General features: G+C 36.2%; 8 protein-coding genes, 2 long non-coding RNA genes and 2 pseudogenes across 23 annotated transcripts; 8 read left to right on the top strand and 4 right to left on the bottom strand.

Annotated features, from left to right (window-relative positions):
• Nucleotides 1–3,592: 3,592 nt before the first annotated feature.
• On the top strand, nucleotides 3,593–6,010 carry LOC114313614 (alpha-1,6-mannosyl-glycoprotein 2-beta-N-acetylglucosaminyltransferase). The gene has a single exon (XM_028260012.2). The coding sequence runs from the start codon at nucleotides 4,284–4,286 to the stop codon at nucleotides 5,580–5,582; it is 1,299 nt and encodes a 432-aa protein (XP_028115813.2). The 5' UTR covers nucleotides 3,593–4,283; the 3' UTR covers nucleotides 5,583–6,010.
• Nucleotides 6,011–7,182: 1,172 nt separating this feature from the next.
• Nucleotides 7,183–7,938, top strand: LOC145797502 (uncharacterized). The gene is made up of 2 exons (XR_014339043.1): nucleotides 7,183–7,610; nucleotides 7,716–7,938. It is a non-coding gene; the product is annotated as an uncharacterized LOC145797502 (long non-coding RNA).
• A 1,831-nt stretch (nucleotides 7,939–9,769) lies between these two features.
• MEF7 (Tetratricopeptide repeat (TPR)-like superfamily protein) lies at nucleotides 9,770–14,020 on the top strand. Its single transcript, XM_028260008.2, has one exon. The coding sequence runs from the start codon at nucleotides 9,925–9,927 to the stop codon at nucleotides 13,171–13,173; it is 3,249 nt and encodes a 1,082-aa protein (XP_028115809.2). The 5' UTR covers nucleotides 9,770–9,924; the 3' UTR covers nucleotides 13,174–14,020.
• Nucleotides 14,021–25,058: 11,038 nt separating this feature from the next.
• LOC114313613 (glucose-6-phosphate 1-dehydrogenase, chloroplastic) lies at nucleotides 25,059–29,690 on the top strand. 2 transcript variants are annotated; one of them, XM_028260010.2, is made up of 10 exons: nucleotides 25,059–25,513; nucleotides 26,452–26,642; nucleotides 26,819–26,913; nucleotides 27,005–27,119; nucleotides 27,305–27,510; nucleotides 27,593–27,742; nucleotides 27,842–27,962; nucleotides 28,624–28,853; nucleotides 28,942–29,142; nucleotides 29,250–29,690. In XM_028260010.2, the coding sequence occupies exons 1-10, from the start codon at nucleotides 25,294–25,296 to the stop codon at nucleotides 29,500–29,502; spliced, it is 1,782 nt and encodes a 593-aa protein (XP_028115811.2). In that variant the 5' UTR covers nucleotides 25,059–25,293; the 3' UTR covers nucleotides 29,503–29,690. The 2 variants fall into 2 exon arrangements, with proteins under 2 accessions (XP_028115811.2, XP_082740864.1); XM_082884738.1 differs by having other exon boundaries at nucleotides 25,060–25,513; nucleotides 26,458–26,642.
• A 22,052-nt stretch (nucleotides 29,691–51,742) lies between these two features.
• LOC114313618 (zinc transporter 11) lies at nucleotides 51,743–53,977 on the top strand. Its single transcript, XM_028260019.2, has 3 exons — nucleotides 51,743–52,294; nucleotides 52,922–52,980; nucleotides 53,176–53,977. Exons 1-3 carry the CDS (start codon nucleotides 51,859–51,861, stop codon nucleotides 53,722–53,724), a joined length of 1,044 nt encoding a protein of 347 aa, XP_028115820.1. The 5' UTR covers nucleotides 51,743–51,858; the 3' UTR covers nucleotides 53,725–53,977.
• Nucleotides 53,978–54,484: 507 nt separating this feature from the next.
• Nucleotides 54,485–94,550, bottom strand: ADA2A (ADA2 2A). 11 transcript variants are annotated; one of them, XM_028260015.2, is made up of 14 exons: nucleotides 94,300–94,550; nucleotides 93,983–94,080; nucleotides 83,603–83,661; nucleotides 82,405–82,583; nucleotides 60,553–60,618; nucleotides 60,274–60,399; nucleotides 60,109–60,184; nucleotides 58,844–58,904; nucleotides 58,701–58,759; nucleotides 58,469–58,564; nucleotides 57,227–57,449; nucleotides 56,562–56,772; nucleotides 55,241–55,561; nucleotides 54,485–54,923 (listed from the first exon to the last, which is right to left on the bottom strand). In XM_028260015.2, the coding sequence occupies exons 2-14, from the start codon at nucleotides 94,033–94,035 to the stop codon at nucleotides 54,729–54,731; spliced, it is 1,725 nt and encodes a 574-aa protein (XP_028115816.2). In that variant the 5' UTR covers nucleotides 94,036–94,080; nucleotides 94,300–94,550; the 3' UTR covers nucleotides 54,485–54,728. The 11 variants fall into 11 exon arrangements, with proteins under 11 accessions (XP_028115816.2, XP_082740862.1, XP_082740860.1 ...); XM_082884736.1 differs by having other exon boundaries at nucleotides 57,227–57,437; XM_082884734.1 differs by having other exon boundaries at nucleotides 58,469–58,558.
• LOC145797501 (uncharacterized) lies at nucleotides 64,846–65,035 on the bottom strand. Its single transcript, XR_014339042.1, has 2 exons — nucleotides 64,963–65,035; nucleotides 64,846–64,920 (listed from the first exon to the last, which is right to left on the bottom strand). It is a non-coding gene; the product is annotated as an uncharacterized LOC145797501 (long non-coding RNA).
• Nucleotides 65,164–68,870, top strand: LOC145797450 (putative sugar phosphate/phosphate translocator At1g06470 pseudogene; annotated as a pseudogene).
• A 9,566-nt stretch (nucleotides 94,551–104,116) lies between the features above and the next one.
• Nucleotides 104,117–109,578, top strand: LOC114260257 (3'-5'-exoribonuclease family protein). The gene is made up of 8 exons (XM_028200342.2): nucleotides 104,117–104,315; nucleotides 105,104–105,231; nucleotides 105,366–105,422; nucleotides 105,570–105,662; nucleotides 108,104–108,182; nucleotides 108,327–108,451; nucleotides 108,883–109,026; nucleotides 109,124–109,578. The coding sequence occupies exons 2-8, from the start codon at nucleotides 105,106–105,108 to the stop codon at nucleotides 109,361–109,363; spliced, it is 864 nt and encodes a 287-aa protein (XP_028056143.2). The 5' UTR covers nucleotides 104,117–104,315; nucleotides 105,104–105,105; the 3' UTR covers nucleotides 109,364–109,578.
• Nucleotides 109,579–110,143: 565 nt separating this feature from the next.
• On the bottom strand, nucleotides 110,144–112,080 carry LOC114260246 (Tetratricopeptide repeat (TPR)-like superfamily protein). Its single transcript, XM_028200333.2, has one exon. The coding sequence runs from the start codon at nucleotides 111,828–111,830 to the stop codon at nucleotides 110,238–110,240; it is 1,593 nt and encodes a 530-aa protein (XP_028056134.2). The 5' UTR covers nucleotides 111,831–112,080; the 3' UTR covers nucleotides 110,144–110,237.
• Nucleotides 112,081–129,201: 17,121 nt separating this feature from the next.
• On the top strand, nucleotides 129,202–132,264 carry LOC114260268 (receptor-like protein 6). 2 transcript variants are annotated; one of them, XM_082884731.1, is made up of 2 exons: nucleotides 129,203–130,125; nucleotides 131,278–132,264. In XM_082884731.1, exons 1-2 carry the CDS (start codon nucleotides 129,279–129,281, stop codon nucleotides 132,039–132,041), a joined length of 1,611 nt encoding a protein of 536 aa, XP_082740857.1. In that variant the 5' UTR covers nucleotides 129,203–129,278; the 3' UTR covers nucleotides 132,042–132,264. The 2 variants fall into 2 exon arrangements, with proteins under 2 accessions (XP_028056152.2, XP_082740857.1); XM_028200351.2 differs by having other exon boundaries at nucleotides 129,202–132,264.
• Nucleotides 132,265–139,348: 7,084 nt separating this feature from the next.
• On the bottom strand, nucleotides 139,349–140,410 carry LOC145797500 (bidirectional sugar transporter SWEET17 pseudogene; annotated as a pseudogene). The gene has a single exon (XR_014339041.1). The product of XR_014339041.1 is annotated as a bidirectional sugar transporter SWEET17 pseudogene (transcript).
• Between the last annotated feature and the right edge of the window lie 3,769 nt (nucleotides 140,411–144,179).

Here is a 144,179-nt window from a genome sequence, read left to right as displayed (position 1 = left end):
CCTTCAAAGTTTTGTCCAACATTCGTAATATTATTTTGCCTACCAACTGACAATAACACCTTTTCTTGGTGAGAACAAAACTTAGAGAGTGAATTCTTTCAATATCCACGAGCTTATCAATTCACCATGCATAACATCTACCCAATTAGACCGTACTTCATCATCTTAATCAGAAGTACTACACCTAATAAGTAAAACATCAACTATATCAACACCACATGCATAAACAACCCTCAATATATTTAGAAAATCAATATTATTTCGAACCATACAATTCGGATGGCCTATAATAGAATATGAAATACACATTGTCTCAGGTTTCAAATTCTTCTATGTTTTACGCAAAATGCCAACCAATGCCTCAAAATTCAATTCACATGATACATTAATGACAATAGTATCATTTCCATATTTGCACAGCAACAATACTGCTCTGTCCATCGAAACTGAAAGAAAAAACAAGAAAACAATTTGTTCAATATAAAAATACTTCACAAGAACAACATAAAAATCCAGAGAAATTTCTAATAATTATAATTTTCTCTGGATTATAATAACAAGCTTATAATTTTCTCTAGACTCAAATAAAAGTCCAGAGATATTTACAAACTTATATTCACCTTCAAGATAACAAAAACAAATTTACAGAAAACTTAATGAATCCAGAAAGAATCACAAAGAAATTTACTACTAACTATTAAACACAATCATAGACAAAAATTACACAGAAGATCTGTTATGAAATTATAAGTTTCTCTGTGATTTTCACTGAACTACAAGCTTACAATTTTCTCTGTATAATTGTGCAATATTGCACTCATATCAAAATCTTGAGAAATTTACAAACTTATATACACCTTTAAGATAACAAAAAACACTACACTGTCCATCTAAATTAAAAGAAAAAACACAAAAAATAACTTTTGCTCAGAGAAACAAAAACTTATATTCACTTTGAACTACAAACTTATAATTTTCTCTGAACTATAAACTGAAAGTGAATAACAAACTTATAATTTTCTCTAAACTACAAATAAAAGTTCAGAGAAATTTAAGAACTTATATACACTTTCAAGATCACAAAAACAGAAACACATTAACATCAAATTGACAAAAATGCTAACTATTCCACACAAACATAGAGAAACTCATAGAGAAGATTTATTATGCTCACAAAACATTCAGTTGAGAAAAATAAAAATAAAAAATAACAAACTTATAATAACATGTCCATAACAAATTACAATTTTCTCTGTGATTTTCACTGGACTACAAACTTATAATTTTCTCTATGATTTTCACTGAATTACAAACTTACAATTTTCTCTGTGATTCTATCTGCATTAGAAACTTATAATAATATGTCGATATGATCTTATAATTTTCACTGTGATTTTTGTTGGATTATAATAACAAACTTATAATTTTCTCTGGACTATACAAACAAAAGTGCAGAAAAAACAGAAAATAAAACTTAGAGAACAAAAAATAATAAGAAATTTACACTTATCCCTGGTTTAAAGAAATTTCTTTGGTTCGAAAAAATAGAGAACAAAACTTATCATTGATAAGTATGTTGATGAAAAACAGAGCACGAAAAATGAACTCTAAAAATCAAAATCAACTTCATTGTCAACTCTCTTTGAAATTGATCAAAAAACAAAAAATGAAAAATGAACTCCAAAAATCAAAATCAACTCTATCAAGGTGGCCTCTCTCTAAAATTGATCAATAATAGAGAATGAAAAATCAACTCCAAAAATTATAAACAACTTCAGTGAGCTAGCTTCTCTTTTAAATTGATCAAAATTGAAAACAAAAATTTAATGCAAAAATACACTCGAAAAACTAATATGAAATCAGAATCCTTACATAAAATTCAAAACAAAAATTGAAATCTGTGTGGAATCTCCATAAAAAATATACCTGATTCAACTCCACTGAAAAACCTATACGATCAACACCACTATAACACCTACACGATCATAGCAATCTCCATCGTCAAGCCCACTGCAACACTTGCAAAAATCCCTACGAAATCTCCACCATGAAGTCCATTCTCATGAAATCTTCTATAAAACAGCAATAGAATATTCAGTTTGTCAAAATCCAAACAAACTTATATTATAAAGAAGGGTAAATTAGGTATTTTATGACGTAAAATAAGGTTGAGGGACCTTAGGTATCAAAAAATATTATTGCGGATCTCTCATCCTGTCAAAAGTTAGGTAGTGATCTTAGACCAATTTCTCCTAAAATCTTAATATGAGGGACCTTAAAAAAAAATTCCAAAAAAAAATAATCAATTTTTTTCCCTCACCAAATTATTTTATTTTTTAAAATTTAAGGTAGTTTTGAAAATTCAATCAAACATAGTTGTACATACACTTTATATATATATATATATATACACATTTTCTAAAGTGGCATACTAGGTATAAAAAATAAAAATAAATATAAAACTAGAAAAATGAAAAGGGGTTTGAACTGTACATATAACCTAAAAATTACACTTTTTTTCATGATTTGGTTAAAAAAAATGCAACTCCAATGAGATTTAATAGTGAACAAGTAATCATATGCTTGATCTAGAAATTATTATGTAATCTCTGAATTCGAGTGTAATTTTTGTGATATAACACTATTTTTTACTCCTTTTTTGAAAAATAATAAATAAATAAATAAATAAATAAATCCGTATATATAGGGTAAGAAAATTGTGGCAAATAGAAACTCTTACCTAATTTGATCGGACATTGGGGTTCAAAGACATCTTTGGCCCTATAGTGACCTTTTAATTTCCACACCGCCCCTGTGGACCTTTCTATTTCTTGGCACACTAGGGCTAAGGCGTGTGCACGATGTGATTTTGATAGTTTGAGTAAAATTATAAATTAAATAATGAATGGATGAATTCGTAAATTATAATTTAAATAGTTTTGAGCGGATTGAAAGATATTTTAAGTATTTGTATAATATATATAATATTAATTTGTATAATATTTTTTTTATATATATAACATAAATTAATTTTACATTATATTTTTTATATATATAACTATTAATTTATAATAATTTCACATATTAAATATCTTTCACATTTATTTTCACGTTGATATTTTATTATAAATTAAAAAATATATATATTAATTATAACAGAACGGAATGATTTTAAAAATGAATTATAAATTTTAAAATTTAAATCACAATTAATAAATAAATTAATATAAATTAATATGAATGAATACAATTCTAACGAATGAGTTTTGATACAGATCCTCACAAAATTTAACTTCTGCAACCCCACATACATATGAGAGAGAAAAATAAAAATACGTAATAAATGATCACCCGTCAAATAGGGTCATGTCACCCATTTTAAGAATCTCAAGTATTAATCTTAACAAGAATAATATTTTAGAGTACTAAATTGGGAGCTCTAGAGTATCATTAATGATGTGACACAGTAACTCCCATCAAAGTAATGTAATATTTTAACTTGAGTTTGTTTTTTTTTCTTTTTTCAAATTCATTAAAACATTAAAACTATTAGTGATCTAAACATTAGTGAGATGAATCACCGCTCATCTTAACAAATTGGACGACACAGCCCTGAGTAGTTCGTTAACCATGTCTTGAAGTTTACGAATTTTGATTAGTCGGAGAGCTCTCCAACTGATAAAACAATGAGCCCATTTTACCATTTCCTCTAAAGCCAACAGGTCTTGTATAGTGAAGCTGATTATTGTTGACTATGTGCTTGTTCTAACATAACTTCCGCGTTACATAGTGTACTGTTGACTTTGATCTCATATTTATCGGTCTTTTAAAGCAATCTAACCCACAGAATTCAGATTCTGTGACTACCCATTTGGGAATTTGTTGTAATCCATACTGGGTTTGTTTTCTCACTAGTCTTGATCAATCTTTGTGAATTTCAACAAAAACCCTAGTGTTTTTCAGGCGTTTTGTTGAGTGGTTTTGCTATGTTGATTCCACAACATGTTGATATGGTTGTCAGCAATAGAAAGCTCAATATGGGTGTTCATGTTTTGGAAATTTTGGATGCTTAAATCACACTCTGAAGACCATTTTGGAGGTTTTTAATACTGCCCCTCATTTATTTTGTGTTCTTTTTGGTTCATAAATGTTTAAGTATGTGAAATCTTGATTCTTCTACTTTGAAGAGATTGTGGGTTTTCTTATTTTGGAAATCTGATGCTGTGGATACTATATTTATTACTGCCATGAAACATTTTTGATGCTTTCTGTGCTGTTGATTTATGGCTTTGAACAAGAAAACTCGGATCAAAGATGCAGCTTTTCGCCGTTGTTTGTCTGTAGTTGTCGTTACTTTGTTAGGGGTTTTTCTGCTGATTTTTCTCTTCCAAACGAATACAGTTTCGGATAATGAGATCCAATATTCGAATGAGATTGATCAGGATTGTGAATTGACTAACAATTACACCCAACTTAGAAGAGAATTTAACCTTCCCAAACAGAATGAACTGTCGATTTTATTGGAAAAGCGAAATCAGTTACCCCCAATAAACTTGGATAAATTTCCAAAACTAGCCAAGGATCATATAACAATAGTTCTATATGTTCACAATCGCCCCCAATACCTCCGAGTAGTTGTTGAGAGCCTTTCTCGAGTAGTTGGGATTGGTGAAACTCTATTGATAGTTAGTCATGATGGATACTTTGAAGAGATGAACAAGATAGTGGAAGGCATTAAATTCTGTCAAGTGAAACAAATATTCTCCCCTTACTCGCCCCATGTCTTTAATAATAGCTTTCCTGGTGCATCACCAACGGACTGCAAGGATAAGGATGACCCAATTAAGCAACGTTGTAAAGGGAATCCAGATCAGTATGGAAACCACCGGTCACCAAAGATTGTGTCGTTGAAGCATCATTGGTGGTGGATGATGAACACGGTGTGGGATGGATTGAAGGAGACTTGTCACCATTCAGGTCATATTCTTTTCATAGAGGAGGATCACTTTATTTTTCCCAATGCTTATCGCAACTTACAGACGCTCGCAGCTCTGAAGCCTGAAAAATGTCCTAATTGTTATGCTGCAAATCTGGCACCGTCTGATGTCAAATCAAGGGGGGAAGGGTGGGAGAGTTTGATTGCAGAGAGAATGGGTAACGTGGGTTATGCTTTTAATCGGACTGTTTGGAGGAAGATACATAGGAAGGCAAGAGAATTTTGTTTCTTTGATGATTATAACTGGGATATAACAATGTGGGCAACAGTTTATCCTTCATTTGGTGGTCCTGTTTACACGTTACGAGGTCCTAGGACAAGTGCCGTGCACTTTGGGAAATGTGGTTTGCATCAGGGCCAGGGGGGGAGTAATTCTTGCATTGATGAAGGCACGGTGAACATACGTGTAGAAGAGATTGATAAGGAGGGCAATATCGATCCAAAATGGGGAGTGCATGTTTTTGAGCATCAAGCGGGATATCAAGCTGGGTTCAGGGGTTGGGGAGGCTGGGGAGATACAAGGGACCGTGAATTGTGCTTGGAATTTGCTAGCATGGATCATTTCAGAGGCAGAACATCTCCTTGAAGAGTTAGGTATCTGCCATTTTTGGATTTCCAAATGTTGTAACAGGTGATGCATGAAATTGTTTTGTTAGCTATTAAAAGAAAGCACACGAATAGTTTTTGTTACATGTTTGTAGCATTTTAGGAATGTTCCACACAATAATTTTCACAATTTCTGGGATGACATCATGTTTTTGTTCTCCTGGCTTACTGGGTGGTCAGCCCTTTGGTATTCACAATTTCAGTATTCAGATTCTTCTTGTTTTGTTGAGTTATTAAAAGAAAACAGAAATAATTGTTACATGTTTGTTGCATGTCGGGGATATTTCCACATTATTTTTCACTATGTTTCTGGAATGAAATCATGTTTTGATCTCCTGGCTTACTGGGTGGTCAGTCCTTTGGTATTCACTATTTCAATATATGGACTCTTGTTTTTGTGGTGATCTAGTTAATGACTATTTACTTTTTCATTCTATATATATATTGACATTCAACAATTCTGTTTGGTTTTGACAAAACTTGTGGAAATTAAAATATATTGGCTTTTCTTGTCATGATCCATTATTCTTACTTCCTGAGCTTATAATATAACATAAAATATCAGTATTCCTCATTGAAGCTTGTTCAAGTTATGTCTCTTGATTGAAGTAAATAAATGAGATTCAATGCTTCATTCAGAATTAACTGAAATGGGTTTTGATCTTGATGGATGAGATGAGGTGCAGTTGGTTTAATCGAGTTGTGTTATGTGATTGCAATTTAAAAATACAATGATTGTATCATACATAGCCTTGAAAATAATTTTTCGAAAAGAGAAAAGAAGAGTTATGGTGGAATGAACCTAACCCGGTGCATATGGGTCATCACCTTTAAGATTCTATAAAACAACATTTATTTTGTTTTCATTACTATTGTGATTGTGGCTTCTTTTGTGTAAGGATTAACCCTAGGTAATTGATTCTTGTTTTCAGATGCTGTTGAAAAGGAAAGGGAATTGATCTATTACCTAGGATAGTAGAATGTGCTCTCAATTATACTTTTTTTGTCTTTTTAAACGTTGCTGATCTAATGTCTCCTACTCCTCTTGTTCATGATTCTAAGCATGAGAAATTCACTCTTTGATTTGAAACTATTTGACAACACAAAAGTATGCATGTATCTGTTTAAGCAATTTGAAATATAGCGTTGAACTATTAGTATCTTTCCATGTGAAGTCATTTGTTGGCTTTGGATTTCTAGGTGGTGAGGATACTTGATTTATTTTTGCTTGAAATGACTCGGAATCTTGTTATCTTGTCTTCATAGTCGTCATTACAACCTCCCAGTTTGAAATGCAACCATGAACTTAAAGGAGTCAAATTTAGTGTATAAATCTTGCTTCTAAGAGAATGCCAATCCCGCAATTCTGTTCTTTGTGATGCGACGATGGCATCGTGGCAACATCCTTCATCTCTCTCTCTCTCTCTCTCTCTCTCAATTTTGCTTATCTGAGTTTGCTTGGATTAATTTATGTCAAATTATTAGATTGTGAATGACTTAATTTGTGGAGCTTTATTCATAATTCCATTTCACATTAGTTACTTTGTTGATAACTCTCATTTTTCTTTTTTTTTAATCAGCAAAGAAAAATTTCATTTAAACAGCATGAAATTAAAGGTACAGGAAGAAGACATGCATCGAGAGAGATTCGGAAGTATAAAAATACTCCTACTACTGCTACTCGCAATCCTACAACCAATCCCTAAGCCTCTCAATTTTTTTTTTTTAAAATAAAGTTAAGCAGAACTTAACTAGAAAATTAATATACATGAATCTTCACAAAATCCACCCAACAAAACCCCCAAACCAAACTAGAAAACTAAACCAGCAGCCACAGTTACCCGAACTGAAAACCCAACTAATCTGCATCCCAAAATAATGACCACCTACAGCTACTACCCAGGCCTAAGCTGCTCCACGCCCACCTGCTACACACCACCAGCTACAGACGTCCACCTGCACCCCGCTCCTCTTCTGTGCACCTCTGCACCGAGACATCACCAAACTAGTAAGTAAAGAGTTTATTTTGAGATATTTTGGGAACTAGCTTCAATACAATTCCATGGAACTTTTGACGAAGCTTTGAAACTTTTGTTGGCTTTTGTGATTGCAGCTAGCTTGAAGATTGATCTGTTTTTGGTTGGGTTGATTCCATCATTTGGTTCTACCCTGTGTGTGTTTCCCTGAGTTTGATTTCGTTCACCCAAACAGAACGCCTATTTATTTTTTGTGGGTGACCAAACAAAATAATTATTCATTTCTTGCCCATTTTCCTAACGCAACCTTAAAAAATTAAAAAAATTAAAAATAAATCTTGTTTCTATCTTTTTCTTTTACTCCAGAAATCTAAGATTCAAACGCAACCTTAATATTGTGTTTGGCTGCGGGATTTGAGGAGGAATTCGGAAAGGAAAATAAAAAAAGAATGTGAAATATAAATAAAATATACTTATATTTCACTTAATTTCACACACTTTTTTCCTTTCCCTTTTCCTTTCCAAATCCCTTCTTAAATCCCTCAACCAAAGATCCATACAATTTTTTTTTTGTTATTAAATTTGTAAATTGCTTGCAATTATCACATATATTTACTTATTGAAGGGCACAATCATTTACTCAATACAACTGTGATATAGACGCCCACAAAATCCAACCTTCACAATCCCAACACACCTGTGAGAGAGGAAAAAAAAAAAATACATACATACATACATGTCTTGTCCACATCAATTGGGAGTAGTAGGGGTCATTTATTTTGAAGGTCTTAAACATTAATCTTTGAGATGATCACTTAACAATGATTATTGGAGTTGCTCTATGCTATCCACAAATAATACTTTATCTGATATTTAAAAAAAAAATTTAATATATGCACCATTAAAATAGTATTATCAAGATGTCATATGTTTTTTTTTTTTTTTTTTTTTTAATATCAACAAATCAAATATAATATGTTGATTACATACTGAAAACAAATTTGAAATTTTGGCGTTGTCAAAATAACAAAATCTTTGCTGATGCTCTAATACAAATATTTATGAGACTGCTCACAATTAGGAGAGCTGATTGTCTCATTTGGCAAGATGATTGAGACTTTAGAGCTCATTTGGGCTCTTTTAGCTCTTTGAGTCACAAAAGACAGAATAGGTTATTTGAGACATAACAGACAAAATATCACATTCAACCTACAATCATTACACTCTTCTCTCACAAAAAAAGTCAAAAAAGTCAAAAAGCCAAAAAGCCCTTCCCAAACCAAGCTTTTGAGCTCAGGCTCAAATAGCCAAAAAGCCAACCTACTTCCCAAACGGAGGCTTAGTTTATTAAACGATAAATAAGCTAAAAAATAAATAAAACAAAATATTACATCTAAATCATAATTACTTTATTTTTTTTCTCATAAAATTATAAAAAAACTAAAAATTTATCCCAAAAAATTTTTTTCAGTCATATTAAAATAGTCAAAAAGTCAAATTAAAAAAATTCTGTCCAGATAAACACTAATGACATAGTAATGATTTAGAGCACCAATTTTGATACTCTAAGAGCATCTCCAACGATTACTCAAATTTTTCATCAAATTTGAGTAAAAAATGGCTCATTTTCCCAATTTGATATCGCTGCTCCAACGGTGAACTTTCATCAAATCTGCGCCGGGACAACCGATTGGTCGACCGGTAAAGGCAAAAAATTTTTTTTTTTGAATTGTTTGAACTTTTTTTTTGAACTGTTTGAACCTTTTAGTGGTCGACCGGTTGGTCGGTCGTAAGGCAATTTTTTTTTTTTTAACTATTGGAACCTATAAATTTTGAACTGTTTGAATCTTTTAGTGGTCGACCGGTTGGTCAACAGGCCGGTCAACTGGCTGGTCTCCCCCAATGGTAACAAACAGTGATTTGCTGCAATCAGTATTCTGTCCTCACTTTGATGAATTGCTTGGTAAATTCTCAATTTAATATCGATTTGGTGCAACTATTGGAGCACCAAATAGTAACTTTTTCACCAAAATTTAAATTTGATATCAAATTTGATGAAGCGTTGAAAATAATTTAATAAAACACTAATAACATAATAAAGAAAAAATTAAAAAAATTAAGATTAAAATATCACGTCACAATAAGTGAAGTGCACTCCACAGCTCATTAGAACTGGTCTTACAGCTCACTCCAAAGCATTTTTCAACTGATAATATATATAGTAATTTTTTAAGAAAAATTTAAAAATACACCCAGAACAGGTAGACTTTCTCAATGAACACCTGATGTTGAAAGCTGAAAGGCGCGAAAACATGAAACAAACCTCTTCTCTTTTTGGACCAAACAATGTTCAATGGAAACAACCTAATATCTACATGCAGGCGAATCCTCTGCAATTCACGGCCTCTTGCTCTTAGTACATTGTCTTCCTCACTTCTTGTCCCCTCACAAGACCCTCTTCTCTTCAGCCCACAAACACCAAACCAGTCTATCAAACCATTGCCTCCTTATTTGACCCAGTTCCAAAACCCAGTTAATCACACGAAAACATCTCAGTCTCAACTCAAAACTATACCTCAAAGCCCCTCTAATTTTTCGCCCTCAAGCTCCGGAAGTTATGAATTTCTTGTCCAGCGGTATCAATTTTCTTGCTTCCATGGGGATGCCAAAAAGCTCCATTTACACATTGTTAAAAATGGGTTTTCCAGTGATTTGTTTTTGTCGAATACCCTTATTAATATATATGTCAGAATTGGTGATTTGGTTTCTGCACATGTCCTGTTCGACGAAATGCCAACTAGAAATTCTATAACTTGGGCTTGTTTGATTTCTGGGTATACCCAAAATGATATGCCCAATGAGGCGTGTGCTGTTTTCCGTGAAATGGTATGTGCGGGGTTTTCTTTGAATATCTACGCTATTGGTAGTGCTCTTCGAGCTTGCCAAGTTTCAGAACCTGGTGGGTTTAGACTTGGGCTGCAAATTCATGGTTTAATATCAAAAACCCCATATGCATTTGATGCTGTGGTCTGTAATGTATTGATTTCGATGTATGGGAATAGTATGGATTCTGCTGATTATGCTTTTCACGCTTTCGATGGAATACAGATGAAGAATTCAGTATCGTGGAATTCTATTATTTCAGTTTGTTCGCAAAGAGGTGATACAATTTCTGCTTTTGAACTCTTCTCCAGCATGCAACAGGAGGGCTTGGGATTTAGTTTCAAACCTAGTGAGTATACTTTTGGGAGCTTAATAACTGCTGCTTGTTCTTCTATGGACTACGGTTTGTCCTTGCTTAAGCAGATGCTCGCCAAAATTGGGAAGCATGGATTCATACAAGATCTGTATGTGGGTAGTGCTCTGGTAAGTGGGTTTGCAAGATTTGGGTTGCTAGATACTGCTAAGGAGATTTTTGAGCAAATGAGCGAGAGGAATGCAGTGTCCATGAATGGCTTAATGGTTGGATTGGTGAGGCAAAAACGAGGTGAGGAATCAGCTGAAACTTTTTTAGATATGAAAGACCAGGTTAAAATAAATTCTGACTCTTATGTAGTCCTTTTGAGTGCTTTTCCTGAGTTCTCTGTGTTAGAAGAAGGGAAAAGAAGAGGTAGAGAGGTTCATGCACATGTCGTCCGAACTGGCTTAATTGATTCCAAGGTTGCAATTGGAAATGGACTAGTTAATATGTATGCTAAATGTGGTTCAATTAATGATGCGTGCTCTATTTTCAGACTGATGGTGAATAAAGATGCAGTCTCATGGAACTCCATGATCTCTGGTCTTGACCAGAATGAGTGTTTTGAAAATGCAGTCATGTGCTTCTGTAGAATGAGAAGAACCGGGTTGATTCCTTCAAATTTTACATTGATTAGTGCTTTGAATTCATGCGGAAGCTTAGTTTGGATCAAACTGGGAGAACAAATACATTGTGAAGGGCTTAAACTGGGACTTGATTTAGATGTTTCAGTTTCGAATGCTCTTCTTGCTTTATATGCAGAGACTGGTCGGATCATTGAATCCCAGAAAGTGTTTTCTCTAATGACAGATTATGATCAAGTTTCTTGGAATTCTGTTATTGGGGCATTTTCTGATTCAGAGGAATATGTTTCTGAAGCTGTAAAATATTTCTCTGACATGATGCGAGATGGATGGATTCTTAATAGAGTAACCTTTATCAACATTCTTTCTGCAGTTTCATGTATTTCGCATCATGAACTGGGCCCTCAGATTCATGCTCTATTGCTAAAGTATGATTTTCTGAATGACTGTGCTATTGAGAATGCTCTTCTCTCTTGCTATGGGAAGTGCGGGGACATGGATGATTGTGAGAAAATTTTTGCTAGGATGTATGAGAGGAGGGATGATGTAAGTTGGAATTCCATGATTTCTGGGTACATCCATAATGAGTTTTTAACCAAGGCTGTGGATTTGGTCTGGTTTATGCTACAGACGGGTCAGAGATTAGACTGCTTCACCTTTGCCACTGTTCTTAGTGCATGTGCTTCTGTTGCAACATTGGAGCGTGGCATGGAAGTTCATGCTTGTGCAATAAGAGCTTGTTTGGAGTCCGATGTTGTAATTGGGAGTGCACTTGTTGACATGTATTCCAAATGTGGAAGGATAGATTACGCTTCAAGGTTTTTTGAATTGATGCCCGTGCGGAATGTGTATTCTTGGAATTCCATGATCTCTGGCTATGCAAGGCATGGACAAGGACACAAAGCTCTAGAGATTTTCACAAAAATGAAGCTAGAATGTCAACCGCCAGATCATGTCACCTTTGTTGGGGTCTTGTCAGCTTGTAGCCATGTGGGGTTGCTTGAGCAAGGTTTTAAGCATTTTGAATCTATGAGCAATGAATATAGTCTGACTCCTCGGATAGTGCACTTCTCATGTATGGTAGACCTTCTTGGGCGAGCAGGTGAACTTGATAAGATAGAGGATTTCATTAATAGAATGCCTATAAATCCTAATGTTCTTATTTGGAGGACAGTTCTAGGGGCTTGCTGTCGAGCAAATGGTCGCAAAACAGATTTGGGTAAGAGGGCTGCTGCAATGCTTTTGCAATTGGAACCTCAAAATGCGGTCAATTACGTGCTTCTCTCTAATATGTATGCCTCTGGAGGGAAGTGGCATGATGTTGCAAATGCTCGGGCTGCAATGAGGGAGGCAGAAGCGAGGAAGGAGGCTGGGTGTAGTTGGGTCACCATGAAAGACGGTGTTCATGTTTTTGTAGCCAGTGACAAATCACACCGAGACAAAGATGCTATCTATGAAAAACTCAGGGAACTGCACGGGAAAATGAGGGATGCCGGTTATGTGACTCAGACAAATTTCGCTTTGTATGATCTTGAACTGGAAAGCAAGGAAGAACTCCTTAGTTATCATAGTGAGAAACTTGCAGTTGCTTTTGTTCTTACTCGCAAATCAGAATTGCCAATAAGGATAATGAAAAATCTCCGAGTTTGTGGTGACTGTCACTCTGCCTTTAAGTATATCTCAAAAATTGTTGGTCGGCAAATAGTATTACGAGATTCAAACAGATTTCATCATTTTATTGATGGTAAGTGTTCGTGTGGGGATTACTGGTGATTAACGGGTTCTATTGTTTGGAGGTGTTAGCAATATCAAGATACTACATATGGAATATGTCATTTGGAAGACATGACAACATACATGAAAGAGTTCAAGCACATATTTTCCTGATGGACATTGTATGAATTGGACAATGGTTCAGGAACTTGGAGTTGGTGCATATTCTTCCCCTAATTCGGCATCATGTGGGTTGAGGCAAGTGTAACTGATATGCAGTATTTTTTAACATAAAACACATTTCTATTGATTATCCCTTGGGCTAACTTATAGACAGTCTCCCACATGAAAGTTTAAGATAATGAGATTGAACACAAAAGTTGCATTACTGGGATTCTGGTATAGGTAGCCGTATGCACTGTTAGAGAAAATTGTCAAAGAATGATTACAGGATCAGAGAAATTTATCAAAGATAATATGGCTTCTGCAACACAGAAAAGTGATTTGAATTGTCTTGACAGTGCTTCCAAGGACAAGAGAAAGCCAAAGGAAAGTTGGGGGAGACTGCAAGAAAAGCCAGATAGGTCTGAGAAAGAAGTGGCCTATATAGCTGAATTGCAAAAATAAATCCTCTTGTGGTTTGCGTAAGGCTCTCTTGATTTTTAGAGCAGACACAGAAGTTGTGAAGATACTGTGTTCGTGTAGAACTATTTACTTATTGTACATTTTCATTTTTTGTATAACTAAACAATAGTATGATTTTCTTCTCTTTTTCTTAACTCAAATCACCCAAAAAAAAAAAAAATCTTTTTAGGGTAGTATTATCATTCTAACCAATTTTTTAGTGAACAATGAATGAGTTGGGGAAAATTTTAATGAAAACTTCATTTTCAGTGCATTTTACCAATTGATTTAATGTGTGAATCTGTAGAGGCAAGCCTTATTTGTGTGGTTTAATTATGGATTCACTTTGACAATCCGGAAAGTGCTTGATTATTATTTAGCTCCTTTCAGCTGATTGGTTCTACCACCCCCATTCTCTCTTGCAATATGATTGTACTTGTTAAGAAACTAATTCCTCATCTTTTTTTTTTCCTTTTCTCAGGTGGGAGCACGCTAATCAGCATATCATAGCTTCTAATTTTGTCTTTATATAAAAATGTTATTTAAACTATTCTACATACATGCGTAAATGCTTAAATTTTCTTGTATTAAACAGTTGTTATTTTCTATGTTGATATTTAGTCATTGGTCCATATGTCATATTTTGCTGGCTGAGAACTTTTTCTACCTCAAATAGTCAAAAAGGCCAGCTTGTTTTGAAAAAGGAATTAAGCCAACAAAGATTATGGAAACAATAGATAGAATGAGATAGACAGTGTTGAAGTTAAAACTTCCTAAAATTATAGAACTTCTGTTAAAATGGGTTTCTTTTTTTTGAAGTAGACTATTTATGCTTTAATTTTTCTGTCGCATTAAAAAACTTTAGAACAGGACTATATATTATTAGCAGATAACTGGATTATGGTGTATGTGTGACTATGGGCTGTACATGGGTTTCAGAAATATGTCAAGCAAATACCGTTTATTATTCTTTTTCTATTAGAAATTTATGAATTTACATTACGGCTAACATAAGTAAATTACTTGCTATACTTATTATTGTTAAAGACAAGGGGAAAATTTTGGAGATCAAATACACATTCATGAACCGGCTATCGAATTTTGTTGATATTCAAATTTTTAACATTCATACTACTAGAAATGATGTATGGATCAGAGATAAGCTGCATGGAGTGCTATATGCATTTGAGTAGGCATCTATTGTACCTCCATAACTTATGTTTTGCAAGTAAAATTGTGAAAAACTATATTAGATGATTTTAATCAAATAATTTTTACTTGTTAAGTGCTTGATGGCTATTAGAGATCCTCTTTGCGCCCTTGGCTGCAATATCGCCATAGGTTGAGCTTTTGCAGACTTGTAAAATTTTCATTATTGCTTACAAAAGCTTACAAAAGTTGTAAAATTACTTTATTATACTATAGTTGATCTTCACCTAAAAGCTGAGAGGTGTAACTATTCTCTGCTAGAACGTGGACCTTTTTGGTTACTTTGTTTTGGTCATCGATTTTGTGTCTCAAAATTCATGTCTTCCTGCCCCCAAATGTACTCACAACAGCAAAATATGGTGGGAATCTTGGGACACTATCGTGTGACTGAGAGGAGTGTATCGGAACAGGGGGACATATATTTTTGGGATGCAGTATCTCATGCCCCTTCTTTTCTCCAATTCTAGACGAAATAAAATCATATTTATGATGTTGTCTTGCTTCATTAGGTTCCTCCGATCTAGATGTCCTTGAACTCACCCACTTACTGATGTTCAGATGCTGCAATTCAATGAACATAACAATGTCCAATTTGAACTACTCTTGTACAGTGGTGAGTGGTGTGCCATCGAAGGATACTGTTCAATGGATTTACCGACAAAGGCTTGTCGTATTGAGGCAGAGAAGCTTTATGTCATTACAACAATTGTCAAGCCTCTAACAAATCAAAAGACATTCTTTGCATAAATTAGAATCTCCAAAGGACAAGCTATGGAGTTTTAAATCATCTCTGCTGGTATATTGTCAAACTAGTGGGGTCCAAATCTATTTGTGCTAATTACCTATGGGAAACAGGTCAAATATTGTTTTGCTCTTGCCTCCCACTAGGGCCATCTGTCTACCAGATCTATTTGGGAGTGTTTGGGTGATAGGAAACATTACCAAGTGGAAGGTAATTCTCAGTTCATCAGAATTTCCTGTCTATGTTCTTCGTTGTCTAGGAGAAGGTGAGTACAGTGGAAGAGCAGAGATGCAGGCATGCTATTTTGCATATGTAAGGGGGCCACTTATTGTCATAAACCTAAAAAAGAGTAGGATGTTATGAGTCTGTTTGGCAAAACTTGTTATTTTGTTAGCTTAAAATTTGGAATTTCATACTTAAACAATTGTACTTTGAAAAGTTAAGGTGTTTGACATATTTTTTCTGTTGTTTCAATCTATTTTTCAGTTGAAAAAGTTCAAATTAAGCTGAAAAATACATTGTTGAATCCCCATTAAGCTATAGATGAGAAAGAGAATGTCCATGTGTATAGTGGGAGAGAGATTATTCTAAATTGGAAGTTAATAATTTATAATTGGAGTCTGAAATTTAAAAGCACTTTTTTTAACTTTAAAATAATTAGTTTTTTTTAGTTTATTTAAAATATTTTTATGACGTAAATTGTAAGAAGAAACTATTAACCAATAATGAGACTCAAAATCTTAAATAAGCAACGACAAAAAAAGAAAAGAAAAAAGAAAGTCATAAACTATCCATTTAAAGGGATTGTCTTGTTGTGGAAGACCTCCAAGTGAAGAAGGTAATTGCTTGGTGCCTTCTTCCATGAAGTTGGAGGGAAAATGAGTGAGGAACAAAAGCATCACAAGCACATGCATAAAGCAATACAAAATCAAGCACAATAACACATATTAATATATCATAAAGGGCCTTTACCAAAAGGACATGTAGTACAAGTGAGAAAAAGTTAAACCAAAAGGATTTTATCAAATCTTGACCATGGATTCTCTTTGATTTCCCTGTCTAATTGCATTTTAAGCCTTAATCCATTGCCAAAAAATAAGGAATAAATCGTATGAAGGTCTGCTAAACTGCCACAAATCTGACATGTGGCACTCAATGATTGGTAAAATGTGTGGTTTGGGCTGTAAATTAATCTGGTGGACGATTTGCACCAAGTCACTAACTCTGTATGTACCTTAGAATTGGACCTAACAACTTCAAACCTTGGGACTAATCATTCACCTCCCACCTCCAAAAAAAAAAAAAAAAAAAAAAAAACTTATTTAATGGAGGGACAGATGACATTTAAAAATGAGAAAATTAAGAGACAAAATAGTCTATTATTGTCCTCAGAGTAATTGAGGGATTAGTGTCTAATTAGAAACGGTTCATTCTCTTTTTGAATATATTGTTTTGCCTTAATTTTTATCTAATTTCTTTATAGATATTATCAATTAGACTAGATTAATACAATTAGAACTAAAGAGACCAAGTTGCAAGGATTACGGCTCTGATTGTTTTGATATAAAATGTTTTTTTCAAAAATATTTTACTCATTTTGTTGTATGGTTGAACAAAAAGCGAGTAAAAATTTTTGGCAATGTCTTTAAAAATTTCACAAGTCAATTTTTATAAAGTTGACTTTCACTTACTACCTTTTCAACACATTTAACATTTTTAAATAAACATCTTAACTCATAAAAAAGGCATAAATAACACTTTATTGAATCAAAATTTCTCTTTTAGACAATAAAATTTTTGAAAATTGTTTGAGGCCCTGAAATCAACGGCTCGAATTTGGCTCGAAACCCAAAACGACGTCGTTTTGGGTTTCATTTTTTTTTTTTCTTTTTCTTCCTTTTCTTTCTTCTTCTTCCTTTTGAACACAGAGGCGAGAGAGAGGCGAGAGGCGACAGAGAGAGAGAGGAGAGAAGAGGAAGAGAGAAGAGCAACGGCGTGATGATGATGGCGACAAGAGATCTGTGAATGGCGATGGGCGACGGAGAGCAACGGCGACAACGGCGTAATGGCGTGATGGTGAGAGAGATCTGTGTGTGTGTATACACAGATCGACGGAGAGCTCATCCTTCTTCCTCCTCTTCTTCTTTCTCTGTTCTTCTCTCTTCCCCTCATTTTTTTTTTTATTTTGATTTTGATTTTGATTTTTTTGATTTGTGTAGATTTGGTGATTTGTGAAAATTTTTGAGTTTTGATTTTTGATTTGGGTCTGTCTGTTGCTGTTGCTGTGTGGGTTTGATTTTTGATTTTTTTTTTTTTTTTGAGGTTGTTTGTTTGTTTGTTGAGTTTTGAGTGAGCTCCAGAGCAGCACAACAGAGAGGGGAAGGAAGAAGAGCCTGAAGGAAGAAGAAAAGGAAAAAAAAAAAAATCAAACGACGTCGTTTGAATTTTCGGGACAGTCGAGCCTCTGTCTATTCGAGCTACGTAACACGGCCGAAATTTTTTTTTGTTTTAAGTGTCAACCAAATACCGAAAAATAAAAATAAAAATAAATTTTTTTTTTGTGTAAAATATTTTACGTCAAAACAAACAGAGCCTACGGATAAAATTTGTGCTTCAAAAATTAAATGGCTAAAATTGGTTGTGTTTGCACAAAATTAAATTCTTCATTCATTAGTTATGAGGATAAAATTACATGGTAAAAGTAAAACATTCTTATCTCTTACAACATGATGTTAAAACTACATAAGTTTCACATTTCAGCTACATTAAAACTGAACTGATAATACTACAATAGCTGGGAGAAAGTTTCTACACAAAGATCACAAATGGTACCAAAAAAAAAAAAGGGACAAAAATAAAGTACAAATAGTCACAGACAATAACAGACAAATGACTAGAATGTAAGCCCTTTTTTGGTATAATATACTAAACCATGATCAATCTTTGTGCTTCAATTTTGATTTCTTCCCTCATCTTCCTTATAAATTCATCACATTTCTTGTTCAGTTCCTCTGCACTCAACAATCCCATTCCCTCTCCTCCCTCCTCTTCTCCAATTACAACAAATTCATCGTCGTCTTCACTTTCATCCACTCCCTCTCCTTCCTCTTCTTCGACAACTACAAATTTATCGTCTTCATCATTCAAAACTTCATTTTCATTACCTCCTCCTCCTGTAACCGAATTCTCAATTTTTTCTTCTTTAATTTCCACAACTTCTTCTCTAGCCAATGCTATCTTCTCACCCAATTCAGGTACATTATGGTTGGTTTGTGAAGTGTGGGGCAGACCCGAGTTTCGGATCAGGAAAACCAGAATTCCATTGCAAAAGAGGAAAATGAAGTTTTTCTGAGTGATGTAGCTGAGGATTTGCATGGAAAAAGAAGTGATATGATTGGTGAAGAGAGGAAACAATGGGGAACAAGAAAAGAGGATGGAAAATGCAGAGATGGAGAGTAGGATTTGGATGAGTTTTTTTGAGAAGTGGAATTGGGTGAGTTGATCTAGTGTTTGGATGTTATGTTGCTTGATTTGATTCATGTATTCCATATGGAAAGAAAGGGGAAAAGCTCTACTGAGAGGGAAAGTAAATGGGGAGAGAGTGTTTGGTAGTGAAATGGAGAGACTACTGAATTTGATTTTGCTGTTTGGCATGGGACTTGGGGGGTTATACTTATCCCTTGGGCTGGGAAGGGAGTGTGGATTGATTTTACAAAAATAACCTCTCATGAACAAGGGACCCCCCCAAAACAAAAACAAAAAAAAAATTAATTAAATTCAGAGAGTGTTCAGAGTTGTGGGTGGTTTTGGGGACAAACCCAACCCTTGCAGCCATCTCTACCCATTAAAACTACAAAAGCAAGTTTCATTTGGCTGATTTTTGTATTTCTAATCAAGTAAGAGCAGCAGTTTCGATGAGACTATTATTTGAGTTGTCATAATTATATTATTATAGTTTGGATATTCTAATGAGACTGACATTATTTTAAATTCTCAGAGATGAAAAAAAATATATACTTAACCAATTTGATCAATCACCTAAAGCGGCTGAATTTAAGAACAATATTGTTACACAAATTAAACAATTGTATAAAATTTTATACATAATGATGTAATTGAATTTGAAAGGCCTAAAAATATTATCACACAAAATTATTCTAAATTCATTTTATGTAAATAAGAATTGGCTTGCATTGCATGAATTTAAGAGTGATGGGTCACTCTAACTTGTTCACATACGCCACATGTAGGATGATAGACATGTTAAATCAGACAATTACCACTTCGATATGGAAGAGGCTCTCTGAGGTATTTCGCTCAACTGTCTCTAATCAAAATTGTAGTCCACTATATATATGACAAAAACAGAGATTAATTGATTTTTGTCACGTAGTTGGATCCAAATGACATCATGATATTTAAAACAAAAAATAAATTAAAAGTTAATAATTAAAAAAAATCTTTTAAATAATTTTTTAAACATATTTAAGTTATTTTTATTTTATAAACTATAAATAAAATTGCACCAAATATTTTGATACAAATAATCAAGAGAAAAAAAAAATTATAAATAGCTACAAAAAAATTATATGGAATAAATATTATCTAAGAAATTAAAATAAATTTAAAATAATAGCATCACTCATCCATTATTTGGCCAAGTTGTTGGAAGTTGAAGGCAGCTGTAATTAAAATTTTGGATTATTAGACACGGCAAATTTACTCATCAGGCAAAAGAAGTCAAATCGGTGAGGCTTTACTTTATTTTTTAAGATGAGGACAAGACTCTTTCTTATAAGTCATACGTTTAAATTTGCAAAATTACATAGCCTGTCATCTTCCCTTGCCACAATATCTTTGGAATATCACTTGACCATATCTTATAAGCATGAAATAATTTTTCTTAAATTTGAGTTTATTGATATGATTTATAATTTCTTATTTTTCTATTTCCCTCGATTAAAAAAAAAAGTTAGAACAATTATCTAAGAGCTGACCATAAAAAAATCTAAAATTATGAAATCGGAAGAGAATTTGATTTTTTCAAAACTATGAGTTGATTTTATTTTCTTCATTACTTCGAGAGATTAGTGTAATTTATTTATAATTTAGTTAGCATGGTGATCAATGTAAAAAAGATCATGATGTTGCCTAATCTTCACGTGAGTAAACCCTATCTCAAATTCATTTCTATACATAATTTCATGTAAAAATAGACTTGGGTTAATTACAGAAAAAACCCAAGGTTTCGCATTTTTTTAATTTAAATCCTAGAGTTTCAATTTTGATAAATTAGATTGTGAAGTTTCATTCATATTTCAATATGAACTCTCCGTCTATCTCTGTCTCACTTCATTTTGTTCATTCTTTCAGATTCAAACCCACATGTTCAAACCCTTATATCTCGCTCATCGTAACTTCGTTTCGTTTCATTTTAGTGTCGTTGGATTCACTTTATGACCTAATTTTCATTCCGCTCATTATGCGCTTTATTCCACCTCTCTGAAAGTTGGCCAAAATTTTTTTCTCTCTTTTTGGGTAAAATTTTCAAATCCTTACCCGCATTCAAGGCCTTATATCTCTCTCGTTATAACTCTGCTTCACCTCATTTTCACGTCATTAGATTCATCTCATGACTTATTTTTCATTATATCCCTCATACGCCTTATTTCACCTTTTTTTGCATGCCGTTGGAATTCCTAAAGTTGGCAAAAATAAGATTTTTCTTTTCTTTTCTTTTTCTCCTCCTTCCTCCTCCTCACGGCTCCTCCTTTTAGCTTGCTACTGTTGCTTCATCATCATTATTTGCAAGATGAGGTAGTGGTGGTGGTAATGGTAGCAGTGTTGTCGAGTGGTGATAAGTATACAACTATCCACAAAAATAAAAAATAATGGGTCAGTGAGCATGTCAAGGCACATTGGTTTCTAATCAAGCATCATCCATTGCATCTTCGCTACTAAGAATATTGTTGTGACAACAGCAAGAAAGGGAAAAAAAAAAAAGAAGAGAGAGAGAGAGAGAGAGAGAGAAAATCTTTTTTTGGCAAATTTTTAGAGATCCGGCGGCATGTAAAAAGAGGTGGAATATGGTGTATGGGGAATGGAATAAAAACTCAGTCATTGGGTGAATCCAACGACGTAAAAATGTGGTGAAATAGAATTACGACGAGGGAGATACAAGAATTTGAATATGTGAGTATGAATCTGAAAATTTTGTCCAAAGAGAAAAAAAAAAAAACATTTGGCCAAATTTCGGAGCTCAAAAGACATACAAAAAAAGTTGAAACAAGGCATATGAGGGGTGGATCAAAAATTAGGTCATGAGGTGAATCCAACAACATGAAAATGAGGTAAAACAGAATTATGACGATGGAGATATAAGGGTTTGAACATGTGGGTTTAAATCTGAAAACTTTGCCCAAAGAGAAAAACAAATTTGGCCAACTTTTGGAACTCCAAAGACACTTAAAAAGAGGTGAAATAAGAGGTGTGAGGGGTGAAATGAAAACTAAGTTATGAGATGAATCCAACGATGCTAAAGTGAGGCGAAACAGAGTTACGACGAGAGACATACCAGGATTAGAATATATGAGTTTAAATCTAAAAAAAGAAAGAAGATTAAGTAAGACGGAGATAGACAAAGATAGACGGAGAGTTCACATTAAAACACAGATGAAATTTCAAAGTTTAATTTGTTGAAATTAAAATTTTGAGGTTTGAATTAAAAAACACATGAAATTCTGATTTTTTTTTTTTTTTTTTTTGTAATTAATCCAATGAACTTTAATGCAATTAAAGAATATGACGGATCACCCTAATTTGTTCACATTCAACAATTTTGAACCACGTATGAAATGTGTACGAGTGAAGGGTTGTTGAACCAAATCCCAAATGTTCACACTCCACATGTAGAATAGTCAATTAATGTTAAATGAGACAAACTCAAATATGGTAGAGATTCTGTGTTCTAGATTCACTTATGCTGTGTTTGGTTGGGAGATTTGGAGAGGGATTTGGAAAGGGAAAGGGAAAATGTGTGTGAAACTAGGTGAAATGTAGCCATATTTTATTCCTATTTCACCTAACTTTTCTCTTTCCTTTTCCAAATCCCTCTTCAAATCCTCCTACCAAACACAGCGTTAGGTGTCTTACATCAAAATTGTACGTTTTTGACGAAGGTCTTGTTTGGGAAGTTTACTATTTAGTTGGTTATTTAGTTTTTTTAAACTATTTTAACCTGGCTAAAATAATTGTGTTTAGGAAGTTAGTTGTCTTTTTTTTTATAGTTGTGAGAGAAAAAAGTAAAATGATTATGGATTAAATGTGATATTTGTTTTATTAGCTATTTTAACCTATTTTATTTTTTAGTGGGCTATTTTAATTGACTTTTTGACTGTTTGAACCTGGCTAAAATAATTGTGTTTAACTAGTTTTTTTTTTTAAATTGATTTAATGATTATGACAGAAAAAATAAAATAATTATAGATTAGATATGACATTTTACCTTATTAACTATTTTAACCTATTTTATTTTTTAGTAGATTATTTTAACCTAACTCCCATCTCCCCCCCCCATGCATAAATAAATTGATTTGCGTCAAGTGATATCACATTATCTAAGAAATTAATATCACATTATCCAAGAAATTAAATATATATAATTTATCTTAAGAATTACCTTTAAACTATAAATATTAATTCACTTTATCTCAAAACGTTAAAGAAGTTAATATTTTTAACAGATTATCACACTTGTTATAAAATGGAACACTAGAAGGAGCATTAATGATGTGGCAGTGAGCTCCATCCACTTTTTATGCCTTGTTTCTTTTTTTTTTTCTTTTTTTTTTATCATTCCTAATGTATTAGTGCTATTAATAGTGTATTTTTAGTGGTCTAAATCATTGTTGTCGTAAAAAATATATATTGGGTCACGGCTGTGAGGTTTTTCAGGAAATCAACCAAAAGTCCAACTCGTGAAATCTTTAAAAATACAAAGCCCAACTAAAAGCCCGGTTCTATTGTCCAACTCATGAAAGCCTCTCTTCTGCATAAGGGTGGTTTCTATTTCTACATCATTGTTTCTCTGAGTTCATAACTGATTTAATAAGCCCCAAAACAAATTCTATAATTCACATTTTTTGTTTTTTTAATTTAAAAAAAAAAATTATTTTTTGGTTACTGGGTCAAAGTTGCCTTTTTTTATTTATTTTTTATTTTTATAGCTTATTTTCTTTTTTAGTGGAATTTTTTCAATATACATATATTAATTTTAAGAAAAATGTCCCAAGTTTGAGCTTAATAACAAAAATAAATCTTGATTTTTTAATTTTGTTAATTTAAACCCTAATATTTTAATTTGTTTTCAATTTAAATCATTAATCTATTTTCGTTAAGTAAAACTATCAAAAAAATAGGGATGAGCACGGTCCGAATTGGCCCGAACTGGTGTAAAGCCAGGACCAATCCGGTATTTACGGTTTCTGAAAAATTAGAACCAATCCAATCTGTTTAAATCGTGAAACCAATCCAAACGAATCCGTTTAAACACAAATTGGATCGGTTTAAGACCACGGATTCACATAATTAAATAACAAAAAAAATATAGAACATTTTAATTTCAAAAAAACATAAACATAGTATCGAACAAAAGCAATAAACAAAAGCAACAAACAAAAGTAATAAAACTGGATACACATTACACAAAGCAGAGTTCTCTTCTGTATTAAAACTAAGCATAATATCAAATAAAAGCAATAAAAAATGATATTATGTGGGAGGGTCAATAGTATAAATATAGACTATTTATATACGGCTCGAATCGGTTCCAATCTGGAACTGATCTGTGGCCTACGAATTTTTAAATTTTCAATCTGAAACCGAACTACGGATTAAAAAAACCAATCCAAACCTAACGGATTGGACTGAACCGGATCGGATTACGGATTATACGGATTTCTTACTCAGCCCTACAAAAAAGTGTATTTTAACTATTAAGTTTAATAACTAAAATATATTTTTTTTCAACAATTTTATTTTACTAAAATAAACAGTTGACTTAAATTAAAAAAAATCAAAATAGTAAGATTTAAATTGTTAAAATTAAAATTAAAATTTAAGATTTATTCTATTACAAAGTTCAAACGTGTTGAGAATTTATTTTATTTTTTTAATTTTCCTTCAATTTAAGATGTAGCTAAAAGAGCTCCAAATGAAGCTGGAAACCCAAGCCCAATTCCATCCGCTGGGTAGTTTGGGCTTTTGTCTCCTTTTTAAGAGCTGGAAGCCCAAATATGCAGCCTATGAACACACGCAAAATAAAAAATAAAAAATATTAATAAATTCAGAGAAATTAAAATATAGAAATAGAAAAAACGAAAAACAAACCTGGACCTCACGTAGAAGATTAGCTTTCATGGGCATTTGAAGAGTAGTTTCCACTCTTAACATACAGATAACTATTATTGGAATTTAACTACAATCTTTATAAATCTCTCTCTACCGACCAAACCTCTCAAACTTCTTCTTGATCTTTCTCTTTCTCTCTCTTAATTTCTGATCCATTTCTCTCTCTCTCTCTCTCTCTCTGATCATCACTCAATTTCATGGCTACACAATTCAGCCCATGTTCTTCCTCTTCATCAACTTTCTCAACGTCTTCATTCAAGCACAAGACACATCTCTGCACAAAATTCATCATTGTCCCAGCAAGAACCTATTCCTCCAAATGGGTATCCCAGATTCGTTCAAGAATCCACTCAAGAAAGCATTTTGAGTTCAATTCCTCAAATGGGTATCCTCTAAATGCTGTTTCTTTGCATGACGGTTAGTTTTCAATTCCTCAATCCTCCCATTTTGTGTTCTTGTTAACTGCATATGTCTATATACGTATTCTTGATTAACAGTTGTTCAATCTTTTTCAAAAGAGTTCATTTTCTGGTTTTTGGTTCTCAGTTACTCTGATTTGTTTGTATGTTTGCTTAATTGTATTCATGTTTGTTCTTGCACAAATTTTAAATTGTCTGTTAGGTGTTTATGCTCTGTCCCCAGTGAGAATTCTTGTTTGGATAGGTGGATATTCTGAAGACTAAAGAAGAGGAAGGGCTTCTTTCTTGACCCCCGTGATGGGAAGATTGAAATAAACAAAAACAAAATATAAACTAGTAGTGCTATTCAGTGCTAACTAATTCACAAGTACAGTACCCTATTTACTGGATTACAAATATGAAGCCTCCTGGAACAATTAGCAGACATTACAATTCTCCAAAATACCTTAAGGTAGTGTTTGGTTCATTGGAATGAAGGTGGAATAGAATGATCATTATTCCATTTCAATGTCCACTCTCACATTTGGTTTGCTATAAAAAAAGATGAAAAATGCATTACAAATAGAATCATCAATGCACGCCACTATCAGTGAATGATCATAGGGAGACTAATGAATGAGCATTCCGTTTCATTTCACTTTCATTCCAATAAACCAAACATAACACAAATGGCTTTAAAATATCTATTTTTTTGGAGTCAGGAATGATCCCATGAAAGCATTTGGTTCCCCTCCTGTGTGTAATAGTACCAATACTGATTAGAGAGTTTTCAAATTTACTTTATATGGTACTTATGGTGCTTGTCTAGTGTTACGATCGCTTTCTCTTGATTTGCATCCTCGCATGTAATCCATGATCTGTTACGTATTGTTTTTGTGATGTTTCCTTTCTTTCTCTTAATTTCTTATTGTTGTTTCTGATGGGATTTTGGACTAGGTTTAGCTGAAAATTCTGTGTCTAAAGAAAATAGTGAGCCGTTAGTGATGGAGAGATCTAGTCGCTTCTCAGAATCAGGAAAAACAGAATCGACTCTCAGCATAACTGTTGTTGGAGCTTCAGGGGACCTTGCCAGGAAGAAGATTTTCCCTGCACTTTTTGCTCTTTTTTACGAAAATTGCTTACCTGAGGTTGTACTCTTCAAAAAAAATTTTTTTTTTGTGGGGGGGGTATATTTTCACTTTATAATTGCATGAATTGATGATACATCACATTAGTAAAATTTATTTGCTATCATTATGGCTTAGTCACCATTGATCAATTTTTTTTCTTTTGTTTCTTTTAATATATGTACATATATATGCAGAGTTTCTCAGTTTTCGGCTATGCTCGAACTAAAATGACTGATGAGGAGCTGAGGAACATGATTAGCCAAACCTTAACTTGCAGAATTGATAAGAGGTACGCAATAATGCTGAATCATTCCTCTTGTGCAATATTTGACTCAAATTGTGTTTTACACACATTCACTAATATGGATGGGGACTTACAGAGAAAATTGTGGCGACAAAATGGATCAGTTTCTAAAAAGATGCTTTTACCATTATGGTCAATATAACTCCGAGGAGCATTTCTCAGAATTGGACTGCAAACTAAAACTTAAAGAGGTAACATCCATGCTTTACTTGTGCGCATAAAGAATTGATGTTTGTTACTTGAATTTGAAGCAATAGATAATATATTCTGTTGTGAACTATAAGCATCTTAAACCATTTATGTCCTGATATGGTCATGAAATTTGCAATCCATCAAATTTTAAATTCCCGTGGTGCCTATGTACTACTCTTTCCAGGAAGGCAGACTTTCAAATAGGTTGTTTTACTTGTCAATACCTCCAAACATATTTGTGGATGTGGTGAGATGTGCTAGCTGTAGAGCTTCTTCGAAGAGTGGGTGGACAAGGATCATTGTTGAAAAGCCATTTGGTCGTGACTCAGAGTCATCTGGAGAGCTCACCAGGTCTCTAAAGCAGTATCTAACAGAGGATCAAATATTCAGGTAAAATTTTTCCGTGTTGCTGTTTTATGAGACAAAGTTATAGAGCTATATGAGAAAACTTGATTTTGTTAATTTTACCCAGGATTGACCACTACTTGGGCAAAGAGCTTGTCGAGAACCTATCAGTTCTTCGTTTCTCAAATCTTGTTTTTGAGCCGCTGTGGTCAAGGAATTACATCCGTAACGTGCAGCTGATATTTTCTGAAGATTTTGGTACAGAAGGACGAGGGGGGTGAGTTTCTATAAACTTGCTGATATTCAAATTTCCAAACTTACAATTCCTCTTAGGAAAAAAAAAAAAAATTACCTTACTTTTTTTTCTTGTCGAAAGCTACTTTGACAACTATGGAATCATTCGAGATATAATGCAAAATCATCTCCTGCAAATACTAGCACTTTTTGCAATGGAGACACCTGTCAGCTTGGATGCAGAGGACATTAGGAATGAAAAGGTAGACATTCTCTATATACATATATGAGATTGCAATCTGTGTGTTGGTTATTATTATTTTTTTTCCCAGTTATGGCAGGTTTCAATTGCTTTTTATAGTTGTCCAAAAACTCATCTGAAAATATGGTAAATAATGACAAATCAATTTCTCCACCCATGCCTCCCCAACCCCTATCTTAGATGCACTTGGATACAAGTATTAGGTCAGATCTGCATGTCCAAGTGTTAGATCTTCATAAATTTAAACCTTATGATCTTGGGATATGTGTCCAAAAGTTGGATATGGATATGGATATGGTGGCGCATCATGAACAAATATCTTGCATATTGTATAATACATTTAGACAATTTGTTGTAAAATTATGTAGAAATATACTTGAAATTGAACAAGATATATAGAAAATATGAAATTTCAGCTCTCATTCATATGAAAGGCTAGAAACGTTTCTTTTCTAACAAATGTGAGTTTTTTCTTCTTCAAACATCGTAAAATCTTGGAGGATCCAAGTATGTCTAAATTGGTTACACGTGTCGGATACATGCCCTTATCGTATCTGGCGGACACAAGTGCTTTGGGAGAAATAAAAGAGTCCTATAAAGATAACTAGCTTTATCAAAACCCTATAAATTAATTTATTATGATGAGCATGAATTTGATTCAGGTCAAGGTTTTGAGGTCAATGAGACCATTGCAACTTGAAGACGTGATAGTAGGCCAATATAAGGGCCACAGCAAGGGCAATAACACCTATCCAGCATATACGGATGATCCAACAGTGTCGAAGGACAGTCTCACTCCAACATTTGCAGCAGCAGCACTCTTTATCAATAATGCCCGATGGGATGGGGTTCCTTTCCTGATGAAAGCAGGCAAAGCTCTCCACACTAAGCGGTTGGTTGATCTTAACCATCTTATGACCTTGTATACTCTTATGTAATAATGAAAAGGCTTAAAATTCTTGTTGCAATGCAAAATCCAGAGCAGAGATCAGAGTTCAGTTCAGACATGTCCCAGGCAATTTGTACAAGCGAAACTTTGGAACAGATTTGGATAAGGCTACAAACGAGCTAGTGCTTCGCGTACAACCAGATGAATCCATATATCTGAAGATCAACAACAAGGTCCCTGGTCTTGGAATGAGACTTGACCGTAGTGACCTCAATTTGCTTTACAGCGCAAGGTAAGAAACTATGGTTGATCCGTATATAGAGTCACATACATATTCTAGGCTAAGTTTTTACTATCTTTGCTAAGATTTTGATCTGAGACTTTGGTTTGGATATGAAGGTATCCGAGAGAAATACCAGATGCATATGAGAGGCTGCTCTTAGATGCAATAGAAGGAGAGCGAAGATTGTTCATAAGAAGTGATGAGCTTGATGCTGCTTGGTCTCTATTCACACCGCTGTTGAAAGAATTAGAAGAGAAGAAGATTGCACCGGAGCTCTATCCTTATGGTAGCAGAGGACCAGTTGGAGCACATTATCTTGCTGCAAGGCACAATGTGCGATGGGGAGATCTTAGTGGTGATGACTCATGAAATGCTCACGACAAGTTTTTCTTCAAAATCTTGAGTAGTTGAAGTTTGATTCTTTCAATGTATGAAATATAATGCCATTGGACAATGTTAATGTTCCCTCAGATGGGTAGTAATTGAGTTTTGATGTATAGTGTGTCTGTTGAAAAAATTACGGAGTTCAATTTTGAAAGCTTTGCTCAATTTTGGAAGTTGGTCTTCTTTGCTGATCTTAGTGTCTGCTGAAGTTTGTCTTGAGGGGTCAGATTAGGATAAAGATATTTCACCAAGAAAAGCTAGCTCAAGATAACATTGGACTTGAATCACAAATTTAAATGATTTTTTTTTTTTTTAATTATTCAAAATTGTTATATTTTTTATTTAAAATTTATTTTTCTCCTTTTTGAGATGCAAAATAACTAATAATTGAATCTTATATTCAATTTTTGTTAACTTTATTCTTTTCTTAAGAAAAAGATTGAGATCTACAATTTAATTTCAAGAATGACATAGCAAGTTATATGCTTCCGATTTATCACAAACTCAACCTGACTCCCTTGCCCATTCACTTAATCTTTCTTATGACGTAGTTGGTTTTAGATAAAATTTTCTTAATTTTAATTTTGAAATTGTTATAAACATTTTTTTCTACAAGTTTATATTAGATAGACATAAACTATCAAAATGATAGATCTCAACAATATGATAACTAATAATATTTTCTTTGATAAAATCTATACATATAATTTTCATTTTTATTTTAAAATGGGTGTCGCCATGGCCGCGCAGTACCCACCCAATTTTGCCATGGCTACCTTCCCATGCCATTCCCACTGTCGCCACTATTTTTGTCGTCAACCCTCAAATAATAAACCCCTCCCCACTCTCCCAAACCACCAGCACCCTCCATCGCCATCGGAACCCTCACTTATTGCCCATTCCTTTTTTTGAGGGAAAGGGAAGGCCGATGGTCTGGTGTTCTCCAGAGAAATAAAACAAAGAAGAGAGAAGAGGAGAAAGATATAGGAAAAAGATAAAGATGTATAGTTTTCATTCCCTTACAATTGTTTTTGTACTTCTCATATTATAACAATTTGTTTTGAATCTTTTCAATTTGGGACTGTCATCCAATTAAAGTTGCAAATAATCCTTCATATACTCATTAATGAGCAATTCCCTCAATCTTAAAATTATTTCTACATGTTTTCTAAGTGATTTATATTTTGCCTATTTTTAAACGATCTTCATATATTTCACTACATTTTTTTGAGATAAATTATACTCGGAAGTGATTGAGGGCCCTAAATTTCGGGGCTCGAATGCCCCGAAATTCCACTTTAAGTAAAAAAAAAAAAAAAAAAAAAAAGGAAAAAAGAAAGAAAAAAAGAAACAGTTTCCAAAAATGGAAATTAGGGGCATTAGGGGCAAATTTTTTAGGGCCACCAATCATTTTCCAATTATACTAACCTTCTTTGAGATTTAAAAGAAAAATATACAATTAGTCTCATATTTTTTACATAATTGCATTGACCTTCTTTTTATTAAAACTAAATCGACTCAAACTAATGTAAATAGTAAGAAACATATTATTTTGGTGATGGCTAAGGTCCTTCACCCATCCCATATGTCTCACCTATTCTCATTCTCTCTCTTTTTCTCTTTCTCTCTCTTTCTCTCTCTCTCTCTCTCGCTCGCTGCTTCTTTCACCATCGCCACATCTCCGCTGTCACCTCTGACAAACCTCTTGTATGAAAGATTGTATTGATGAACCTCTTGTTTGAGCTCAACGACTTGGAGCTTATAGTGTTTGTCTATGAACCTGAGTTTTCTCTTTCTCTCTCTACTCTCTCTCTCTATCGATTTGTCTTGCCGACAATTAGCTCTCACCTGCGATGGGCTTGACGGGTGTAGAAGGTCGATGTTTGATCATGAGGCGAGAATGGACGAAACACAACGTATGAATGGATGAAGCACAACGTATGAAGGAAAAAGAAGTTGTCCATTCGCATCAGATCCATAGGAAGTAGGTTGTCTATGTACTCCATTTTCCATCAATCAAACAGTGTTGTGGTTTCTTCTAATTGGGGTTTCTTCTAATTGGGGATTCATTTGTTGTTGCTTATGTTCGTATATATATATATATATATCAACTTTGTTGTATTTCAGATTTGTATATTTCAACTTGTCAAACAAATTGACAATGAAATTTATATATTCCTAGTCTGTTTGATTATGCACTGAAGGTGTTTGTTGTTATGCTTGTGAGAAGTAGTTAGTAAAAATTTTCTGGCCATATTTGCAGAGAAATTTTATAAACTCATAAAATTTGGTCAAAACACAGAAAAAATTTGAAAACCTAAAGAAATTTCAATTTTCTTTGGATTTCTCTGGTTTGAACCCAAAGAAATTCTCCTTTCAGTCAATCTCTCTCTCTCTCTCTCTCTCTCTATATATATATATATATATATATGTGTGTGTGTGTGTGTGTATTGGTTGTTGTTATTTCTTTAGGTGATCAATTTTGTGCATTGCACATCATGACTGGGAAGGCAGAGAAATTTTCTGGTTTGAACGTAAAGAAATTCTTGCGAAAATCAGAAAAATTCTCTAGCATTCTTATAGGAAAAAGTTATCTGGAAAGTCCAGAGAAATTCCCAGAAAGAAGGCTAGAGAAATTCTCTCAATCGAATTTTCTTTCTATCAATGTTGAGAGACCTTAGACATTATGAAAATATTGGATGTCGTTTATACTATAAAATCTTAATACCAGAGACCCTAAAAAAAATCTCCTAAAATTAACTATATATTTTAGTAGATAAGAAATGATAATATCATTTTTTTTATTCATACAATCAATGAATTATTAATAAAAAAATTTAATTATTATGTTAATTAAAATTTTAAAAGAGATCAATATACTTATGTTTAAAATATATTACTACTTGTATTTTTTAAAAAAAAAAAATTTAAGTAACTAATTTATTATTATTTTTCCTTTATTTTACTATTATTTTTTTTTTCTCTACGCCAATCCAAGGCATTATTTTGGGGTACATAATATAAGTATATATTTTTTTAATCTTTTTATCTCTTTTAAATCACATTACTTTTTTTTTTATATAAAAAATTAAAATATACATTTATTAAGATCATCCTAAATAATCTACCTTGATGGATGATGGAGACATACAACCACTGAACTCTGTATAATCCCAAAAAAAAACCAAAAAAACCTCTGAACTCTCTCGTGTGCATGTGTTGTGTACTGTGCACACACAGTAAGTAAAAAATCAGAGTCTCACACAACAACTCAAAAAAATCAGTAAAAAAAGAGCAAACCTTCTTTTTGTTAAAACTAAATCGACTCAAATTAATGTAAATAGTAAGAAAATATTAAAATAAATAAAATTAAGAAAAAATTAGTTCAAAGTCTCTCTCCCATTTTTAGTAATTAGAGAAATTCATAATATTATTTTGTGACAGCTAAGGTCCCTCACCTTTCCTATATGTCTCACTTATTCTTATTCCCATTCCCATTCTCTCTCTTTCTCTCGCTCGCTCGCTGCTTCTTTCGCCATTGCCACCTCTCCGTTACCACCTTCGACGAACCTCTTGTTTGAAAGATCGTATCAATGAACCTCTTCTTTGAGCTCAACGACTTGGAGCTTATCGTGTTCATCCATGAACCAGAGTTTTCTCTTTCTCTCTCTACTATCTCTCTATTGATTTGTCTTGCCGACAATCGGCTCTCACCTATAATGGGCTTGACGGGCGTAGAAGGTCGCTGTTTGATCATGAGGCGAGAATGGACTGTTATCCCAGATATGCAACCCAAGAGGGGGAGTGAATTGGGTTATTAAAAATTTTACAATATTAAAAACACAATATTCAGAATTTTAACAAATAAAAATAGAACAATAATTATCAATATAAAAGTAAGAAAAATAGGGAGAGAAAATCAAACACTGGGATTTATAGTGGTTCGGTACGCCGGACCTACATCTACTCTCCAAGGAACATTTTTGAGAATTTCTTTACTATCATAATGAATCAGTACACTACCAAGGCTTCACCAAGCTTGTGGATTTTTCACAAGTCTTAATTTTATCTATTGAGCCTCACTCAACAATAAATGTCTTACTCTTACAAAAATCTCTCACAAAATAATGACTAAAATAAGAGGTACTTTAACCCTTTTTTACAATACTTTGCTCACAAAGAGTAGATATAGAAGTATAAGAACAAAGACTACACTTAGATCTGAAAGTGAAAGAGTAGAATACAATATACTCAAAATTTTAGAGCACACCAATTTTTTCTCTTCAAATTTTTGATTTGTCTCCACACACAACACTTCTACTTATACCCAAAAATATACCTGTTGGAGGTAAGACGCTCCTTGCTGACGTTATGGATTACATGGGCACGCTCTTTGATAGACAAAAGATATCTATTTTGGTTTTCAATGAATATACCATGTGTCACCTTTTTTTTTGTCAATCTTTACACATTTTTTCTTTGTTCATCATTTCTTTGACAAACTTTTGCAGGTAAGTCACCAAGATGTTCAATTCACACTTTTGAATATAATATCATACATATATACAAATATTTTTGTCAAACTTTTGTGCTAACTTTTTCTATTAATTATAGTAATATGTATATATATATATATATATATATATATATATGTAAAGGATGCAAAACCCACCGTCAAGCTCATCTTTTTCTTTTTACAATAAAATATATATTTATATTTAAAAAAAAGTATGATTTGCTTTCAAACATCACTTGAGTATGTTTCACTTTGCATGCAAAATATAAATTAAATATTTTTGCTATATACCAGCCATTCCATGTGAGTATATTAAATTTTTCAAAAGATGACAACTCACTAATATCACATTTGTCAAAATACTACAATTAATCAATATTAATTTCGTCAAAAAGTAAATAGTGACCAGCCGAACTTTTCAAAATCATGAATAGTAATATTTTCAAAATATTTTCATTTAAATAATATTTATAATAAATATATCATACAATATATATTGTAAACAGATAATATTTTGTGTCAAATAATATAGATTTTGTATTTTTAAAAAATCTAATTTTTTAAAATAATATTTTAGACATCATCAAAATTGAACAATATGATTAACAATCTCCCCCTTTTTGATGATGACAATATTTATATAGGTATGACATAAAATAAATCCAATAAAATATTTGATAACTCTGCAACATATAATTTTCACACAAAATTAAAATTAATAAAATATTTGATAACTTTCACACAAAATTAAAATCAACAAAATATTTGATAACTTTGCAACATATAATTTTCAAAATCATATTTTTTTCTCCTGATTTAGCCTCATCAAAATAAAATATGAAGAGACGAAACAAACACATTTGATAAAATAATCTGAGAGGTCAAAAATATAATAATGGTCCTTCTGTCTTGTTGAAATCATTGTGGGGATTTTGGAGCATCTCGGGCAGACAAAATGTTGACAAACAAAAGGTTTGAGCAGATATATAAAAAGTGACAAGGATGATAAGCAGAGATACAAAATTATCAAGTGTTGGGAGAGAAAAAGTTATTTTACTTTCTTGTGTAAACGTGTAATTCCTTACCTTAGCCATCAATGGTTCGGATAAGCATGAGGTGCCTGCAATGCAAGCAAATGAGAGGTTACCAATCGTGCAGTCACGCACTATGCCTGTAAATAAGAGTCCTAGTGTTGGTGGTTATTGAAATGATATCAATGTTATTAATAACACTATGGCTCTTAGTATACAGACAATGACTGCAGTTTTCAATATGGCTCAACGATTACAAGTAAGAATACAAGAAAATCAGCAATTGAGAGATGAGGTGTGCTTGTTAAAACAACAACTGGCTAATATTCGTAAGGAGAAGAGAGAGCTAGAAAGGAAAAATGTGCAGTTGGAGAATGCGGTGCAATATTATGTAACAGTTATAATGCCAAGACTTACAGAAGTCGAAAATAGAGAGAGGCATGTAAAGGAGGCTCATGAAAAGTTTCTGAGAGAAATGAAACGAAAAAAATTTGTAAAGCCTTCTGAAAACTTACATATAATCGAGTAATAATTTCTCCTTCTAAAATAAAATTGTAAGCATTTTCTCTTTTTTTTAAAAAATATATATATATATATATATATTCTATCCTTGCAAAAAAATTGTTAGTGCAGATAAGGAGTAAAAAAGAGTATATATACTCCCCTTAAAATTATGCACAGAATATACAAACGCCCCCTCTTTTTTATAATAATTGTTTTAATCTCAAAATATATGAGTCTCCCCCTAAATTAATGCACTAAAAATTACATAAATTGTAAGAATTAGATTACCAATTTATAATACCAAGGGTCATTAAGATCCGACCATAAACAACTACACCAAGTGCACTAGCATAAAAAGAGAAAATACAAATAAAAATAATTTCTTCAGACAAAGTAAAAGCAATCATTATTAAATCCAAGAGAGTTTGGAGCACATACAACAAGATAAAAATATAACACGGTGCAAAAATAATTTTAACATGTTGATCGGTGATGACGTTGATAATTGGAAAGAATGGAGAAGATCATGTAGATCGATGATGAATTTTTGTAAATTGGCGATGGATCTTGGTGGATCAGCAATTGATCTTGATGGATCGGTAATTGATCTTGATGAATCAGAAATGATGTTGAAGATCAGTTATGGAAGTAGAGCCGTGATGGATTTTGGTAAGTCGGTGAGGAATTTGAGTAGATGATGGTAGTGATGAAGGTGAAGGATGATGTTGTGGATAGTGGAGCTGGTTGTGGACAATGGTGAAGATGAAGATGGTGTCGTTTGAGAATGAGAGGAAGAAAGGGAGAGCATGAGAGCGAGAGAAAGAGAAAACAAAGAGTGAGGAAGAGAACGGGTGAGAGATAGAAATAGAGTGGGTGTGTGTGTGTGTGTGTGTGTGTGTGTGTGTGTGTGTGTGTGAGAGAGAGAGAGAGAGAGAGAGAGAGAGAGAGAGAATATATATATATATATATATGTATATAATTTTTTCATAATTATTATTATTATTATTTTATTTAATTAATTATTATTATTTTATTTATTTATAAAAATTTATTTTTAATATAAATATTATATTGGAGTATTCATCATACAAAGTTCAGTTTTAATATAACAAAATTGTTCTTTATTTAGAGATTTGGTAAATAAGCCAGCTAATTAACCATTTGTAGGCACCAATTCGAGTTCAATGTCACATTTGAGTACATGATCTCTTAGAAAATGATACATTATTTCAATGTGTTTAGTGCGTGAGTGTTGAATATGATTTTTTGAAAGGTTAATGGCACTTGTTCTGTCACATTTTATAGGAATATGATTATAGTGAAGTCCAAAATCTCGAAATTGTTGTTTCATCCAAAGCAATTGTGCACAACACCTAGAGGTGGCAATGTATTCTGCTTCAGCAATTGACAGAGCCAGTGAGTTTTGTTTTTTGCAAAACCAAGAAGTGAGAGAATGTCCAAGAAAATGACAAGTGCCACTAGTGCTTTTTTGGTCAAGTCTCTATCCTGCAAAGTCGGCATCTGAGTTACCAAAAAATTCAAAAGTGGTTCTCTTATGATACCATAATCCCAAATTTGGAGTGCCAACAAGATATCTGAAAATACATTTGACTGAGGTGATGTGTGACTTTTTCGGTGTGAATTGAAAACGTGCACACATGCAAGCACTAAACATTATATCAGGTCGACTTGTAGTAAGATAAGGTAAGGAACCAATTATACCTCGATATTTCTTTTCATCTATAGGCTTACTTTGCTCATCTTTATTGATTTTTATTGATGTGTGTTAGCATATTATATTAGCCGAAAGTGTTTGGCATATTATATTAGCCGAAAGTGAGTAGGGTCTGTAATCATGTTATACCCTCAGGGATCATCTTGTAATTGTTTTCTTTGTAAACCCTAATCTTCATTTATAAATAAGGGGTGATCTTCTATCATACCCTAAGCTGGTTACCCAAGCTTCATGGTATCAGAGCTTCACCTCTAGGGTTAGGGTTCAAAAAACGTACCTAGTTGGATCATCTACTGGGTCGATCTTCAGTCACTGTTGTCACGCTGCTTTGTCTTCATCAACCGGTTGGACCATCTGCTTCGTCTTCGTTCTTCTCCTCTGCTCGTCGATCTCCTCAGCTCCTCAGCTCGTCGTCGTCTTCCTCAGCTCCTCAGCCCCTCTGCCCGTCACTCGTCCAGCTCCTCCAGACGTTCGTCACTCGTCTTCCTCACCCCTCATCGTCGTCGTCACTCGTCGTCCTCACTGTGGTATGATCTCAGACCTAGTGTATATATAAATATATATATATATATATATATATTAATATATATATAAAACTAGCCTGATATATATATATTTATATTTATATATAAATCCATGTATATATCCTGATATCAATTTATATATAAAAACAAAAAACAAAAAACAAAAAAAAAACCAAAAAAAAAAAACCAAAAAAAAAAAAAAAACCAAAAAAAAAAAAAAAAACAAAACAAAACAAAACAAAAAAAAAAAAAAAATATGGTTTCTTAAATTTTGTTCTATCTTTATAGTGGTCATTGTGCCTGTTATATCATTACCACCTTCCAGGTTTGTGATTGCTACTAGTTTTGTTGCGGGTTCGGTAGTATTGTATCCATGACAGATTCCACCAGTGTGTCCCCTTCTTCTCAAACACCAAAGAGTGAAAGTCCCATTCTACCTACTACCATGACTGAGAACCCCAACCCTAGTCTGAAAATCACCACCTCTCTATTTAATGGTCAAAACTACCTAGCATGGTCTCAAAGCTTGACTATGTTTTTGAAGAGCAGAGGGAAGATGGGATATGTTGATGGCAGGATACAGGCACCTAGTACCACTGACTCAGGTTATGACCAATGGGAGATTACCAACTCTTTAATTATGAGTTGGCTTATCCATTCGATGGTTCCAGAACTTGGTGAGGGCTACTTATCTATGGAGACTGCCCAGGACGTTTGGGAGGCTGTGGCTGCTACCTATTCCCGCAAAGGGAATTTTTCACAGGCATTTGAGTTGCGCCGCTCTATTGAGAGCTCACTTCAGGGGGAGCAGACTGTTCTTCAGTACTTCACTTTCCTCACCAACGGCTGGAAACGCCTTGACCACCTGGAAGACTATAAGCCCGTTTGCCTTACTGATTCTGTCGGGTACAAGAAGTTCATCTCACGGGAACGGGTCTTTAAATTTTTGGCCGGCCTAAATGTAGAGTATGATCCAGTTAGGGGTCGAGTTCTGAGTATGAATACTCTTCCTTCACTTCAGGAGGCATTTTCTTATGTACAAAATGAGGAGAGTCGCCGGTCTGCTATGATGTCCCCTGTCTCTACTGACCGTTCCGCATTACTGTCTACTCCTCGAGATGGCCTCAGCCTGCCTCATCCGTCTGCTGCTAAGGAGTCTGTATTCTGTGATTATTGCAAGAAGCCGCGGCATACTCGTGAGACGTGTTGGAAGCTTCATGGGACTCCATCTGGGGGTCGCGGTGATCGGTCTGGTTCGCGAGGAGGTCGGTCAGGTCAATCTAGGGGCCGTAGTTCCTATTCCCGGGCTCATCAGTCTAGTGCCGTTGATACCCTTGATTCTAATTCTACTTCTGTTCCCCAAGCTTCTGATACTGAGCTGGAGGATGCTTTGCGCCAATTGTTGGACCGCCGATCTTCTACTGCTCTCAGTACCGCTTCCTCGTCCTTTGCCCGCTCAGGTAACTTAGCATCTTCTCCTTGTGCTTTCCTGTGTCATCCATCTTTGCCGTGGATTATTGATTCTGGTGCCTCAGATCATATGTCTGGCTCCTCTGATCTTTTCTCTGTCTATAAGCCCTCTTCAGGTCAGGACAAAGTTAGGATTGCCGATGGAACTGTTTCTTCCATTTCTGGAACAGGTTTAGTCCAAGTCACTCCTACCATACATCTATCTTCTGTTCTCCATGTTCCCAAGTTTTCTGTCAATCTGTTATCCTTAAGTCGTCTTACCCAAGATTTGAATTGTCGTGTGACGTTTTTTCCTGATCATTGTCTTTTTCAGGACCTTGTCACGGGGAGGACGATTGGCAGTGGTAGTGCAGAAAATGGTCTCTACTTCCTAGATCAACCGGACAAACTTGTTTATTCTACCACCACGTCTTCTACTACCTCCGCTGATGTATGGCTATGGCATCGGCGTCTTGGGCATCCCTCATTTCATTTACTTAAGCATTTATTTCCTTCTAGTTTCGCAAATCATCATGTGTCTGACTTTCTTTGTGAGTCTTGTCAACTTGGAAAACAACATAGAGCTTCTTTTGCTCCCAGTTTGAATAAAAGCTTAGTTCCTTTTTCATTAATACATTCTGATGTTTGGGGTCCCTCTCGTGTTCTGTCTGTGAAAGGTCATCGCTGGTTTGTTACATTTATTGATGATTTTTCTCGTGCTACTTGGGTGTATCTCATGAAAGATAAGAGTGAGGTTTTCTCTGTGTTTCGCACTTTTCATAAGATGATTTGTACTCAGTTTGGGGCCACTATCAAAATATTTCGTTCTGATAATGGCGGGGAATACATAGCTTCTGGGTTAGGACAATATTTCTCCACTCATGGCATTATCCATCAGACCTCTTGCACCAATACCCCCCAACAAAATGGGGTGGCCGAACGCAAGAATCGGCATCTTCTTGACATGGCTCGGTGCATGTGTTTTTTTATGAATGTGCCTCGACTCTATTGGGGCGACGCTGTTCTCACCGCTACCCATCTTATTAATCGTCTCCCTACCCAGGTCTTGGACAAACAGGCTCCGCTTCACGTCCTCCTCGGTTCTCAGTCCTTGTTTTCTATTCCTCCCAAAATATTTGGTTGTGTCTGTTTTGTCCATAATCACTCTCCCTCTCGTGGTAAATTGGACCCTCGCTCCCTCAAGTGTGTCTTCCTTGGTTACTCTCTTACTCAAAAGGGGTATAAATGTTACCACCCTTCTTCTCGTAAGTGGTTTGTGTCCATGAATGTCACTTTCTTTGAATCCCAGTCCTATTTCTTGTCCTCTCCGGTGTCACCGTCCTCATTTCCGGGGGAGCCTTGGTGTGAAGTGAGCCCTGTGCCTCCTATGGAAGAACCAGTTGCTCTTGCACCACCCTCTACTACTGTGCTTCCTATGGTGGAACCAGTTGTTCTTGCACCCCCCTCTACTGGAACTATAGAACCCACTGTCACCAAGAATAAGGACGAGAATGTTTATGTCCGGGACATAGACAGAAAACAAGTTAACTGGATACACGGGACCGTTTCTGCTACTCCACTGCCATCTCCTGCTTCTGATGAGAGTCTAGGTAACTTTGAATCTCGTGAGACCATTGATCTTGATGTTCCTATTGCCAAGAGGAAGGGTGTGAGATCTTGTACTCAACATCCTATCTCACAATTTGTATCATACTCTCATTTGTCATCCTCATATAGAGCGTTTGTGTCCAATATTTCCTCTGTTAGCATTCCTAACCATTTTCAGGATGCTCTTGCTGCCTCTGAGTGGAAACTAGCCATGATTGAGGAAATGAAAGCACTTAGGAAGAATGGCACTTGGGAATTGACTGAGTTACCTACGGGCAAACGAACTGTGGGATGTAAATGGGTATATACTATGAAACACAAAGCAGATGGGTCTATTGAGCGTTACAAGGCAAGACTTGTGGCAAAAGGGTTTACTCAGACATATGGCATTGATTATCAGGAGACCTTCGCACCCGTGGCTAAAATGAATTCAGTCAGAGTACTTCTCTCTCTAGCAGCTAATCTAGATTGGCCGCTTTATCAGTTTGATGTCAAGAATGCTTTTCTCCATGGTGACCTCGAAGAAGAAGTATATATGGACATTCCTCCGGGTTTTGAGGATCATCAAACAGAAGGCAAAGTATGCAAACTTCGGAAGTCATTATATGGTCTCAAACAGTCTCCAAGAGCTTGGTTTGAGAGATTCACTCAGGCTATGTTGAAATTTGGCTTCAAACAAAGTCAGGCAGATGACACATTGTTTGTGAAACATTCCTCACGTGGTAAGACTACAACACTTATTGTTTATGTAGATGACATAGTTCTTACAGGCAATGATAGTGGGGAAATACCTCTGTTGAAGAAATATTTAGCCAACGAGTTTGAAATCAAAGACTTGGGAAGCTTGAAGTATTTTCTGGGAATTGAAGTTACTCGCTCTAAAGATGGGATATTTATCTCACAGAGAAAATATGTGCTTGACCTGTTGAAGGAAACTGAGATGCTTGGCTGCAAGGCATGTGCCACTCCACTGGAACCAAATCAGAAATTGGGGGATGATGAAGGAGGAGAAGTTGTGGATAGGGGGAGCTATCAACGATTAGTGGGTAAGCTCATTTACCTATCTCACTCCCGTCCTGATATTGCTGTTGCTGTCAGTGTAGTTAGTCAGTTTATGCATGCTCCTCATCAGATTCACTTTGAGGCTGTCATGAGAATCTTGAGGTATTTGAAGTCTGCTCCTGGTAAGGGTCTGTATTTTTCAAAGTATGATCATCTTCGTGTAGAGGCCTATACAGATGCTGACTGGGCTGGGTCAGTAACTGATAGGAGATCAACTTCAGGGTATTGCACATTTGTTGGCGGCAACCTAGTTACTTGGAGGAGTAAGAAACAGAATGTGGTTGCCAGGTCAAGTGCAGAAGCTGAGTTTAGAGCTATGGCACAAGGTGTGTGTGAACTTTTATGGATCAAATTATTGTTAAGTGATCTAGGTATTGATCAGACGGACTCCATGCGGTTATACTGTGATAATAAGGCTGCCATCAACATCGCTCACAATCCCGTTCAACATGACAGGACAAAACATGTTGAGATTGATCGCCACTTCATTAAGGAGAAACTCACTAGTGGTACCATTTGTACTCCTTTTGTCCAGTCTGGTGAACAACTTGCTGACATTCTCACCAAGGGAATTGGGAATAAACCATTTCATGACATATTAGGCAAGCTGGGCATGAGAGATATCTTCGCACCAACTTGAGGGGGAGTGTTAGCATATTATATTAGCCGAAAGTGTTTGGCATATTATATTAGCCGAAAGTGAGTAGGGTTTGTAATCATGTTATACCCTCAGGGATCATCTTGTAATTGTTTGGTGATCTTCTATCATACCCTAAGCTGGTTACCCAAGCTTCAATGTGCTCATTAGAGTTGCTGCAGGCTTTAATGATTCCATTTTAAACCTTTTGAGTAGACCCTTGATACATTTCGTTTGATTTAAATAGATTACATCATTAGTTTGTTTAATTTGTAAACAAAAGAAGTAATTTAACCCCCCCCATCATACTCATTGCAAATTCACCCTACATATCTTTAGCAAATTCTTTGCACAAATTTTCATTAATAGTACTAAAAATGATACCATCAACATAAATTTGAAGTATCTTCATTTTTTATTTTTATAAAAAGTGTTGTATCAATTTTTTCTCTAGAAAAACCTTTGTCAAGTAGAAAATTACTCAATCTTTTATTCCATACTCTAGGAGCTTGTTTCAAACCATATAAAGCTTTTGAGAGTTTGAAAACATGATCCGAGTATTTATGACTTTCAAAATTGGGAGGTTGTTCAACATAAACTTCCTCCGAAATGTATCCATTTAAGAAAGCACTTTTAACATCCATTTGATAAAATTTGAAATCTTTAAAACATGCAAAAGCAAGTAACATTTTAATAGCTTCAAGTCTAGCAATCGGTGCAAAAGTTTCATCAAAATCAATGCCTTCTTCTTGATTATAACCTTGAGCTACCAATCGAGCTTTATTTCTAGTAATAACTCTGGATTCATCTATTTTATTTCAAAAAACCCATTTTGTACCAAACGGGATGATCCTTAGGTCAAGAGATCAAAAACCAAACTTCATTCCTTTTAAATTGATTTAATTCTTCTTGCATTGCTAGAATCCAGTTTTCATCATTTTCAGCTTTTAAAAACAATTTTTGTTCAATTTGTTAAACAAATGCTAAGTTACCGCAAATATTTTTAACAGAGGAACGAGTTTTTATACCTTCCGTCGCATCATCTATGATAAGGTCTTTGGGGTGGCCATGAGTTTAATAGATTTGAGTTATTTTCTGGAAGAGTATATATTTCTTGAAGTTTCTTCATTGTCATTTCTTCTTCATGTTCGCGTAATGGATTTTTTTTATTTTCTTTTTTGTAAATGCTCTCCATGCTTGGTTGATTTTCTACAATATCATTACTTATAAGATTCTTGAAAATAATGTTGTTAGATTCATCAAAAGCAACATGCACAGATTCTTGAACAAGTAGTGTTCTTTTATTGAATACTCTATAAGTTTTACTAGAAATTGAATAACCAAGAAATACAGTTTCATCCGATTTAGCATCAAATTTTCTCAAGTTATCTTTATTGTTATTTAATACAAAGCATTTACAACCAAATGCACTCAAGTGACTAATATTAGGTTTTCTACCTTTCCAAATTTCATAAGGAGTTTTCTTAAGAATAAATGTAATCATAGCTCGGTTTACAACATAGCATGCAGTGTTAATGGCTTCCGCCCAAAAATATTTAAGCAAATTATTTTCACAAAGCATAGTACAGGTCATTTTTTCAAGAGTTCAATTTTTTCTTTCAATCATACCATTTTGTTGAGGAGTTCTAGAAGCAGAAAAATTATGATCAATTCCAAACTCATCACAAAACATAATAAAATCATTATTTTCAAATTCTCTACCATGATCACTTCTAATACTACATATATTAAGATTTTTTTTAATTTTGAATTCTTTTACAAAGTCTTGAGAAATTATAAAAAGTTTCATTTTTGTGTACTAAAAATAATACCTATGTATATCTAGTATAATCATCAACACAAACAAAAGCATATGATTTTCCTCCTAAACTTAATGTTCTAGATGGTTTGAATAAATTAATATGCAAAAGTTGAAGCGGTTTAATAGTTGAAACAATATTTTTGAATTTAAAAGAAATTCTAATTTGTTTTCCAAATTGACATGCATCACAAAGTTTGTTTTTTTTCAAAAAAAAAAATTGGTAAACCAATGACTAACTCATTTTTTGAAAGTTTGGAAATTAAATCAAAATGAGCATGTCTTAATCTTCTATGTCAAAGCCAACCATTATTATTTATAGCAGATAAACATTTAATGTTAAAATGAGAAGACAAATCATGTAAATCAAACACATATACATTCTCATGTCTATAACCTACAAATAAAGTTTTGTTTTCTAGGGTGTTCTCAATAGTGTAATGAGTTTTCTCAAAAATAACTCTATAACCTTTATCACATAATTGACTAATGCTAAGCAAGTTATGTTTTAAACCTTCAACAAGTAAAACATTTTCAATAATAGGAGAATGATTTTTACCGATATTACTTACACCTATGATTTTACCCTTGCTATTGTTGCCGAAAGTCACATATCCGCCATCCTTTGGTTGAAGTGTGGCGAACATAACTTTATTTCCAATCATGTGCCTCGAACATGCACTTATCTTCGTTTCCAAGTGCCATTAAGCATAGGTTAGCAATCTCATTTTTGCAAACTTCGGTTTCTGAGTCACTTTTATCGTTATCTTCTTCCCATGCTGCAACCATGGCTTTCTTCTTGTCTTTTTTGAATTATTTCTTAAGTTCCGGACATTCTAATTTGTAGTGTCCAGGTTTGTTGCATTCGTAGTAGGTAACTTCAGATTTTTTATGATTTTCTCCCCTTTGAAAATCTCTGTTGTTGAAGTCTTTTCTGAAAAATTTCTCACACATTGTTTCTTTTTTACAAACATTTTGAACTTCCTAGTGATGAATGTTATTTCCTCATCATCATTCGAATCATCTTCCTCATTCTCTTGATGTTTCGAAATGAATTTGAAGGCTATTCCTTTCTTCTTGTTGTTGTTGTTCTCCTCTTCTTTTCCTTCTTGCATTATGAGCTCATGAGTTAAGAGAGATCCCATTAACTCATCTAGACTTAGCTTTGATAAATCCTTGGCTTCGGTAATGGCAATGACTTTTGTCTCCCAACTTTTTGGCAATGACCTAAGCACTTTTTTTTTACAATTTCAACATTAGTATATATTTTTCCAAGAGAAGTTAAACTATTAATAATATCAGTAAAGCGAATAAACATTTGAGGTATAGTTTCATCAGGCTTCATTTTAAAAAGTTCATAATTATGGACTAGCAAACTGACCCTAGATTCTTTAACTTATTCAGTCCCCTCATAAGTTACTATAAGCTTATCCCAATTATCTTTTGCGATTTTACATGTGAAAATTCTGTTGAACTCGTTGGCATTTAAGGCGCAGTACAACATGTTTGTGGCTTTGACATTAATTTGGGTCATTCTAGTATCTGATTCATTCCATTCATATTCAGATTTTGGTACCTTAAGGTCATCTACGGTTTTGGTAGGAATTTTTGGACCATTGCAGATAATTTTTCAGCATTCATAATCATTTGATTGAACATGCATGGTCATCCTAGTTTTTCAATAGCTAAAATTTGTGCCGCTAAACAGTGGTAGCTTATTGGATGCTTGTCCCTCAGGTAATGAATAATTAGGGTTGCCATGATCTACTCTAAGACGATTAAGTCACACAAACTAGAGTCTAGGCTCTAATACCAATTGTTATCCCAGATAGGCAATCCAAGAGGAGGTGAATTGGGTTATTAAAAATTTTACAACATTAAAAACACAATATTCAGAATTTTAACAAATAAAAAATAGAACAATAATTATTAATATAAAAGCAAGAAAGATAGGGAGAGAAAATCAAATACAGAGATTTATAGTAGTTCGACACGCCGAGCCTACGTCCACTCCCCAAGGAACCTCCTTAAGAATTTCTTTACTATCAAAATGAATCAATACACCACCAAGACTTCACCAAGCTTGTGAATTTTCCACAGGTCTTACTTTTATCTATTGAGCCTAACTCAACAATAAATGTTTTACTCTTACAAAATCTCTCACAAAATAATGACTAAAAATAAGAGGTACTTTAATCATCTTTTACAATATTTTGCTCACAAAGAGTAGATATAAAAGTGTAAGAACAAAGACTACACTTAGATTTGAAAGTGAAAGAGCAAAATACAATACACTCAAAATTTTGGAGCACATAAATTTTTTCTCTTCAAGTTCTTGATTTTTCTCTACACACAACACTTCTATTTATACCCAAAAATATATCCGTTGGAGGTAGGACGCTCCTTGTTGACGTCATGGGTTACATAGGCACGCTCTTTAACAGACAAAAGACATTTATTTTGGTTTTCAATGAATACACTATGTGGCACCTTTTTCTTTGTCAATCTTTACACATTTTTTCTTTGTTCATCATTTCTGTACGGGGAGCAAATATTCCGGCAAGCCCGTACTCCTTTCTTCCGAGCTCCGTCGATGTCCGATCACCTGCGAGCAAGTAACGGTGAGCTACCCGGCGGTGTGTGGCCGGAAAAACCCTCCGACGATCAAGGTAGCACACACCTTAGGATGGATAGAGAGAAGGGAGGGAGTGTTTGGGTGCGAGAGTTTCTTACAGATATGTGTTTTTTTGCGTATGGGGGGCGCAGACATGCTTTTATACCTTCTGAGCCCCATATCCACTCCCAGTCATCTCCTGACACGTGGCTCTGCTATCCCATCTGTCAGCATAAACCATGCCATTCACCACCTAACCTCAACTGCCTGACTTCACAGCTGGAGCTCGGCAGCCGAGCTGTTCTACCTCGGCCATGTCATGCTTCAAACCCATGCGCCTAGCCGGACAAACACATGAAGGACCGGGCTAGGCGGCATCTCGGCAAAGCCTAGCCCGGGCACCTCCTTTGGTTGGCCTTCTTGCCGGTCAATCAACTACCTCGGCTGACCGCGCCTTTCCGGGCGCCGGTCTCTCGGTCTGTCTGGTTTCGACCATCCTCGGACCGAGCATCCTGGTCTGACCGGTCACTTCCTGGCCGAGCAGTTTCTGTACGGTCCGGGGTGGCACACACTCAGTCCAAACTCTGCCCGGCCCAAGTTCTGGCAGCCCATTTCCGGGCAGATAGTTGATCAGCTCGGCCCCATACACCGTTGGGCCCTCAACCTGCTCGGCCGTCACCTCGGCCCAACTCCAGATCATAAATTACCCTCTCAATTTCTTTGATAAACTTTTGCAGACAAGTCACCAAGATGTTCAATTCACACTTTTGAATATAATATCATATATATATATATATATAAGGATTTTGTCAAATTTTTGTACTAACTTTTTCTATTAATTATAGTAATATGTATATATATATATATATATATATGTCAAGGAGACAAAACTCACCGTCAAGCTCATCTTTTTCTTTTTACAATAATATATATATTTATATATTTATATTTTAAAAAAGTATGATTTGCTTTCAAACATCACTTGAGTATGTTTCACTTTGATTGCAAAATACAAATTAAATATTTTTGCTATATACCAATCATTCCATGTGAGTATATTAAATTTGTCAAAAGATGACAACTCACTAATATTACATTTGTCAAAATACTATAATTAATCAATATTAATTTCGTCAAAAAGTGAATAGTGACCGGCCGAACTTTTCAAAATCATGAATAGTAATGTTTTCAAAATATTTTCATTTAAATAATATTTATAACAAATATAATCATACAATATATATTTTAAACAGATAATATTTTGTGTCAAATAATATAGAATATGTATATTAAAAAAATTTAATTTTTTGAAATAATATTTTAGACATCATCAAAATTAAACAATATGATTAACATGAACGAAGCACAGTGTATGAATGGACGAAGCACAGCGTATAAAGGAAAAATAAGTTGTCCATTCACATCAAATCCATGGGAAGTAGATTGTCTATGTACTCTATTTTCCATCAATCAAATAGTGTTGTGGTTTCTTCTAATTGGATATTCAATTGTTGTTGGTTATGTTCATATATATATATATATATATATATGTATGTATATCAACTTAGTTTTTTTTTTTTTTTTTCTAGATTTGTATATTTCAACTTGTCAAAGAAATTGACAATGAGATTTGTATATTCCCAATCTATTTAATTATACACTGAAGGTGTTTGTTGTTATGCTTGTGAGAAGTGGTCAGTAAAATTTCTCTGGCCATATTTGCAGAGAAATTTTATAAACACATAAAATTTGGTCAAAACACAGAAAAAATTAATATATGAACAAAGCCAGAGAAATTTCAATTTTTTTTTTAGATTTCTCTGGTTTGAACCCAGAAAAATTCTCCTTTTAGTCAAAATCTATCTATCTATCTCTCTCTCTATCTATCTATCTATATATATATATGTATGTATATTGGTTGTTGTTATTACTTATTTAGGAGTGTTTTGGGAAGTTGGTAAAAAGCTGGCTTTTGGCTTTTTACCAAGCTTTTTGGCTTTTTTGATAGTGATTTGGGAAGTTAGTAAAAAGCTGGTTTTTTTATTTTTTGGTTTAATATTTTTTAAAAGTGTCACATCACTACAAAATGACCAAAATACCCTCAGCCAATTGAAGAAATTTACCTAAGCTGAGGGTAGTTTTGTAAATAGCCAAGCTGCGTTTTTTCCGCTTCCCAAATGGCCATTTCAGCTTTTTTGCACACTCCTGCGTTTTGTTTCCCAACCCAAAAACATAGCGTTTTGACTGGGTTCCCAAAACGGCACTTAGGTGATCAATTTTGTGTATTGCACATCGTGATTGGGAATGTAGAGAAATTTTCTAGTTTGAACGCAAAGAAATTCTTACGAAAATCAGAGAAATTCTCTGCCTTCTTCTGGAAAAAAGTTCTCTGGAAAGTCTAGAAAAATTCCTAGAATTTAGAGAAATTCTCTCTATCAATGTTGACGGACCTTAAATATTATGAAAATATTAAATGTCTTTTATACTATAAAATCTTAATACCAGAGATCCTAAAAAAATCTCCTAAAATTAACTATATATTTTGGTAGATGAGAAATGATAATATCATTTTTTTTATTCATATACAATCATTGAATTATTAATAAAAAAAATTAATTATTATGTTAATTAAAATTTTAGGGAAAATCGGTCTAAGGTCCCTGTCCAACTTTTAGTAATGGATTAGGTCCACAATATGTTCTTTTGTAGTCTAAGGTTCATCCCCTCTTTGTCTCTCTTTCCGTGCCCGATCTAAACGAAGAGCTACCATCGGAAGCTATAGACAAACAACTCTCTCTCCCTCTGCACCGAGCCAGCACCACTGCGAAGCATCGACCAACACCAACCTCAACACCACACGCAACCATGGCAGCAAGCTTCTGATCAACTCTCTGTTCCTCTGCATCGAGCAAGTACCACTGCGAAGCATCGACCAACACCAACCTCAACACCACGCGCAATCATGGCAGCAAGCTTCTGATCAACTCTCTCTCTCTCTCGCCGATTGAGAGTGGTGTGACCCATTTCGAAGGTTAGATTTGAGACCTAAACTTCAATTTGTTGGTCAGGAAGAAACTTGTGCTTTAGGGACCTAAGTTTCTCGCGAGCATCCTCAACCCTTTCGTACTCTGCTCTTGCCTCTGAGTTCGACCTCTCTTGTTTCTCCTGTAATTGAGCCAATACCTCTTCGCATGATTGTAGAGCCGCTTCTGCCATTAAAGCTCGAGCTTCATCATCCTCAATGACCTTGGTCACCCCGAATTCATCTTGGAAGTTGAAAACTCTCTTGTAGTTCTGTGGTCTGGTTCTCACTTTCCCAATACTTTGCAAGCCCACTTTCATAAAAGCTCTTCACATACTCTTTCACAGTTTGTAGTCCCAAAATTTCTTTATGAAGCTTGTCAACCTCATTAAATGCCTCAGAGTTGCTCAAACCAGATTTCGTGGAAGCAGTTTTACTAACATTTACTTCTTTTGATGACTCCTTGTTTTGCAGTTTCTTTGATGCTGGTAATAAGTTCAAGTCTCTACTTGGAAACTTTGTTGATGCTTGTGACAGGTTCTTTGGAGCTCTAGAAGAACCATAGTTGTTTTCATCCATTGCTAATTGGGCTCGTTCTGGAAAAACAGTAGCAATGGTGTTGTTGGCATTTTGCAACTCTGTAGATAAGTGGTCATACCGTTCAACTAAGGCACGGTAAGCTCGGTACGATTCTTCAACAAAGGTTACTAGCTCTGGCCTTCTCTTATAATATATTTTTTCCCTCTTGTGGAAAATGACCCAGATTGCCCAGTATGTTCCCTTCCACTCCCCTCCAACAGGTTCATTGATCAAGCGTAGAAAGTTTCTCTGGGTTGGTCCAGAGAAATTCTCTGATTTGAATTGAAATTTCTCTGGGTTGGTCCAAAGAAATTCTTTAGTTTGAACTGAAATTTCTCTGGGTTGGTCCAGAGAAATTCTCTGGATTGAATTTGCTCCATCAACCACTCCTCCAGCCAGTTAATGCATCATAGAAATTTTAGGAAGAATTGGGGCCAGAAAAATTCTGAGAAGAATTGGACCAGAGAAATTCAAAATTTCTCTGGACTCAGCCAATGCATTAGAGAAATGCTGAGAATTCTAGGAAGAATTGGGCCAGAGAAATTCTGAGAATAATTAGACTAGAGAAATTCTAAGAAATTCAGAATTGCTTTAGACTTTCTAGAGAAATTTGGTCCAGAGGGGCTAGAATTTCTCTGGACTGAAATTTCTCTGGATCAAGGTTGAGGGACCTTAGACATTATGAAAATATTGTTGAGGGCTCTTAGATATTATAAAAATATTGAATGTCCTTTATGCTATAAAATATTAATATCAGGGACCTTAAAAAAAAAAAACCCCAATTTTAAAAGAGATCAATATATTTATGTTTAAAATATATTACTAATTGTATTTTTTTAATATAAATTTTAAGTAACTAATTTGTGATTATTTTCTCTTTATTTTATTACTACTATTTTTTTTTACTGCCAATCCAAGGCATTATTTTGGGATACATAATATAAATATATATTTTTTAAACTTTTTATCTCTTTTAAGTCATATTAATTTTTTATTTATATATATATATATATATTTAAAAATTTAACATTTATTAAGATCATCTAAAATAATCTGTCTTGATGGATGATGGAGACAGACAACCACTGAACTCTGTATAATCCCAAAAAAAAAAAAAAACAGAAAACAAATGTGCATGTACTGTGTACTGTGCACACACCGTAAGTAAAAAATCAGAGTCTCACACAAGAACTCAAAAGAATCAGTAAAGAAAGAGCAAACCTTCACATTCACACGAATAAATGCATATCTTTCTTCGCCGCCACCAACTCCAATGCCTCCTCCTCTTCCTCCTCTTCTGCACCGCCCACGGTGGCGACGCCGAGCCACCGCCGACGGACGCACCGGACCCGAGATCGAAGCCTCTAATTTTGGTGAAGATCTGGTGCTTAGTCATCTTATTCGTCACCACATTCGTCGCCGGAATCTCCCCCTACTTGGTGAAGTGGAACGAAGGGCTTATTCTGCTGGGTACCCAGTTCGCCGGAGGAGTGTTTCTGGGGACTGCTCTGATGCAATTCTTGAGCGATTCCGATGATGCTTTCGATAGTTTGATTTCCAAACACTACCCTTTCGCGTTCATGTTGGGGAGTGTTGGGTTTTTGATCGCAATGTTTGCGGATTGTGTTGTTCTCTATGTTTATCGGAAGCAGAGGAGCAGAGATGTTAGGGTTCAAGGTACTACTGGTTCAACTTCTGAATGATGTGACTTTATACTTGTGAATTGTAGCATGAGATGTGAATTTCTAAATTAGGATAAACTGATAATTCTCTGCTCATCATTGCCATCGATGTTGGGTACAATTTGAAAGATTTTGGGAATGATCATCAAGTTAGAAATTGTCAAAAGCACTGGATTCCGTTTGGGTTGACTTTTTGATTTTTGATTTTTTTTTGTTATTTGAGCCTGTGCTCAAAAGCTTAGTTTGGGAAGGACTTTTTGACTTTTTAGCTTTTTTGACTTTTTTTTGTAAGAGAAGAGTGTAATGATTATGAGTTAAATGTAATGTTTTGTCTGTTTTGGCTCAAATAATCTATTCTGTCTTTTATGGCTCAAAGAGCCAAAAGAGCCCAAATGAGCTCTTCCCAAACGTCACCGAAATTATTCTAAATTACAGAACCATGAGAACCAGCTTGTTGAAATTCTCTTCTCTCTCTATTGAAGATTTATTTGACCTCATCTTTTGAGCACTATTTGAAGTTACAATGTGCATTTTAACATGATGAATTAAATTATGAAGAATTTAATTACGGTTTTTGGGCTCTCTGATTTCTTATTTATATATGTTTTTCTGTTGTTTGTAGGGGGTATCCAGCAGAGAAAATCTAGCAGTGGTGTGGGTACCTCGCAGTCACAAATTCAGGTGAGATAATGGAAAGAAGTTATGTTTATGTTTCTAACTCGAATTAAGCTTCATATATGCAATGTCTAGCTTGGAATGGATCCAACACATTTCACATAAAATTTCAGATAGGCAGAAAAAAGGATTGTCAGTTGGAATAAGCTTTCGAATGCTAGCAAACCGAGCTGACTGAATCTTTCCTTCGTGCTTTAACAGGTTGATGATGGCACGGATCATATTATGAACACTTTATTTTTCAATGCTATCTCCTTCGGAGACAGCGTGTTGTTGATAATAGCCTTATGTTTCCACTCCATATTTGAAGGCATTGCAATTGGTGTCATGGACACACAATCTAGGGCTTGGAGAGCTCTTTGGACCGTCACCTTGCACAAGGTTTTCGCTGCCATTGCAATGGGAATAGCCCTCCTGAGAACGATCCCAGGCCATCCTCTCTTGTCGTGCACTGCCTATGCTTTTGTATTCGCCATCTCATGTCCTATCGGTGTTGCCATAGGGATAGTAATAGATGCCACTGCACCGGGCATTGTTGCAGACTGGATATACGCCATATTTATGGGCCTCGCAAGTGGGGTTTTCGTTTATGTCTCTGTTAACCATTTGCTTTTCAAGGGTTACTTGCCAGAGGGAACCGCGTCGGTTGATATGCCTCATCACAAGTTTGTTGCTGTGGTTTTGGGGGTTGCGGCAATTGCTGTTGTGCTGATTTGGGATACGTCAAGTCGTGCTTATGGAGGCGGGTGATCCCTGTTTTCTGTGTTTATTCAGGAAGGCAAATGTTATCAGTTAATCTGTTATTTTTATAATAGCTAATGTACACGCTAAACTGTTGCTGATTATTAGTCTTTGTATAGTGTTTTTTTTCTTATGTACATTAGGCATTTTATTGAAAATAAGATTGATGAAATAACTTGTTATCAATTTTAAAGTCTGGCACGCTGTATTAATATTATTTCATTAGGATATATGAAGCTCAATTTGTTCTCTTTGAGGTGAAGATTCACTCCATTATTATTTGTTGCACTCGTGTGTGGTTCACTCAAAATCAACAGCAATCAAATTGAAAACCTCTGTATATGGTATAGGGCTCACCTCATGCGAGAGGTCAGTGATCAATTTGGTGCAGTTTTTAACAAACTAAAAGCTAATAATCGCATAAACTAAAATGATCTATTTTTCTATTTCCCAATAATTTTTTTTTCAATTTATTTAAGTTATTTCTATTCTATAAACGGTAAATAAAAATTGCACCAAATAATTTGACACAAATTTCAAAATTATTAATATATATATATATATATATATAAACAACTCTACAAAACTGCACCAAACAGCCAAGAATAGAATGGCCTTTGCTTCTTCCTGCTGTGAACACAAGTTGTAAGTAATTCATGTCTATATTACAAGGGCCACTTGCCATTGCTAATTTGCTACTATATTTCTGGCAGGCAACAATTCAGTAACTAATTGATCATCATATCCTCAAGGAGAAATAAAAAGGTTCTACTTTGAAATGTACAAATAAATAAATAAATCACCTGTAAATATGACTTTGTATAGTTGAAGGAGTTGAATAATCTCAATGCATACATGACTAACTGACCAACTGCTTTACAAGTTATGACATTTAATGAGGGTCCGAGATTTAAACAACCTATCTTCCTATGAAGTTGCCTGCCATAATTTGCCCATTACCATACTTAAAAAGATACATGACTGAACGAGCTTTGTTTTCAAAAACCCAAGCTTCAAGAGCTTCCAATACCCTTCTTCACAAGCATGTCATAAACCCTATCAACCTTGCTTGGGTCGACAGCCTTGAACAGACCATGGGCATCTGATTTTGTGGTAATGTTGCCATTTAAAATCCCCACTGACATGGTTTGCAACATGCTGAGGTAATGCGAAGGTAGGATCCTTATCTCGCTGCAAAGCCATTTCTCCTGCATGTAAATATGACCGTAGATTCAAAACTCTAGACTAATCATTAATCCAAAAACTAAAAACTTCAGAGTAGACAACTATGTAGATCATGACATAGAAGCAGTTGGGAATTGCGAATAGCATTCTTACAGTTTCAGAGAGTCAGCAACAAGAAATGTAAATATGACCATAGATTCAAAGTCTAGACTAATCATTACTTTAAAAAATAATAATAATAAAATAAAATAAAAAATACTACTAAATACTTCAAAGTAGACACCTAAAAGCAATTGGTAATTGGTAATTGGCAATTAGGAATTGGGAATAGCATTCTTACGCTTTCAGAAAGTAAGTCGGCCCCCAGAAATCCATTAACATCCCAACTATCTAATAACGAGCTTGAAGTAGCTTGTCCTGGAGTTGTTGAAGAAGAGTCCTTGCCAAAGGAATCTGATAGTGATAATCCACGAGCATTTCCCCGGGGGCTGCTATCAGGTTCGCCTTTAAGGTGAATCGCCCTTTGCAAGAATTTACCACTAGGACCAGCCTGGGCACTATCCTTTGATTTACAAGCACTTTCTTCAGCTTCCTTCTTCCTTTTCTCCTCGATATATTTTTCAGCCTGAGCAGATGTACGGCAGCCAGCAGCTCGAGCTTCCTGCACAATTAATTTTTGTCTGAATACCAAGAAAAAAAACTCTGCACACATCCATCGTCCAGACTTGTGATACCAAGTATGAACATCATTTCACATATTTACAGGGTGAAAAGAATGTGTTTGAGTGTGACACAATGTATGAGAAATGATATCCTGGGATTGGTATAAAGCCAAAATAAGTAGAGCTTGTATTTCAATAACCGAGGACTATGAGGATGATGCTTGTTCAAACGTAGCCCAAAAAACTAGCCATAGTTACAAGTTATACATTTCCCCAGATTAGATCTTCCAATTCACCATCAAACATCCTATCTCTCTTCATTGTAATGATCTTCACAACCTTTCCGCCCTCCCCAATCTGGTTATGGCTGGTGCTTAAGGTTCATGATGTTCCTATTAATCATCAATATAAATATATGTAGAATAAAGGTTTTTAAATTCCAAACATGATTTTTGTTCTCCGATGGCTGGCAGCAATGGCAGATTGTTCTCAATCAACCATGGCAGATTGTACGGTTGGATCTTCATATGGAAGATCAAGATCAAGTTCTACATCCAAGAAGGTCTGCAGTCAGTCCATTGATTAACCAATTCTAAATATCCAAAATAACAGAAAGATTAACCAAATTCTTGATTACTAACAAGGACAAGAGTGGAGATAGATGCCAGCAAAAAGTTGACATTTATCAACAGAAAATAACAATGGTAAATGACACTCGTATTTGAACTGAGTTATCTATGCATAGTCTTTTGACCACTGGGTAACCATAAGCATCAATAAAAACTTACATGCAGATAAGCACACTAGAGGCCCGAAGTTTTCTGATAGGTAACATCTTTACAAGCGGTGTCTAGTGGCAACTTGGGTTCATTATCGAGTGGGCACTAGGGTCCAACCCATCCATCATATATCAAAACTACAGCAGTTGACTCTCATTTCCTGAACTGCTTAAACAGATAAAAAGTATACTGAGATCAAAAGTCAGGCGTGCAATCAAACCTGAAGATCTTGTATTATTTTCATGATCCGATGTTCCTCAATAATACTAGTAAGCAGCTCCTCATGCACTTCTTTTGAATGAAATCGCATAAACACCCTGTAACGCCGACATATTTCTCTCTCTTCAGGTGAAAGGTTCTTCTCAAAAGGGTCTGGGTAAAGTAAATTTCTTTCCAGCACAAAATCCTTTCTGCGCTTCCTTTCATCAAGCCTGCCAAAAATTCCAGGGACATTTGAATCATTGGCAAGAAAACAGGAAAATATGAATGCTATCACATCTTGCTCGGAGGCATGTGGTACAAATGCATCACATTCATACAGTCATTACATGCTCCAACAGATAATTGATATTGAATAACTGAATGCAATCAAAGAAGCAGTTGTTGCTGAATGTATTACTGAAGAGAGATCAGTACATTATTCTCAAGCATTTCTTCATGAAAATGTTTAGCGGATCCTGCTGATGTATTAAGAGTAATGCCAGTCACCACTCATGAATTAAATTACGAAGTTCCTTTCCAGACTTGATGACATACAAAATAATTTTATTGGCATATTGCAAATGGGACAGTTTCTGGGCCTTGGCCATGTCTTGGGTTCTGGCATGAAAAATGTTCATTTAAGAAGATAGGTCTCTAACCAAAGGATATAAAGTAATAGTGTACCTTTTCAAGTAAATACGCAACACTCGCAGTTTAAGTTCACGTTCAGCATCAGTGTCCGATTCTTTGAATTCCATGTCTGCCAATAACTGCTCCGCATCATGATCATATTCAAGTTCAAACTCTCGCCTCTTGGGATTATAGCCACTCAACCTCGTCATAGAAGGCCCCTCCTCCCCGGGTGTCCTAAGTTTTTTCTCTCCAATGCTCCTGTCTGCATGAGAATCTAACAACAACATTGTATAAGAAAATAAATACGCATTAATCTTCTAGAAGAGATAACACACGCATGGACTCCAAATTGACTGGCTATCATACAAAATATAGAAACTTTTTTTGGTTTGGTTTTGCTACACATATTGCAAAATGTCAATTAGACTTCAAGTATATGCTTCTTTCTTGGAAAGGGATGTGGGGAACAAAGGCCCCTTCGAAGGTTGGGCTTTTTTTCGGGACAGAGGCACATTCCAAGATTCTTAACATTAATGACTTCGAAAGGAGAAATAAAATTTGTGTTAATTGATGCTGCATATGCAAGCATGATGAAGAATTCATGAGTCATCTTCTTATCCATTGTGAAGTAGCTAGAGATTTGTGGTCTTCTATTCTTACCATGTATGGGTTGGAATGAGCGTTCTCTCATAAGGTAGTGGATCTTCTTCACTCAAGGAGGGGTGCTAGAGTGGGAAGGAGTAGGAAAGCATGGTCTTTGGTTCCCTTGTCTTTGAAGCAAATAATTTGGGGAGAATGGCATAGAAGAACCCTCAATGAGAAGGAGAGCCCAATTTTAAATTGAAAAGTGGGTAATCTTTCATTTTTGAATAGTTGGTTCTTGGGCATCGTTGATTCGACCTTGAATCAATTTTTGGATTTTATGGAGAATTTCAAGTAAGATTTTGATGTATAGATGAAATAGGTTTGGTCCTTATTTGTACATGGGTTGCACCCCCCTTAAGATTTTGATGTATAGATGAAATAGGTTTGGTCCTTATTTGTACGTGGGTTGCACCCCCTTGGTGCCGATCTTACTATATAACTAAAACAAAACAACACCCCATTAGTACCCATTAATGGGTGTTGGAGGGGCAACCTGTAAGACCTGTCATCATCTAGTTGCTAGGGCAACTAGTCTCACAGCCAAAAAGAGCTGCAATATGTCTAGTTGAATGCCAGTTCCAATGTGGTGTCCATACAAATGAGTAATACAATAGAATTAGCAACGTGAAACAGAACTAGAAATTCTACCTTCCATTTTGATGTCCTGATGATCATCCTTAATTTGGGATGCCCGCTTAACTGCACTAGTAGATGTGTTGCCAGCAACCACACCAGCACCTGTCTCTGATTTGTAAGGGAGAGTATCATGACACACGCACCATGATCACTATAACTTCATATCCTTATAAATAAATAAATAATAAAAATAATTTGCCAACCTGACAAGTCACCAATGTCTCCAGATTATTGAATGCCATACCTGAAGTTAAGCTTGATGAGGATTGACCAGTTGAACCTTCCTTTCTTTGATCTTCAACCCTGTCCAAGCATGTCAAAAGGAATTAAGGGCAGAGGTTCAAGAAGCTATTTGGAAAAGGACACAAAATGACCAGCTAGCTATACTTGATTCTTGCAGATAGCAGAAGCTCATCATTCACAGTAAGTTCCCCAAGTGTAGGAAATCCTGAGACAGCACATAGCAGGAAAAAGGCCACATATCAGTCTCTCATGAGGTCTAACCTGTACATCAAATGACACCCCAGAAACAAATAAAGATGGCCACTGGTCCTTTCACTGATGATCTAATCTAATGCTCTAACCTAAGAAGCACAAAACATTTTAAAAAAAAGATGCCATGTCCATATTGGATGCCAACACACATAGGCCATTCCTCAACATATGTCAGCCACAAATCTACATGTCCTATTATTTTCTTAATTTTTTTTAGAACTGGACAAAGTTCACTCACTTTGGAGACATGCATCCGCAATCACTTAGAGGTACGTAACACAGCAATTTTAAAGAAAATAACTAGGGAGCCAATTATTAAAATCAAAATAATATGGATTTAAACATATTAATCCTTCTTCCTTTATAGACACTTTAATTTCAGAAACTGTAAAGCCTAAAACTTCCAATTTGTTTGTGATGGAATTTTTTAAAAATAAATACTATTGACATTTTTTTCACACTTTATTCCCAATATATAGAAAGTGGAGAATGATTTTATACTTTGATATAATAAAATATGAATGTATTTGTAACGTAGAAAAAGTTGGAGATAAGATTATATTGTCAAAGATATAAGAAGATTTGGAAGATATTAGAATATATGGAGATCCCGTAATTTGTGGAGAAGAAATTATTTTCATGTATATGTCAAGATATATTTTTATTTGTTGTTTGTCCTCTCCATGTCGTGTCTTGATTTTCTGAAAAGTATTGTGTTGGTGTGTCCATATTGCGTCCTGTGTCCTATCCATGCTTCTTAGGATCTCACCATCTTCTAGTAGTCCACGGAAATGAACGAGAGACTAAAAATTGATGAGCTTAAAGAGTGCAAAAGCATATTGTATGTGCATAAATCATTTAAATTTATAAATTAAAGGAATCAATTAAACCCAAGTGTAACGAGGGAATGAAAATAAGGTGGTACAACTATGAAAATAAAAGCAAGAAACAGGGCACTATTAATTGTTAAATGTTCAATTAAAGACGATGGCCCACATAAGCATGCAAATGGAGGGCCGGAAATTTACTAGAACCGATTGACTACAAACTAATTATGTCAATCTCCCATTCAATACATTAAGCCAACAAGTCAAATTTAATACAGAATAAACTTCAAAATAGAGCTATGACAAATAATTAAACATTAGACCGCTGACCTTTATTGACTTCACCATGCTCCTTGGCCATAGCAAGAAGTTCCTCTCTATTCTTTCCCATAACATGAGACATGTCCTAGGAAGATATAGGATGCAAATTATAACTCGAATTGTAAGTTTCAGCTTGAAGCCTTCGGGAAAAAAAAAAATTTAATTATTTCATACCGGAAGTGGAAAGCAAGGCGAGTTCATGTATATAGCATTATAGTGGTCAATACATTGTGCTTTACTTTTTGTTCCAACATGCTCTGCAACTTCAGTCCAGTTCCCCAACCCATACATTTCAATACCCTAAAGAAAGGAAGTTGTTTAAACTATTAGGACAAGGTACGGGAGATATCCACATCCACTTCCAATTATCAAATGCATTAATATGCAGATTAACAAGGACTATCAGTGTGCATTGCCACTAAAAACATTATATAGGTAATATATGTAGTATACCTCTAGGAGTAATATTTCTTCATCTGCATTCCAGTCAGAACATATTAATGGGAATGACAAATTATCCTGGAGAAAACAAAAACTTGAAGGTCATCAGGAAACTTTGTTTCATAGATAATATCACAAAAATTACAAAGGTAACACTGGCTAGTATTTTTTTAACGGCGGATTTGGTGATAGACCCCTCACAATCTAATTTGTCTTTCAAAAGGACAAGAATTATATAGGTACTTTCAAAACCCCCTAATATTTTAAAACTTGTTTCTTTTATTATATTACCCTCATATCTATCAGCTCTCTCATTAAGCCATCTTCACAGTGTCTTTCAGAGTAAAATTTTACTTTGAATCACAATAAACTTTACTCTGATTCAGAGTAAAATTTTACTCTGAATCAGAGTAAAGTTTACTATGATTCAAAGTAAAATTTTTATTGTTAAGCAAATCAACATTTTTTAACCAAAGTAAAATTTCAGAGTAAGGTTTTACTTTCAATCATAGTAAACTTTATTCCGATTCAAACTAAAATTTTACTCTGAATCAGAGTAAAGTTTACTATGATTCAAAGTAAAATTTATATTGTTAAGCAAATCAACATATTTTTAACCAAAGTAAAATTTCAGAGTAAGGTTTTACTTTCAATCATAGTAAACTTTATTCCGATTCAAAGTAAAATTTTACTCTGAATCAGAGTAAAATTTTATATTTTTAAGCAACTCAACATGTTTTTAACTAGAGTAAAATTTTACTCTGATTCAGAGTAAACTTTACTCTGATTCAGAGTAAAATTTCTGTGTGAAATTCTTATTAGAGAGATTCTTATCAGAGAGACAAAAAGAGAGAGAAATTGAATAGATCATCCATTTTAATAGATCGATCATCCATTGAACAAGCTGAGTATGAACAGATCAATTTAAAAACCAGTAAAAAGGCAAATCTATATTACAAGGATATATAACCACAAAACACACAGATCAAAATCTAAACAAAAACATACAAATATCAACATAATCATAATCTGACTGAGGTGGCCATTTCAGAGAACACATCCAAATATCTCTCTATCTTTTGATTTCAAAGAATACATGTGTTCAACAACACTCATACACACAAATATATATATTGTATACATATATATTCTGTTAAAATCCACTCACTACACCACTACCACCTCACCAACTCCACTAAACCTAACCCACTACACCACTACCACCTCACCTACTCCACTAAACCTAACCCACTACACCACTACCACCTCCACTTCACCTACTCCTTACCTACTACACACTCACCCTCTTCTATACATAGGAATCATGAATCATTGTAATAAATAGATCAATAAAATCAATCAATAATACAATTCTCTATTTCTTTTTATACATTGATTTTTTTTAACATGGTATCAGAGCTAGTTTAGAACCTAGTATTTTCGCTTTTCCGGCGGGCGGCAACCTCACCTTAGCCGCCCGCCGGATCTCAACCTATTCAGCTTATTTTCTACACATACCTTCCCATCACTGCCTAAATCCTCACCTTAGTTCTGGGTCTTTTGAATCGACTCTACAATTCACTGAATCTCGCTGCCTCGTCTCTTGCCGAACCTCCGTGAGCCTCGCCACCACTTCCGGAGGAGCCCCCACCTTTCGACAGTCCATGTAAGCTTCCAAAAGGCTAGAGTAGTGAGGATGAGCGATGATCTTAGCTTTGATAGCTTCAACATCATTCGAGTTCTCATTCTCTTCTTGTTGTTGATCATTATGATGAACAGTACTGCTTTGGTGAGTGTGGGTTCTTATGATTGATGGGTAGTGAAATTTCTGGGAAGTTTCGGCTTCAAGAATCACTGCTACTAAAGCAATTGCCCCACATGGGCATGTCCCTCTAAAACTAAATATATTTGTCCACCCACACACAACTTTTGTCCCCCTCTTTTCATTTCTTTATTTTTTTTTTTTTCTTTTACTCACCCATGTGACCCACTATGTTCCAACCTACACTTTTTTTCCCCACTTTCTTTATTATATATATATATATATATATATATCTTTTTATTATATTATATTAAAAATAAGAGGTGCTAAGGTACTGTCTCAGTTTGCTTTTGTGAATCGGGACATCTGTTGGGAGGAGCTTGAGTGGATGGGGAAACATGGGCAATCTCCTGCCATGGTTGCTACAAAGCCTCATTACTTCCTTGATTTGGATGTCCAACGAACAGTGGAAAATTTTATAGAAAATGTGCCTGAATTTTGGTCATCCAATGAGTTTGCTGATTCATTAAAAGATGGTGACATTTTGTTCATTGACACCAAATTCTTTGTAGATTTTTTTTGTTGATTTGATGTTCAAGGAGGATGCAAAAGAAGTATGGGAAGTCATAAATGAATTTCACTTTCTTTATTATATATATATATATATATATATCTTTTTATTATATTATATTAAAACAAAAAAATATATTATATTAAAAAAAATATATATATATATATATATATATTTTTTATTTCAAATATATTTTTATTATTTTTTCTTTATTTTTCTTTCACATTATTTTTAATCTTTTTCCAATTCCATTCATCCCATATAGCTTTGCACACCAAACCATATTTTATTCATCTCAGGGATCCACCCCGATCACAATTTTACACACACAAAAAAAAAAAAAAAAAAAAAAAAAAAAAAAAAAAAAACAACAACAACAACAACAACAACAACAAACCCAAACACAACAACAAAAGATTTGTTTTCTTTTCTGCAGACGGCCACCCACCGACCTACTCTGCCGCCGGTCTCTTCTTTTTGCCTCCGTCCTGGGCGGTCCTTACCGGTGCTGCCTCTGTGCTTCCTAATCCACCAGGCATGATCACTACTCCCTGCTCCTCCACTGCAGCATATGGCGGCCCTCCAAATCGAAACATCACGGTGGCCTTCCGCTTCAGCTCCTTATTTTCTGCTTTCAGTACACTTATCTCTGCTCGCGCATCCTTATACATGCGCTGGAGCAGAGCCAGTTGGGCGTTTAACTGCTGCACCTCATTCGTTCTACTCTGAAGCCGGTGCGACAAGTTTGTGACCGCAGTCATGGTCTCCACACATGACTTCAATGTATACTGATTTGCTTCAATATCCGTTTGCACCGCCATTTTTTGCTCCACCGACCGCATCGGAAAGTTCAACGGAGCAAAACCATAGGCGCTTGGTTGAGGTTCACTGGCCACCGCACCAGTTATCTCTCTTGTTGACTCGTTGAGGTCGGGAAAGAGAGTGAGCAGACCACGGGACGAAGAGGCCATATTCTGGGTAGCTGAACGGGAAGACGAGGCCATGTTATGGGTTGCTGAGTGTTTCAGAGAATGGTTGGTTACAGAATGGCAACAGAGTGTTCCAGAATCTCTTTCTCAGAAACAGAAGAGTTTTTTCAAAGGATTTTCGGCGGTTTCAGACTGGTTTGCACAGCCTCCGCCTCAACCTTGGTTAAATAGCCGAGGCAGACACGCGCATCATGCGCTTCTCGGCGCTCGCCGACAACATGGGCGCTCCTTTTGATAGGCACGCCTTTTAATGGCACGCCTTTTTATGGATTGGGCACGCCTTTTGATGGCACGCCTTTTTTGACAGATTGGGCACACCTTTTGAGGGCGCGACTTTTGAGGGCTCACTATATATATCCATATATATATATATATTTGGGCAGCCTATATACACCATCATACAGTGTATTTTTTAAGGGTCCGACAAGACTCTGTAAACTGTCCCGACATTGATTCCGGTTAGCTCCTTCAAGGGTCCGACAAGACTCTGTAAACTGTCCCGACATTGATTCCGGTTAGCTCCTTCAAGGGTCCGCCAAGACTCTGTAAACTGTCCCGACATTGATTCCGGTTAGCTCCTTCATGGGTCCGACAAGACTCTGTAAACTGTCCCGACATTGATTTCGGTTAGTTTCTACAAGGGTCCAGCAAGACTCCGTAAACTGTCTCAACAACTGTCAGAACATTGTCTGCTACAACGGTCCGACATGACCCCATAAACTGTCTTCTACATCGGTCTGACACCGCCATCCAGTGTCCTCTACACCGTTATGACACCACCATACAGTGTCCTCTACAACGTTATGACACCCCCATACAGTGTCCTCTACAACGTTATGACACCACCATCCAGTGTCTTCACCAATGGTCTGACACGACCATACAGTGTCTCCTATCCTCTTTTATTTTTATGTATTTTCTTGTTTTGTTACTCTCTCCAAACTCAAGTTGGTTAGTTCCTATCCCCCTTGAGTTTGCGGGGGGCTGTTAAAATCCACTCACTACACCACTACCACCTCACCTACTCCACTAAACCTAACCCACTACACCACTACCACCTCACCTACTCCACTAAACCTAACCCACTACACCACTACCACCTCCACTTCACCTACTCCTTACCTACTACACACTCACCCTCTTCTATATATAGGAATCATGAATCATTGTAATAAATAGATCAATAAAATCAATCAATAATACAATTCTCTATTTCTTTTTATACATTGATTTTTTTAACATATTCAAAACTCGAATCTGTGTTTTAAAAAAATATGTATAACCAAACAACTCCACCAAACATGCCTTTGTCGCCTCCTAGAGTGCCACGACAGCGTTGATCTAGAACCCTAGATCAGTACTGAACCTCAAATTGGTGGAAATGGTAATCGCACATCAACATATCTGCCTCTCTCTCTCTCTATATATATATATATATATAAATATGTGTATATCTATAGCCAGAGTCCGGCGACAATCGCCGCCGTAGCCTTCGCATAATACACATACATACACTCACTTACCGATATATATACATATACACATGTATGTGTGAGTCATATATACATACATACATGCACACACATATATATAAATACATACATACACATATACATAGGAAGAGCAAATCAGCGGAGACGTGGCGGAGCTTGGCGTCTTCGCCGAAGGGAGTGGCGGAAGAGGATCAGACGCCGGCGGCGTTGGCGAGGTCGACGCAGGAGTTCTAGAGGCGGTAGCTGAGCTTCCAGATCTGAAGCTTGAAGGAGTTAGAGAAGGGAAAGGGAAGGAGAGAGACAGAGAAGGTGGGGAGAGAGTGGGTGGAGAAGGTGGGAAGATTTAGTTGAGGGTATAATAGTCTGATAAAATATTAAATAATAAATTTTGTCCTTTATACAAGACTTTATAATTATGAAGGGGTTTAAAAAGTATAATTTTTTTCTTAATCCTTTTAACAATGAAAGGAAGGTAAAAGGAGTTTATAGCCAAATTTCCCTTTTTTAACCACAAAGAAAGGAACGGTGCCAAAGTAACATGAGAAGAAAAACTGATGAAAGAAAGAAGAAGACAACACAAACCGATGTTTAACACAAATCAAAACCACAATTCTATATTAAAAGGGAAAAAAAATCATCTACACATAATATTATGAGAACTGAAAATCAAGTCAACAAACCCCATCAAAAATATGTATGGGAAGCCAACATGGGAAATTTATACTATGTATAAAGCAAAGGCTGGACTTATTGTCCTAAAGCCTTTGCTTTTCTTTATGCCAAGTGGCTTCTTTTTGTAGCTATCCCTTCTTCTTTTTTTTTCTTTTTTTTGATCGACAACAAAAGCTTTATTGATAAATCAAAAAAGGAAAAGAGGATAAGGCATCCTCTTAAAACAGGACAATGAGAATACAAACACAAAAAGAACCCCTAACAAGCTAAACACGGGTAAAAGCCTATATAACACACACTGCCAACCAATCTCTAGCTAACAAAAAAAGTGGGACTCCCTTAAATAAAGAGTTCCCCGACGCCCAAAAAGAAGATAAGTGACAAACATGATTTCGCTCCATCCATAGAACCCAAAAAATTGCAAAGACGGCACAAGACTAGAGAAGTTTGGCTCTCTTCGATCCTCCGAATGTGTGAAAATCAACTAGGAGCATATGCGCACTCCCTTTTGGGGTAACCCACATAACATTTCTCAAAGAAAACAATCTATGCCATAAATTCAAAGCTATTGGACAATGAAAGAATAAATGATCCACGGATTCCCCATTCTTACAACACAGAATGCACCACTGAGGATTTAGAACACGATTGGGTCTCCTTTTCTGCAATGTATCATTTGTCAAAATGCCTCCATGAACCAAGGCCCACATGAACACCTTTTCCTTTAAGGGAGCACAAGCCTTCCAAACTTTTTTGCAAAAGGGAAACTACGGACCTTGAGGATTATCAATGATGTAATAAAAAAAAGACTTGCAAGAAAATATTCTGGACGAATGAAGAGCCCAAACCCTCTTGTCCTCCAAAAGAGGAAATAAAGAAAAATGATCAACTCTGGATAATAAAGAAATCTGCCGTGAAGCCTCCCTATCATTAAGATTCCTAGAAAAATCAAAATTCCAAGAGATTGAAGCCAAAAGTGAGCAAGCCATGGAACCAATTGAAGGATTATGAGAACGAGCCACTCGATATAGATGCAGGAAATCGACAGCAAAAGAAGATTGATCCATCCAAACATCCTCCCAAAACCGAACAATTTCCTCATTGCCCACCCTTACAGAAAGATGTCGGGACCAACATGTGAAAATTTGAGAAATTGACTTCCAAGGAGCATGACAGCTACCCCTCAAAACCACTTGTGAATCCCTACCATTGTCTTGAGTCCCATATTTGCTTCTGATAACCGAATGCCATAGTGAATTAGTCTCAAGTGGAAATCTCCATAACCACTTGCCAAGAAGGGCCAAGTTCCTAGCCACAATATTACCGATAGCCAATCCCCTTTTCTTCTTCGGTAATGACACTATGTTAGAATTTCACTATCACCTACTTCACCCACTTAAACCTACTCCACTAAACCTAACCCACTACACCACTACCACCTCACCTACTCCACTAAACCTAACCCACTACACCACTACCACCTCCACTTCACCTACTCTTCACCTACTACACACTCACCCTCTTCTATATATAGGAATCATGAATCATTGTAATAGATATCAAAACATCAATCAATAATACAACCATTTCTCTTTATACATTAAATTTCTACATGGTATCAGAGCTATAGGTTAAGCTCTTGGTGCTCTTCGCCTTCTGGCGGGCGGCAACTTTGCCTTAACCGCCCGCCAGACCTCAACCAATTGAAACCTCCAACACATACCTTCTCTCCAATCACCGCCAATAACCACTGCAGCAACTCAAACCACTGCTAGCTCGAATTGACGCCAACTCTTCTCGCAACCAGTGTTTCATTTCGGCCTACTGCAGATACAGATTGCATCTTCGTCAACCAAGCGCCCCTGAGTTCGGTATCATTTTTATTATATCCATTGGAATAATGTTAACAGTTGCGAAGGAAACTGAATTTGAATTTTGGGGATTCATTTTTGTTATGCCTGCTGCTGTTATGTCTGGATTTCGTTGGACCATGACTCAGATTCTTCTTCAGAAAGAAGTATATGGTCTGAAAAATCCACTTACCCTGATGAGCTATGTAACTCCAGTGATGGCAGTGGCAACTGCTATGCTCTCTCTGATAATGGATCCTTGGGATGAATTCAGAACAAGCAATTACTTCAATAGTTCATGGCATATCACTCGGAGTTGCCTTCTCATGTTTCTTGGTGGAACTCTCGCCTTTTTTATGGTATTGACAAAATACATTCTTGTTTCAGTAACTAGTGCAGTAACTGTGACAATAGCAGGAGTTGTCAAGGAGGCTGTCACCATCTTGGTTGCTGTCTTTTACTTCCATGATCAGTTTACTTGGTTGAAAGGGGCTGGCCTTATTACAATCCTGTTTGGCGTGAGCTTATTCAATTGGTACAAATACCAAAAGCTACAAAAGGGTGAAATAGGTGAAGAGAATGTGGCAAGGTCATCGACAACCAATCCAGCTGCAAAATATGTTATTCTTGAGGAGATGGATGATCAAGATGATGGCCACCAATCTCTCTCTCTCTCTCTGCACCTGGGCTCTCTCTTCTCGGTGGTGCATGAAAACAAACAAGGCAGCATGTTTGGTTTTTTCAGAGAGAAACACAGGGCTTTCACAAGAACATGCTTTTTTCTCTCTCCCACTTTTCTTTTTCCACCACCCACACCACACCATCCCTTTCTTTTCTTTTCTTTATTCTCCACTCACAAAACATTATCATCACCTTTTGCACCTCACCCGTTGCTCCACTTTCTTTCTTTTCTTTTATTTTCTTTATTTATTTATTTATTTTATTATTAAAAAAAAAAAAAAAAAAAAAAAAAAAAAAAAAAACACGGAGGAAGAAGACGAACTGCAAACTCATTTTATTCATATCGGGCCTCACCCCGATCACCATTTTACAAAAAAAAAAAAAAAAAAAAAAAAAAAAAAATACAAACAAAACAACCACACCCACAGTGGGATTTTTCTTTTCCTTCTCTATTCTACTGCAGGTCTCTTCTTCTTACTTTTATCTTGGGCGTCCCGTGCCAGTCCGGTCTCCGTGTTTCCTTGTCCACCGAGCACGTTCATGCCCCCATACTCCTCCACTGCAGCATATGGAGGACCTCCAAATCGGAACATAACGGTAGCCTTCCGCTTCAGCTCCTTGTTTTCTGCCCTCAGCACACTTATCTCTGCTCGCGCATCCTTATACATGCGTTGGAGCAGAGCCAGCTGGGAGTTTAACTGTTGCACTTCATTTGTCCTACTCTGCAGCCGGTTCGACAAGTTTGTGACCGCCGTCATGGTTTCCACGCATAACTTCAGAGTATACTGATTAGCCTCAATATCAGTTTGCACCGCCATTTTTTGCTCCACCGACCGCATCGGAAAGTTCAATGGAGCAAAACCAGAGGTGTTTGGTTGCGGTTCACTGGCCACCGCACCAGTTATTTCTCTTGTGGACTCGTTCAGTTCTGGAAAGAGCGTGAGCAGGTTCTGGGTAGCTGGACGGGAAGAAGAGGCCATGTTTTTGGGTTGCTAAGTGTTTCAGAGAAGGGTTGGTTTCCGGGTGTTTCAAGATTTGCAGAGACAAGCTCTCCGAGCGTTCAGAGGTTTCAGACTAGTATGCACAGCCTTCGCCTCAACCTTGTTTTAAATAGCCAGGGCCAGCCACGCGCATCGCGCGCCTCTTGACGCCCGACAAACTGGCACGCCTTTTTCATGGCACATCTTTTGATAAAGTGGGCACGCCTTTTGATGGCACGCCTTTTGAAAAATTGGGCGCACCTTTTGAGGGTGCGATTTTTTAAGGGGTCCGACAAGACTCTGTAAACTGTCCCGACATTGATTCCGGTTAGCTCCTTTATGGGTCCGACAAGACTCTGTAAACTGTCCCGACATAGATTCCGGTTAGTTTCTACAAGGGTCCGACAAGACTCTGTAAACTGTCCCGACATTGATTCCGGTTAGTTTCTACAAGGGTCCAGCAAGACTCCGTAAACTGTCACAACATTGTCTTCTACAACGGTCCGACATGACCCCATAAACTGTCTTCTACAACGGTCCGACATGACCCCATAAACTGTCTTCTACAAACGGTCCGACATGACCCCATAAACTGTCTTCTACAACGGTCCGACATGACCCCATAAACTGTCTTCTACATCGGTCTGACACCACCATACCGTGTCCTCTACAACGTTATGACACCCCATACAGTGTCTTCACCAACGGTCTGACACGACCCTACAGTGTCTCCTATCCTTTTTTATTTTTATGTATTTTCTTGTTTTGTTACTCTCTCCAAACTCAAGTTGGTTAGTTTCTCTCCTCCTTGAGTTTGCGGGGGGCTGTTAGAATTTCACTATCACCTACTTCACCCACTTAAACCTACTCCACTAAACCTAACCCACTACACCACTACCACCTCACCTACTCCACTAAACCTAACCCACTACACCACTACCACCTCCACTTCACCTACTCTTCACCTACTACACACTCACCCTCTTCTATATATAGGAATCATGAATCATTGTAATAGATATCAAAACATCAATCAATAATACAACCATTTCTCTTTATACATTAAATTTCTACACACTAACTCCCAATTCACCAAGTGATCCTTTTTCCCCTCATCCTTACATTCCCAAAGAAAATCCCACGTCAATTTTTCTATTGACCTTGCCACCTTAACCGGAACCTTGAACAGAGATAAATAATAAATAGGAATACCACTCAAAACAGTCTTAACCAAAGTGTATCTACCCCCTCGTGATAATAAAGCCTTACTCCATCCTTCCAATCTCTTGCCAATCTTTTCTACCATTGGAGTCCAAAAAACTTCACTCCTAGGATTACCCCCCAATGGAAGGCCTAAATACTTAAATGGAAGTGACTCTATACCACATCCTAAAAGAGATGCCCTAAAGTTGATCTTGCTGCATATTAATTCCCACCACGCTACTTTTTCCCAAATTAATCTTGAGCCTCGAAAGAAGCCCAAAAATTCTCAAAATCGAATAAAGATTAACTATCTGATTTTTATCCCCTGAAGAAAAAAATATAGTATCATCCGCATATTGTAAATGAGTTACACTAACTTTATCCTTCCCCACCTCTAACCCCTCAAAAAGACCTGTTTCTTTAACTCTATCAACCATCATGACCAGTACATCAGCCACCAAGATAAAAAGAAAGGAAGAGAGTGGGTCCCCTTGTCGAAGCCCCCATGAAGCCCTAAAGCACTCCCTTAGTTTACCATTAACTATGACTGACATATTGCAAGTTGACAAACAACCCCAAATCCAAGATCTCCACCGTCCATCATATCCTTTCTTGTCCATTACAAAATCCAAAAACTGTCAATCCACATGGTCATAGGCCTTTTCAAAATCTACCTTAAAAATAAGTCCCTCCCTCCCTGAACTCCTATATTCCTCTACTATTTCATTTGCCAGTAAGGCAACATCTAAAATTTGTCTTCCTTTCACAAAAGCCCCCTGCACCCTAGACACAGTATCCCCTAAAGACATCCTTAGTCGTTTTGATAAAAACTTTCTCAAAATCTTATACAGTGACGTTACCAAACTGATAGGCCTAAAATCTCCAATTCTGATAGCATTCACTTTCTTAAGAATTAAACAAATGAATGTGGCATTTGAGCTCAAATTAACCACCCTCGACTCACGAATTTCAAAAACACACTCATCAAATCTCTTTTCACCACCTCCCAACAATCTTGAAAGATAGCCATGGAAAAACCATCCGGACCTGGAGCTTTATCTCTTTCACAATCAAAGACCGCCTCTCGAATTTTTGTTTCATCAAAAGGCCTTTCAAGCCATGTTGCAATTTCCGGATCAACGGTTCCCCATTCTAGTCCTTCAATCCCCGGTCTACTCACCTCTTCCTTTGAATAAAGTTGAGAATAAAAATCATAAATGCCGCTGACAATCTGATTCTCCCTGTCCTCCACAACCCTTGGGCTTACTTCCAATCTCTTGATGAACTTCTTCATCCTTTTCTGTTAAAACCTATCACCTACTTCACCCACTTAAACCTACTCCACTAAACCTAACCCACTACACCACTACCACCTCACCTACTCCACTAAACCTAACCCACTACACCACTACCACCTCACCTACTCCACTAAACCTAACCCACTACACCACTACCACCTCCACTTCACCTACTCCTTACCTACTACACACTCACCTTCTTCTATATATAGGAATCATGAATCATTGTAATATATATAACATTACATCAATCAATAATATCAATCAATAATTGTAAAAATATATGTATTATTGATATTGATTGATTGATGTAATTACAAGATTGATTTAGATTACAATTACAAGGATTCCTATATATAGAAGAAAATGTGGTAGTAGGTGTAGGAGTGAAGTGGAGGTGGTAGGTGGAGTGTGTGATAGTGGAGGTGGTAGGTGTGGAGTGTGTGATAGTGGAGGTGGTAGGTGGAGATAAATTCTAACAGCCCCCCGCAAACTCAAGGAGGATAGAAACTAACCAACTTGAGTTTGGAGAGAGTAACAAAACAAGAAAATACATAAAAATAAAAAAGGATAGGAGACACTGTATGGTCATGTCAGACCGTTGGTGAAGACACTGTATGGGGTGTCATAACGGTGTAGAGGACACTGTATGGTGGTGTCAGACCGATGTAGAAGACAGTTTATGGGGTCATGTCGGACCGTTGTAGAAGACAGTTTATGGGGTCATGTCGGACCGTTGTAGAAGACAGTTTATGGGGTCATGTCGGACCGTCGTAGAAGACAGTTTATGGGGTCATGTCGGACCGTTGTAGAAGACAATGTTGTGACAGTTTACGGAGTCTTGCGGGACCCTTGTAGAAACTAACCGGAATCAATGTCGGGACAGTTTACAGGGTCTTGTCGGACCCTTGTAGAAACTAACCGGAATCTATGTCGGGACAGTTTACAGAGTCTTGTCGGACCCATAAAGGAGCTAACCGGAATCAATGTCGGGACAGTTTACAGAGTCTTGTCGGACCCTTAAAAAAGTTGCACCCTCAAAAGGTGTGCCCAATTCATAAAAAGGCGGGCCATCAAAAAGCGTGCCATCAAAAGACGTGCCATCAAAAGGTGTGTCCACTTTATCAAAAGATGTGCCATGAAAAGGCGTGCCAGTTTGTCGGGCGTCAAGAGGCGCGCGATGCGCGTGGCAGCATCGGCTATTTAACCAAGACGAAGGCTGAGGCTGAGGCAGAGAAAAAACTGAGAGAAACCTCTGAAAAATCCTTCGTGTTGCTGAGAAAGATAGTTCCGTTTGCGGAGAGAGATAGTCTGTAATACTCTGTTGCCCAGAAAATAGTCTGTAACACTTTGTTGCCCAGAAAATGGCCTCGTCTTCCCGGAGTCTGCTCACCCTCTTTCCCGACCTCAACGAGTCAACAAGAGAGAGAACTGGAGCGGTAGCACTGGAACCTCAACCGAGTGCCCCGGAGTTTGCCCCGTTGAACTTTCCGATGCGGTCTGTGGAGCAAAGAATGACAGTGCAGTCGGATGTGGAGGCCAATCAGTATACTTTGAAGGCATGTGTGGAAAGCATGACGGCGGTCACAAATTTGTCGAACCGGCTGCAGAGTAGGACAAATGAGGTGCAGCATTTAAACTCCCAGCTGGCTCTGCTCCAACGCATGTATAAGGATGCGCGAGCAGAGATAAGTGTGCTAAAGGCGGAAAATAAGGAACTGAAGCGGAAGGCCACCGTGATGTTCCGTTTTGGAGGTCCGCCATATGCTGCAGTGGAGGAGTATGGGGGAGTGAACGTGCTCGGTGGACAAGGAAACACGGAGACCGGACTGGCACGGGACACCCAAGATAAAAGTAAGAAGAAGAGACCTGCAGTAGAGTAGAGAAGGGAAAAGAAAAAAACCCACTGTGTGGGTGGATGTTTTGTGTGTTTGTTGTTTTTTTTTTTTTTTTTTTTTTTGCTGTAAAATGGGGATCGGGGTTGATCCTAGTGTAAAATTGTGATCGGGTTGAAAACCGAGGTGGTGAATGGATTGTGGATTTGTTTTTGTTTGTTTGTTTGTTTGTTTTTTTTTTTTTTTTTTTTTTTTTTTTTTTTGTGGAATAATAAAAATAAAATAAAATAAAATAAAAATAGATAAAACAATATATATATATATATGTTAAATTGTTTTTAAAATAGAAATATATTTTATATACTCTAGTGGGATGAAAAATGGTGGGAACAAAGAGAAGAAAAAAAAAAAAAAAATAGAGATAAGAAAAATAAGCACCCGGATGAGACATGCCCAGGTGGGGTGATGAATAAAAAAATAAAAAAACAACAAAAACGAAAAAGTAGAAATATTAAAAAAATGTGATGGGTATGTGGTTTAGTGGAAAACATGTGTGAAAGGGGCTCACCAACTAAGTGTTGTTGTTAAAGAATAAAAGAAAAAGAAGCACAGGGGGCAGACCCAGTCATGGCGATGATGATGTTTGGTGGGTGGTGGAAAAAGTAAAGTGAGAGAGAAAATGTGTTTCCCGAATTTGAGAGAGGTGTCTGAGGAGTGGAAGAAGGACCTCCAGAAGCTGATCATCATGTGGTTGTCTTGCAGAAAAGGGGATGCATGGAATTCCAGTCACTGGTGGCAATAAGAAACTGAATGGGTTGTTATTAACAATAACTGTTCGGCAGAGATCCTGTGAGAGGCAAGACAGATCCTTCACATCATATACACATATATACCAAGCTGGTACAATCTTCATTCACTTTTGTCACCAAGAACAACAGCAGGTTGGATTGATTCACTTCAGGTCGCGAGTTGATTGCAAAGGTTCGCAAATTCGACTCAGGACTGTGAAGAAGAATCGCGAGTCGCGAAGGAAGCCCCAAGGTCAGATCACGAAGGAGTCTAGATTCGAATTTCAGAGTTGATGAAAGGTCAGCGATGTCTGATTCAGCGACGAACTGAGTTGCAGGACCAAACTCTGATCAAATCTTGATCTGCAAAGTCAGATCGCAAACTCAGTTTGTGATTAGATTCACATGCCGACAAGAACAGCTTCGCGAAGAACTCCAGTCAGTTCGCAAAGAGCAATACTTTGATCGAAGGTGTCAATCAACTCGCATGTGGGCTGCAAAACTGATTTGCAAAGAAGGCCCATGAACTGGAACCAAGTTACAACACTGAATATAGGTCGAATCAGAGTGGAACATCAGCGAACCATATGCTCAATTGCTGCGGATGATGAAACCATGTACAGCCAAATTAGGCACAGAATCTCAAGCTCCGAAACCAAATAATAAAGATCAAATTGAGAGAGAGAAGACAAATGCCCCAATTAGGGGTAAAACCCCCAAGGTCTAGAGAGAGAAAAAAATTGGTTGGAGAAGAGATGGCCTTCTGTTTGGTAATGAAGGGTGTCCCCCCTGCATGGTGTGTGTGTGTGTTTTGCCCATCATTGTTGCAGACATGGTGTTCGATGAAATGTCTCAGAGAGATCTGATTGTTTGCAGACATTGGTGAAGAAAAGTGACGGTATGTGTAGAGAATTTTAGCGGACTAGGTTGAGGTCCGGCGGGCGGCTAAGGTGAGGTTGCCGCCCGCCGGGGAAGCGAAAATACTAGGTTCTAAACCTGCTCTGATACCATGTAAAAATATATGTATTATTGATATTGATTGATTGATGTAATTACAAGATTGATTTAGATTACAATTACAAGGATTCCTATATATAGAAGAAAATGTGGTAGTAGGTGTAGGAGTGAAGTGGAGGTGGTAGGTGGAGTGTGTGATAGTGGAGGTGGTAGGTGTGGAGTGTGTGATAGTGGAGGTGGTAGGTGGAGATAAATTCTAACAATAATACATCAATTTTATCATGGTATCAGAGCTGGTTTAGAACCTAGTATTTTCGCTTCACCGGCGGGCGGCAACCTCACATTAGCCGTCCGCCGGACCTCAACCTAATCCGCCAGAATTTTCTACACATACCTTGAAATATATTCGAGTCCACCACCACTGCCCCTCCTCTCACAGTTGAACCTCTTGTTTGTTGGACTTGGCTCACCACCAGGTGTGAGCTTGTCCTGTGCTCGATCCGTCATAATTCCACTTTGGAAGCTTCTTGGGGTCACTCACAGGTCCAGCAAGAGTCCTTGCTTTGCTTCTGAGGTCCATGCCAGCACCACCAATCCATATGTACTCAGCAATCACCTTCTTCTCTGACCATACGGACTATGCAATCGACCATGCCCTTGAACTTCCGATGAGGCTCTGCGACTATGTTGATGTTGCTCTCTTGGGTCTGCAATATAACCTTCGTTCTCTCGATTGGGGCCGTAATCGTGTGCACCACGCCTCCCATCAACGCTCCTGCAATCAAATCCCTGTGGAAAGTCGTCAGCCAATTGTACGGCTCTGGTTTTGGGTTTGACTTTGATTCAGAATCACTGCTCTCCTCTCTCTTGCTGGTTTTATCTTTGGCAAACTCATCCAATTGCTGTGACATAAAATGCCTCTGGACAACATCCATTAGTTGTTCTTTAGATGGGTTGGGGATGGCATCCACAAGGTTGAAGTGTCGCCAATATCTCCATAATGCAGTCATCTCCTTCTCTAAGGTCAACCTTCGTAGACCCTCGAGGAGTACATACAGATCCCTTTGCTGGAACAGTTGTGTGTTGTTTTTCTCTCTCCATGTGACCCACCCACTGTGAAAGGTCACCCAATGCACATCATCATTCAACACGATCCCCGAAGATATCATGTTGTTCCCCACTTTTTTTATTATATATATATATATATATATATCTCTTTTTATTATATTATTTTTATAAAAAAAAAAAAAATAATCCGTTTGATTTCCAACTCTATTATTTTTATTTATTTTCTCCAAATCACTTTCCTTATTTCCCCCATCTTTCATTTTTTATTTCAAATATATTTTTCTTATTTTTTCTTTATTTTTCTTTCACATTCTTTTTAATCTTTTTCCAATTCCATTCATACCATATCGCTTTGCACACCAAACCATATTTTATTCATCTCAGGGTTCCACCCCGATCACAATTTTACACTTACACCACCAAAAAAAAAAAAAAAACAAAACAAAACAAAAAAAAAAAAAAACAACACCAACAGCTTTGTTTTCTTTTCTGCAGTCGGCCATCACTTCTTCGCTTATGCCGCCAGTCTTTTCTTTTTGCCTCCGTCCTGGGCGGCCCTTGACGGTGCTGCCTCCGTGTTTTCCAATCCGCTAAGCAAGTTGCCAACTCCCTGCTCCTCCACTGCAGCATATGGCGGACCTCCAAATCGGAACATAACGGTAGCCTTCCGCTTCAGCTCCTTATTTTCCGCCTTTAGCACACTTATCTCTGCTCGCGTATCATGCGTTGGAGCAGAGCCAGTTGGGCGTTTAACTGCTGCACCTCATTTGTCCTACTCTGCAGCCGGTTCGACAAATTTGTAACCGCAGTCATGGTTTCCACACATGACTTCAATGTATACTGATTGGCCTCCACATCCGACTGCACTGCCATTCTTTGCTCCACAGACCGCATAGGAAAGTTCAACGGAGCAAACTCCGGGGCGCTTGGTTGAGTTTCCAGTGCCACCGCACCAGTTATTTCTCTTGTGGACTCGTTCAGGTCTGGAAAGAGCGTGAGCAGACCACGGGAAGAGGATGCCATGTTCTGGGTAGCTGGACGGGAAGAAGAGGCCATGTTTTTGGGTTGCTGAGTGTTTCAGCGACGCAGCGATTTCCGACTGGTACTTTCAGAGAAGGATTGGTTACAGAGTGTTACAAAGTTTCTCTCTCCGAAAACACAGAGTTTTTCAGAGAAGGGTTGGATCCAGAGTATTTTCAGAGTGTTTTAGTCTGACAATGTTCAGAGGTTTCAGCCTAGTTTGGTTTCCACAGCCTCCGCATTGGTTTATATAGACACTGACGACGCGGCCGACACGCCACTCTGTCGTTCACGTGCCTCGCTGCGTCTCCGGCTCACCTTTTGATGGCTCGACGCTTTCTGTCGGGCACGCCTTTTGATGAAGTGGGCGCACCTTTTGAGGGCGCGACTTTTGAGGGCTCACTATATATATCCATATATATATATATTTGGGCAGCCTATATACACCATCATACAGTGTATTTTTTAAGGGTCCGACAAGACTCTGTAAACTGTCCCGACATTGATTCCGGTTAGCTCCTTCATGGGTCCGACAAGACTCTGTAAACTGTCCCGACATTGATTCTGGTTAGTTTCTACAAGGGTCCAGCAAGACTCTGTAAACTGTCACAACAACTGTCACAACATTGTCAGCTACAACGGTCCGACATGACCCCATAAACTGTCTTCTACATCGGTCTGACACCGCCATCCAGTGTCCTCTACACCGTTATGACACCACCATACAGTGTCCTCTACAACGTTATGACACCCCCATACAGTGTCCTCTACAACGTTATGACACCACCATCCAGTGTCTTCACCAATGGTCTGACACGACCATACAGTGTCACCTATCCTCTTTTATTTTTATGTATTTTCTTGTTTTGTAACTCTCTCCAAACTCAAGTTGGTTAGTTCGTATCCCCCTTGAGTTTGCGGGGGGCTGTTAAAACCTATCACCTACTTCACCCACTTAAACCTACTCCACTAAACCTAACCCACTACACCACTACCACCTCACCTACTCCACTAAACCTAACCCACTACACCACTACCACCTCACCTACTCCACTAAACCTAACCCACTACACCACTACCACCTCCACTTCACCTACTCCTTACCTACTACACACTCACCCTCTTCTATATATAGGAATCATGAATCATTGTAATATATATAACATTACATCAATCAATAATACATCAATTTTATCATTTTCTCGTCTGCAACCTTGTGAAACAATTTTGAACTAACATCCCCTTCCTTCAACCATTTGATCTTTGCTTTTTGAGCCCAAGAAACTTGCGCCTCCCTAAAAGTCAACTCCTCCAATTTCAAGCTAAACTTGGATCTTTCCCTCCTTCATGACTCAACTAAACCCCCTTGCGCCTCTAATTCATCTAACTCTACTATTCTACCCCTTCTTTTATAACTGTCTTCAATTACACTAAATTGTAATTACATATCTGTAAGTTGTAATTGCAGATTTGACATGGGTGTGCACACCTTCTAGTCTTTATTTTTATGTTTATGTTCATTTCTTATTGAAACTGGCAATCATAATAAACACACAAACAAACAAAAAAATTGCACTCCCAGCATAGTTGTCCCATTTCTATCCTTGTCAAAATGCAAGCTAGAAAATTCATCAGCAAAAGACAGATAATCATCAGCTTTAACCTAATGGGTGTGGGGGCAGGTGCGGGTACGTTATGGATACTCCGATATAAAAAAACGTTTAAAAATGGATATGGGTACAAGTGGTGCTTCTTAAGTTGAAATATTGACCGAAACCAACTTACTTGTTAATTATTCATTGACAAGTGTATGTGTAGGCCAGGGACAGTAAACTATCAGTTTGAGCCACGTGTCAACTTTGACTTTTCAGCTGGCTTACATACCATTTTGCTTTTATAATTTGTAGCAGTGCATGATACATAACAAATAGGAAATCAAATGCAAAAAATAATTCAAGTAACTAACAATTACAAAAACAGAGAACAATAGATAGAGTGGGTAGAAAATAAAAAGATGAAGATGGGTACTCCACGAGAGAGGGGTTTTGAAAAATAGTGAAGAAGATGGAGAGGGGAGAGCCAAAGAAAAGAGGAAGCAAAAAAAGAACCCTAAGTTTTTAAATTTTTCATAATTGTAAAAATACACTATTGTAAAAGTTTTTAAAAATATGCACAACGGAGTTGTAACAATATCTCTATTTTTCAAAAAAATTACATTTATGCCCTAACATACCCACAACAGTACCTGAAGCATACATATCTCATGCTCAAAACGTACCCATCCTATGTCCAACTCATACCCAACATTTAAAAATTCCGCATACACAATACAAGAGCAGCCATACTAGGTAAGTACCCGTGGCAATATTTTCAAAATACCCATGCTTCATAGTCTTTAACTGAGTAGGCCAACCAACCGATACCCAATCAAATTTTTAAACTCAAAATCAAACCAAATATCATCAAGGGAAAAAAAAAAAAATTAAAAAAAAAAAACTAAGATTAATCTCAGTAAGAGAGGAAGTTCCTATTTCTTTGATGTGATAGATTAGAAAATGTCATATGACTTAGATCCAATACACAACACTCCCACTTACAACAAGGTCTCTAAAAGAGGTAGTAGATTGGCAGTTTTACCCCCACTCCTTTGATGTGATTGATTGAAACAGAAAATATGAACTGACAACCACGCGATCGATATTCTTTTGTTGCCACCAACATACCTTCTAAATTGCTACCATCTCCAGCACAGACCACCACCCTTGAGATAATGAAGAATAAAGCCAGACCCACTAGTTGCAATCAAAGAGATCCATCATAAATTAAGACAAAAGCCTCCAGGATCTAGAGTCTGCACCAACACTTTGGGAGATGGAGAACCTTAAAAGTGATGTCCCACGTTTGAAATGGAAACTTCTTTCTCCATTGCACTTTAAAAGGAATATCACTATATAGTCCAAGACTCCAAAATTATCATTTATGAAGCACAGATACTTCTAGAAGGGACTTTATCTGTATCGGATAAAAATACTCATGGATAGGTATCCGATAAGTCCTAAATGTATCCATAATTTGAAAACTAATTTCTTTAATTTCGAGAAGTATTGGTTATTCTAGATAACGCATCAAAACTATTTTGAAATTGAGATTGTAACATTTATTGCATAGCATTAGTATAATTGTTACGATAAATATAAAAATAATTTTCCAATACTTTTTGCTTACTTGTTAGAGAAGAAAAAAATAGTGACATTAACTTTTTCAAATTTGTCGAATTGACAAATCCTTAATGTGTCATACATGTGTGCCATCTCCATATTCATACTTCATACAAAGTAAGGTTAATAAGAACACAGCGATACTAAAATTATACAAGCAAGTAAACATTTATGCATATAAACTGACGTGTAAAAGGGCAAAGCACAGGGGCAAGTTGTGAATTATTTTGTTATTTCAATATTAAAAATTTCAGAACCTACTGAAAATTAAAAAGTAAATTGACTATAGACTCTTAAACTAATACCTAATTCTTAAAAGCTTTGCATTAGAAAATAACAATGGTTTCTCACCATTCATTGAGTTTATGTTTAATCGTTTGATGCAATACTAAAAAATAATAAAAATATTGTTTAGCAAACATATCATTGTCGTACCGTATCCTACTTCTTTATGTTTTTTCATATTGTTGTATCCGTATGTTGTGCATGTACCTATTTTTATTTTATTTTTTATTTTTTTATTGGCATTGGGATGTCCGGATCAAAATCCGACTAATCCCCAGGGGTGCGCAGGCCCTCGGCAAGGAGTTTCCTGCAAGTGCACCATGGTTAAATTCAAGGATTTTTCCCTACTCCGATGGCCCCAAGGAATTGTTAGCACCTAAGAGGTTTCGATCCCTGAACCTTGGAGGCAGTACACCCGCAAGATCCAAGGCCTTGCCACCAAGCCAACCCCTTGGGATTATGTTTTACATGTATCTATGCTTCATGTTCTTTTTATATCATGACTAGTCCTTATAGTGCCACCAACCAAAATCATATCATTCTTTACAAGAAAAAAAATCAGTCTTCATTGGATGTGACATTGTCTTAGAAAGTCCCCCATCTTGTCATTTTCAATTGGTGTACCTCTACTTTATTGTTCATGCATTAATTTTATCACTCATCAATTTCAAGACCTTTATTTTAGCTATAGACATTACTAAAAAGGGCATAAGCTAAAAGTATAAAGGAAAAAAAAATATAAAAGACAATCATTCATTGCGACGTATAAAGGAAAACAAATATAAAAGACAATCATTCATTGTGACGACTGGGAAACATCCAACAAGATTTAAAACAATTACAATAGGCTCTTAGAAACACATGTAAATTCCAATCATGAATGATGACATACGACCTCGAAATTGAGAAAAACAGGTAAACGCACACACTAACTCCCCTACTTCACACATCCATATTGATCATAGTTCAAGTGCATCTAACATATGTTACTTAAGTATAGCCCACAAAAATGAGATTAGATACGTTTCCAGCACTACTAGAACATAATTACTCGTCTTAAAAAAACAGTCGGAGGGGCAAAAACCAGATAAGTTCATCTACAATTAAAAAGACTAGGTTATTAATACCAAAAACTAAAGACTATGACAGACACCAAATAACTAGTGCATAAAATAAAGTATTATGGTCACTAACCATAACCCTATATGGATGATTGCTTTTGTGAGGATTTAGCTCAGCTCCAACAGAAAAGCACTCCACGCAAAGGTCAAAATCAGGACACATTACACACTTAATGCGTATCATTCCTGAGATATCTTTGTTGCAATAATTACAGTGGTACAAAGCTTTCTTCCCTTCAGCAATTTCTTGATCTACACACAAAAAAAAAAAAAAAAAGTTTTTCGTAGAAACGAAAACAGACAAAAAGAAAACAAATTATTAATTAATACTACAGTTGCAACATAGTATTGAAAGCTTACAGGGGAAAAAGCCATAAGCAATAAGGATACTAATCAGGATAACCCTTCTATGTCCCAGATTGATCAGTTTCTGGTTTCGGTTGAGTAGAAGGAGCACTTCTTGGAAGTGGTGCATACCTCTCTTCCAAGGCTAATTTCTGACCATGTCCCTCTTTTATTGGACAACAGAGGTATTAAGAGGACATTGCCACCTTCAAATTTTAAAAAAATGATTGGTGGATGGTTTCAAGGACAGGCTTTCCAACTAGTGGAATAGTTGAGGTGGAATGCACTCTTAACTTCATTTTGGCTGGTAAGTTAAAATTACCAAAGATTGATTTGAAGAGGTGAAAAAAGGAGGATTGCAGAAGGTTAGAGATGCTAAGATGGAGGGTTTTTCAGATACCCAAAACCTATTCATCAATAAATGAATTAAGGAAGCAGGTGGTTTTTCTTCAAACACGAGAAAATGAGCATTAGTTCTCAGACAACGGGGACAAATACCCATATCCTAAAAATTTGAATATGTTACTTCTAAAATCAAAGTTGAACTTCATCCAAAACTGCTATGAGTTCCCTTTTTATCTCTGCTTCTCTTCTTTTTTTCTTTTTTCTTTTTCCAGTTTAAACCATAAAACTAATCAAGTGGGAAGTACATGATGAAAAAGGGAAATTTTATTCTATCTTTACTGATAGTTGGACCACATTGACTTATAAAAAGGTTTAAATAAGAATAGGAAGTTGGAATATGACATAACATTTCGAGCAACACTTGAGAAACAAAATAATAATTCACATTTGATTCTAAGTAGTTTTTTTTTTTTTTAAAAAAAATTAAAAGTAAATTGTACAACGCTTTGTACTTTTGCAAATAGCACAACTTCAAATAGTCACTGAATTTAATTACGTGATAATAATTTAGAGCATGATACCTGCAGTAGCTGGTTCTAAATTCTCCACATTTGAAGCATTCCTTTTTCTCTTGGATCGACTAAAGGTTACAAGGAAAAGGAAAATGTAAATTCATATTGGACAACCAGAAAAAGGGAACAAAAAAATAAAAATATAAAAATAAAAGCATAACCACAACCACAAGTAAGCGGTGTGAATGGTAATTTTTTATGACAGCATGCTTTGAAAAACTACATTGTGAAGGATATGAAGTAACCATTGACACTTCAAAACAACAAAAAAGTTTCTAGGGAAAATAATAATTACTAAATAAATGAGCTGAACAAGAAAATGGAATGCAAATGCAAAGGTAAAACTTGATGTAGAAGGCAAAAAAATGATAACTTGTATTAGGCACCTAAACTTTTGCTAAACAAGTGACTGCAATGCAAATACATAACAAGTACTACTTATTTTAGAAAATTACACTAATCTGCCCAGAGATTTCTAATAATGACCAAGACCTCCCCTCTGGTTCACTTGCCTATAACAAAATCTCCCTTTTCGTACAATCTCGAATGAAAATTGCTAAGGTCATCAGTTAAATATTTTGAAATATTATTCCTACCCTTTTTGATTTCATTTCAATATTAAAATGTCTTAGCCGTTTTTCTAACAAGGTAAATGTGAAAAATATTAAAGTGTACAGATTACTCAATTATTTATAGCCACATTATCAATTATACAAAAGAATTGTGAACCTTACAACACCACACCCATCCCCGCCTTTTCACAAAAAGGCATCTATGCCTTCTTCCCCAACTCTGGTCTGCTAGGCCCCATTCTGACCTTTCCACTATCCAGTACCAGATACCCAAATACCATTATCATTTTACTGCCCCTTCATTAACACATGCACTCTCTTCCTCTCTCTCTAGGTACACACATAAAAATACCTATACATGGGTGTATAAGCACACACAGCAATCATTTTTGCTCTCCAGAAATTCAACTAGAGCACCTCTTTCTCTCTCTTTTACACTGCCAAATCCACCTGATCTCACTCTCTCTCCCTCTCTCAATATATATATATGAAAGCATACATATACACAATATATATCTTCCTTATGTGCACATGTATATACAATTTTGCATTTTGAATACCATTCTCTCTCTACAAACTCAACCCCAGATGAAGTAACCCAATACATGCGCTTACCCACATCAGCCATGACCACCAAGGTGATGGAGCAGTCATGGCAATAGATGCCACTTTTGCAATAAGTGGGGCACATGGATGCAATGGCTCGAATGTCGTGCTGGTTTGGACCCTTGTAATTCATCTCTCTAAACCCACAATTATCTTCTTCATTTGTTAGCCAGGAGAGTGGGCTTGGTCAAATGGAGGTGGGAGGTGAATTTTTTTTTTACAATTTGTAAAGGATTGTGTATCAGGAGTCTCATGGCGAAGGGTGGTGGTGACCGATGGAAGTGCAAGGTAGTTTTATTTTCTGATTTTAAAGGCATGTTATGGAAAATCTGGGTGATAGTGTGTGGTGGAAAGCGATGGATGCAGGTGGGGAATTTTGTTTTCTGCTTTTTCCAGTGTTGCAAGATGGGGGAAGGGGAGGTGGTGATGGGTGGGCCCTAATCACTAGAAGGGGACAGTGGCTTTGATATCTTAGTTTTATTGATGGCTGATGTAGTGGGGGAGGAAGAACATGGGGGTTGGTGCTAGTTGGCAATTATGGACACTAGCAAATAAGGTAGGAGGCAGTAGACGTGGAGAAGATACAATGATTTTTAGTAAACTTAGATTTTGCATGGTTCAGTTATAGAAAGAGGTCTAATACATAAATGAAATGAAATATGTGAAAAATACAAGTAATGTGAGAGTGAAATATGTTATAACTTTTACAACAAAATTACACAAATGGATTGGTAATTATATACACAAATATAAACGAATAATGTGGTGAATATGAGAATAAAGTAATATAAACAACACATAAATTTAAATTCAAAAAATATGGCCTCTGCGTGACTGAGGGGCATGTAGTCATTGTCCTAAAGTTGTTCCTCTCCACGTGAAGGTATAAACGAAGTGCAACAGCTCCAAGATACAACCAATGTGCTCACAAGAGAGTTTCTCTTCCAATGTTCACGTCCACCGGGAGGATACGAACGAGTTACGAACTAAGTTGACCACAATAAAATATATATATATATGTATGTATGAATAATTCTCACAAATCATGATATATCTCAAAGTCATTTAATTTTGATTATGTGTTTCTTCCTTGCATGAGGCCAGTAGTCTTGCACCTACTAGGAACCACTAATTTCATCTATGTGGTCAATGGTCATGTACCTACTAGAAACCACTAATTTTCCTTCATATCTTCTTTCCCACATGTAATTTTTTTAAGGCTAAATTACACTTACACGCCCTGAGGTTTGGATTTAATATATATTACCCCTTGACGTTTGAGAAATTACACTAACCTCCTTGTCATTGTAATTATTTAGACGGAATAAAGGCATTGAACTCATGCACTCTCTTTTTTTGCTTTGCTTTGCTTTACTTTCTCTTTTTTTTCCCCTTTCCTTTACTTTTTTTTTTTTAATGTAATTCCTTTGTTTTTCTACCAGGAGTTGTTACCTTTTATATAAGCAGGAGGGTTTGTGAAATGAGACTATTAACCACAGAGGTGAGAATGTAATTTCCAAAACATCAGGGTGTCGATAGTAATTGGACCAAACCTCAAGGGGTGTCAACGTAATTTACCCTTTTTTTAAATAGCTACAAAATAAATAATATATTTTTTCCAACAAAATGTTTGAGTAAGTTTGAATAAATATTTCCTCTTTTAAAATTTCACAAACAACTTGATTTTTGCAAAAGATAAGAACACATATTTTATTTCAATAAAGAATTTACTTTACCACACATTCCAATTTTTTTAACTGAAATTATTCAAAAACAAAATTGTATTACACAACTCAAAATTAGAAAATGTCTTCCTTTCATAGAAAAGAGTTTTTTTTTCTTCTTTTTTTTTTTTTTTTTTTTTTTCAATTCAACGGGTAAATAGCTCATCATGAGAAGGTACAATTCAAAGTGGGAATTGGGTGTAGCCTAAAATCAACTTTTAGGAGCTTATAGCTTAATTTAAGCTAAAATTGTATGTTCGGTGTAACTTATGTATAGCTGCTTTAGCTTAAAAGGGTAGGGGAAAAACTTGACTTTGAAAAGCTTAGTTGGGGTTGCTTCTCCACTTTTTAGCTTTCACGATGAGTTGTTTTTAAACGCAAATTACTTAAATACCCCTTAGTATTTGAAGAAATTACAATGTTTTCCATGTATATAAACTCCAAATCTCTCATTCTTCACCGTTCCTCCCCCACGGCAGAAAAGGAAAACTCCATTGATGACATCTTAGATGACAACGACTAGCAACTTCACTACCATCTTCGACATCCGCAACCAGCAAATCCTCCACCTTTGACTAAGACAACCGGAAACTTTACTGCCATCGGTATTTTTTTTTTCTATATGTTGTCTATAGAAAATTATCAGGAAATAATCATGCTTCAATTTTTCATTCAATGTATATAATGAAGAATTTCGACGAATGAACCACCATCTCTCTTTCACTGGTTATATAGATATATATACACATACACACGATCTCTATAATGTTTCCATTTATATATAGATATATATATATATATATATAAGTCCAGCGGATCTGACCGTGTTAATTTTGGAATTAGGGTTTTATATAAAATTTGGGAAGATTTTTCTATGTGATGTTCTCACATGTCCCCACTAGAGGGCGTTTTTGTGTTTCAGGTATGTGTAAGTCCAACAAAATTGTGTCTCTCAAACCGCTGATTTGTTGTTTTAGTAACTATAGTGATGATGAAATTTTCATTTATGAAAGCACTTCTACGAAATTGAAACTGAAATTTTTTTCCCACAACTCTTGTTTGAAGGATAAAAAAATACAATTACACATATACAACAAAAAACTCCTTTACAGCTTATTTCACCAAACACTACTTTGTTGATTAAATTCATAATTCACATCACAACTACACCAAATAGGGTAACAACTAAAATTTGTTAAGTTCTAATATATAATCACTTTTACATGGCTATACCAAATAGGGCCAAAGTCTAAAATGCCAGTGCATTAAGTATACCATAAATTGCATGTATACATAACACCACCAATAAATATAAGCACATAATAAAGAATCTCCCAATAATACATTATCTATTAACTCATGAGAGCAACAGAGAACTATATTGTTATTAAAGCATCTAATAAGATCGCAGAACACCTGAAACTAAAATTGTAAACATGCTTAATAGGTTTTTTTTTCCTTATTAAAATAGAAACTGTAAAGTTTTTTGTTTTTTGTTTTTTTTTTATCATACACTAGAATATGCAGCAACAAAAAACACATGTCAAGCAAATCATTACCCTAAGGTTATATATGCACAAAAAACTGAAATTGATTTTTATATTTATGTGGTTGATTTTAAAACGTAGACCAATTTAGAACATCGCATCTAACAACAGAAAAGAAAGAAATGGAGCTAAATATGATGATGAAATGGCATGGTAAAAATCTATAATATATGTGTATTAGTAATTTAATAGTGATGCTAGTACGAACAAGAATCGCAATACTATTGGCAATTGATATCTTGCACCTTGAATGTCCAAACTAGTAGTAGGCATGAATAATGTTTGCTATCAAGTGAAACAGAATATTCATAACAGCACATATAACAATATGATGAATACATATGAGACCACTATTATCTATGGAAGATAAACACACTCACACCATGTGTAACAAAAAAGGGAATCTGTAAGGACCCCAACCAAGACAATGCAGTCTACAAGCAATTCATTCACAAATATTAGCAATATCAAAAACCCACATTCCAAATTTTCCAATGAGCCCCATAAACAGTAGTATCTCTCATCTCATGCAGATTAACTCTCCAAGTTAATATTTTTCCCAATTCCCAATCACCCATGTAAGTTTAGTTTGAGAGAGAAGCTAGAGAGCAATGAATGAGAGAAGCTAGAGAGCAAAATGGTTTCTGTCTATTATATGTTGTATCTTTACAAGAGTGAACTCTCTCTTTATAGAGAGAGGAAATGACATTGGATACCAAAGGATGATTGGCAATCACCACCGAAAGAATAAAGTGAAAAGAGAAAGCATCTATATCTAAACAACAATTAGCAATATTATATTAACAGCCCCCCGCAAACTCAAGGAGGGAAAGCATCTACCAAGTTGAGTTTGGAAACAAGATCATTAAAGCGGCCAGGAGGATGAGCCTTAGTGAAGATATCAGCGGGTTGATCGACTGAAGCAATAGGAAGAAGATGAACAGTTCCACAAGTAACATGCTGGCGAATGAAATGACAATCAATCTCAATATGTTTGGTGCGATCATGAAAAACATCATTGTGAGCAATCTGAATGGCACTCCGATTGTCACAGTAGAGAGGGGTAGGAGTAGATGAAGAAACTCCCATATCAGCAAGGAGCCAGCGAAGCCAGAGAAGTTCCTGAGTAGTATCAGCAAGAGCTCGGTATTCAGCTTCGGTGCTAGAGCGGGCAGTGAGAGATTGTTTTTTGCTACGCCAAGCAAGAAGAGAATCCCCTAAGAAGAAGCAGAATCCCGTGGTGGAGCGTCGATCCGTAGGATCCCCAGCCCAATCAGCATCGGAAAAGGCACGTAGGTCAAGAGAGGAAGAAGCCGAGAAGTGAAGACCATGGAACAGAGTGCCTTTGATGTAGCGAAGGATGCGGAGTAGAGCAGTATAGTGGGGAGTGCGAGGAGCCGACATGTACTGACTGACAATGTGAACAGCATAGGCAATATCAGGACGAGTGACTGTGAGATAGACAAGACTGCCGACGAGCTGGCGATAAAGAGTAGCATCAGAGAGAAGAGTGCCATCAAGAGGAGTGAGACGAATCTGAGGATCAATCGGAGTAGAGGCAGTTTTGCAATCAGTAAGACCAGCACGAGCCAGAAGATCGGATGCATATTTGGCCTGGGACAGATAGGAACCAGTAGAATCATGCGATACTTCAAGGCCTAAGAAGTAGTTAAGAGTACCAAGGTCCTTCATCTCAAATTGTTGGTGGAGAAATTGTTTGAGGTGGAGAATACCAGCTGTATCATTACCAGTGATAATCATATCATCCACATACAGAAGAAGAAGAGTAGTACCATTAGAAGTAGTCCGTATAAAGAGAGCAGAGTCATAGGGACTAGAGGTGAATCCGAAGGCAAGAATGGTAGAACTGAACGTAGCAAACCAAGCACGAGGTGCTTGCTTGAGACCATAGAGAGCACGCTGTAGTTTGCAAACCTGATGAGGTGGAAAGGTGGACCCAGGTGGAGGTTGCATGTAGACCTCCTCAAGGAGATGACCATTGAGGAAAGCATTTTTGACATCCATCTGAAAGAGCCCCCAGTGGCGAGCAGTAGCAACAGCAAGTAAACTGCGAACAGATGTAAGCCGAGCAACAGGAGAGAATGTCTCCTCATAATCAATGCCATATTCTTGGTTGAAGCCCTTGGCAACAAGACGAGCTTTGTAGCGTTCAATAGAGCCATCAGAATGTGTTTTGATTTTGTAAACCCATTTGCAGCCAATTGCAGTCTTGCCAGGAGGAAGATCAACAAGATCCCAAGTATGAGCTTTATCCAAGGCATGAAGTTCATCAGTCATAGCTTGCTGCCAAAGAGGATTAGTACAAGCCTCACGATAGGAGGTAGGTTCATAAGTAGAGAAGGCAGCAGATCCAACAATATAATCACGAAGATGGATAGGAGGTTGAGTTACCCGGCGTGGTCGACCCGGAGGAGGATCGGTGAGAGGAAGAGCCGGTGGAGAAGGAGGTGTGGTGGCAAGAGGTAGACCTTCAGGTAGAGCAGGCTGGACAGGATCAGGGGTGAGCAAGGGCGTCTCGATGGAGGAGGAACCTGTATCAAAATCAGCAGAGAAAAGATCGATGGAAGGATTAGTAAATAGTGCAATAGTGGAAAGTCCGGGTAAGTGAAAAGAGGATAGTGAGGAAAACATTTGGTGTTCCCAGAAAACGACATGGCGGGAGATACGAAGACGTTTAGAGAGAGGAGCCCAACAGCGGAAGCCTTTATGTTCAATGCCATACCCAAGAAAACAACAAAGACGAGAGCGAGGTTCAAGCTTGGTGTGTTCATGGGATTGAAGTAGAACAAAGCAGGCAGAGCCAAAAAACCCGGAGATTGGCGTACGGAGGGGGAGTGCCATGCAGACGTTCAAAGGGAGTTTGATTATGGATGACAGGTGTAGGAGCACAGTTGATAGTGTAAACAGCAGTGAGGGCAGCTTCTCCCCAAAAGTTTTCAGGGCAGGAAGAAGAGAGAAGGAGAGCGCGAGTAGTGTCAAGAATATGCCAGGGTTTCCGTTCAGCGCGGCCATTTTGCTGGGATGTGCCAGCACAGGAACGATGAGGCAATGTACCATGATGCTGAAGAAAGGAAAGAAAATCTGAATCCCGATATTCCATAGCATTGTCAGAGCGAAAAATTTTGATGGTTTTGGAGAATTGGGTGTGGACCATTTGTGCAAAACGATAATAAATGTGTTTCAATTCAGACCTATGTTTCATGAGAAAAAGCCAAGTAAACCGGGAAAAATCATCAATAAAAACAACAAAATAGCGGGATCCCCCCATAGTAGTAGTAGGTGAGGGTCCCCAAATGTCCGAATGTATAAGATCAAAAGGTGCAAGAGAAACAGAAGTACTTTTATTAAATGATAAAGCAGGTTGTTTGGCAAGTTGACAGGGTATACAATCGAAATTATCGGGAATTACATGACCCAACTGTCCACTAGAAACCAAAGACCTTAAGCGATTAACAGAAATATGCCCTAAGCGACAATGCCAAAGATGAAAGGGAGATAATGAGGAAGGAGATGTAGGTGCAGCAATTTGAGGAGAGGCAGGAACATGAAGGTGAATGAGTTCATAGAGACGTCCATGCTTACGGCCGATCCCAATAGTCTGCCCTGTCTGAGGGTCCTGTACCAAACAATTAGTAGCAGAAAATGTGACAGTTAGACCAAGTTCACATAATTGACCAATGGAAATAAGGTTTAAGGTAAGAGCAGGGATATGATAAACGTGAGGTATGGATAAAGAAGAGGTGGAAACAGTACCAACATGACTAACAGACATGAGAGAACCATCAGCAGTATGTATTGAGGGAATATGAGGAGAAGAAGATAAGGAAGAAAAAATAGTAGAACTAGAGGTCATATGATTACAACAGGCAGAGTCAAAATACCAAGAAGAGTTACCTGGAATGACAGACAAAGCAGTAGGAGGAGGTGTACCAGATGGGGAGAGAAGCTGTTTGAGCATGGCCTCTACATCTGTTGGAGAAAAGCGAGGGGTAGATGGAGTAGGGGACTCAGAGAACCCGGCAGAGGTGGCAGTGTCAGTGGGATGAGACTGATTCCCGGAAGCAGCAGCAGCAGTGTGATGAGACTGAGACTGATTGCCGGAACGGTGAAAGTTTCCCCGGGAAGAGCCACCGCGAGAGGAGTGGCTATTGGAGGATGAGCGAGAGGGATTGCGAAAACAATCCTGTTGCAGATGACCAGGACCAAGTTTGTTGCAGTAGCGGCAGGATCTGACGGGGCAATGGACCAGGAGATGGGTTGAAGGAAGGCCCCGATTCTGACAGTAAAGGCAAGCAGTAGTCCGCTGGGGAAATGATGGCCGGGACGGAGGAGTGGCAAGAACAGAGTCCACATGATGAGTTTGAAGAGTACCGAGACGAGTCTCCTCGGATAGCAACTCAGAAATTGCTTGTTCAAGAGTGGGCAATGGATGGCGATGAAGCAGAGAGGCACGTACGGGCTCAAAGGATGAGGTAAGAGCCATGAGAAATTGCACCAACCTTTGCTGGTTGCGATAGATAGTAAATAAAACGGCATCTTCGGGGTCATGCCATGCTGGTTCGGAAAGAGCAAGCTGATCCCAAACAGAGTACATTTGAGAAAGGAAGTCATTAATGGACTGAGTGGCTTCTTGGCGCATGCGGTGAAGTTGGTTCTGAAGTTGATATTGATGGGCAAGACCAGTAGTCTGGTATCGTTCTTTCAAAAACTCCCAGATGTCTTTCGCAGGAGTAGTTACAGAGTCAAGCTGAAAGCGGCCAAATTGAAGACTGATAGAGGTAATAGAGGTATTACGAAACCAGGTAATGATTTGGTAATTCTTACTGTCCCATTCCTCAAGTCGGTCTTCATATGTAGCAGTATGAACAGGAGTTTCAGTAGTGGCACTGTCTTTTACTGGTTTAGCCACATCCCCGGTGACAATTCGCCAGAGCTTCTTGCCTTTGAGGAAAGAGGACATAGCTTGGGCCCACAGAACATAGTTTGAACCATTTAAAATGACGGAAATGGGATGGGAGGCATCATGACGATCCATAATACTAGTTGAGTAGGGTTAAAGTAATAGAAATAGATCCGTAGGAGCAAAATTAGGTAAAACAGAGTGTACCAGTGAGTCCGGAAGGTCGAAAATAGCAAGGAAAGGTATGCTGGACAGAGATGATGTCAGCAATGATGTCAGCGGCGCACGTTAGCAGAGTGCAGGGAGGAGCACGTTAGCAGGAAGGCAACGGCGCACGTTAGCAGACAGGCGCAGGCGCGGCTCACGGTAGCTGGTTTGGCGCACGCGGGTGCACACTAGCAAAGCGGCGCACGATACGCGTATGGTAGCAGGCGCGGCGTATGGGAGCCGCGGACGTGTGGGCGCGTGTGGGCGCGTGGCGGAAGTGAGCGACAGGAGTTGGCGCGTGTGGGCGCGTGTGAGAGTGGTGGCGGTCGTGTTGACGCGCAGAGGCTAAGGGTGGCGCGTGTGGGCGCGTGTTGGCTTTTCTGAGAACGGGCTTGGTGCCGTTGGACTCAGGAGAAAATTTCGCACAGGTTGATGTGCTCTGATACCATGTAAGTTTAGTTTGAGAGAGAAGCTAGAGAGCAATGAATGAGAGAAGCTAGAGAGCAAAATGGTTTCTGTCTATTATATGTTGTATCTTTACAAGAGTGAACTCTCTCTTTATAGAGAGAGGAAATGACATTGGATACCAAAGGATGATTGGCAATCACCACCGAAAGAATAAAGTGAAAAGAGAAAGCATCTATATCTAAACAACAATTAGCAATATTATATTAACAACCCAAAAGCCTAATGTAGCTCCAATTAGAACTTAATTATAAGTTTGATGATACATATATATACGTGTGTATATATAGATATACAAGTTTATGTATAGTGAGAGAAAGAATGAGATGGGATGTAATTGACCGGACCTTTGGTTATGATCTTCTTCGGCGGAGTGGGGGATTGCACGAGAGCGACCCATTTTGGGTTCGAATTGGAGGCTGAATAGGGGAGTGATTGTGAAACCCTAGACAGAAAAAACGGCTCGTCTCAGTGCTTCATAAAAACAAAAACAAAATAAAGGAAAGCAAAATGATTTTGGATTCTGCGGAAGCGGAGCGTAGATATACAGCAAACCTTGAGGATGCATGCGATGAACGAAAACTGTGATAAATTACACCAGTCTACCTTGATTAATTGATTAAATTACATTTTATACTCTTAATTTAAAACAAATTACACAGACCTGGCCTAAAAGCTTAATCCCGTTACGCTTGCACCCACCGCCTTATTCAACTGTCAGGCAAATTGATTTATTGTTTTTAATATTTTTCAATAATATAAAAATTAAAAATAATAATAATAACAATAATAATTGAGAGAAAATGTTATCGCCTATCAATCGTTTCCATTTAGCACTAGCACAACCAACGTATTATTATTGAAGGTCGGAGACAGTGGCGAAATGTAACCATTAGCCACACTGAAATAATGTTTGAAAGTTATTATTAATTATTATAGGTGATTATAAGTCAAAAAAAAAGAAAAGAAAAGTGGTGAACAAATGTAATTATCGATAATTAAAGATAGTGATTAATTATTAAAAGTGTTTTATGATAACAGGTAATGCACGAAGATGGTTACTACTAATAAATGGTGGTCGCCAAAGATAGAACTGCAAACGAGTCAAGTCGAGCCGAGTTTTAGTATGTTTGGACTTATTTATTAATATTTTAACGAGCTCGAGCTTGAACTCGAACTGAATAAAAATTTAACGAACTAAGATCGAGCCAAGTTGGCTTAAGTTTGACTCGAGCTTGAACCTGTTCACGAGCCTTAATGAGTCAAAAAATTTATAAATTCATACTTTCATGTGAGACTAACGTTACAATTAAACTTTGATTATACACTTATATATACAATATATATAAACGTACTAAAAAAAAGTTATATTTTACTAAAATAATAATATCTACTACCACTATTATATAAATGTACTATTTATAGTTAACTAGTATTTACATTTATATTTTTTAAATATATAAATAGCATATTTTTCTTATTTTTTATACATATTTTTATATTATTTAATAGATAAATAATAAATATTAAACGAGTCAGTTAATGAGCCAAGTTTTAGAATATTTGAGCTTGTTTATTAAAAATTTAACGAACTCGAGCTCGAACTTGAACGTAAAAAAAAAGTTAATGAATCGAGTTCAAATGATCTCTTACCAAGCCGAGCTTGAACCTGCCCACGAACGGGTCTGTTCATTTGCATTCCTAGCCAAAATAGCTATAAGTAGAACTCATAGACAATAATAACTAAAGATGGAAATAGCTTATTGTTGGAAAAATGGTATTTTATATGGCTTATTTTGGGCCAACTTGGAGGCCAAATTTGAGTGGGCCCCAAACGTTGTTTGGGGTGAGTCCGAAGAGGTGACGTGTTTCTTGCTGCGTGGCAAGTCACATGGTGAAGACGGAACGTCAAAAACCATTTATGAGTAAATAGGAAGTTGACGTCGTTTTTGGGTCTAACATTAATTTGTTTTAGATAAAAAATTCTTTTGAATTTTTTCAATAAAAATTATTGTAGGAATTTAATTTAATCCTAAATTCAAATTTTTAGTTCCTAAGTGGTTTCCTAAAATTTGTAATTGTGAGAATTTAATTTAATTCTAAATTCAAATTTTTGATTCCTAAGTGGTTTCCTAAAGATTGTACCTCTTCATTTATTTATTTATTTAACTATTTCAATAGTTTAATATATATTTGAAATAGTTTAAATAATAAATTACCTACAGATTTGAGACATTCTCTAACGGAACACTTCTTCAAATATTTGAATTTGAGATCAAACAGTCAACTTTATTTGAATTGAAATAATGCACCTTTTCACTTCTTTAAGTTGATACCTGTTCGGAACTTTTGCAGCCTATATATACCATCTATTCTAGCAGGTTTGAATCTAATTTTTGACATTCGAAAATCTGTCTAAATTTGATCTCATTGTTGTCCAGATTTTATTTTATTTTATTTTATTTTATTTTTTACTTTTGCATTATTCTTCATTCTAGTTTTATAATAAATATTCAGAGAGTTAGATCACAGGTTTGGTTCGTCGAACGAATTTGTTTTGGAGTGCTACTACAAATTGATTAAAGATCATTGTATCCTGGGAGATAGACGCCACTCAACCGTAAGCACCATAGCAGGGCGAATCTGTCTTAAGGACAGAGTGTCACACACTCGACTTGGTCTTTTAATTTTTGTTTGGTTCAACAAAATATTTTCTGTAAGTTTTATTTTATTTTGTTTGAATTAATTTCTGTTTATTTTATTTACACAGAAGATTGTTCCAACAATCTTAAGACAGATTCGAATTATTCTGTTTACAGAATTTTTCGTTTGTTTTCCTTTTTCTTTCTTCATAAATAATTTCGGAAGAAAATTATTTTCTGTAAATTTACAAAATAATATTCTGGTTGGAAAAACAAATAGTGATTATATGCTATTTGACAGATAGTAGTAATATACTGTCTCTTTTCTTTGACAACAACTAATAGTACGATACTGGTGTCATTAACAATTCAGAATATATTTTTGTGGAATTTTTTCAGAAATTAATTTTGGGTTTTATAAATTATTTTCTGAATTTTCATTAATTAAAATTCTGTTTCAGAATTTTAATTATTGAAGTGTTACTGAAATTAATTTTCTTGTGTGGAATTAATTTGATTAAATAAAATTTTATTTTATTTCCAAATTAATTGAAAAATAAAAGTTATAGTTTTTATTTCTTTTATTTTTACATAATTTAATTTTCTGTGTAGAATTAATTTGTTTAAATAAAATTTTATTTTATTTTCAAATTAATTGAAAAATAAAAGTTACATTCTTGTTTCTTTTATTTTTACATAATTTAATTCTGTGAATTTGGTTTAATTTTCTGTGTAGTGTAAATTCTAATTATAATTTTGTTTTATATATTAGAATGGATGGCTACTAAAACAAATGCCCAAACAAGTACTACTGTGGTGGCTGCAATGACGCCAACCCCCTCTCCTGTTGTAACAGTACCGGTAAATCACGGTGAAAAGTCGAAGAAGTTCTTAGGAACTAACTTTAAAAGATGGCAACAGAAAATGTTGTTCTATCTTATAACTCTGAACCTGACTCGTTTCCTCCGTGAAGATGCTCCTATCCTGAAAGAGGATGAAACCGATCGGCAAGTGGTTGCTGCGGTTGATGCCTGGAAACATGCCGATTTCCTTTGCCGGAATTACGTCTTGAACGGACTTAACAACACATTATACAACGTCTACAGTCCAATCAAGACTGCAGAGGAACTTTGGGAATCGTTTGAGAAAAAGTACAAAACGGAAGATGCCGGCTCAAAGAAATTTATGGTTGGTAGATTCTTGGATTTTGTAATGATTGATTCAAAAACTGTGATCAGCCAAACTCAAGATTTCCAACTCATCCTGCATGACATTTACGCAGAAGGTATGTCTCTCAGTGAATCCTTTCAAGTTGCAGCCTTAATTGAAAAATTACCAAAATGTTGGAAGGAATTCAAGAACTATCTCAAACACAAGCGCAAAGAAATTTCTATGGACGAGTTAATTGTGCGTTTGAGGATTGAGGAGGACAACCGCAATTCTGAAAAGCGGGCTGGTAAGCTTCCTATGGAGTCTAAGGCAGATGTGGTGGAACATGCTTCAAAAACCAAGAAACGAAAGTCTTTTGGAGAAAGTTCATCACAAGGCTCTAAAGGGAAGGAAAATAAAAAGTACAAGTTTAATGGCAAATGTTACATCTGTGACAGAGAGGGACATCGGGCCAAAGATTGCCGTAGCAAAGGCAAAAGTAAAAGAAGAACAAGCAAGAAGCCTGCTCAAGCCCATATGACCGAAGTGGACAATATTTCCAATGGTGACGATGACATCAATCTTTCTGCAGTTGTTTCCGAGACAAATCTTGTCGGAAATCCTAAAGAATGGTGGGTGGACACTGGTGCTACTCGCCATATCTGTGTCGACAAAAAGATGTTCATATCTTATTCTACAGTGGATAATGGTGAACAACTCTTTATGGACAACTCCTCAACTTTTAAAGTTAAAGGATAAGGAAAGATTGTACTCAAGATGACATCTGGAAAGGAACTCACTCTCAACAATGTGCTGCATGTACCGGACATTCGCAAGAATCTTGTTTCCGGATCTTTGTTGAGTAAGAATGGGTTTAGGCTAGTATTTGAGAGTGATAAATTTGTACTTACTAAGAATGGGATGTATGTAGGAAAAGGTTACATGTCTGATGGCCTTTTCAAGTTAAATGTAATGACCGTTGTACCCTCAGTTATTAATAATACTACATCTTCTTCTTACTTGCTTGAGTCTTCAAATTTATGACATGGTAGACTAGGACATGTTAATTATGGATCTTTGCGTAAATTAATTAATATGGAATGTTTACCTAAATTTAACATTGATTCAAATCATAAATGTGAAATTTGCGTTGAGACAAAATTATCTAAAACTTTTTTTCATTCAATTGAAAGAAGTACGGAACCACTTGAATTAATTCATAGTGACATTTGTGATTTTAAATCAATTCAAACTAGAGGTGGAAAAAAAGTATTTTATCACTTTTATAGATGACTATACTAGATATAGTTATGTCTATTTAATTTGAACCAAGGATGAAGCTTTGGAAACTTTCATTCAATATAAGAATGAAGTTGAAAATCAACTTCGTAAGAAAGTCAAGAAACTTAGAAGTGATAGAGGTGGTGAATATGAATCACCTTTTAGTGCGTTTTGTAAAGAATATGGAATAATTCATCAAACCACCGCTCCTTACTCACCTAAGCAAAATGGAATTGCTGAAAGGAAAAATAAGACGTTAAAAGAAATGATGAATGCCATGTTAATTAGTTCTGGATTACCTCATAACTTGTGGGGGGAAGCAATACTTTCTGCTAATTATATACTTAATAAAGTACCCCGAAAGAAAGTGAATCAAACACCTTATGAATTGTGGCATGGAAGAGTACCATCCTACAAATACTTAAAAGTGTGGGGGTGTTTGGCTAAAGTGGCTATTCCTAGTCCTAAAAAGACTAAGATAGGTCATAAGACCATTGATTGCATTTTCATTGGTTATGCCAAGAATAGTAGTGCATATCGGTTTTTGATTCATAAATCTGAACATTCCGAAATGCATGTAAATACTATTATTGAATCTCGGAATGCATCTTTTTTTGAACATGTATTTCCAAATAAGACTGGATAAGAGACTAGTGCTAATAAAAGATCTTTTGATGCTATTACTAGTCAGGATCAAGAACATGATCAAGAACAAGAGTTAGATCAAAATGAGGAAGGGAAACTTAGGTGTAGTAAACGTGCAAGAACCTCAAAATCTTTTGGTCCAGATTTTCTAACATATTTGTTAGAAAATGAGCCTTTAACTTTTAAAGAGGCTATGTACAGTCCTGAAGCTCCTTTATGGAAAGAAGCTGTCAACAGTGAAGTTGAATCCATCTTGCAAAATCACACTTGGGAATTAGTGAACTTGCCACCAGGTTGTAAACCTCTTGGGTACAAGTGGATTTTCAAAAGAAAATTGAAAGCGGATGGATCAATAGATAAATACAAGGCAAGACTTGTAGTCAAAGGTTTTAGACAGAAAGAAGGTCTAGATTACTTTGACACATACTCACCGGTTACTAGAATCATATCCATTAGAATGCTAATTGCCATTGCATCTATATACAATCTAGAAATTCATCAAATGGATGTTAAAACCGCTTTCTTAAATGGTGAGTTAAATGAAGAAATTTACATAGAACAACCAGAAGGGTTTTCTGTTCCAGGGAAAGAAAAGAAAGTGTGTAAATTGGTTAAATCATTATATAGTTTAAAACAAGCGCCAAAGCAATGGCATGAGAAATTTGACAAGGCAATGATGTCAAATGGATTTAAAATTAATGAGTGTGACAAACGTGTTTATATTAAAAACACAGATAAAGGTTATGTCATTGTATGTCTTTATGTAGATGATATGCTCATCATAGGTAGTAATAATGATATGATTAAAACTACCAAGAAAATATTGAATAAACATTTTGACATGAAGGACATGGGCATTGCTGATGTAATTCTTGGTATGGAAATTACCAAAACATCAGAAGGATATGCTTTGTCACAATCTCATTACATTGAGAAAATACTTGACAAATTTAGCAAAGATGATGATCATCTTGCTAGAACTCTTGTAGATGTTAATTTGTATCTTTCTAAAAATGTACAGGAAAGTATTTCTCAATTAGAGTATGCCCAAATTATTGGAAGCTTAATGTACTTGATGAGCTGCACCCGCCCAGATATAGCTTATGCAGTAAGTAAATTAAGTAGATAAACGAGTAATCCGGGAGTAGAACACTGGAAAGCAATTATAAGGGTTCTAAGCTATCTCCGATTTACTCGTAACATTGGGCTTAACTATACTAGATATCCAGCAGTACTTGAAGGATACTGTGATGCAAATTGGATATCGAATACTAGAGACTCGAAGTCCACCAGTGGGTATGTCTTTACTCTTGGTGGGGCGGCTGTATCTTGGAAATCTTCCAAACAGACTTGTATTGCTAGGTCTACTATGGAATCTGAATTCATAGCTTTAGACAAAGCAGGGGAAGAGGCAGAATGGCTTCGCCACTTCCTTTAAGATATTCCAATTTGGCCAAAACCGGTGCCTGCTATATGCATACATTGTGATAGTCAATCAGCAATAGGTAGAGCACAGAGTCATATGTATAACGGTAAGTCTCGACACATTTGTCGTCGACATAATACCGTAAGACAACTACTCTCTAATGGAATTATTTCCATAGAATATGTTAAGTCTAAAGACAACATAGCGGATCCACTAACCAAAGGGTTAGTAAGAAAGTTAATTGAGAATTCATCGAGGGGAATGGGACTTAAACCTATTAAATAAGAGTTACCACAACGGCAACCCAACCTAGTTGACTGGAGATCCCAAGATCTAGGTTCAAAGGGACAACCGAGTTGTGAATGACTCAGAAGGATTACTGGGGAGTCTAAATCTTACCCATTTCTATGATGAAATAGTGATGTCTGCAGCGTTTGAGGTTAAGTAAATTTTAATGATGCTTATATCTAGGTAAACCTAGTGGAGTATGGCAGGATACTCTTCATAAGCATCACATATGTGAGTGTGAACTGGGCCGGTTCTATAAGATTTGTGAAGGGTTACAAGTCTTTAGAGCACTCATGAAGACCAGGTTGTTCAGGGCCAAAATGAACACAATAATGAGAACTAAACTGTGTCTGGGGATATACTGTGTGAGTTCTATTGTCTTGGTTTACACAAACGGCTGAACAGTTCAAGACATCATATTCACTGGTTAGCTAGTAAATCCGATAGTGTCTCACAAGGGAAGGTTCAAAGCCAAAAGCTACCTATCATTTGCAGAATATTTTCAATTTCTATACTCTCTTTAATTAGATCATGTTGTTGCATTTTCTCTCCGTCAAATTCCATTCATGTGGGGAATTGTTGGAAAATTGGTATTTTATATGGCTTATTTTGGGCCAACTTGGAGGCCAAATTTGAGTGGGCCCCAAACGTTGTTTGGGGTGAGTTCGAAGAGGTGACGTGTTCCTTGCTGCGTGGCAAGTCACATGGTGAAGACGGAACATCAAAAACCATTTATGAGTGAATGAGAAGTTGACGTCGTTTTCGGGTCTAACATTAATTTTTTTTAGATAAAAAATTCTTTTGAATTTTTTCAATAAAAATTATTGTAGGAATTTAATTTAATTCTAAATTCAAATTTTGGGTTCCTAAGTGGTTTCCTAAAATTTGTAATTGTGAGAATTTAATTTAATTCTAAATTCAAATTTTTGGTTTCTAAGTGGTTTCCTAAAGATTGTGCCTCTTCATTTATTTATTTATTTAACTATTTCAATAGTTTAATATATATTTGAAATAGTTTAAATAATAAATTACCTACAGATTTGAGACATTCTCTAACGGAACACTTCTTCAAATATTTGAATTTGAGATCAAACAGTCAACTTTATTTGAATTGAAATAATGCACCTTTTCACTTCTTTAAGTTGATACCTGTTCGGAACTTTTGCTGCCTATATATGCCATCTATTCTAGCAGGTTTGAATCTAATTTTTGACATTCGAAAATCTGTCTAAATTTGATCTCATTGTTGTCTAGATTTTATTTTATTTTATTTTATTTTATTTTTTACTTTTGCATTATTCTTCATTCTAGTTTTATAATAAATATTCAGAGAGTTAGATCATAGGTTTGGTTCGCCAAACGAATTTGTTTTGGAGTGCTACTACAAATTGATTAAAGATCATTGTATCCTGGGAGATAGACGCCACTCAACCGTAAGCACCATAGCGGGGCAAATCTATCTTAAGGATAGAATGTCACACACTCGACTTGGTCTTTTAATTTTTGTTTGGTTCAACAAAATATTTTCTGTAAGTTTTATTTTATTTTGTTTGAATTAATTTCTGTTTATTTTATTTACACAAAAGATTGTTCCAACGCTTGTGCTAGTGTGAAAGATTAGTGGTAAAGAAAAAGAGTGAAATGAAATTTTCACACTAGCACAAACTAGTGTGAAAATTAATTTTTTTTTTCACACTAGCACAAGCTTATTCACTCAATGAAATGATCTTATTAAAATACAAACTAATTTATAGAAACTAATTAGTTTCTATAAATACAAACTAATTTTTTTTTTCACACTAGCACAAGCTAGTGTGAAAAAGCAAAGGGAGAAGATTATTTCACACTAGCTTGTGCTAGTGTGAAAGATTGTTGCTTATTCACTCAATGAAATGATCTTCTCTCTTTGCTTTGAACTGAAATTTCTCTGGATTGGTCAAGAGAAATTTTTTTGTTTGAACTGAAATTTCTCTGGGTTGGTCCAGAGAAATTCTCTGGTTTAAACTAAATTTTCCCTGGATTGGTCAAAAGAAATTCTATGGTTTGAACTGAAATTTCTCTGGGTTGATCCAGAGAAATACTTTGGTTTGGATTGAACTAGTCCTCAATGTTGTCCAAAAAAATTTGGCATTTTCTTTGTGAATTTTCTCTGAGAAATTCTCTGAGAGTTTTGAATAATTTGGGAAGTTATTAGCCGACCCATTTCTTTAGCCATCTTATCCTTCTTATTCATGTTACCCATTCCCCCATTTTTTTTTTCTCTCCAATTTTACAATGCATATTGAGTGCTTGATTAGTTTCGTGCAAATTATATATACACACGCAATGATTTTATATATATTATGTGTATTTTCATAGATTTCACACTCGCGTATATCTGTTCCCATGTGTGTATGTTTAATTTCATTCCTTCAATGGTTGTGCTTTATGTCCTCCATCAACCACTCCTCCACCGTCTCTTTTCCCAACGAGTGCAACCTCTTCTTTTCCAACTTTCTCTGGAAACCTCTTCGTTTCCAACTCTCTCTGGATTTCCAGCAAGAGCAAAGGTTCCTTGAAGAAAGGATTGCTACGTTGTCTGGATAAATGTTATCTGGACCAATTTTCTCTGGATTAATTTGAGGGACCTTAGACATTATGAAAATATTAGATGTCCTTTATGCCATAAAATCTTAATACGAGGAAACTTAAAAAAAAAAAAAACCCTAAAATCTATGAGTAACATAATCATCAAAATATCCCTAATAATAATAGGGAAAAGTTCGTATTAATATTCACATTGACATTATAAATGTTTCGTAATGTGAACATTCACATTGTAAAATTTATTTAATATGAATGTTCATATTATGAAATATTCAAAATAGTTGAAAATAGTGCATACCAAATTGCTAAAGGTTCAAAAAATATTTATAAAGATAAAATTGTTCATAAATTATTTTAAATATAAAAATTAGAATTTGATGAATTAAAATATAAAAATAATTTATTAACTAATTAAAATACATGTAGTTGAAAGTTTTTTTTAATATATATATATTTTAAAATAAATATAAAGATTAATAAACAAGCTTAAAGAAATAGAAAAAATGCAGTAACCTAGTCCTCCGGATTGTTTTCACTCTCCTCAACGGTGCCGACTTGGCAAGACGAACCCCTGCCTCAGAAAAGCTCGTGGTCGCCGGCAAGCTGCACTTCCGACCAACGCCGTTGACCACCGCACAACAACCCACCCCTGCCAATAGCAAGGTTAGGGCTTTACTCTTCTCTCTTCAAAATTCTTCTTCTATTTTGCTTCGTACATCCAATTTTGGTACCATACTTACTACATTTATATCTCTCTCAATGTATATATACATGGAGTCACTAATTGCATCTATGCTGCTCAATTTTGTTTACTTGGGCCATGTTTGGTAATGTTCGTTTTTTTTTTTGAGTTTTCAGAAACAAAAACTTTGAGAAGTTTAAAAATATCCATAGTTTCGTATCGTTTTTATTTTTGTGCAAAACCAGTTTTCGAAAATTATTTCCTAGAAAGTGGGTTGTTTTCGAAAATTTGGGAGTAAATATTTTCAGGAATTTTTTTGTGTGTACAGGACCGATGTGTTTATTATCGTATGTTGTTTGATAAAATGTCTCAAAGAGAAAACCATTTTATGCTTTTGTTATCTGGAGGAACTCACTTGATGGACCTATGTGCATAACTTGTTTGACGAAATGCCTGTTTGAAATACATTGTGCGCTGAAAATTAACGGACTGGGCTTGCTGTGAATCACAAAGTCAGGGTCTTAGTGGATTTTTTTTTTAATTTTTCTATTTTCAATTGCATAGCCGCCCCCCTTCCTCCCCCTTTCTTATTGCCATTAATTTGTTATTGTCACATTGATTTTCCATTCCCTCTCTTCCCTGTTACATAAATTAAGTGTAGTTTTTAGTTGATTTATGTCATGTCTCGTTCAATTTCTTTTATCAACTTTTAACACTTCCTATGTATCACATAAATGGTTCTCATCACTATCCCTTAATGCATTAGCAGGAATGGTGGGACTATCTATCGGTGAACAACATTTCATACAGGGTGGCATTGCTCAAGACCTTCGTTCTGATGGTCGGAAACGACTAACTTATCGTCCTATTTCTATTGAAACTGGAGTTATCCCTCAGGTCAAGCATGTTCCCACTGAAATTGATTCATCTATTTGTTTTGCATTAGTGTTTTTGGGCTTTTGGGGTTGGCAAAAACAGTTTGGTTTTTTATTTTTCATATGTGATAGTACCTTATTATTGCTTGACTACAGGCCAATGGTTCAGCAAGAGTGAAGTTGGGTGCAACAGATGTTATTGCTAGTGTGAAGGTATTTCATGTTCTTTACATGAGTTGCTTATATTCTATAACAGTCACAAATTAATGTACATGCCTTTTTCAATGGCGTAGGCCACTCCTTTGGTTCATGCTGCAAAATTATATATAGATATGGCCTAACAATTCATTTAAAATGCAGGCTGAACTTGGAAAACCGAGCCCATTTCAACCTGACAAAGGCAAGGTTTCCATATATGTTGATTGCAGTCCCACAGCAGCACCAGTTTTTGAGGTTTGTTTAACCTTGATTCTGCTGCTTTCTGATTAGCTTGTAATTGGGACGTCATGATATATTAGTTGGGCATGATCAAGGTTCTGAAAAGCGGTTGCGGTCGCCGTAACGGTGGCGGTGGCGGTGACGCGGTTGCGGTTGTGGGGTGTAAAGGCCGTAGTGTAACGGTTGCGGTAACCGGAACCGTGAATTTTTTTATTTTTCGCACAATTTGAAAAAACTTACCGATACGCATATTTTTTTTCCATGATCATATTTATTGGGTTAAAAATAAATATTGATCAATTTTTATAAATTTTTAAGTATGATCCAATATATTTGATATTTTTAAATCACTATAAATGGAGTTTTTTACATTTTATTTTAATAATTAATGGCTTTATATTATACAAAAAATCAATCACTAACTATTATATATAAGATAAATAATGACAAAAGTAAAAGAATAAATAAGAGCCTAAATATATATATATATATACATATATATTTTAACCAAGCCAAATGGATAATGACCACACTTATTATTATTATTATTATTTTCAAACAATATATAGATAGACACACATAAACAAAATGGTTTAGTGATAGCAGCTGAATAGAATAGCATAGGTTTTACAGCTTCAACAAATCAATAACATGTTTTTCATCTTCCCTCTTTTCTCTCTCTATCTCTTGCTCCTCCATTTTCTCTCTTTATCTTCCCTCTTCTCTCTATCCCTCTTCCTCCATTTTCAGTTTTTTTTTTTTGAAAGAAACTGTTTGGAACCGTTACGTAACGGTGCGTAACAGGTCATTACGGCACCATTACGACCGTTACGGCAGTCGTTACGGCCGACACACTTGTGAATCTCAATCACACTGCAAAAGCGGCCGTAACGGGTGGTGGTAACCGCCAAAATTGTTACGTAACACACGTAACAGCGTTACGTAACGGTTGCTGCCGCTTTTTAAAACTTTGGGTATGATCCTATGTAATTAAAATTGTACGCAGATAGGAGCCCTAAAAGTCCAATTGAAAACTTATGTAACACTTGAGGGAATCGCACAATGTGAGCCTTTATAACTCCATATTAAATGAGAGCTTATAACCAACAAACTTTTTGGAGTCTATGTGGCTTGACATAGCTTACTGTCAAGATATGTATCTTGACATATCTTGACAGTTCTGAAAAGCGGTTGCGGTCGCCGTAACGGTGGCGGTGACTCGGTTGCGGTTTCAGGGTGTAAAGGCCGTAGTGTAATGGTTGCGGTAACCGGAACCGTGAATTTTTTTATTTTTCGCACAATTTGAAAAAAACTTACTGATACGCATATTTTTTTTTTCCATGATCATATTTATTGGGTTAAAAATAAATATTGATCAATTTTTGTAAATTTTTAAGTATGACAATATATTTCATATTTTTAAATCACTATAAACTGAGTTTTTTACATTTTATTTTAATAATTAATGACTTTATATTATATAAAAAATCAATCACTAACTATTATATATAAGATAAATAATGACCAAAGTAAAAGAATAAATAAGAGCCTTAATATATATATATATATATATTTTAAACCAAATAGATAATGACCACATCTATTGTTATTATTATTTTCAAACAATATATAGATAGACACACACAAACAAAATGGTTTAGTGATAGCAGCTGAATAGAATAGCATAGGTCTTACAGTTTCAACAAATCAATAACATGTTCTTCATCTTCCCTCTTCTCTCTCTCTATCTCTTGCTCCTCCATTTTCTCTCTTTATCTTCTCTCTTCTCTCTATCCCTCTTTCCCCATTTTCAGTTTTTTTTTTGTGTGTTTTTTCGAAAGAAACAGTTTGGAACCGTTACGTAACGCTGCGTAACAGGCTGTTACGGCTGCTACGGTACCGTTACGACCGCTACGGCACCGTTACGACCGCTACGGCAGCCGCTACGGCCGACACACATGTGAATCTCAATCACACTGCAAAAGTGGCCGTAACGGGTGGCGGTAACCTCCAAAACCGTTACGTAACGGCGTTACGTAACGGTTGCGGCCGCTTTTTAAAACCTATAGGAATGGAGTAGACAGTGTATTCTTCAACATCACCCATCTCCAAGCAAAAAGTTAAAATACAAAAATGAGACATTTTTAAGGTTTTTGAAAATAATTTGTATTTTTTGGACCAGCCTCAAGTTGCTGAAATTGGTAATAATGAGTAAATAAATTAAGGGTTGTGTCAAAGTTTAACTAAATAATGAGTAATACCTGCTACTGACAATAAATAACCCTTTCTTTCTTGTTCCTTCCATCTTCTCTTTGATTATGTGTTCAAGTAGAAATATCATGACTTTTTTTTCTTGGCGACTGTGTTATAACTGATGAGTAATATTTTTTACAAGGGTTTTCACAATTTTTTTAAGCTAGTCACTAGTCATATTTGTCTCATCTCATTCTGTGCAGGGCAGGGGAGGTGATGAGTTGTCAGCAGAACTCTCAACAGCTCTTCAGCGATGTCTCTTAGGTGGTAAAAGTGGAACAGGTACAACTATCTAAAAAGCAAGAGTAGCCTCAAAAGTGCTTCTGTGTCATGCTTCATAAACAACTGCAAGTCGCATATAATTGTCTCTGGTTTTTTGCTTCACTAAGGTTGATAACATAGTGGTCTTGATGATTTTTGTCTTAGGAGCTGGAATTGATCTCTCATCTCTCTCAATTGTGGAAGGAAAAATTTGTTGGGACCTGTATATTGATGGTCTCGTGGTTAGCTCGGATGGAAATCTTCTAGATGCATTAGGCGCTGCCATCAAGGTATTTGATTTGCATACCTCACTTTTTTTATTATGTAAATAGAACACATGGTTGGAGAGGAATGTGTTACCTTGGATGGAATGTTGAATTGACAAATTGTGTTGTAAAGCAAACCAAATTGCTTGATTCAAAGCTTGTTGAGATTGATTCATGAAATGAATGACCTGAGCTTTTACATAGAAAAAATTGATCATAATGTGCTTGGCTTAATAAGTTAATGAGTATCTTAAACAACATAGAAAGCCAATCTAATGGAGCTTGGATTGAGATTGGCTTGAGTAGAAGCTAAGATGAATAAATTTGTTTCTCTGTTTTATCAGTTTGTGGCCATTTATTTTGCCAATTTCTTCGGTATTTTTGTATTTGTTTGTTTTTTCCCCACCCCCTTGGCTGTATAAATAGATTTTGGCTAATGGCTATTCTACTCTTAGGCTGCTTTGAACAATACAGGGATCCCTAAAGTCCAGGTTGCTGCCAGTGCCCCTTCTGATGGACAGCCAGAGGTTGACATAAGCGATGAAGAATTTTTACAATTTGACACGTCGGGGGTCCCCGTCATAGTTACATTAACAAAGGTGATCCATTTACACTTGCATTTTTTAATTCCTCTGGAATCTTCTTCTCTCTCTATATATACACATTATTGTTATATTTTGAGCTTCCGTTTTGTAGGTGGGTAGACATTATATTGTAGATGCAACATCAGAAGAGGAATCCCAAATGAGCTCTGCTATCTCTGTTTCCGTAAATAGGCAAGGGCGTATATGTGGGCTGACTAAACGAGGGGGCGCTGGCCTCGATCCAAGTGTCATTCTTGACATGGTGTCTGTTACTAAACATGTAAGTGAGCAACTGATGAACAAATTGGATTCCGAGATTTCTGCCGCAGAAGCTTGCGAAGAGGAATCATGAGAGGGTTACATTCCTGTATTATTATTGTGTTTAGTAATTTTAGTTAATTCAAACTTGATCGTGCTATTGTTTTACTAGACGGCTTCTTATAAGTTACTGAATAGGAAGTTTATCCAAATCGGATAATGTTTTGTACTATCAATTTGCCCTGTTAACCACATTTTGAAGAACAGTTCTGTATTTTGATTAGATATCTATGGAAGCTATTGAGTAAACCACTATTTGTATGAACAGTCTGTTGTGGAACCTTGAAGTATCTCAATCCCAAGCATTCAGCTAAGAGAAGAGGAGGCACTCAGTGAATCCATTTCCTCAGCCCCGGGACAACGGGTCAAGTTTAGCAAGATGATCATTGCGGTATATCTTGACCAATCTAACTAAAAATAGGAGATCATTATGTTGCCATTAATAGGTGAGCAATAGGGAGAGATCCAGCACATTATGCCGAGTGCTTTGAACCAGTGAAGTGAGCTTCCATGTAAGTCCATCAAATTCAACTGGACGGACGTCACATTTATTCTGTTTGGGCTCATAGATATACATGTCCTGGCTTGTCAATGGAATGGCAAGGGTTAAACTTCTTGCTGAAGTGTACTATGCCACTAACTGGAAACTCCCAGATGGAATCGAACCAGAAGAACTTTGGCCAGTGATTTGTGTTCTCCGTCAATAAAATATTTCTTTTTGCCTGTGAATAACATAAAAAACAAGTTTGTGGGCGAGCCAATGGGCCAAAAAAAACCAAAATGTTGGGCAAAAAAACACTTCTATTCCACAATGTTAGGCCAAAAAATACTTTTATTCTAAAATACAGGGATTACAAGCCTATAAATTCTTACAAGAAATCTCCATTTTCCTCGCCTAGAATTTTTGGTCAAGCAATGATGCTTTGTGTTTTCTCCAAACCTTCTGGCATAAGGGGTCTAGCTTCCATCTTTTCACACAACTCCATTACCAATTTGTCTTTTCCACATTGGCGAAGTCCATGGCAAAGCTCGGATAACCTAGATGAATCAGGAGCCATTGATCTTTCTAACATCTCTCGCAAGACTTGCATTGCTCCGTCAAAATCTTCATTCTGACAGAAACTGGACATCAACATCTTCAAAGTATGTTCATTCGGATGACAACCACACCTTACCATGCTTTTATACAGCTGAAAAGCACGTTCAGAGTTCCCCCTCATGCACTGCCCGTTAATAAGGGCAGAAAAAGTTGAAGAGTTAGGGATTAACTTCTTGCTATCGAGTTCTTTAACCAGATAAGCAGCTTTCTTTGTCTTCCCTTCCTTGCATAGTCCCGAAATCAATGCATTGTAAGTCAAGATATCCTTCTTAATCCCATTACTCGACATCTCCTCGTAAAGCCTTCTACCCATCTCAACATTACCAGCTTGGCTATACCCATTTATCAATGTATTGTAAGTTACAGTATTAGGAGACGCATCAATCCCTTTCATCTCACTAAAAAGTTTGTTCGCTTCGTGTAATTTCCCTTCCTTGCAGAACCCATGAATGAGTGTGTTGAAAGTAACATCATTTGGGCATAACCCATTCTTCTCCATCAAATTCTTGAGCTTCAAAGCAGTGCTCAGAAGGCCTTGGTTACAGTGTCCAGCAATCAATGTATTATAAGAAGCAACTGTAGGAACACAACCCATATTTTCCATCTCTCCAAACACCTCAACAGCCTTTTCCAGTTTCCCCAATTTACACAGAGCACTAATGAAAATGTTGAAAGTATAAACATTCGGCGAAATCCTTGATCTCTGCATTTCTTTATAAAATGCTAATGCGATATCAGCTCGATTCAAATTCATCAACGAACTCAAATACGCATTGCAAGATTCAACATTTGGGACAAACCCATAGTCCTTCATACGACAATAAGCATCGGTGGCATTCCTGAACTTCTTCATATGCGCATAGGTTTTGAAAAGCGAGTCGAAAACACGAGGCGAAGAATCGCAGACTCTGTAAGAATTGAGTATGGATTCAAAGAGCTTAGAAGGAAAATCAATCGAACACGATTGGTGAATCTTGTTCAAAATTGACTCGGCTGATTTGAATTTGCGATTCTTGGTGAGAATATGGAGAATTATGGAATGGGAATCGAGGGTGTGGAAACTAGGGTTTTGGGTTTCGACCCAATTGAAGAATTCAAGTGACAGAACATGGTCTTTCTGGATCTTCAACAGAATGTGCTTCACTCTCAACGGTGTCAGAGAGGAGGATAATCGATCTAGCTTAACCCAATCAGAGTGTACAAGGTGACTGTGAGCTACATTCACGTAATCAAGATCTTGACCTAGGGGTTCAGGTATTGTTCTATGGGGTAATGGAATTGAATTCCGATTCCTCCTCTCGAATTTCCCAGAAATTGTAAATTGTGTTGAGTTAGGGTTTTGATTTCGCGGATCAATCAGAGTTGAAAATCGACGAACTAGCCGGTGATAGTTCATCGACATATCTTGTTAATTATCAGAGAGACGGAGAATAGGGGACCTGACCTTGGTTGAAGAGGTACTTCCAACTTTTAAGTTAATTTTTCACTAATTATAAAAGTAATATCTACCCAATTTGTGCACGTCTGCCGTCTAGTCGTCGATCATTTGGGAAATGCTGATCGAGAAGAGTGATAGTTGCAATTGACAATGGTAATGTAAAACTCATTCGGACGGTTGTGTGGCTTTCGTAATTCAGGATTCAAGTTAACTCAAATTTAGTGTATTAGTCATTTTTTATTTATTTATAAAAATATACAAATAAGTTAAATTAAAAAAATTAAAGGATCCTACTAACAAAGACACAAGTAAAAGACAAAATATTTATAAAACACAATACATTTTTTTATTAATTTTAATATATTTTTATTGAAATCAATACACTTTTTAATAATTTTATATATTTTTAAGGTACTTTTTACACACTTTTCAACATTAAACAATGCCTAGGGCACCTTTGTTAGTATTTGTCAAAATTAAATTAGTAAGAAAAAAAAAGGATAAAGTTTTAAATTTATAAAGCATCTTCAATCTGAATATCTATTTGATAAAGGTGTATCAAATCAAGCTTCATAAGAGCATCTCCAACGGTGTACCAAATATTTCATCAAATCTGTGTAAAAAATGGGTCATTTCCTTAATTTGATACTTCGCGCTCCAACGGTTCAACATCAAATTCGTTTCATCAAATTTGCGCTGGGCAACCGGTTGGTTGACCGGCCGGTCGACCGGCCGGTCAACCGGTAATGGCAAAAAAAATTTTTTTTTTTTTTTTTTTTTTACCCGTTTGAACCTTTTTTTTGGAACTTTTTGAACTTTTGGTGGTCGACCGGGTGGTCAACCGGCCGGTCGACCGGGTGGTCGACCACCTAGGCAAATTTTTTTTTTTTTTTTTTTTTTTTGGACTGGTTTGAACCTTTTTGTGAACGGTCTGAACTTTCTCCGGGGCGACCGGTTGGTTAACCGGTTGGTCAACCGGATGGTCGACCTGTTCGTCTCATCCCAACGGTTAGGAACAGTGATTTGCTGAAATGCTTCGCCTGCACTCAGTTTGGTACCATTTTTGCTGAATTCTGGATTTGATATCGATTTGGTGAAACCGTTGGAGCGTGAAAAAGTGGGTTTTTCATCAAAATTTAAATCTGATGCTGGGTTTGGTTCACCGTTGGAGATGGTCTAACAAAATTCATTAGATAAGAGAAGAATCAATTTTTTTTTAAACAAATTTTAAATAATTATGTTTCATTCAAGTTCGATGCAACTATTAAAGGATAAAAGATTGAAAATAATTTCTTTTATCATAATCAGTTAAAAAGACGTTTTTGGAAGTGGTTATTTTACAATATATATATATATATATATATGGGTCCAGCTTGTCTTAAGTTGAGATCAAGACTGGACCCGTCCAGTTCAGTCTATGGGGTTCATTTTTTGGGTCTGTTTTGATAATCCGAACCGTTAATGTGTAGAACTCGTCGAGTACTATATGTTTGTAAAAAATCACGTTGATCGGATATCAATAGATATGTGATCAAATCAGTTTTGTATAAAAAAATGGACGGTGAAACAATTAACGGTTAATAAAAAACTGTTTTGTTCATATAGCTATCGATATCCGATCAACGTGATTTTTTACAGACATATAGTACTCGACGAGTTCTACACATTGAACAGTTCGGATTATCAAAACGGGACCCATGGTGGACCCCCACCGACCCAACAACACGGTCTAGTCCGATCTCGAACTGGACCAAAGCCACTGCCTATATATATATATCTATATATATATTTGGAGTGTATATGATATTTGTGGTATTGGTAATACAAATGTCATAATTACATTATTTTGAATCATAACTAAAGCACTATTTGACATCCGTTACAAAAGTGTACGTAGTTATCTTTTTATTAGATCATCACAAATTATCTTCTAAAATAAAATATAGTCGATTATAATCGAACTTCATTTAAGACATAACTAAAAATCTTTTCGATCAATGCCATGTAAAGTATAATAAAAAAAAGATAAATGTTAGGATCCCAACATTTTTACCAAGAGTTTTACCAACCCACACTTTACCAACCCACGCTTCTGTGACACATTTGTTAAAACATTTGATAATTTTCTTTGTATCCTAGCTTCTGTGACACATTTGTTAAAACATTTGATAATTTTCTTTGTATCCTAGCATTGTTGATAAAAAAAAACATATCTTCCATAAGTGATAATCAAAATCACAACAGATCATGATAAAATAACAAAATTTCTCTTTTTGGAGTAGGTTCAAAAAGGCAAAGGGTTGAAGCTGTCTCCATTGTGTTTGCTGTTGGTAGAGAGAAAACAGTCCAAGAGTGTCGTTAGGTAAACAAGAAGTGTTGGAACAATCTTCTGTGTAAATAAAATAACAAGAAATAAAATCAAACAAAATAAATAAATAACATACCGAATTTATTTTGTCGAACCAAATAAAAATTACAAGACCAAGTCGAGTGTGTGACACTCTGTCCTTAAGACAGATTCGCCCCGCTATGGTACTTATGGTTGCGTAGCGTCTATCTCCCAAGATACAATGATCTTCACAAATTGTAGTAGTACTCCAAACAACTTGTTTGGCGAACCAAACCCGTGTTCTAACTCTCTGAATATTTTTTTTCCCTAAAATTATATATGAAGAATATATGTACTTAGAGCAAAGAGGACAACAATATCAAAACAAAAATACAGACTGAATTTTCCGGGGTGTCTCAACTGCTGGAAATGTATCTATATATATAGGCAACAAATTAGACCCGAAAAGGTGCTTCAAATAAGTGAAAAGGTGCAAAACAATTGTCTGACCAACGGCACAAAGAAAACCAATGTTCAAACAACTTTGAAAAGTTTGACCGTTAGTCAACAATTATAACCTGTAGAACTTTATTAATTATTCAAACTATTTCAAATATATATATATATATATATATTAAACTAATTAAATATATATATATTAAACTATTGAAATAGTTAAATAAATAAATAAATGATGAGGTACAAACTTTAGGAAACTTTTCAGGAATCTAAAATTTGAATTTAAAATTAAATTAAATTCTCACAATTACAAATTTTAAGAAACCACTTAGGAACTCAAAATTTGAATTTAGAATTAAATTGAATTCCCACCATAATTTTTTATTGAAAAAATTCAAATGAATTTAATCTAAAAAATTAAAGTTAAATCCGAAAACGACGTCAACTTCCCATTCACTCATAAATAGTTTTGACGTTCCGTCTTCACTGTGTGACTTGCCACGCGGAAGGAACACATCATCTCTTCGGACCCACCCCAAAAGACGTTTGAGGCCCATTCAAAATTGAGCTAAAAAATATGCCTATATAAAATCATTTTCCAACCAGAAGTGCTTGCAATGTTAAGTGGTGCAGAATGTTGTGCTCCCTATCTGCTCGACATTATGCCTAACAACAAATGTTATTCATATTTTTTTTGGGTAAGTAATGTTATTCATATTTATCTTCCTTTGTGTTTGACTTTTTTTTTTTTCTTTTTTTATTTCATGTGTATATGAACTAGCTAATGTGACTGTTCAATGTGCAAAATTGATAGGCCACATACATCTTTGGAACTTCCTTAAGGATGTTGCTCTACAATTTGTTGTACAAATTATGCAAATCAAACAAAATAAATAGTTTCATATTGAACAACTACTTTAAATTTCAGAACAAGAACATGCTGGAATTTACAGAAATTCATAATAAAATAAAACTAGTAAAACGAAGCAAACTGAAACCTGTGTTAAAATAGATTAGCCGCCTCATTGTGGGAGTTGAAAGTATGTCCACTTCTATCTCCCAAGATATAATGGTCTAAACTAGCTAATGCAGCTTTTGAATAATTTCAACGAACTTGATAATGGTTGCACTCTCTCTAACAAGAACCAAAGAAGGGACTGACAAAAAAAGATAGGAAATTTTCCTTTAATGTAAAAAATCATCTCCAACTTTTCCATCAAAAATCTCTCTAAAAAACTCTTCTCCTAAATTGGAGGGGAAATGTCCCTTTTATACCTGTAGGGAAGAGGTATTAACCATGAAGGCTACCATAAAACTTAGCATCAATGGCCATCAACTCTAGCCTTTAGGGTTAAAATTACAAAGGTGCAAAACTCTCATGTGCATAATGATCATCAACTCTATCATCAAAAGATGAGAGTTACAAAGGTTGAATAAATAAATAAAATTATATATATATATATATATATATATAATGCTATTTAAATAATCCAACTAGATAGGTCGTAAAATGGATACGGGTATTGGGTCACAACCTGATCCACACCCAGTCTAAAACATATGCACAAGACAAGCTCAGTCCAGTCCAGTCTAGTCCAGCATAGCACATAGCCATGCTCAAGACTAAGTCCAACACATGCACATACACAAGCCTAGGCCAGTCCAAACCAAGACTAAAACTAAGTCCAAGTCCAAGTCCAAGCCTAGGCCGAACCCTAACTTTTATTGATGCTCACTTTATGAGACAATTCTCATTTACAACTCAATAGTTTTGGCTCATCATTTTTATATTATAATCTTCTCACTTGAGAGAATACAAAACCACTCAGACCTACCTTAACGGGCAGTTGGGTCCCACTTTAATTTCGAATTAAAGTTGCCGAAAAATCATTATTTTCCAACGCAATTTTGGCAACTCGGCTCTCTAATTGCTATCTAAGAACAAGTAAATTCAATCCATTCAACTCTCCTTAATTATTGTGGGCGTGTTTTTTTTTTTTTCTATGTTGCCTACCATTCATTGATTGAGATGTGTTTGAATGAAAATTTAACAAGAATTCAGGGATGTGGGTTTAATGAAAATTTCATAGGTTTTTAGTATTTAATATGGATGTCCAGTTGTAGGGTTCACCTTTTGTCTTATAGATTTTTCTTTTCTAATAAAAGTCATCATTCAAATATAAGTGATGGATCAATGGTTGAAAGATTAATTTTCTAACGATCACTTTCAAAAATTAACTAATTATTTATTGTATACAAGTTGAGAAGGCTATGCATATCCGAAATTAATCAGGATGTACTCCTCAGTAAAAATATGCCACTGTGGCGTGTGAGTTATTAACTCAGCTTTGACGTTAGCCATAACTATCCAATTCAATACTGGCCCTGGCCCATTGAACCAGACATGAGCAGCCAGCCAGACCCGACCAAACCTACTTCCAAGGATGAAATTTCAACTTGTTTGTGGAAGTTTTATTCGCTTACCTGTTCCATGGCTTCAAATCAGCACCTATGGGTGGGGTTCAATGGATGCACTATTAATGTTACATACAGAAGAAAAAAACAACATTATAGAAAAGTAATCCATAACATTGTACTGCAGTGTGCTCAAACTACGGGCTGTTTGGCATTGTCTGTTGTTTATAACTCATTTTATTTTAAGAGTTTGTACTTGACTGTTTGGTGTAATTTTTGCTTACAGTTTATTAAGAAGAAATAACTTAAATAAACTCATTTTTTAGAAGTTGGGGCTAAAGTGTTTTTAACTTTTACTTTGTGATTATCAATTTTTATTTTATAATAAACTGTACTAAACATGTCTTCCATTTATCATGATGGAGTGTAAACCCATCTAAAATGAAGATATCCTACTATCAACAAGACATTGTCAACAATTTTCTACAAACATTTCCAAGTTTACATTGGTTTCATTATTTCACATTATCCATTTATTATACATTGAAGTTTATGGAGATGGCTTAACTTAAAAAGGTGTGGGATGTGCGAACGCGTAAGTATGGGCTGATTTTATTTGGATTTTATGGTTGCAATTGCAATAAGAATATAAGAGACAAGAGTTTAAGTATGAAAATATGGAATTTTAACACTGTTATAAGGCTATGAATAGTAACTCATGAACAGTAAACTAAAATCAAAAAGAAGAAAAAAAGAGAGAAGAAGATAGGTCTAGATATTGCATCTAAATTCCATAGGCATCACACCTATCCATAAAGAAGTTTCAAAACTCTCATTTTATATATATATATATATATATATATTATAAAATATTAACTCTATCAATTATAAGCATTACGTGACTTTATATAAGATTAGAAGACTTTCTAAATCAATTAGAATAAAAAAAATAAAACTATTAAAATATTTTTGATTTCTAAAACTAATTGAAGACCAAATAAGAGACAAAAACAAAGACTAATTAAATAACTTGACACACGAGCTGTTTGGGTGCTGTTTATAACTCATTTTATTTTAAGAGTTTTTGCTTGACCGTTTGGTGTAATTTCTGCTTACGATTTATTAAGAAGAAATAACTTAAATAAACTCATTCTCTAGAAAGTTGGGGCTAAAGTGTTTTTAACTTTTATTTTTTTATTATTAACTTTTACTTTCTAATTATTAATTTTTATCATATAATAAACTGTATTAAACATGTCCCACATTTATCATGATGGAGTGTGAATCCATCTAAAATGAAGACATCCTACTATTAACAAGACATTGTCAACAATTTTCTACCAACATTTCCAAGTTTACATTGGTTTCATTATTTCACATCATCCATTTATTGTACATTGAAGTTCATGGAGATGACTTGACTTAAAAAGGTGTTGGATGTGTGAAGGCGTATGTGTGGATTGATTTTAATTAGATTCTATGACTGCAATTGCAATAAGAATATAAGAGACAAGTAGGATTTGTTTAGGGTAATAAATAGGTAAGAGTTTAAGTATGAAAAGATGGAATTTTAGCACTGCAATAAGGTTGTGAATAGTAACTCGTGAACAGTAAATTAAAACAAAAAAGAAAAAGAAAGAAGAAAAAAAGATAGGTTTAGGTATCGCATTTAGATTTCATAAGCATCACATCTATCTATAAAGAAGTTTCAAAGCTATCATTTTTTATTTTTTTTTATTATAAAATATCAACTCTATCAATTATAAGTATTACATGGCTTTATATAGGATTAGAAGACTTCCCAAATCAATTAGGTCAAAAAAAATGAAACTATTAAAATATCTTTGATTTTTAAAATTAATTTAAGACTAAATAAGAAATAAAAACAAAGACTAATTAAATAACTTAACACATAAGACGATCCATAGGTGACCTATACGATCCATGTTAGTAAATATAAAATTACCAAAATACCCCTAACCTTAAAAATCCTAAAAAATATAAAAATAATCAGTGTGTTTCGTTTTAGTTTTAGTTTTCTGAATTCAATTTTTTGAAAACTGAATTTTTTATTTTTCATATTTTTTTTGTTTTTAGTGAATATTTTTAAAATTTTAAGCATCTTTTTTTACTTTTTTAGATGCACCTTACTTAGATATATCTAAAAAGTAAAATATTTGTGAAAAATATATTTTGCAAAATTAATAAATATAAAAAAATAAAAAATATACTGGATTTTCATTTTTTTTTTGTGCTTTTTTGTATTTAAAGAATTTTTTAAAGATTTTTTCACAAAAATTATACTTTTTAAGTGTATTGATGTTAGGTGTGTCTAAAAATTAAAAAAATTGCTTAAAATATTTAAAAAATTCAGTAAAAACAAAAAATACAAAGAATAAGAAAATAGAATTTTCTGAAAAGAGTTTTCAAAAAACTAAAAATAAATATGTTGAATAATAAAATAAAACACTAACAGTGTGTTTGGTTTGAGTTTTCTAGATTAAGTTTTTTGAAAATTGAATTTTTTTATTTTCTTTTTTTTTGTTTTTAGTGAATATTTTTAAAATTTTAAACATTTTTTTTAGTTTCTTAGATGCACCTTACTTAGATGTATCTAAAAAGTAAAAAAATTGTGAAAAAATATTTTAAAAAATTAATAAATACAAAAAAATACAAAAAATGTATTGAATTCTTATATTTTTTTTTTGTATTTTTGGTATTTAGTGAATTTTTAAAAGATTTTTTTTGTAATTTTTTTACTTTTTGGATATATTTATGTTAGGTGTGTCTAAAAAGTAAAAAAATTGTTTAAAATATTAAAAAAATTCAATAAAAATAAAAAAATACGAAAAATAAGAAAGTAAAATTTTCTAAAACATATTTTTTGAAAAATAAAAACAAGCAAGTAGAATAATACTAGAAATGTAATTATAGAAAATTTCTATCAATTTCTCCATAAAATTATGTTAATGTTGAAGTATTATCACTTCATACTTTGCATCACTTTTTGTTCTCAAATTGAAGATGTCAACAAATCAGATGATACCACTTTACCATGCTTTTGTAAATTAAAGAATAAACTTATAAAACCTATTGACTTATCTAATCATATATATATATATATATTATTAGAAGTAGTATTTAATCATACTTAGATGACACATTATAAAAGTTTATTTTTTTGTAAGAGAGTCGCGTTAACATGTATTTTCTTAATTACATATAGAGTTCTACATAAACCCAAATCTCATTTAAATTATACCAACTTTACCTATTTTATATAGACAAGTTGAAGAAGAAGAGTGCAAGTTAGGAGAATGCCCACGCTGATCTGCAAGCGGTCAAGGTGGAGCTGGAGAACAACGCCGCCAGGTTGTGTCGCTCGAGTTCCAACTGGCTGGCGAGCAGAAGAGATTGGACGAGGCCTAAAAAGCCTGCGCGGTCGCGGTTGAACGACATGAAGAGGCGATGAGCAGTAATGAAGAGCTGGTCAGGCAGAAGGATGAGGCAGACGTGAAGATTGACGGTCTGTAGAAGGAGCTGGAGGGCGAGCGTGCTAAGGCAGTGGAGGAGAGGGAGAGCCTTCAGAAGGAGTTGGAAGCAGAGAGAGCCAAGGCAGCTGCTGAAAATGAGAGCTTTCAGAGGGAGTGAGAGGCAGAGAAAGCCAAGGCAACTGGTGAAAATGAGAGCCTTCAGAAGGAGTTGGAGGAGGAGAGGGCTAAGGCGACCTCTGAAAGGGCGACCCTGCAGAAGGATTTGGACGAGGAGAGGGCCAAGGAAGCCTCTAAAAGGGCGGCTTACCCCAATCTTTATGTTGCAGCAGTGGACCAGTTCAAGGGGTCTGCTGAATTTCAGATGGCAGTGGATGCCGCGGTCGCCAGTAGCTTGGCGAGGGAGGAGTCTGGGGGGGCGGGTCCGTCGAGGACGACTGCTGGAGGAAGGACTGAGGCAGAAGTGATTGAGAGCTTCCAGCGGTCAGACTTTTATAAGCACGAAATGGCTGAGTTCTGGGACAGTGGCTGGAAGATGTTCAAACGTAGAGCTGAAGAACTGTTCCCAGACTTAGACCTCAGTAGTGTAACAATTGGTGAAGACGATGTGGCCCAAACCCCCCTGGATGAGGGTATTGAGCAAGAAGACTTTGTGTCCAGTGACGAGGAGTAGTTTGAAGAGGAAGAAGAAAGCCTTGCACAGACCTTGTGTGTTTGTGTTTGTTTTGTTTGTTGTTTTGTTTTGTTTTTTGTTTTGAATGGCTGTAATGAACTCATGTACAAATTTCTGAATAAATAAAATTGCAATTATGTTTTCATTTGATTGATTGTGCTTGTGTAACTGAAATGAATGAGGCGTGGGAGAGACGTGTGTATAATGCAAAGTGAAGTTAAACTTGTAATAAGAACTAAATTTAAGAACTCCTCAGTGTAGAGTGAAATTGAAGTTGTAATAAAAACTCGATGCAGGGTAAAGTTAGGAACTCCTCAATGCAGAGTGAAACTTAAAATGTAATAAAATTATAAGTTTGTGTTTGCCACACTGCTGAAGTAGATTAGTGGCTTATTGGAGTGAGGCTTGGCTTGTAAGGAAACAGGCTGACTTGTAAGAGTTTGATTGAGAAGAAAATAACCTGACTTGTAAAGAAAACGTGTAAGAATGTCTTTGGAATTTGACTAAGCAAAGAATGGTGTAAAGACTTGGACCTGGAATTGTGACTGAGTGTGTCTACTAATTCCACAAGCACGAAGTTTGCATGGATGGCCTTGACCGAGCCCTGCACGCGTGCTCAGTTGGGGCTAAGCTATGATTCACTGATGTTGTAAGTAACTCAGTCTGAACCTGAAATTGTGGAGCTCGGTCTGGCTAAGACATGTTATGCTCAGGCTGGCTGAGGCTTGGTCTGGCCGAGTGCCTCATGCTTAGTCTGGATGAGGCTTTTAGTGCTCAGTATGGCTGAGGCTTTTAATGCTCAGCCCGGCTGAGGCTTTGGACGGTCGGACTGGCCGAGGCTTCTGGTGCTCAGTCTGGCTGAGGCTTTTAGTGCTCAGTCTGGCTGAGGCTTTTGACGATCGGACTGGCCGAGGCTTCTGGTGTTCAGTCTGGCTGAGGCTTTTGACGATCAGACTGGCCGAGGCTTTTGACGGTTGGACTGGCCGAGGCTTCTGGTGCTTAGTCTGGATGAGGCTTTTAGTGCTCAGTCAGGCTGAGGCTGTTAATAAATGCTGCAAATGAGAATGTTATTGAGACAACACACAGATAGCTAAGATATAAAATTGTTGTACTGGACAGTGTAGTCCAGTCGATCAAAGTTTACATTATGCATCAAAAAGAAAATATAATGTAAAATCCAATTTTTTATGTGTAGAATTATTTTTGGATAAAGTAGTAATTAATTAATTTATATGGGTCATTTTAGTAACATCAAGGAATTAGTTATGAGATGGTATTATAATTTCTATAACATAGATGGGCAATTTTGTAAGTTTGAGAAACTAGGTTAATAAACCCACATGTTTTGCTTCAAGTCTAAGAGAAGAAAAAAAAAAAAAAAAAAGGAAAAAAAGGGTTTTATATTTTTGTTGTTATCATTTGCGCAGAGGGTTCGCTGGAAACGGCAGTGGGGAATTGTGGGGAGCATTCTTGATGCTCATTGATCAAGGTACTTTTTCTTTACACCATTGTTTATTATATGCAATAGATCAATAGGCAAAGAAAAGGAGATGGAAAAGAAAACCTGTGGGGATGCCTAATGGTTATAGGGTTCAACGTGTATAGTGCTCTGTCTAGGTTGATGATAAAAGTGCAATCTATTGTGTAGGTGTAGTTTTGACAATAGAGTTTGGTATATTAGATAAGGTGTGTTTGACTATTAATTTGGAGAATTGATTTGGTATTTCTTGAGCTTTTCATACATACAGTGGGTTTTGTGGATGTGTGATAGACATAAAAATATTAATTTATTTAAGGTTCTAATTATTAGGTTTGTGTGATTAAAGTGGTGGAGCTGAGAGTTTGGAGTTGGTGTTGGAATATTATTTTTTAAGTGTTTGAGGTAAGTAACCCTCTATCACTGTTGGTTCATTTTTATTCTTATCGAATCGTTTAAAATCATAAATATTTATTTAAAGCCTTCATGCTTTCTTAAAATAAAATATGGGTCAAGTATAAAACAACATCGAATATTATTATTAAAATTATTTGAATATTTGGTGAAACTATTCTGAAAATTGTACTAAACGTTTATTCTGAAAATATCGAATATTTTATTTAAAAGTTGTGTATTGTTTGAATTTTGAACATCACTCTAGTCTGACTATGATTTGGACCCTAGCCAATGGGGGTTATTTATTGGCACAGAAACTAGTTTCTTTTGGGGCTTTACCACCGGCCTATGTGTGGTTCTGGGCCTTGTCACGGGCTATGTGACCGTAGTCAATAAGACTTGGGTTTTGTGAATCAAATCATTGAACCATCTGAATATCGAACCATCGATTTGAACAATGAATTACTTTGAATTATCTTGTTGGCTTTTCATTTAAAATGTATTGTACATTGTTTATTTTTAGCTATGAAACCATCTTACAAAATAATTGTTCATTTATTGAATTGTAGAAAAATTTATATTGATTGATTATCGATTTATTTATTTATTTTTTTTATACTTGATCCAGCTGGCAGTGATGGTTGGTTATTTACTAGGCTGTCTAGCTTACCCTTATTTTATTTTTTTCAGATTCTGAAGAGTAGAGCTGCGCGGGATTTTTTTTACATATGGGAGTGCCGAGAGTAGGACTATGATTTAAGTACTTGGATGATTTGTTTTGTTAATGGATTTTAGTATTATGATAATTAAGGATTTGATTGGAGTATTTTACATTGATAGTTATGTGTTGGACTCTTAGCCTTGCATGCTCACTTAAATGAGTGTGCGGCGTTGTCACGGAGCTTGGGACGTGACATATAACACCTGAGCAATACAACAGTAGGGACTTATTGAAAGTAGCTCTTCAAGTGTTCAGCGTTCCAAGGGTGGGGGAGGTCTCAACCTTCCATGTTTTGAAGTCGGTAGGTGCCCGGACGTGGTCGGGCTTTCACAACGTAAGGTCCCTCCCATTTGGCTGCCAGTTTACCCTCAATCGGATTTTTGGTGGCAAGAGTTGCTTCTCTCAAGATAAGGTCCCCTACAGCGAACTCCCTTGGTCGGACTTTGCAGTTGTAGTGTGTTCTCATTTTCTGTTGGTATAAGGCAAGTCTGACAGCGGTGATCTCTCTGAGTTCTTCAATTACGTCCAGGTCTGCCCGACGGAGCTCTTTGGTTAGTGTTGGATCCGGATGTAAAACTCTGGGAGTAGGTAGACCGACTTCTACTAGAACAACCGCCTCAGCGCCGTATGTTAAGCGGAAAGGGGTTTCCCCAGTGGGAGTCCGAGCTGTAGTTCAGTAAGCCCAGAGTACATTCGGTAGTTCCTTAGCCCAAAGTCCCTTAGCAGCTTCTAGCTTAGTTTTGATGATCTTTAGGAGAGAACGGTTGGTGACCTCAACTTGGCCATTGGCCTGGGGATGACTGGGGGAAGAGAAACATGGTTGAATCTGGAGGTCGGCATAGAACTTTCTGTACTTGGCGTTGTCAAATTGTTTTCCGTTGTCGGAGACGATGGCCTGAGGGATGCCAAACCTGCAAACGATCGACTGCCAGATGAACTTGGTTGTGTTTCCGCTCGATAATGGTGGCAAGGGGTTCTGCCTCTACCCACTTGGTGAAGTAATCAATGGCAACAATCGCGAACTTGGTCTGGCCTCGGCCGGTGGGAAGTGGACCGACCAAGTCGATCCCCCATTTGGCGAACGGATAAGGGCTGCAAAGTGTGATCAACTCTGCAAGCTGAGTCTTGGCCTCATCTGCCTTGAGTTTTGCAGCACCTGCCTTCCTCAGCAGAGCCCTTGCTAAGGTGGTTACCTCCATTTGAGCGGAGCATAACCCCCTTAGCAGTTCAGCCTCATTGAATCTGGCTGCTGAACGCAAGGCTGCCTCTTCTACTATCCCCACAAGGCGCTCTGCCCCTGCCCTAGTTGGCCCTCTTCTCCCTCCAGCCGCCCAGCCACTGCACGAGCGTGGTAGATCGCAGTAGTCAGACTGACTCCCCCTCCTCGGGGTGCAGGACCCCCCTGGGGCAGTTCTTCCCTCCTTGGCTCAGGGCTAGTTGCCCCACATTCTACTTGCACTTTGGGGGCGACCCTCGCGACTCCTGCGGCGATCGCCGCCGCTACTGGAATGACTTCCATGCCCTCTGAGGCAATGTCTACCACTTCTTGGGCAATTACTCTTCCTGGGGTCTCCTCCACTTTCCCCCCCTCTGCCTCCTTCGCCATACTAGTCTCTTCTGCCATCGCTTCCCTCTTTCTCTTCTGGGCAGGCTCTTTTTCACTCCTCCTCACTCTCCTCTTCCTCTTCACTAAGTCTAACACCTCCATCTCCTTCAAAGACACAAATTCACCTCCATCTCCATCTCCTCTTCCTGGCGGTCGTGGCACAAATTCACCTAAGTTTTTTTCTCCCAAAGGTTTGGGGCGAGGTCGAATCCTCTCCCTTGCAACCGGCTTTGGCGGTCGGTCTGCCTGAGACTCTTTGAATTTTTGGGCTTTGGCAAGGATGGTCTGATCCTCCGCCTTTTGAGCCTTCCTCTTTGCCTCCAACTCCGCTCAGTCGAGATTCCCACCGCTCGGCTGTGGACCCAACCCTGCCTCAAACGAAGCCGACCCTCTTCACCCTCTCCTCTGCTGCTGCTCCTAGCTTTGGCTCCACAGACTTGGTGGGCACTTTTCAAATGGTGCACACTCCAACCCCTCCACTGGCAGACACATAGAACCACCGTGGTCCCCACCTCTTGATCGACGACGACAGTCCCGCCACCAGCCCTTTCCCTGCTGCTGCCTACAGAGTGAACCAAGTCTCTTGCTGCCCTAAGGCCTTGTAACATGCGAAGAACTCATCTACTGTCATGGCCGCCCCTTCGTACGCCTTCGGCCACGCACTTGCACAGGCCAATAAGATCTTCCACGCATTGGGCATTAGTTAGCCCGACGCTACCTCCAAACGATTCAGGACATCTACCACCACTTGCGGCAGGGGCAGCCTCAGTCCTCCCTTCAATGCTTCCTCATAAAGGGCAAACTCCCCTGGCCTGGCGTCGGATGGCCTCTCCGTCGACATCGACAACAATAACTCTATTTCAGCAGGCACCTGGTATTTTTCGCGAATAGCCTCCAAATCCACTGCAGTAACCGTTGATCTATCTGCCTTTGTATGCCAGTGATCTGGTTCTGCTTGGCTGATTGGCTTTGGAGTTGCTATCATGGTGGAACCATGGGATCGTACCACCGACTCCCCTACCCTCTCCATCCTATATTGCTGCGCTAACTCCACTGCATCATCGTCACCAAGTGGATCCACCCTGACATTCGTAGTTTCTTCTTGGGCCATTTCTATGGTATGACTGCGAATCGTTTCGGATGCAGGTGCAAGGAAATTGAAAAAGTGTTGTAGAGGTGTATCGTGAGCAACAAAGGAATTTACACTTGGAATATTTTGATTTTTCGTAAACAAGTAGGTGAATCGAATAATGCCAAAAGTCCACGGTTTGCCCGTATTCTAAGGATCCTAATTAATTTTCGCCAGTTTGAAAACTTTTCAAATCATCCGCCAAAAATGTGTTTTCAACACCCATAATGACCTATCGTTTCATTTCTGATCCAACGCCTAATTTCCCCCCGCAAGATGTTGCCACGTGTACGACCACGATCCACTGTCTCCTCCCCTTACCCTGTCTTTTCCCCTTCAAATCACCACGTGACACGCCGCTTCTTGAGCCCCACGCCCCTCCACCTCACCCTTCGCGGTCGGCCCTCCTCGTGGCCGACCCTCCCACTCAACCCTTCTCGTGCTCGACCCTCCCGCTCGGTCAACCTTCGTGGTCGACCCTCCTTGTGGCCGACCCTCCCACTCGACCCTCCCGCTCGGTCAACCTTCACGGTCGACCCTCCTCATGGTCGGCCCTTCCACTCGATCACCTTGCACGATCGGACCACCTCCCGGCCGATTCACCCTCTCGGTCCCCCCTACCGGTCGACCTCCATCCCGCCAATCCCTAACACCCTAATCTTCTTGATTAGTATTCCCTTCGTTGGACTAAAGCTGCACTCGGGAATGGGGGACTACTGACGTGTATAAGCCCATAAGACCATAAATCACTATGAACAACCCAAGCCCATCACTTGGAGCCCAATGCATAACCCAACCAGTGAGGTCCAGAACAGCTGGAATCTAACATGGCATAAAGAGCCAATGTCATTCAGACACATGGCAGGTGAAGGACGAGCCACATCAGCAGACAAAGATCTGCAAAGTTATTGTCACTGCACATCACCATTAATGCAGCCCATCACAGCATTTATTACGACAACACCTCTCCGTCGGAACAGGACCCCTTTACCCTGAACAAGGTAAGCTACAGCATAGACTTTCGGCGAGGAGGGCAGGTCGGAAGGGACAATGAAATGATTACCAAAGGATATAAGCAAACGTTGAAGACAAGAAGAAGATTAAGTTTTTCTATTTCTAATCTCTCCGTCTACACTCTACTTCTCTTCCTAACTTGCTCGTCGGAGGGTTCACTGGGGGAGTACCCCGTTCCCCGTTGAACTTGTTTGCAGGTTATCCGGTGAGCTTGATCATTTGGACGTGGGCTTGAGGAGCTTGGACCAGTCCGATCCATTTATTGGGACAAACTGTATTATCAGACTCTATTTGACAAATATTTCTTTTTCATATACTTTTCATGCTAAATTGAGATAATCCACAAATCCAATACTAATTTTGCATTTCACGTTTTTCTTCTTAATTCTTTTATAGGTATTACGTTTTTTTTTAATGTTAAATTGCCTTTTTTCTTCTTCTTATTTTTCCGTGCATTATTCCATACCTAATATCAATTTGATATTATGGATTTGACATTTAAATTTTGGAAAATGATTGGTGGCCCTAAAAAATTTGCCCCTAATGCCCCTAATTTCCATTTTTAGAAACTGTTTTCTTTTTTTCTTTCTTTTTTCCTTTTTTTTTTTTTTTTTTTTTTACCTAAAGTGGAAATTTCGGGGCATTCGAGCCCCGAAATTCGGGCCCTCAAGCAGCGCCGTTAAATTTTATAGTAATTCAATATATGAAATTATACTTCATTTCCTATATTATTTTATATAATCACTGCTCGAGTTACTTTTTCAATTGTTGAACAGTAAGTTCTTTTATGTTTTAATATCTTGTTATAGATGATTAATCACTTCACACACTGAGATGTATCTATCATTTGGATTTTTTCATTATTTTTTTCCTTTTTGGGTTTAGATGTTTTTATGTAATTCTTTCTTCGTTAGTCGTTGTTGAATTTATTTTATATAGTTGATATTTTAATATAACTAAGAGTGTTTATTTTACAATCTTATAATTTAATATATATATATATAAATATATATATATATATATATCATGCAAAATTATTATATGATAATCCAACTACAACATATTTATATTTAAATTTTATATAATTTATATTTCTACATATTTTTATTTTCCAAATGAATATAAAAGAAAATTAAATACTTAGAATTACTTTTAATTTTATGGTACTAATTCTTCTTCTAATTTAAGTATTATTTTTAATATCAAAATGAATATTTATTTTATTATTTTATAATTTAACATATATCATACAAAATTATTATATGATAATTACACTTTTATAATACGATAGAACTAAAATTATTAAAATACATAAATAATTTAACTAAAATTAATATATATAAATATTCAAGTAACAATTTCATAAAACGATAGCGCCAATATTATCAAAATAAATAATTAAAATCATACTTTAATTAATTATTATTTTATAACACATATTGTATAATCAAATATTTTTTGAAAAAAAATAGCACATACATTACACAGGTCAACTGCTAGTATTACATATGAATTTTTGATTTGTTAAAAATCTTGACGTGGCACCATTTGGTACTGAAGATTGGTCTCTCCAATTATTCAATCTCTAAGCCATACACATTGCGTGAGATTGTTTCACATTTACAATCTGTGAGGACTTGAATCATGTCTTTAAAAGGCCCCTCGCATATATCTCAATGTTTCATCCGAGAGAGAAAAAAATATGGGATCATCCTCGTACCTCTCCATGTCCTTATGTTGGCTCTGCCTTTTCCTAGTCCAGTGTTCTAATCTTGTTAAAGTGACTAACTCTTCCTCTCCTATGCAACCACTACTATGCAAGGAAGAGGAGAGCACCGCCTTGTTACTCTTCAAGCAGAGCTTTTCAATTGAGAAATTTGCTTCTACCGGGCATTCTGCTTATCCAAAGGTTGCATCGTGGAAGCTCGATGGAGAAAATAGTGATTGTTGCTTGTGGGATGGCGTTGAGTGCGACAAGGACTCTGGCCATGTGATTAGCCTCAACCTCAGTAGCAGTTTTCTCTACGGCTCTATCAACTCAAGTAGCAGCCTGTTCAACCTTGTTCACCTTCAGAGGCTTAACCTCGGTGACAACCACTTCAATGATTCTAAAATCCCATCTGCAATTAGCAAGCTCTCGAGGCTGACAAGTCTTGACCTCTTGGCTTCAAACTTTTCTGGCCAAATCCCATCAGAAGTCCTAGGATTGTCCAAGTTGACTTCACTTGTGTTTTCATTTAATCGATTGAAGCTTCACAAGCCCGGTTTCAGTAGCTTAGTTGAGAACTTAACTAGCTTACAAATGCTGCATCTTAGTGACGTGGACATATCTTCTGCAGTGCCTCATACTTTGGCCAATTTGTCTTCTTTGACATCACTCATTCTCAGAAACTGTGGGTTGTATGGTCAATTCCCAATAGATATATTCCACCTAAATAAGCTGCAAGTTCTTAGTGTGCGTGACAATCAAAATCTCACCGGTTATTTGCCTGAATTTAACCAGAGTATTCCCCTCAAGGAATTGAGACTTGCTTCCTCCAATTTTTCAGGTAATCTACCATATTCAATTGGGAATCTTAACTCCTTGATTGTGTTAGATTTCACTGAATGTGAGTTCTCCGGTTCCATTCCAGCATCGATAGGTAATTTGACTGAGCTCACCCATGTTCGCCTTAAATCTAATAAGTTTACAGGTCAGATTCCTTCTATGGCAAGCCTATCACAACTCAATTTTCTCTCACTTGCGTACAATAAGTTCGACAGAGGTACTCTGCCTTGGCTTGGAAAGCTAGCTAAACTGACTGAATTAGACCTTGCTGAAATCAATCTTTACGGTTCCATCCTATTGTCTCTTGCAAACCTAACTCAACTCTCTATTGCAATCCTTGACTCCAATCATTTAACCGGTCAAATTCCATCTCAGCTTATGAATCAATCCCAATTACGTGGGATTGACCTTTCATACAATCAATTGCAAGGCCCAATTCCAAGTTCATTCTCTCGCCTCACAAATTTTCAATTCCTTGATCTTTCTTTCAATAGACTCAGTGGCACGGTGGAGCTTGAAATTTTTTATCAGCTAAAAAATCTCACTCGACTCGTACTATCCGAAAACAAGTTGACTGTGATGACCAAAAACACCACTAACACAACTCTGCCGCAGTTGAGGGTTTTAGAATTGCGTTCATGCAACTTGAGGAAATTCTCAATTCCATCACTATCCATTTATTCTTATGATGTCTCAAACAACAAATTGAGTGGAGAAATTCCAGCAGAGTTTTGCAGTGCAACTTCCCTAAACTGGCTTGATTTGTCTGACAACAACCTGGGTGGGAAAATTCCTCCATGTCTGGGCAACCTTAGCAAATCTCTGTCTGTTTTGAATTTAAGAGGCAACAACTTTCAAGGAACCATTCCTCAAACATTCCAACAAGGTAACACACTGAGGATGATCGACTTGAGTGAAAACCAATTACAGGGGAAGATGCCAAGATCATTGGCAAGTTGTACCATACTTGAGATTCTCAATCTTGGGAACAATCAGATTGAGGACACTTTCCCCTTTTGGTTGGGAGCTCTTCCAAGGTTACAGATTCTCATCTTGCGATCCAACAGATTCTATGGTGCAATTGGGAGTCCGAAATTCAATTTAGAATTCCCACATTTGCACATTATTGACCTCTCTTACAATGTTTTCACAGGTGAATTGCCGCTAGAATACTTCCAAACTTGGAAAGCAATGACAATAGTCGAGGTGGGCCGGCTAACATACATGCATGCCAACATAAGTTACCAAACTTGGAAGCGTCAATGGAATTACGACTACGAATACTCATTGACCATGACGAACAAAGGCATACAAATGGCGTATGACAAGATTCAAACTTTCTTGAATGCCATTGATCTCTCAAGCAACAAATTTGGAGGGAAAATTCCAGAATGCATTGGATATCTCAGGGGGCTTGAGTTGCTCAACCTGTCGAACAATGCTCTTGTTGGTTCCATCCCTTTATCTTTAGGAAACTTGACAAATCTTGAATCACTCGACCTTTCTCAAAACAAGCTCTCTGGAGAGATCCCTCAGCAACTAACGCGGCTCACTTTCCTTTCATTTTTCAATGTCTCGCGTAACCATCTCACCGGGCGCATACCACATGGGAAACAATTTGATACATTTCAAAGCAACTCCTACGAGGGGAACTTAAGATTGTGTGGAAACCCTTTGTCGAAGAAATGTGGAGACTCAGAGTCATCTCCTCCACCACCACCTTCATTCTTTGAACAAAATGAAGATTCAGAGTTCCCAAGTAAGATTGATTGGATTATCATATGTACGGGTTTTGGAAGTGGGCTTGTGGTTGGTCTGGTTATTGGACACACCTTGACCACAAGGAAACATGAATGGTTTGTCAAAACTTTTGGAAGGAGGCAACAGAAATGGAGGCATGAGAGGAAGAGGGAATAAAGAAATGAATGTTACAAGCTTGGTTTCCTTCTAGGAAGTAAATCTTTGTAATTGTTTGCTTTAATCCAAAAGCTGTGCAACATTTTGTGATTTATGTTGAGATTGTATTTGGCACTTCTTTCACATATCAGGTTGTATAAGTTAACTTTTTATATTTTATTTCTATGTAAAATTTAATTTTCTATTCTAGTAAATAAAATTTTAGAGGCTTACTTATAACCTCTACTATTGGAGCCTTTAGTGGAGAATTTTTTTTGGGGGGTCTATATACAAGGTCAATTTTTTTTTTTTTTTTTTTTTTGTAGACCTTCAGACAAGAAATATTTTTTTTGACATTTATAATTTGGGCCTTTAATCAGGAAGAGTTTTGTGTTCAAACTTTATTACCTAGCCAATACTTATGATATTTTCATATTTGGCCGACTTATGAAGAGGAGTTTTGCCACAAGAGAGGGGTGTGTGCGGTGAATATAAAAAATAGTAATATTATGTTCACAAAATTTGTGCATAAAAATATATTAAGAAAATTCTTTGTATAATCAAAATTCATTCTAAAGGTTAGCCCCACAATATATGAGTTGAATCTGAACTGTAAATTACTTTTCTAGGTATTTTTATACACTATTTTGTACATATATCTTTGCTGCTAGTTTGACGTGTTATAATGTTGGGGAAATTACAAGACAGTACGAAGTAAGGAAATTATTTACTAAAAGGTGAAAGTGTAACTTTTACAGTGATTTTTTTGCACAAAAAAAAGCTACTCTCTAAATTGATTTGTAATTATTTCCCCTATAATAATATTCCACTACATTTGAAACAAGACAAAACGAGTGTGAAATATTGCTGTCGTTCAAGTACCATATCTACAGAATAAGGCTGTGGTAGTTGATTTTTAATGGTTAATTTTGTTCATTACTTATTGTCGCTACCTGCACATATACTTGGTTAATCTTTTAGCATATAATTTGGATAACTCTAATGCTATGTTTGGTTGGAGGATTTAAGAAGGGATTTGAAAAGGGAAATGCAAAAGGTAGGTGAAATGAGAATAAAATATGCCTAAATTTCACATAGTTTCACACACCTTTTCCGATTCCCTTTTCAAGTCCCTCCCTAAATCCTCCAACCAAACACAGCATAAGAGACAATAATAATAAGGCAAATTATACTCTTGGTCCTATAATTTGTTCAATTTGCTCTGTGTTTTTAATAATATCAATTTTGTCTTGTTAGTTTTTTATATTGTGAGAATTTAGTCCAATTTATAACAATATTGGTTAAGAAATTAAACACAAATCTAAGATAAAATGCTCCATTGAAAAGGAATAAATCATTTCTAATGGAACATTATCACCTCAGTTAGTGAATAGACTATTTTGCCCCCTTAATTTTAGTCTAATTTTTAGAAGTTTATTATTATCAATAATTAGACTAAATTGACACAATATAAAAAATTCAACTGTAAAATTAATGCAATTAGAATTATAATAACAAAATTAACATGAGGCAAACTACAAAGACTACGGATATAATCATTGATTAGATTCTAGATGGATTCAGTGACCGTGAAATTTTTGTTTTCAAATCTTTCCATTGACTTGATAATTATAATCAAACAAATCAAAAGTTTGGCAATACATTATGGCCATTTTGAATATAATAATTAAGATTTTTTTCTAACAATTTAAACTTTTAAATAAATTAGTTGTTCATATTTTTACACAATGGTTCATCAATTTCTGCAGAAACTACAAACATTTCACAGAAAGGTTTTAATCCAATGCTCAATTTTCCTAGAAGTGCTAAACAGAAAAGTTACAAAGAAAATGTCAAAATGCTTGGGAAAACAAACGGTTAACCTCTGTTAAAAGTCATGAAACAGTAAATTTTGGCTGTATGTAAAAATCACTTTCTATCTTTCATTAGGAAGTTTCCGCGCAAAATTTACCCGCAAAACAGGGAACACCCAAACAAACCCCCTATTCACTCCCTCAACCAACAACAATAACATACAGAAAACATACAATTATTTCTAGCAAAAAAAATTTTTTTTTTTTGTTGAAGTGATGAGAAGTTTAGATTAGATTCAGCAATTGATCGCTTCGTGCTAAGAGAGCAGTTAGATTTGGATGTCATCCCTGGCATCGATTCAAAACTCTGGGGCTGTGATTTTATGGTTTGTTTTCAGTTAGTCTTCTTCTGTTTACCTTTTATTGCTTGTTTGTTTTGTTTTGTTCACATTTCTAATTAGTGTTGTGAGGATTTGCATTAGAGGCAAGTCCAATGTTTAATTTATACTATGGAAATGTAATGGTTTGTTTTAAGCATCCTTGAGTCCTCGACTTCTCTGATTGTCATGTAAAATTTACACTAAAATTGACCACTTCATTTAGGAAGTTAGATTTATAATTAAAAAATTAAAAAGTCACTATAAATTATTATATCATTCTTTTTACTTTTTATATGTATTTTCATAAAAAGTTAAAAAATCAATTAAAATAATTAATTCTTAAACAGGGCTGTCATTAATGTTAAATCTCACATATACTGTCTTGTCCATATTAACGCTTCCTCAAGAAAAAAAAATTATATAGTCGTCTCCAACGTGACATTTCAAAACACATTCTCTGAGAAAATAGAGCTTACCTTCTACAAATCTTGTTTTAGCAAGAGTCATTGGATCAACTTTTTAGCCCCATGCACAAAAGGAATTGTTGAAATTGACCTTAATTCTCACTCACTCAGTTGAACGTTATAAATTTGGTAATATAGTATAATTTTTTCTCGAGAAAGAGTCAGTATGGACAAAATATTACATGTGAACCAAACACTAAACATACTTCAAATTAGTGGCATCTCAAAACATTCTTATTAAAAATAAGATTTGTCCTTTTCAAATCTTACTTTAATGAGAGTTTTGTGCACTGACGGTATGTGCACGTGGCACTGTTACTAATAAAATTACATAAAAGGAAATTGTTAGTACCCACTTTATCTCTCACTCAATTAATCAAATAAATTAAGTTGACTCCATTTTAATATATATAATTATGAGTAATTTATGTAAACTATTGTGGTGGGAAAAAGTTTTACTTGTTAGTAAGTGTCACATATCATACAACAGCAAAGTACATATGGTAGTGGTTGAGAGAGAGAGAGAGAGAGAGACAGAGAGAGAGAGAGAGAGAGAGAGAGAGTGAAAATTTTGTGAAATTTTGTTGGGGCGGACTTCACGGGGTTCTTCTTGTAAGCTTGCATTTTATCGAATTCCATCCAGCTGGAACCGATACCTCTGCTTCTCTAGTCTGTCCAACCCAACAATTCCAACCCAGTACAATACAACCATCCATCACTGCGCACACTCTCTCTCTCTCTCTCTCTCTCTCTCCATAAATATATATATCAAAAATGTTTAAGACCCCGTTTCCCTTCACCCCTTTTGACCCTCTCTCTTTTTTGATTAGCTACTTTTTCTTTTACTTTTTATTTTTTCCCTTCTCCTTCAATCACCATCCGCCACGTGTGTGTGGGGGATTGTGGGGTGGTGATTGGAGGAGGTCTCTATCAATACTCTATATATATATATATATATATATGATCACATAAAATTTACACGGAATATTCATTCATTTCAAATAAAAAAATATCAAATTGACTTATTATTTTTAAAATATTATTGTTACATTACTCTAATTCAGCTTTTTACTAATCATTTTCCTAAGTTTATTATTGCATACTCTTCATGGTATTGACATATATGGTACCATTTTTTTTCCATTATGATTGGTTTAGATAGTGAAATTAATATTTATATAACTGATAATGTAGCATTATTTGATTTATATTGATACTTGAAAAACAACATGTGAGACATACTATTTTGTAATTGATGGAAGGTACTATTGATATTATCACCTAGTACATTATTTACACCCAATAATATATCTATGTATATATATATATTGAGAGGGCAATTTGTGTGATTAAATTGAGCCGAGCTGAATTACACATTCAGTGAGGGTTGGGCCGCGCAATGGGCCGAGAAAGATCTCAGGCACCTTAATCTTGAGCAAAACGGATGATGGGCCGATCGGAGGATTAGGGCCTAGTCAGCAGACTACCAGACAAGAGAAGGAGACCAAGCTACTCTTAGCTTGACACAGTTCATATGGAGGACTGACACGCGGTGCAGTCAGCAATGAACCGAAATATGGTAGCTCGGTTGAGCATAGCTAGCTGAGTAGAGAGTTTTTCATCTCACTTGGCTTACAGTGATGACAGTGTTCTAAGGATAAGAATTATCCTTGGGCATACGACTCCTAAGAGAACTCTGCTAAGGAGAATTAGAGTCCTACTAGGATTATACCAGACGAAATCTATAAAAACTCATGACAGCACCTATCTCCAGGTATTGCAATTCATACTCCTGAATTCACAGAGCTTTTGTGTCTATTGTCTGACTTAGGCATCAGAGGGGTTTCCGGCACACACCCACTAACTAGCTCACGTTTGTGTTTTTAAGTAATAAGACAACGACGTTTGGATGAGTGCAAACTTGATTAACAGAATCATACGAGACAAATCATTTTGGTACTCATACACACATATATATATATATATATATATGTATTATATCTTGATGCATGATTCATTGTTATTACGTTGTCTGTGGAATTTAAATTATGTTATGATTGATGTCGTTTCAATAATTAGATTGTGTTGTTAGACTCTTGTATTCCATAATGAGATTTATTTTGATAATATAGTCTGTTCAATTTTTAGACTCACATGTGTCTTGTTGATTATTCATAATTGTAATATTATTCATAAAAGTGATAAAATTGTATGTTCACAAACAATTATTAGATCAATTTGTTAAACCCACTAAACCTAACCCACTACTACCTACCACACACACTCACCTCCTCACCTAACCTACCACTACCACCTCCACTTCATCCCCTACCACTTCACCTACTACCTTCTTCTCTTCTATATATTTGATCATTGTAAACATAACAAAATATCAATATATACAACAATCTTGTAATACAACACAACATTCAATACAAGATATCAGTCATAATACATACAATTTATTCTCTTTCTATCAAATTGTTTTACATGGTATCAGAGCCAAGTTAAGAAGCTAGTAATTCTGCTTCACCGGCGGGCGGCAGTCTCGCCTTGGCCGCCCGCCGGACATCTACACATGCCTTCACTCCCTCTCTCTCTCTGCAAGTTCAACCAAGGGACAGAGACTAAGCTTACTCTCACATGCTTTACACAAGCAGAAATGCTTACAAGGTAACACAAGCATGCAAACTTCATTAACTCTACAAACCTTACAAGTCATCAACCCCTTCCTTTCATTGTTCTGCTTGCAAAGAAGGTGGAAATCAATAGCACGACCATTGCAGCAAGAGGCCGTATCGTCAACCTCACTGTCACACACCCTTAAGTTCAATCTTCAGCAAGTCTTTGCACAAAGTAAAGATAGTAAGGAAGGGTGCTAATCATGCTTTCATTGTATTTGGTCCGTTGTTGCCAAGCACCTGCTTCCACAGCCAACTGTTCCATTCGCAATTCAAGCTCTGATTCGGCTCAGTTTGGTGTTCTCTTCAGGCCGAACCCTAGGCGGTCCGCTTGTATAATCGTCGCTGGCCCCCCCGTTCCTGTGTCTTTTTCCGTTCCAACACCCGCGGCGGCGGCCTGTGCTCTCTCGGGCTAGGGTGGGTTCTCTCTTTAGTTGAAAGCGAAGAACCACCAAACAAAACAGGGGGCTGCTCTTTAAGTTGACCACAGATTCCTCACATCTCTCCCTTCACTCTCGGCACCAACCCACACACCATACATTCACACCCCCAAAACAAAGCCATAATCATCATGCTGCCCATACCTCATCCTCTAAAATAATAATTCTCCACACACTCCCACTTTGTCCCATTCTTTTTTATTATTATTATTATTATTATTATTATTATTATATATATATTTTTTTTTTCAGACCCATTTCCCCACCTTTATTCTTTTTCTTCATCATTTCCTCACCATCCCCTTATTTCTTTATTTATTTTATTTTATTTTTCGATTCCCTTCTTTTCACAACTTAAAATAAAAAAAAAATAATAATAAAAAAAAAAACACACCGACGGGACTTGCCTCTTCCCCATTAATACATTTTTATTATTATTATTCTTTCCAAACAAAAAAAAAAAAAAAAAAAACAATTTCCAACTTTGCCCAACAGCCCATCTTTTATTCATGACAGGGTTCAACCCCGATCACATTTTTACACAAAAAAAAAAAAAAAAAAAAAAAAACACACACACACCAACACAAACACCACACCCACATCCACAGCAGGATTTTTCTTCTCTACTCTGCTGCAGGTCTCTTCTTCTTGCCTCCATCCTGGGCGGCTCTTGACGGTGCTACCTCGGAACTTCCTTGTCCACCGAGCACGTTCACCGCCCCATACTCCTCCACTGCAGCATATGGCGGACCTCCAAATCGGAACATCACGGTGGCCTTTCGCTTCAGCTCCTTGTTTTCTGCCCTTAGCACGCTTATCTCTGCTCGCGCATCCTTATACATGCGTTGGAGCAGAGCCAGCTGGGAGTTTAACTGCTGCACCTCATTTGTCCTACTCTGCAGCCGGTGCGACAGATTTGTAACCGCCGTCATGGACTCCACACATGTCTTCAACGTATACTGATTGGCCTCCACATCCGACTGCACCGCCATTTTTTGCTCCACAGACCGCATCGGAAAGTTCAGCGGAGCAAACCCAGCAGTGTTTGGTTGCGGTTCACTGGCCACCGCACCAGTTCTCTCTCCTGTGGACTCGTTGAGGTCGGGAAAGAGGGTGAGCAGCCCGCGGGACGACGAAGCCATTTTCTGGGCAACAGCAACAGAGTGTTACAGACTATCTCTCTCAGCAAAACGACCTCTCTTTCTCAGCAAAATGAAGAATTTTTCAGAGGTTTCTCTCAGTTTTTCTGTCTCAGTTTCTGCCTCCTCCGCTTCGGTTTATAAAGACCATGACACAGAGACAGCCACGCGCATCGCGCGCCTTTTGACGCCGACAACCTGGCACGCCTTTTCATGGCACGCCTTTTGATGAATCGGGCACGCCTTTTGATGGCACGCCTTTTGAGGGTGCGGGCACACCTTTTGAGGGCACGACTTTTGAGGGCTCGATATCTACATCCATGTATATCTTTTGGGCAGCCAATATACACACTCATACAGTGTCTTCTACACCGGTCAGCTTTATCAATCCCTTTTCAACCTCAAATAGGTTTTTCTCTTCAATTTTTTTTTTTCCTTCAAATTTTTACTCAAATTATTGATCCAAACATAGTCATAATCCCTTCATCTATTTCTAATTAATAATCTCTCCCCCTTTCTCATATCACTATATACACACAATGGAAATGAAAAATAAATGAAAAGGCATATATGATATAGTTGTACTTTCTACTATGAGAACTTTTCTTCTTCTTCCCCCCCCCCTTTTTTTCTTTTGTTGCAATTAGCTATTTCTGATGTGAGTTAGGTTTCTAGTCTTCATTCTTGTCATGCAATGGACTAGAAGAGGGGAGGAGGTGCTCATGTAGCCATGCATCCTGATCCTCCAGATGATCATCATCATTATCAGATACACTTTTGGATGGATTAGATCTACTGTAAATCGCGTATAGCACCAGCTGAGTTGCTCCGAGAAGAGATCCAATTGCATTTGGTACTCCAAGGAACCAGTCTTGTACAAGGACAGAATAGAAAGTCCAAATGCCTCCGTTGAAGAAGGAGAAAAATGAGAGAAAGAATGGCATGTACTCCACGCTTTTGCTCATCACCACTGTTTTCATGGCAGCAAGAGGTGAAGCATACATGACTACATTTAGGCCAGCGCACATGAAACCAATCACATCAATCCTCAGATCTCCTTGCATCCCCAAATAAGTCACTAGAATTGCTGCAACTGGGAATCCCATATTCAAAATCCCAGCTAGTGTTGCAGTCTTAGCCTTCATCCTTGGAGGCGCATATAGTAAGAACAATGATACATAGATGACTTCAACTACGACTCCAAAACTATTAACAGTGGCAACAAGGTAACTCCCAGGCTTTGTGATTCCATAGTAAGTCCATAAAGATGAGCTTAGCAGTGTGCAAATGTATGGAAAGCTCTCAAACTCCTCAGTTGATCGATGCTTCACAATCCGCAAAAATGTTCCTAATGGAGAAAGAAAGAGAAGAACTGAGATGATGTTGCCTATCACTCCAACATAGAAACTTAGGCTTTCCATTGTTGAGAAAAATTAGATTGCAGAAGGAAAAAAGGTAGCAGAGATTTTCTTCTGATACACACTCATACAGTGTCTTCTACACCGGTCAGCTTTATCAATCCCTTTTCAACCTCAAATAGGTTTTTCTCTTCACACCTATTTGAGTTTGAGGGGGGGTTATACACAGTATCATGTATAAGTCGCTCATGGCGCACTCCCTAAGTCACCCCCTTGGTGCACCATCACAATTTTCACAATCTGCTACAACGGTCCGACATGACCCCGTAAACTGTCCTGCTACATCGGTCCGACATGACCCCGTAAACTGTCCTGCTACAACGGTCCGACATGACCCCGTAAACTGTCTTCTACATCTGACACGACCACACAGTGTTTGCTTCAACGGTCCGACATGACCCCGTAAACTGTCTGCTACAACGGTCTGACACGACCATACCGTGTCTCCTATCCTGTTTTATTTTATTTATCAGTTTATTTTTCTGTTTTGTAACTCTCTCCAAACTCAAGTTGGTTTGTGTCTAACCTCCTTGAGTTTGAGGGGGGCTGTTAAACCCACTAAACCTAACCCACTACTACCTACCACACACACTCACCTCCTCACCTAACCTACCACTACCACCTCCACTTCATCCCCTACCACTTCACCTACTACCTTCTTCTCTTCTATATATTTGATCATTGTAAACATAACAAAATATCAATATATACAACAATCTTGTAATACAACACAACATTCAATACAAGATATCAGTCATAATACATACAATTTATTCTCTTTCTATCAAATTGTTTTACACAATTTATTTTTTTTTACAAATAATCTATACATAATGACTTAAAAATAAATAAATAAAATTATCAAAACACACGATGGTTCAGTCATTTCACCCATCTGAAAAACAACTGGAAAGAAAAATGGGTACAGTCCTGTAGAGAGGCTTAAATGAAAGATCAAATGTCAATTGAAAAGAACTGTTTTCATAATGCTGTTTTCTAATATATATGCTTTCTGTCCCATACGACTTTGGGGTTTTCCTTTAAAGACCAACACCATGAGACAACCAAGTGGGTGATCTCTCTGACCATGATCCTCAAGGTCTACCCTTTAACTTGCTTTAACTTATTTTACATTACATTACATTATTAATTGAAACACACACATTATTAGATACTGTGATATGACTTTGTTGTGTTTGTTTGTGCTCCGAGAGTAGAATATATATAGTTTTTGACACCCTAATGCTCCATTTTATTTTTCATTTTCTCAACTTGAAATTTTATTTGAGCCTGTTAATTGACTTTTTGGCTTAATCTTGAAATTCAATTCAACCCATCATGAAGATAGTGGTTAGCATTTGTTCAAGCCTTTGCATATTTTATGAGGTTAAAAGTTTGACTCTTTTCACATACATACGGATTTTTCTCCTTATATTTATTTGATTTTTTTAAAAAAAATTAATTGTATGTTTGTGAGTATGTATTGAAGTTCTTTCATTAATTGTTAAATGTCCAATTTAATGTAAATATCAATTTTTTTTTTAATAATTTATCTATTATCAATTGACAAGAGAGACCAAGGTATTTTATGGTTACTAAAAAGGCAGAGAATATATCAGACATAATATATATTGTAATGTGATATTAACCATTAATGGTAACGTTTGGAGTGAGTGGGATTACTTTTTTATTTTATTTTTAACTCGGTTAAGAGATAATATTACCAATAACTCACTTCATTTGAGACTTTCAATTGGTCACTTTTGGAGTTAATATTTTTAGCAATACTTCAAACACACAGGAAATAAAATAAAATAAAAATAAAGAAAGCATTCAAAATTTTAAATCTATAACTAAGATTTACTCAAAAAGTAGCCCCACAACAAGAACTCAAATGTAGAATTTTTACTGAGTTTACTGGTTCCATAAACTTTTCCTAATATTTTACTTAGTTTGACTAATTCAAATAATTGAGAACAATGGTGTATAAAAATAAAAAATAAAATAAAAAATTATTTTAAGAATAATTAAAAGAATCATTTTGTGAGAGATTCATAGGGGTGAGCATGGTTCGAATTGGATCGGATTGGGATAAAATCAGGACCAATCCGTTATCTACGATTCCTAAAAAATTGGAACCAATCAAATCTGTTTAAATTATGGAATCAATCCGAACCAATCTATTTAAATACGGATTGGATCGATTTAGGACCACGGATTCACATAATTAAATAACAAAAATATATATAACACTTTAATTTTATAAAAATATAAACATAGCACTATATTAGTTCCACAATAGCAACATATTTTTCTATAATAACGACATACTGTTCTAAAATTTAAACAATCATAAGAAAACTGGTTTCACTATAAGTATTTAAACCATTACAAATTAAACTAAAAACTAACAAACAAAAGTAATAAAAGAAGATATTATACAGTTTTAGGTTTGAGTTTAGATTTTATATAGAATTAAGAGAAGATACTATGGGAGATGATGTATAATAAAAATATAAATTATTTGTATATGATCCGGATCAGTTCTAATCTGGAACCGTAAGGTTTAATCCGGAACTAATCCGTACACTACAGATTTTTAATTCTTCAATTCGAAACTAAATTACGAATTCAAGAAATCAATTTAAATTTATTAAATTAGACTGAACTGAATCAAATTACGAATTTCACGAATTACTTGCTTAGCCTAGAGACTCACACAATGTCCCTAAAAGCTGGTCTAAAATCTCTAGCTATATAGAGTAGTAGTGTGGTCCACCACACCACCTCACTCACTCATGCATGCAAACACAGAGTAAAAGAGAATAGTGTTATCTCCGCAACATCCATGCAACGTTCATGATTTCCATTCCACCAACGGCCTTAAACCAAAGTCATCGAAATTTGCAAACAACAAAAACAACAAAACAACCATTTTGCTCTACCCCAAAAGCCCCCTCCCTATGTATGAAAACTAATAATTCACACCCCCTTGGTTCCACCCTCCTCTTCCTTGGACCTTTTCCTTTGGCCTCTTCTCTTTCCCCCTCGATACTCTCTCTCACACACACACTATCTCTCTCTCTCTCTCTCTCTCTCTCTCTCTCTCTCTAAACGTTACTTTCTTCTCTCTCTCCTCTAAGTCAAAGCCATGGTTTCAAGAGTATTTATACAAATTATATTTTTATACCAAATTTTCATGTAAACTGATGTAATTTTTTATGATCTTTTTATTTTTAATCAAAATACCCGTCATTATCTTTGTAATTTTAGAATGATCATTGACACAGTATTTTTTAGGGGGAATAACATGGCAGTGGGACATAAATTTTTTTTTACACAAACATAGAATGTGACTTGCACCCTCATAATATTTCACTTTGTATCCCCATTATAGAATCACTTGCACCCTATATATTTTTGTAATTTTTTTTTTATCTCCACTGTGCTGTAATTCCCCACATTTTTTTATAGGCATGTAAAATTTGAAAAATAATTACAAATTAATGATAAAATTTATTAATATTAATAATTATATATATATATATATATTTTTTCATACATATGTAATAATTTCTTCACATCATCACTAACAAATAATTTCTCATTTTTTATATAAACATTTGGTTTATAAATTATTTTCATAATTTTAAATATGAGACGTATCGCATCAGTCCATATGCATTGAGTCACATAGCGAGTTCAACTGTTAACCCCCCCCCCAAAAAAAAAAAACTAGAATTGATAAAAAAAAAAAATTAAAAAAAATCACTTGATACTTTTTCATTTTGTAAAAATCATTTGCATTCTTAAATGTCTCCAT

This window comes from Camellia sinensis, chromosome 8, assembly GCF_055761805.1.
Source record: "Camellia sinensis isolate YWXY chromosome 8, ASM5576180v1, whole genome shotgun sequence".
NCBI classification, from domain to species: domain Eukaryota; kingdom Viridiplantae; phylum Streptophyta; class Magnoliopsida; order Ericales; family Theaceae; genus Camellia; species Camellia sinensis.
The sequence above is the reverse complement of the archived record's forward strand: the minus strand, read 5'-3'. Positions and strand labels throughout refer to the sequence as shown.

Excerpts from the sequence above, each read along its gene's own strand:
- LOC114313614 (XM_028260012.2), top strand. The coding sequence starts at position 4,284 with ATGGCTTTGAACAAGAAAACTCGGATCAAAGATGCAGCTTTTCGCCGT.
- MEF7 (XM_028260008.2), top strand. The coding sequence starts at position 9,925 with ATGTTCAATGGAAACAACCTAATATCTACATGCAGGCGAATCCTCTGC.
- LOC114313613 (XM_028260010.2), top strand. The coding sequence starts at position 25,294 with ATGGCTACACAATTCAGCCCATGTTCTTCCTCTTCATCAACTTTCTCA. Across the intron at positions 25,514-26,451 it reads TGCTGTTTCTTTGCATGACG|GTTTAGCTGAAAATTCTGTG; the intron begins GTTAGTTTTCAA and ends ATTTTGGACTAG. Across the intron at positions 29,143-29,249 it reads AATTTGCTTTACAGCGCAAG|GTATCCGAGAGAAATACCAG; the intron begins GTAAGAAACTAT and ends TTGGATATGAAG.
- LOC114313618 (XM_028260019.2), top strand. The coding sequence starts at position 51,859 with ATGCATATCTTTCTTCGCCGCCACCAACTCCAATGCCTCCTCCTCTTC. Across the intron at positions 52,295-52,921 it reads CAGAGATGTTAGGGTTCAAG|GGGGTATCCAGCAGAGAAAA; the intron begins GTACTACTGGTT and ends TGTTGTTTGTAG. Across the intron at positions 52,981-53,175 it reads CCTCGCAGTCACAAATTCAG|GTTGATGATGGCACGGATCA; the intron begins GTGAGATAATGG and ends GTGCTTTAACAG.
- ADA2A (XM_028260015.2), bottom strand. The coding sequence starts at position 94,035 with ATGGGTCGCTCTCGTGCAATCCCCCACTCCGCCGAAGAAGATCATAAC. Across the intron at positions 82,584-83,602 it reads TTTAGAACCAGCTACTGCAG|ATCAAGAAATTGCTGAAGGG; the intron begins GTATCATGCTCT and ends TTTTGTGTGTAG. Across the intron at positions 57,450-58,468 it reads TCAGGACATCAAAATGGAAG|ATTCTCATGCAGACAGGAGC; the intron begins GTAGAATTTCTA and ends TGTTGTTGTTAG.
- LOC114260257 (XM_028200342.2), top strand. The coding sequence starts at position 105,106 with ATGGTGGGACTATCTATCGGTGAACAACATTTCATACAGGGTGGCATT. Across the intron at positions 108,183-108,326 it reads AGGTGGTAAAAGTGGAACAG|GAGCTGGAATTGATCTCTCA; the intron begins GTACAACTATCT and ends TTTTTGTCTTAG. Across the intron at positions 109,027-109,123 it reads TCATAGTTACATTAACAAAG|GTGGGTAGACATTATATTGT; the intron begins GTGATCCATTTA and ends TCCGTTTTGTAG.
- LOC114260246 (XM_028200333.2), bottom strand. The coding sequence starts at position 111,830 with ATGTCGATGAACTATCACCGGCTAGTTCGTCGATTTTCAACTCTGATT.
- LOC114260268 (XM_028200351.2), top strand. The coding sequence starts at position 129,279 with ATGGGATCATCCTCGTACCTCTCCATGTCCTTATGTTGGCTCTGCCTT.